Genomic DNA, 142,836 nt, shown 5'->3' on the forward strand with positions numbered 1-142,836 from the left:
CATCATCAAGCAGCTGGGCAGCCTCAGTAAGTCCCAGTGGGGGATGGTGCTGGGGTGGTGGGATGCTGGTGGGACACCATGGTCGCTTGCTCCAGTTCCAATCACGGAGAAACGGGCACTACATGTGAGCCAGGCTGGCTGCAGCCACCCCCAGTTCAGTGGGAATTATCCAGCTGATAAATCCAGGAGGATGCTCCGTTCCAAGCCCAAAGCGGGGACTTGGTGACCTTTTGAAGACCCATTTTCTCCCGTAGCTGGTCTGTGTGGTGGAGGATGACAAACCTTCATGAGCTCCTTGCTTCTCGGCTTGGCTGGAAATAGGAAGGTCAGGTGAAGATTAAAAAAGCCCCAACCCTTTTCATTCTTAGAGCTTTCTGGGAAAGAGAGTCTGTATAAAAGGTCTCACTCCTCGGGCTGCTGCCTGCCCTGGGGCTGGTTTCGGCAGGAGAGGGGAGGACAATAGTGGTGACTTGTTCTGCTGCTGAATATCGCTTCAGGCAGGCACGCGGAGGACATCTTCGGCGAGCTGTTCAATGAAGCCAACAGCTTCTACATGCGGATGAACTCGCTGCAGGAAGGGTGGACCTGCTGGTCATCAAGGTGACGCAGCTGGACTCCACCGTGGAGGAAGGTGAGGGGCTGGGGCTATTTTGGGTGCTGGCCAGGCACGAGTGGGTGGGGGATGCGTGCTTGGGGCTGAGCACCTGCTGTGCCCGTTTCAGGGGGCTGAGGCCGCCCCTGCATCCCTTCTCCCTCCTGTCCCCCCAGTTTCACTGCAGGACATCAACATGCGGAAAGCCTTCAAGAGCTCCACGGTGCAGAACCAGCAGGTCGTGTCTCGCAACTCCATCCCCAACCCGGTGATGGAGATGTACCAGCGCTGCGACAAGCCTCCCCCACTCAACATCCTCACGCCCTACAGGTAGGGTGGCCGGAGCTTCGCTTCTTGGGGAGACCAAGGAGGTCCTGGGGGGCCCTTTCCTGGAGAGGCATCGGGGGTGCACCCGTTTGCTCCTTGGCGAGGGCTGAGAGGCAGTTTTCTCCGGTTGCTCCACCACCATCCCCGTTGCGTAGGGCGCAAGGTAGTGACCACTGGGTTGGACATCTTCATGGTGGGGCAACAGCTTATGGCCATGATTACTAAACCGTCCTGTGCAAGGGAAGAGAGGGTCTTCTCCTGTGGCTGATAACCCCCTCTCCTCCCTCCCAACCCCCCAGGGATGACAAAAAGGACGGCCTCAAATTCTACACCGACCCCTCCTACTTCTTCAACTTATGGAAGGAGAAGATGTTGCAGGCGACAGAAGATAAGAGAAAGGAGAAGCGCAGGCAGAAGGTAACGGGCAGGTGGGGGACACCAGGAGGGGCTGGAGGGGACCTGGGGGATGGTCCCCTTCCTGGTGCATCCTACATGCTCCCTTCTGCTGTGGTGGGTACATCTCATGGGGCTGGATGATGCTCCCTGGGTACCACTCATAGCCTGGACAAGCTGGGCTGGAGAAGGAGCCGTGGCTTATGTGTGCCCGCAGGAGCAGCGGCTGGTGGAGGATTCCACCCGGGAGGTGAAGAAAGTGAGGAAAGCCCGCAACCGACGCCTGGAGTGGAAATGATGGCGTATGATAAAGAGTTTCGACCCGATAACAGGTTCTCACCATCCCCCTATCACATGGCGTCATCGGAAGGATCACTGTCCCCAGATAATAGGCAGGTTTTACCTCCTACGCCTTAGCTCACCGCCTCGCCTTTGCTTGTCTCTTCTCTCCGCCTTGGGGGGGACGCGCTGCCCACGGCATCGTCAGGGTGATGAGCTGTAAACCCATGGGAGCTTCCTGGGCAGCTGGTGGCCCTCAGGAGCAGCCGTGGCGTTGGGATGAAGTTGGGGCGCTCTCCGTTTAGCAGCTAAGGGAAGAGACTGGTTCAGCTGGGTTGGTGGCCTCCTCCCCTCCGCTCGCTCTCTGCTCTCTTGTTCATCCCTATTTTTGTGGCCATTGTTTGGTTTGTTGTCTCAACCCCCAAATTCCCTCAAACCCACCTCCCCTCGACCCTCCCCGTCCAGGAGTATGACCGTTGGGTTTTCCTGTGCCGTAGGTCTTACGCGTCGGACGCGGCCGACCACTCGTACCCGGCGAGTCCCAACCACCCCGCGCAGCTGCTGGCCCCGGCGTCCCACCTGGCCCCGGCGGAGCACAAGGAGGGGGTGCTGGCTGCCGCCCCCACCCAGGAGCACGTCTACCGCCCGGCACCGGCGGCAGGCAGCCGGCAGAACAGCCTGAACCGCCTCCAGCAGCCCCACGTGCCGCAGCCCCCCGAGGCTATCCTCAACGGGCCGAGACCTCACTTGGTCAAGGATTATGGGTAGGACTTCAGCCTGCGTCTCCGCTCCCAATGGAGAGATGCCCAGGGGAGGCGGGGCTTGGTGGGGGGCTTGCCTGGGACAAGGGGGTTCCCACCTGGTTTGCGGGCTGACAGCGGTGCTGTGGTAGTGGGGAGAGCCCTCCCCTGCGGCCACCATGGTCCAAACTGCTGGTGAGACCCATAACTTCATCCCAGCTAAGGGGACAAGGAGGATGGAGGGGACAATTTTCCCTTGGGACCCTGGCTGCCTTCCCTCCACCATGTGTCCCATAGTCCATCCCACCGGCAGAGACCCCCCAGCCTCCGTGGGGACAGAGCTTGTGCGGGGGTCCAGAGCAAACAAGCCACAGCTCAGCCAGTCGGTGCCTGGGATGGGTGGTGGGTGCCATCATTCTTCATGCCATTGACATGGCTCTGCCCTCCCGTTGCAGCCCGCAGCCTGTGCCGATGGCAGAGTACTTCGTGCCGCCCGCCCCGCCGCCCCCGCCGCCCGTCATCCCCTCCGCGCAGACCGCCTTCGACAGCCCCATCTCGGCTCCCCCAGCTCTTGCCCCTGGCTCCGCCGCACCGCCCTCCTATGCTCCCTCACCACCCCCCGCGCCCCCGGCCCTACTACTCCGCTTCCCCACCACAGGCTGGCCCCATGGGACCCCCGGTGGCACCCCCCCACCACCGCCAGGGCCACCCGCCATCGCCGCCTCGCCGGCGCACTCGGCATCACCGCCGGCCCCGCTGTGGAGCCCCGGAAGCCGCAGATCCCGCTGATGCCCATGAGCGATGCCCGGAGCGACCTGCTGGCAGCCATCCGCAGGGGTGAGTGGTGGGAGTGGCAAGGGACGGGTCCCCAGCGCTGCCACCATGGTGGCAAAATACCTCTTGGCGTAGAGTTGGGTGTGTTGGCTTCGTTGGGTGGCGTTGGCTTGGTTGAGTGGTGTTGGCTTGGTTGAGTGGTGTTGGCTTCGTTGAGTGGAAGATGAGCCCTGAGTGGCCACATGATGCTTGACAATGGTGGTGGCACCCAGGTGGGACCTGGAGAGGGAAAGAAATGTAATGCAGGGGGTTGGATGGAGGTGGGGGAAACCCATCGCCAGAGGTGGGATGAAGCCCCACAGAGATGACTGGTCTCTCATACACATGGCCTCTTTCCGGGCTGTAATGGATGATGTGCTCCAAGGCTTCTCCCATTTCCCCTTCCTGCAAATCTTCAAGTCAACTGGTAGATTTAACTTTCAAGAAGGTTCAACCTCTTCAGGTCAAGTGGAAGCAGAGGAGCTTTATTCTATGATATCGCTTTATAATGTGATTATTATCTTAGCTTTATAATCGACTGCATCCTCTGCAAGGGGGCTGCACCCATCTCATTCCAGCCAATACTACTTTAACTGGGGGGACAGTGGACATTGGGTGCACCCGAGTGCTGGGTACATTGCCCCTAAAGCCCTCCCCCCTTCCCTACCGCAGGAATCCAACTCCGGAAAGTCCAAGAGCAATGGGAACAAGAGGCCAAAAAAGAGCCCGTGGGCAACGACGTGGCGACGATCCTGTCGCGCCGGATCGCGGTGGAGTACAGCGAGTCCGACGACGACTCCGAGCTGGACGATAACGAGTGGTCGGACTGAGGGGCCCTGGGGCTGGGCTGGCGCGGAGCCCCCCGGCTCCGTACCAGGTGTGTATAGGCGCCTTCCCCAACGTCGATGCCAACGAGCACGGGCGGCCCCGCTCGTTCAGGAGCTTTGCTTTTACACCATGTTGAAAACCCTTCGGGCAGCAGCAGCACTGGTAGGACACACCTCGGAGGCAGTGGGACCAGAAATTAGCAGCACTTTCACATTTAATGACTTCCAAAACGCTCTGAAGGCAAGTTAGTAGGATTACTCCAGATTTACACCTGGAGCAAGATCAGAAACTGGCCCCGAGCGTGCTTTGCTAGAGAAGGGAAACCCAGAGGCAGTAGAGCTTTTTCAGCTAGATGTTACACGTGTTAAGGAGAAGCTCCTGGAGAAGAGGCCTGTTTGCACAGCCGGTGTCACCACGGGCACGCAGGGATGGCCACGCACTGGCGTTGGGGACGCTCCGCTCCCTGCCTTTGTAGGACGGGGCAGCTCCAAAGGCTGCGTGTGAGCAGGAGCTTCCTTCCCCGTAGAGCGATGCGGTTGCGTAGGGATGGTCAACGTCATGCTGTCGCTCCTCGGAGAAGACCAAGGCGTTGGTGAGCCCGTTTCCATCCTTAGGACCAGTTTTCTGGGAGAAAAGCAGGAAAAGGGCAGCTGGCAAGGGAGCAGAGTGTCTGGGGAGCTTCCCCAAGCCCAGGTCTCCTCGGCCTTAGCACTACACCATTTCAGTGTTGTTTGACAAGAAATTAGTTAGACAAAACGCTGCTTTTAGGTGAACTCTCGACTCGCACTTTGCAGCCCCACAACCTGCGCCCGTACAACTCAGACTCAGGCACTAACCCACCCCCCCTGATCCTGCCCCATCCATTACCCCACGGATGGGCACTGATGGGGGCCTGGAGAGCTGGGTCCCCACCACACACTGGAAATACCAGTTTGCTCATCAAAATAGAGTGGTTCATCGTAGGCTTTTCATGCGGCTACAGAGGAGGAAGGCAGAGGGAAGGGGTGGGGAACACTGAAAGTATCACTGTTGGGAGTCAGAGCCTGCAGAGAGCTGGGAGAGGTTCCCCTCCAGCAGAAAATGGGCCAGGACTTGCCTAACACAGTGTCCCAAGGTCCTCCCTTGTGTTCCCATGTACCACGAGTCCCTGAAGGGGGGAAAACTGAAGCCCCACATTGCATCTCTGGGGAGCTGAGCTCTGAGCTCACCTCCCTGGTTCTCCCAGTAGCCACGTGCATGATGGCTACTAAAGTAGTGTTTTGACTATCTAGGAGCAACCAGACCTGGCTCAATCCCAGCTTCCGTGTCAGCCTCCCAGGAGGTCAGCAGGGAGGCTCCGAGCCTCCTGTTTCACCAAGTTCCCGCTGCAGGCAGGGAGCAGCGGAGCAATAGGACATGTGGAATAGCTCAACTACAAAACCCAAAGGAACAGGGTTGACCAAAGGAGTCATGGTGTCCTTCAGGCAACCAGGAAATTCCTGATGCTTGGTCCTCCCCAAGAGATCTTGTTTCTGGCGTCAACCCTCTTGAGATGTGGAGAACCAGCTGCAGAAACTTTTTTGGCCAAAGCCTGGTGGGTCTCCTCCCAGGCAGAGAGCCCCTGCATGGGCTTTCCTTGGCAAGGCAGCCGGGGTTCACCTGGAGTGAGTTCAGAAGAAAGGCTTGTAAAAATTCAGAGCAACGTTCAAGAGTCACCTCGTAGTATTTATCGTGGAGTGTTATTAATATAGATGCAATTTTAATACCGTTTGTACGTGAAGAGAAATTGGGTTTATTTGCATAATTTATAGAGTATTAACCCTTTGTGAGGACTAGCAGAGGGCTGCCGGAGCTGCCGGTGTCTGTTATGGTGGTCGAAGGGCTGCAGAGTCCCAGCTCCTCGGCTCTGCCCGAGCCCCACCGGCACGTGAAGGCAGGGAAGGGGCTCTGGGACACGTGGGGCTGGCTCATCCCTCAGGTCTGTGACTGCCCCAGTTCTGGGAAGCTGAGCTGATCCCGGTGGGAACCAGAGAGGAGCCAAGAGCCCCTGAAAGACTGGATCCCTTCTTTTCTTGCACTAGTTGCTTTGTCACATGAAGCTGTGATGGTTCTGGTAGGACTCCATTGGCACGTAGTGGGTCAGGATTGTCCCTGTAGCCTCCTCCTTCCCTGTCACCTCACAGCAACTTTACTGTGCTTGGGTTGGTAGCAGCCAGTCAACCCATGCTACTATCAGGGCCGATGCCGTCGCGTGGCAAAGCGCTCGACAATCGCCTAACTCCAGCCTTGCCTGCCCCGTGCACAGGTCACATCTGCAGAGCGGATGCCCAGCTGGGAGCCTCAGGGGTGCAGGGAGCAAGGCTCACCCTCCTTTCCTTGTGCTTTTACGTTCTTACACCATCCCTCCTCTTCGGGCATCCCAGCACATCCTCACCATTTGTATCCTGCTTCATTCAGAAGCAGAATTCAGGAAATTCCCAGCCCCTGATACCACAAGCCCATTTCACACATTCAACTCCAAAGCAAATCAGCTGACCATAACCTCCTGGCATTGCCCATTGCTTGAAGACATCATGATCCAGCTCTTCCAGGGATCTGAACTGCCTCAGCTCCACTGAAGTTGTCTTTGTACCAGGGATGGGGTTGATCCACAGGGAGCCTCTCCATTGAGATGTCTACATCAGAGCTCATTGCTCAGGTTTCTTGTGTAGCTGGTGGAGAAGTAACCTGTATAGTCAGTGTGGGCTGCAGACCACCATTTCTGGTCTGATCATGGTGCACCTCACTCTTCCCAGCTCTGTCCTGGCAGCACCATGAGGCGGGCAAGCATGTGCTGGCACTGAGAGCCTCAATCTCATGATACAGCCATTCCTGCAAGGCCAGCTGTGCTGGCAAGCCAACATCCTCAGTGCCTTTGCTTGAGGGACTCAACCACATTTGGAGATGACCATCTTTAATTTAGGTGCATTCATCTACTTTTTGCCAGGTGACTTACAAAACCCAACGCAAGCGACACCAATTCCTTGGTTGGGCTGGGTTAGCTCTGCTGAGATTGGTTGAGTCACACTAATTAACACGGGCTGGCTGACCCATATGCTGCGTACTCAATATTTTGTACATATGTGTCTATTTTCGTATACTCTTCCAAAAGTAGGCCATGCTGCGTTACACAACCTGAAATGCTGAAATCCCCGTGTGGGCTGATATAAAAGGGAATATTTAAATATTTTATCTGGCTTGGCAGCCATTAAAAACACAATTCAGGTCACAGATGATTGGATTTCTCTCTCTCAAGCGTACCAGAAGTAGGCTGAGGAGGTTCTCCTGCACATTAAGGTATCACGTTCCGTGTTAAAATATAACGGCAGCATTTCGTCGCCAACAGATAATCACAGAGTGCCAAACATTTAATGAGCCCAACCATCTCCTGAGAGTTCCTCTTTCCGTTTTATGCTTTCTCCTACTTGCCAGTTTATGGGTGTAGATTAAAATAATAACTAAGACTGCCAACAGAGGGAAGTAGATTCATGTGCATACAAATGAATTGGGCCAGAGTCAGTAGAAGAATAAATAAGCCTTTGGTTCTGCTTAGAGCTATTAACGGAAGGCTGTAGTCCTTGAGGTCCATCAGGAACCTCTTGGACATCTCTGATCTATCTGAAAAGGGACATTATGGGGACCGCAGTGCCTGTGGTACACCAGTCATCACCTGCGAGGGCTACCTCAGGTGTGAAGTCTGGTCTTGCTCAAGTTTCATGAAGGTTGGTGGAAGTCTAGCAGTGTTGATGTTCCAGCTTTGCACCCTCAGCATCTCCTTGATTTGAACGAACATTGGAGTTGGTGGCTCTTAGAGGGTCAGTGTCCTGGAGGAAGGAGGAGGGACTGGGTAGTTTCTAACTTTCCACCCTGGGCAGAGACCTAGGGAGGAGCAGCATCACGTCTTACAAGAGCTCCTGCTTTTGTGGCTATTTTATCCCAGGAAGGTTTATTCTATTGACAAATGTAAGGCTGAACACAGCTTCTCCAGCAAGTTCCCTTCACATAAGAGCCCTCAAATTTCCTCTAAGCAACTTTTCCATCTCTATCTCCCTTTCAAGACTCCCAACAGCCTGAACAGAAGCTTTGCAGACTCTCCTGGGAGCAAAGCCTGAATGAACACCTCAGCTCCAACAATAGACAGAAGTTTTGCTTGGAGAGAGGCAGGTTGTAGTGCTGGAGGTAGTATTTTGGAAGGTGCTTTCTGGAGGTGCGTGGTTGGCAGGAGCACCATGCCGTTTCCTTGTGGATGGACCATGGAAAGTGCCCCCCATCATGGGACGCTGGCAAGGAGAGTGTAGGCTGTCCCTTTCACCACAATTCCTGTTTTCCTGTAGTAGTTACGTACGGGTAAGGATTTCTCAGCTGGCTTGTCACTTTACAGATAAAAAAATAAAAGTAAGGGCAAGGACTCTGTCCTGAGGAGTTTACAACAAAGACCATAAAAACCTGCACTGCACTTTAGAAGCCTCAAATGCCCACTCACCCATGAATTTACCCTCAACTGGGCAGCAGCACCTTGAGGACTGTTGTCCCTTCCTTAGGTGACTCCATGACCAGCACCACAACCGGATCCCCCGCCGACGGCAGCGGTGGGGCTCTCCTGCCCCTCCACTATCCCCACGCAGAAGTGCCTGAACAAAGGACAGGAGTGCTGAGACGTGCTGGTTTTGTCTCGGAGCAGGTTGCCCCTTCCCTGTCCCCACCCAGCTGTGCTCCTCTGGCCTGACCACGCGTGCCATGGGGAACTTGCCCAGGCACACCATTGCAGCTACCAGCCAACACTTGGAGCTGCCCTGCAGTTCATGGGATGCCCTCTTAGCTCCTAGAGAGTGTCCTCCTTCAGGCACTTGTATCCAAGCCTACGCTTTGAAGTATTTCAGTCTTCTGGAGAGTTAAAGGGTTTTTCAGGAGGGTTTTTTTTGTGAATCTGATCTTCCTTTCACAAACGCTCAGCTTTTCTAGAATCAATCACTCAAGCTCCACTTTCTCCAGGTGAGAATTGTACCTACTTTACTGGGAGAAAGGAAGGAAAAAAAACCCCACATAGTCAAGAACTTCAGTGAGGGGTTTGCCCAAAGCCCTCAGTACCATGCCCACAGGCAGGGCAGGAGAAGGACACTGGGGTGTTCCCAAAGGAGGACACCAACCTGGTGTTGTCACTAGGCTGAGGCAGAGCCTGCAGCAAAAGACAGGCTGTTGCTGCAGGAAATCCCCAGGCAAGACCTGGATGGGACGTGCTTGGCCATGGTGTCCCTGAAGGCAACATCGAGGTGACATTACCAATATTAACATCTGTCTTATAGTAGGATTATATTAGGACAAGGCCTGAGGCCACAGACATCTCCATAGCACTATGTGATGGCAGATCACTGATGCTTCACCCTCCCACAGGCATCTCTCCTAATAGCCATCTTCAGAGCAGCACCCAAAGGTCCCTCTGTAGTCTTTTGCTCTGAGCAGAAGTAGACTTAAATCTGCTGTTGGTCATTGCGTTTGGGAGCTTGTGAGCCCACATGTGTGTGAAATGAGCCTTTCTCCACACACCTCTCCCACAGAGGCAATGCCATGGGACTGGGCTGGCCCTGGGGGACTTCCAGCCCAACAGTAGTTATAGCACTTAGTTGTGTAGAGAGTATTAAGAGTGCAGAGAATAGGAAACAAAATAGAAAGAAAACAACCTGGCATTTTAGATTGGCTGTGCTCCCTCCACTCTACAAGAACATCCTCAGATAGGTAAAACCAGCTGCAGAGCAACGAAGGGCAATGGGGAGAGTAAACCTGTCTTCCATATGCATGTTGGACTAAAGCACAGGGCATGGGATCGAGTTGTGGCAGAAAGGAGTTGAATCAGGTCTCAGGGAAAGCTTCCTAAGGTCAGGATGGAGAAACAGGCTCTACCATAGGAGGTCTTTGAGAAGCAGGCAGGCAAACACCAGCAAGGAGCACTGTCTGTGACCCTGTGTTGGGCCAGGGGATGGTGGAGGTGCCCACAGGGCATCTCTTCAACTCTGGCATGTTTGCAGTTCTGCCTCATCCCCTCTTTCACACCTGCAGCACACTGTTTTGGGTCTGTCCCAGCAGGTCACAGCCCCAAAGCTTTGCACATCAGCCAGGCTTGTGTTCTCTCCGAGCTTGGTTGCCCCTTATCTGGTTTCAGTGTTGACCCTCAAATACAATAAAGATAAAACATACTGCAGAATAAACACCCAAGAGGGAAGGATGTGAACTAACTGTAGGAAATCAGGATGTTATTGCTGTATTTCGGTAGTTAGAAGGCAGCAGCTGCAGCAACCTGCTCCTCTAGACCATTCATGGTCCACAGACCACAGCATGTAAGCCATGCTGGGACATTAAGGTGAACAATTTAAGTTACCCTTCAATTTGGGGTAGCTCAGTTCAGGAATTCAAAACCAAACACCCCCCCCCACAGTAAAAATGAACCAATTTACTTACAATTTCCAGAAGGAAAATCTGCTCTGCCTCCTTCCCATGGACCTCAAGGAAGGTCACACCCAGCGTTGCTTCCCAGCTAGCCACCAAAAAATGGAGCAGCTGCCACCATAATCACTTTCAAATATCAGCTCCTGAGAAACCAGCATTAAAGAACAGAGCAAGCAGCACATCAGCCTACAGCACAGCAAGCTTCTACCACTGTAGAAGGTGCTTTTGTCCCTGAAGGCCCCACCAGCTCAGGTGTTTTGAATCCCATTGATTGTCACCTGTTACCAGTGTTTGTGTATGCCTGATGCCTCAGCTGGGAACACTGACTCCATCGAAAGTCACTTCTTGCCATGAAAAAAACAACCTTAAAATCCTTGCGTTAGAAATTATGTGGTCTTTGAGCCGGATGACTTTATGGTGAGGCACATTGAGGAGCTGCTGATTTCCCACTGGCAGCAGGTGCATCGTGTAGTGTATAGTGTAGTATCTTTGGCACAGTCGTAGAATCACAGAATGGTTTGGGTTGGAAGGGACCTTCAAGATCATCCAGTTCCAACCCCCCTGCCATGGGCAGGGACACCCTCCACTACACCAGGTTGCTCAAAGCCCCATCCACCTGGCCTTGAACACTGCCAGGGATGGGGCAGCCACAGCTTCTCTGGGCAACCTGTGCCAGTGCCTCAGCACCCTCAGTGTAAAAAATTTCTTCATTAGATCTCATCGAAATCTCCCCTCTTTCAGTTTAAATCCATTGCCCCGTGTCCTGTCACTACACACCCTTGTCCAAAGCCCCTCTCCAGCTTTCCTGTAGCCCCTTCAGGTACTGGAAGGCTGCTGGAAGGTCTCCCTGGAGCCTTCTCCAGGCTGAACAGCCCCAACTCTCTCAGCCTGTCTCCATAGCAGAGGTGCTCCAGCCCTCAGATCATCTCCATGGTCTTCTCTGGACCTGCTCCAACAGCTCCATGTCCTTCTTGTGTTGGGGACCCCAGAGCTGAACGCAGAGGGTCAGAATCTCCTCCCTTGACCTGCTGGCCACACTGCTTTGGATGCAACCCAGTCCTGCCGGTTCTCCAAAACCCCTACCTTTATGAGCATCATCACCCCCCTCACCACCACCACCACCAAAATTATTTTTATACTGAAATGTTTCAGGTCTACCTTTAGTTCTGGCCAGTTTTCCACAAGTGGGGCCTCTCTTTGTGGTGCCTTTCATCTAGCATCAGAGCAGATAAGGAAAAAGAAAGAAAATCCCCACCAAAAGGAAAACCTTTTTATCCCAAATGCAATTTTAGGAGTGTTTCAGTGCTGACAGCTCCCCATCTTAATAGAAATCCTTCATTTTGGGGCTGCTTGACTTGCCCAGGGTCGATCTGAAACAGGGTATCTCCAGCGTGAGTTTGGGTTGATGGTTGATGGAAGCGTTGCTGGTGCTTTCCTCCCCTCCGCTTTCGGCTGCCGTTATCACGTGTGGGGCTCGGGTCTGTCCCCATCGGGGTGGCAGCTCCTTACGGACACAAGTGCCTTTTCTGGAGGTCCCCGTTGCGTTGGCAAGGAGCACAAGGCTTCATGGGGAAGGTGGGCTGGCCAAGCTGGGCAAGGGTAGAGTGTTTCCAAGTGTTTCTGTCCTCACCAAGGTGGAAACATGGACCTGCCCAGACTCCGAGGTATCCACTGGGATTCCTCCATCCCTGCGCGTGGGGTTTTACACCCGCGGCTGTGCAGGGGTAGCTTTGGGAGCAACTTTCTCTCCAATCTTGGCCAACCCAAGGAAAACTTGCATGGAGAGGACACAGTGGGGCTGCGGGGAGGGGACAAACCCTGTCACCACTTAGCTGTGGGACATGCATGTGCTGGTGGGTTTGCTCCAGAGCGTGGGCATTGCTGTCACCGTGGGACAAGCGTTCATGCTGGAGAGCCTTCCTCCGCCCTCCTCCCCCTCTTCCTCCTGCCCCAGCCCAGGGCCGTTGGGGTAATGCCAGCTGCTGCGGCAGGACAGGAGCCACCTCGCTGCCAGGTTTCCATCTCCTGGGTGATGAGCACCCCTGGAAGAGGCCAGGTGCTGCAGGAGCATTATTTTGAGGGGCACTGAAGGCAGGTGAGGATCATCTCCTGTGCCCTGCACCCAGCAGCCCGGGGATCAAGGCTAGCCCAGGCTGGGCTGGGAGCACCTCAGACACCCCAAAAAACCTTCTGCACTACCCAAACTCAGCAACTACAAGCTGGGGAGACCCCCTGGGGCACTGGGGCAACCGATCCTCTGAAAACAGAGCCTCTGTGAGCGGCCAGCTTGAGCCGAGTTATTTTAAAAGCAATTTTCTCCCCTTTTTGGCACTGGCCGTTCATAGATAGAGCCTGGAGCCGGCGCTGGGGCTGATCTTTACAGAGGTTGGCTCCAGCTCTGTGGCAGTGGCACGGTGGGGACAAGGAGGTGCCAGCCTGGTGTCACCTTGCGGTTGGCTTCTCGGGGTGCTCAGCACTGGTGGGACTGCCCGATGCTCCTACAAAAGTCTTATTCTTGAACACTGGCAGAAGTATGACCCATATTCCTTCAACTTTGCCATTGGACAGAAGCAGCTGACGGGAGATGGGTGTCCCTCCCATGGGAAGGTCACCCATTATGGCCCTAACTTGATTTGCATTATTATATAGTTGACGTTACGAAAAAGAAGGAGATGTTCACTGTCTAATGGGGACTTTGAACCATGTGCACTTAGTCAGTAGGTGAGTAGATGTTGCTGCTTGTCTCTTAATCTACCGTACCCAGTTGCTACGTGTGACAAGTGTGTTCTCCCCCGCGCGTTGTGGGTTGTGCCTGTGGGTGACATGATGACGGAGAGGTTGGGATCGCGGCGGTCACAGCGCGAGCTTTCTTCTGTACAGTGTAGAGAGGAAACCTGGAACGACCCGAAGCACTGCTTGTAACTACATTCGTTCGAAAATGTTGTCTTAAGCACACATTGTTGACACTTTATGCATGTGGTAATTTAAAAAAAAAAAAAAATATTAATAAGATTTTAAGAGGTTAAAGTAGATTTGGGTTCGGCTTTTTGTCAGCTGGGTCCCTTTCTTGCTCTGTGATATTCCTGTCTCTATCAGAAGCCGGGACACAGAAGCAGCAGCAGCAGAAGCTGTGACATCTCTGTAACCCTTCGTTTGGAGAAACCGGCTCTAGAGCAATTAATTCCTGTGGATATTTATCCCTGGGTAATTGGAGGGCAGGAAATGGCTCGCTGATGGAAAATCTCCATCCTGTTGCGTGGAGGCTCCGAGCGGTGGAGCCATCCCTTCCCAACCCGTACCATCAATGTCTCCAGCAGTTCTTATCCCCGACCAGCTCATTGCAATCCAAGTGGAGACACAGACTCCAGGGTGAGAGAAAGAAACCAGCACTGGACCCGCTTCAGCGGGAAATAAACCACAGACACGCACAGTGTGGCACATACCTGGGGGCAGGAGCCCAGATCTTCGAATGTTTTAATCTTAAACCCCTCCCAATTATTTATATCCTCTTGACAAATCACTTGAACAGTTTATTTACAGTAATAAAAATAAATTACTCTTACAGATGAATGTATAGTATTATACACAATAGAGATACAGTGCAATAACGGCATCGATTTGTTTTCACTCGTTCATAAAGTGCATTGAAGGGGCTGGATTTTAACCACAACTCAACGATAACTGTACATTTTTCTTTGAGATCGACTTTCCTGGTCAAGGGAAAAGGCTAATGGAAACACACCGGAATAAGTTGCTGTCCTATGCTGAGAAATGGCCTCATTCCTGGGCAAGCAGATAGGACGGGAGACAGGATTGGGAACGGGGCGGATTGACTCCTGCTCTGTCCATCTGCACTGCTCAAGGCGACTCTTGACGGACGTTGCCGAAGCCTGGCCAGGCTGATCGGGGTTTAGGAGCCTCAGGAGGGTGACTGCAGGACCATGGGCCACCCCAGTCTGGCTGAGTCTTGCTGAGCTTTGCCACCAGAAGCTCACCCCTCCCTCTGAGCTAGAGGATTCCCTCTCTAGGGAGGATGCTCTTTATCCTGCCTGGGGCCTGATTCTGACCTACTCACAAGGGACATCAGAAACGAGCCCAGTCCTCGTCACTCTCTACGTGGTGTAGAGGAAAGACAAGCAGAGCCAAGAGGCCAAACCTCTCATCCTTAGCCAGATACTGCCCAGTTGGAAAAAGAGCTTTTCCTGAGCCAAGCCACATGTTTTCCAACTCCTAAATCCTACTGTAAGGTCATCAACCTGTGCTTATGGTTTCAGTGTCCATTGATAGGATGTGCTGTCGGACATCCAGCATCCCGCCCGCTGCGGCATGCTCGGATCGTAAGAAATAACCTTGGTCTAGACACAATTACGCTTGACATTGAGTAGAATTTGTGAAGGCAACTATTACCCTTGGAGTCAGAGACAATTTATTCACATCCCTCAAAGTCGGAGACAAAAGAGCTTTGGACCATCTGTCCTGATTGGGGTCTTCTCTACTGAAAATCCATTTTATCTCTAAAACGCTCTGTATCGTGGAGTTTTCCAAGGGGAATGGGAAATCTCCGTTCCCGGGGTTGTAGGGACAGGGGGAAGGGCGGATCTGGGGAATTTTGCAGTAGGCAACCACTTTGAACAGAAAAGGTACAAATGGTACAAGTGAAGCCACCAGCAAGGACGAGGCAAGGCCACCTGGCCTGAGAGAAAAGGTTGCGCGTGAACAAAAGTCGTTACAAGGAAGGACCATGTGCGTTGAACGATGATTCCCGACAATTAAAAGCGAACTGTTAATTAATTGTTAACAATTACATGAGTTGTCGATGCTGGTCAGTACACATCAATACAAGTGATTACCAAGACCAGTGGCTTTTTAAAGACCACCCCACACTTGATGCTTCTACGAGAAAGTGGTGCTTCATCACCTGCTGAGAACAGTAATGGTTTCTTGGGGTTTATTCAAAGTGCAGTTAAAACTCATTGTTTGAGATGGATAAATTGTGGGTGCCCCATCAGGACTGAGATCCTTGAGATGCTTACTGCTGGTTACTGAAAGGAAGTTGGTTAAAAAGACGTTTTCACTGCTCAAAGTCCTAAACGGAGCTAAATGGAAAGGCAAAAAAAAACCCTAAGCAACCTCATTGGTAGAGTCTATACATTTCATTAGCTCTTTTTACTAATTTCTCAGTTGAAAACATGCTGGGACAGGGACAAGGGTTTGTTGTGAAAGCACAAGCTCACTCCCACCCCTAGCACACCTCCACGAAACTCGGGGCGTTCGTGCAGCCGTGGTTATGTCCCATCCAACACCGTTCCTGGCTCTTCACAGTAGATTCAAGGAATGTTTCCCTCTTTCTCCTCCTCGCCCTTTCCTCATCCCCTCGACTAAACCAGCAGACCACCGACAGAGAAAGCATTTCATACCTACATTCTACTTGCCACCAACTCACGGCACAAAAGCCAAAGGGCAACCAGAAACCTGTAAACAAATTGACCAGATGAGAAGTGAATTCATTTCCCTGGATACGCTGGTCTCTGCCATAGGTTCAGGGCTGGTTAGACACCTCATGTAACTGCTCAGGATTGATTTTCTGCTTGTTTCCACAGCTGTAAATCTAGACCAGCTCCTGTAGAGTCCAGAAGTAACGTGAATGTGAGCAGACCAGGCTCTGGCCCTTCATCTTTTATCAAAAGCTGTTTGTAAAGTTCAGTTTTTGGAGATACAGTGGCAAGATGTGGGCCATTCACCAGGATCAGGACACGGAGGTCTTCCCAACTGAACGCTGCACAGCCCTGTCCAAGCAGGTCCAGTTTCCAGCTGGAGTGGCCAGCTTGTGGAAATCAAAGGAGATCTGCAAATTTCCACTGGGTAAAGACCTTGTGCTTTGGAAAGCTACCACTGTCCCCTTGTATCTCATCTGAAAAGCACAATAATTGAATCAATAGCTTTATAGACCTCAACTTTTCTAATGATTTGTGACATAGGAATCCCAGCTGGAGGAAGCTTACCGATGCATCTAATACCAGAAAGGGGAGAACGATGGGTCATACTCCAGTTGCTCTGTGTCCTTCTCATGATGCCCAGGACCTAAATAGAGGCTGCTTGGCTCTTTTCACCATGTTTCCAGATATTTTGGGTTTTCAGAAAACCCTTTCTGTTTTCCAGTGTTCCTCTCAGAGTTGGTGCCCCCATCCACATGTGATACCATTACATTCACAGGAGCTGTTCCTTGTTTATGGCAAGACGATCTCATCCAAAGTCAGGCCTTGTATTCTGTACCAAACATGCCCCAAAGCCAGCACTGAAGGACACCAGGGAATTCCCACCCTGCACACACCATTACTACCTTGGTAAGCATTTTCAGATTTTAAGATAGCTTTCCTGATGTCCAGCATAAGGAGCTTCCAACATCCAACCTCCTCTCTGATGTCCAACACAGTCTCTCAGAACTTTTTCCAGTAAAAAATTTTCTTTACGGAGAAAAAAAAAAAAAAGAACCACCAAAGCAAAGGTACAGTAAAATGGTCAGAGATTTCCACAACGCAACGCATGAGGGTGAACTTACACCTGTTTATCTTCTTCCTACTTCTCCTTGTTTCCCCTCTTTCCACTAATAAAAAGGAGAGGAAAAACAGCAAAGGAAAAAACACCTGGAAAATGCATTTGTTTTTATTTAGTGGAAAGACTGCAAAACGCCAATTTATCAAAATGCTTTTCAGAGGAGATTTCTTAAGACTTTTCCTGAAGCCTATCAACTTTGAACAACTTCCATGGCCGCCTCTAACAGTTTCCAAGAGAGAAGTCCTAGACCATCACTTGGAAAAAAAACAATTAGATCAGCATTTTATACTAAATCTGAGCACACAATATACTTGCACCACTTCTGATACGAACCGTGAGCTGGATGAGATTAACCTGCTGGATTCTGCAGCAGAATAAAAGTCTCCTTAGTGCAAGGATGAGGATTCAGGCAGCAGTTTGCCTTCAACAAAGGTGCTGTCAATGTGTTTGGGCAAGTACCAAGCATTTCGGTGAGGACAATCTCCCCCTCCTCTCTAAACTGGCTGTGTGGTAGGGGCTGCATCCGCAGCTTTAGCTCCTCACATCCCAAATCCTTCTCCTACTGCTGTGATGGGCAATGGAGGAAAATTATTTTCCGTTGACCCTTGATGTCTTTGTCGAAGGCGATCAATGATCCCTCAAACTGTGACAAGTTTGAGTGTACAACTAAACTCTAAAAAGAACATCATTAAAAGCGAAATTTTCAGCCGTAGGAAATTGACTGGAAAGCAAAGAAAATGCCACATTTTTCCGTGGCAAGGTTTCTCTAGAGCTGATTCGTTAATACTACGTTTCATTTAAAGATACAAAATGAGCTGCCCCCGAGAAACAAATGCTGTCTTCTAGGTAGGTTTGTATAAAAACAGTTCAAAATGTTCACAACGTTTCAAAAATGGTTTAAAACTAACTCTGCCTTGAGTTTTCACACTGAGGAATTGCAGGGCCTTGGCTTCACTTACAGAAACCAGAAGAAGTGCAGAGTTTATATAATATTACTCTTTCTTATATATATACGTGCTTTTAAATGGATGCTGATCCAACATTGTGCCTACTGCCCGTTGCCAAAGGTATTCAAAAGACAAATGAAATGAAAAAAAAGAGAGAGACTGGCCACCTTTCGAAGGTAGACAGTGAGTCCAAGCCCCAGGCGCATTTTGGAGATCCACAGCTTTCTCATGTACACTTAGCTCTGAGGAACGAGGAATTCGTTGCACAGATCCAAAGAGAAAATACCTTCATGCCTGTATCCAGCCATAAAGTGACTTCGTACCCACCAACAGCCTCCCAAAGCAAGAACATCTTCCGTCTTCCACGAAACTGTGGTGTAGACACACTGGGGTTGGGTGGCGGCGGTGCCGTGGGATCGTGGCAACAGGAACCTTCGTCTCTTCTGCCCACGGTGCAGCGGAATGTGCCTCCTGCTTTGAAGAGGAGCGTTTCGGGGTGCTGAGAATCGCAGCATCTCTCTCTAAAGGACAGCAACATCTTTGGGATGCCAGGCTTAGCTGGTAGTGGTGGTGGGTCTCCTGCTGCAACCCCTGCCGAGGCCCCAAAGCATCACCCACCACCCCTGCCCTGAGCCCCCCGGGGTGTTTCACCCCCAGCCCTGCCATCTCTCTGAAGGTCGCTTGGTTTCTTGCTCGTTTTTTAAGTGAATGAACTATTCCACCTCCCAGCCAGAAGAAAGCACAAGGTAAAGGACACTTCATCATGGTCTCACTAACACCACAAAGCGCACGATAGAGCAGAGGAATATGAGGGTACCGCAGCTTCTCTAATGAAGCGAGTTAAATCGGGTCGCATCCGGAATAACGCGTGTGGTTACAGAGGATTCCCTCTACAGGGGACCTCAACGAGCCCGGCCCCGTCTTTGGATGCAAATCCCACCCATGTAAACGACCAGCGTGGAGGTGAGCGCAGCCGGAGCAGCGCATCACCCCCATGGCCCCCAACCAGCCCAGAGAGCCCTTCCCTGGCCTCCCCAGAGCCGTGGGGTGCAGGGCACCCTGGCTGCCCTCCCCACCTGCACGCTGTCGGGGGTGACAGCCCAAACCACTGGCCATACCCTAAAGTGCCTTTCGCCCCGCAGGTTCTCAAAGTGCTTTGCAAACGATATAGAACCAGAGTGGCATCATCTGTGTCCCCCCACCCCGGGTCCCCCCCCTCCAGCCATGGCCCCCCTACTCCCTGTGCTCCTCTGCCCCCCTGGCCGAGCCGGAGCTGTCTGCCCCCTCCCCCCCCCCATTATTGCATAGCATTGCAAGACCTGATTTTAGGGGGATGGGGGAGGGGAAAGAGGGGAGGGTTCCCGCCCCGCACAGCCACCCCATGCGTGGGGACCAGCCCCACTGTGGGGGGACCCGACACCCCCCCACCCGCTCCCATGGCCTTGCCGGCAGCTGCCACTTGTGGGACCTGCCCCCCAGGGGGGTGGAAGCCACCCGGCCAGGGCTAGTGGGCCCGTTGCTTCCCCGGCTCCTTACCCCGACAGGAGACAAACGTCATCGTACGGAGATCCTTTTTTTTTTTCTTTTCTTTTTCTTTTTTTTTTTTTGGTGTTTTGTGTTTTTAAATAAAAAATAAAATGTGTAAGAAAATAACATTTCTAAAGGAAACCATTCTCATTCTACTCTCTCTTTCTTTCCCCCTTCTTCATCCCTTTTCCTTTTTTTCTCTCTTTTTGGCCATCTTTCCATGGAACGAGATGTACTGGCCAGGGTCGTGGAGGTGGAGGGGGGTGGTTTCCTCCCGGTAGGAAACAATAACGACAGAGGAGGAAAAGGAGGAGGAGGAGGAGAGCAAGGGAGCGCGTCTCGCTCTGTGCTCAGTCCTCACACATCGCTGGATGTCCTTGGTCTGGAGGAGAACGTGGAAGGGACGCAGCCGCAGCAGGCCAGCCAGAGCGACTTCTGGATGTCCGGGTTCCTGAAGGCGTAGATGATGGGGTTGATGAGGGAGTTGCAGGTGGCCGGCAGCGCCAGGGAGTAGGTGTAGACCACGGGGTAGCTGGAATCCGCCACCAGCGAGTAGATGGCGAAGGGGATCCAGCAGAGAGCGAAGGTGCCGAGGATGAGCGAGAGGGTGGAGAGCCCTTTGCGGGTGGAGGTGGCCTGCGCCGTGGCGATGAACTGGTGCTGCACGGCGATCTGCTGAGCGTGCCGGAAGGCGATCTTGCAGATCTGCAGGTAGAGCTGCATCATGAGGGCGAAGAGGAGCAGGAAGGTGACGGCCAACACCGCCGCGTTGTCCTTGGTGACGGGCCGCAGGATGCTGCAGGCGCTCTGGTCCCGCAGGCAGTTCCAGCCCAGGAGGGGCAGGACCCCCACGCCGAGGCACAGCAGCCACATCAGCAGCACCATGGCGCAGGTGAAGCCCAGGGTGCGCTCGCTGTGGTAGGTGAGCGCGTTGTAGAGCGACAGGTAGCGGTCCACGGTGATGGCCAGCGAGCTGCAGACCGAGGCGGAGAAGGCGGCCAGCAGCAGCCCCGCCGCCCCCAGCTCCGCCGCCTCGCTGGGCGGCCGCAAGCAGGTACCGCACGGCGAAGTTGGCCACCAGCCCCAGCCCCGCCAGCAGGTCTGCCAGCGCCAGGCTGCCGATCAGCAGGAACATGGGCGCCCGCAGGCTCGGCGTGTAGAAGAGCACGGCCAGCACCAGCGCGTTCTCCCCCGCCACCGCCGTCCCCGTGGCGCACAGCGCGATGTCCCAGGGGCTGACGGCCCCCCCGACCCCGGCCCCGGCCCCCGCCGCCGCCGCCCGGTGCCGCCGTCCCCGGCCCGCCCGCCTCCGGCGGCCAGGCGCTGGGCTCCGAGGCGTTGCCGAGCCCCGGAGCCGCTGCTGCTGCTGCTGCGGCTGCGGCTGCGGCTGCCACGGCTCCCCCATGGCGGCGGGGCCGTGCAGCATCGCTGGGGAGAGAGGGAGAGGGATGCGGTGAGGGGCGCCGGCGGCGGACACGGGCGCCGGGCACCGGGGAGAGGCGCCGAGCTCCGCGCCGAGCCCGGGGACTCCTGGTCCGAACCCCCCACCGACCCCCGCACCGGGTTCCAGGACCACCCGCCCCGCACCGACCCCCGCACCGTGTTCCAGGACCACCCGCCCCGCACCGAGCCCCGGGACGCCCCGCACCGACCCCCGCACCCGGCCGCCCCCGCCCGCCGCAGGGCGCATCCCCGTGCGCCTCCCGCCAGCCCGGCTGCAGCTTCCCCGGGAAGAAACACGCGCGTCCCCCGGCCCGGGATTAGCCCCCCCCCCCCCCCCCCCGCCCCACACGCACCCCTGGCCCCGGGGAAGCCTCGCCGCTAGCTCCCGCTCCTCCCGGCGGGCTGAGGCCGAACGCAACTCAGCTCCCCGCTGGCGGCAGCAGCCTCCATGCGCTCAGCCCCGGGCCCGGCCCGGCTCCGCGCAGGATCCGCAGCCGCTGCGCATTCCCGCCGCGGGGGGAAGCGCGGTGCCGGCTGCCCCGTCCTCCTCCCTTCCCCGGGGCACGGCTACCTCTTGCCGCCTATTTATAGCGCAAAGCCCTCTCCCTCCCCGCCCCCCCTCCCCGCAGCCCTTTCTTTTTTGCGTGTAGCGAGTAAAAATAAATACTATTAATAGGCCAGTTCTCGCGCGTATGCGGAGCCGCTGCTGAAAGGAGGATGGCAGCGGTGAGGGGCCGCCGGCGTTAACTTTCTCCTTCCTCCCTCCCTCGGAAAAGCCTGCTGCAAGATGCTCCCAAGCAGCTGCAAGATCCTGCCCCGCTCGCCGCGGTCCCCCCTGCCAGGGTAAATCCGCCCCCCGCCTCCCCCGAGGTGTGAAGGTCGGGGGGTGAAGCCCGCTGCCAGCCCCCGCCACCGGCATCGCCCCTTCCCGCAATCCTGGGGGGCCGCCGCGGCGGCCGGCGGTTGTTGTTTTACCTGTTTAATGCTCGAGGATCAGCTCGCTGCCCCCCGTTTTTATTTTTTTCCTTCCCGGTCCTTCCAGCCCTCGGTGTTAAGCCTCATTCCTCGGCGAGCGTTGCTAATAACGTTGGCAGATAGCTGGCATCGACTCGCACTTAATATTCCTGCCCCATTGGATCTGCTGATAAATCTCAACTCTGACGTCAAAGTCTTCACTTATATTCATGATCCAAGCCTGTGAATCAGAGCCGCTGTGATCGGAATAACAACGAGCCCGGCTCCCCGCTCCACGTCCACGTCCACACCCGCAGGCACGAGGGGCTGCGCGCGCCCGCGTGCCCGTGCCCGCCGTTCATTCATCGGCTCTCCCGCCGCCCCGACGCACCTCCCCAAGGTCGGGGCCCTTGGCACCTGCGTTCCGCGGCCGCGCTTGGCCACCAGCCAGGCCCCGGTGGCTAGCAAAGGCGGCCGCGTGAGCTTTATTTTTACCGCTTGTGCCGAGGGACGCGGGGATCTGAAGAGGGGGGGTGATCTGGGATGGCGTGGCTCAGCTGCCCCCGTCTTCAAGGGCAATGCCAAGGGACAGCAGCAGCGGTTCCTCTGCACCCCCAGGAGCTGGCAGCTGGGGGTCCTCAGGGGGCCCCGTGCAACCAGGCTGGGGCAGATGCAGCTCCCCATGGAGGATACATGGCATCCCACAGACTTTGCCCCACATGGGCATCCTTCCAGCCAGCGTAAAAGCTGGGATGAGGAGGATCAACACCTGGGAGCTTCGCGTGGGCTGCCCAGCCCCGCATCCCCCCTCCTGCATGGGGGGACCTGCCTGAGGCTGGTGGGTGCAGAGGTCCCACCCCCAAGGCTTCCTTCCCAACTATTTGGGAAAAGATCTGCCTGGAAAAAGAAAAAAATCCCAAAGACATGGTTATTTTTCCAGCCACAAATGGCTCCGTGACTCAGGGAGGCGGCAGGATCCTCGAAGCAGGGATGCTCAGCTCCCACATCGGCAATATTTCACCTACATCTTCTCCCCCCTTTCCGGCTGGTTTCATAACACTCCGGCTTTACTCCTTCATCCCCCCCTCTCCCCCAGGCTGTGGCTGTGCCGGGCAGCGAGCTCGGTGGCAGGAAGGATTTCCAGCTCCTGATGCTCAAAGATATTCAGGTGAACATCAGTGGGTTTGGCTGAATCCAATCACCCCGCTTGGGAGCGTCTGGCTCCTTAATCAGGCCAAGCTCCATCCCAGGGGACTCGAGTCGTCACCTACCTGGGGCCGGCGGCCGCGTGACCGCGCGCCGCTGTGCGCCGAGTGACATGAGCAGCATGAGAAGGGGCGGAGGAAAACTGAGCGAGGAGCTGAATGAATTCGCTCCCGCTCCCGGTAATTACGCACCGCCCGGCAGAGAGGAGGCGGATGAGGAGCTTCCATCCACTCCCGGCGGCACCTGCCTCTGCCGGGAGGTGGGTGCGGAAGACGGGCTGCATGGAGCTGTTGCGGCGGTGGGGACACGCGGGGCTGAGCAGGGATGGCCCCGCGGTCCCCATCGGATCTGCCAGCGGCTGCTGGGGTTTAAACCAGGAAAGCCCTCTATTCCTGAAGGATTTACCCCTGCCCCAGGGACTTCACCGCAGAGCTGTGCCATGCCTCTCCCTGCAGCGATGCTGGAGGTCACACAGTGGAGAAAGAGCTGAAGGAGGAACAGGTGTTTAAGGAGCCGGTGACGGGGAACTCATCCGTGTCTCCTTCCATCACCCCAAAGCCACGGCAGCCCCTGCGGCTCCCGCTTTCCCCAAGCCCGACATCGAGCACCGCGCTCATCCGTATCCCTCCCTGGTCCCTGCCACCTCCCAGCCCTGCGATGGCCCCAAATTCGAGCTTGTCCCACGCTCAGGGACCTGCTCAGAAAACCGAGCCAGCGGGCAGCTGGTTTGAGCTGCCCTGGGCTACGTGGTGAGCCCCGTGCCATCACTGGTGGCTGGCAACGCCGTGGGGCTTCGCCAGCCCTGCCTCGGCTCCATGGATGTGCAGGGAGCCCACCTGAGCATCCTCCGTTGTCCGTCATGGGCTGTAATAAAACCACAGCTGGGATGCATTTGATAAAATAGATAACGATGCAATTCTCCATCATTTTTTCCCCTAAAAGCATTAAAATCAGCTTTATTTCTTTTCCTTGAGGAAATATTCTTACCTCCCTACATCACATGAGCTTTTCCCACCCTGGCTCCAGCTCCTGCCAGAGCATCCCACGGCTGAACCAGTAAACCCATGAGCTCGTTGCCTTGAAACCGCCCAAGATGCAAAGAGCAAAGCTGCACCGCTGGAAATTCATCCCCGTATTTCTACCGGCATCTTTCCCGCAGTGAGCGGACGCAGCTCTCTTCCAGCGCCTCTGCTGTTCCCTATTACTCCAACGGTGCTTGAAGAGCTATAAGAAGGAAAAGCACGGCTATAATTAGCGGTGCTGACTAATCAGAGTGGCAAACAAGCACGCTGCACCCGCCAGCCTCCCCAAAACGGGGCTGTCGGGGGCTGCACGCAGTCGGGGAGCGCACGCAGTCCTACATTCAAAGGCTTTGCATAATCTTTGCGAATACGGGGTGGAAATGAGGCCGTTTTCTCCCGCTGATGCCACCAAAAAGCTGGGACTTCTCCTGATGCTGCTTCGGCTGCTGGCCTCCAGCATCACAGCCCGGCCGGAGGAAGGACCGAGGTTCCGTGATGGGTTTGGGGGTTGAGGTGCCAACGTCAAATCCAGGCATTGCAGGAGGAGGCAGCAGGTGGGCAGGAGTCTGGCTTATAAAATCATCCAGCTCCGCTGAAAAACAGTTGATTTGGCTGAAAAAATCTTTCCCACAGGGAGTGGGAATGGACTTGTTCAAGGGCTCGGCTTGCAGAAGTGATCTCTGCCATCCTGACTGCAACAGCACCATCGCATCCATACTTGTACCTCTCAGAGAGCTCCAGATGGATGGATGGAAGGATGGATGGATGGGTGGATGGATGGGTGGATAGATGGATGGACAGATGGATGGATGGACAGATGGATAGATGGATGAATGGGTGGGTGGATGGATGGATGGATGGGTGGGTGGATGGATGGATGGATGGATGGATGGATGGATGGATGGATAGATGGATGGATGGATGGATGGATAGATGGATGGATGGATGGATGGCTTTTGCAGCACGGGGGAACACAGGTCCCAGCCTGCCCCACGCTGCGGAGATGTGCGAGACCTTCCCTCACCAAAACAATTTATCTCCAGGTTATCTGGTGTGGGGATGATGGGGACACCATATCTTGCTGCACCGTTGGGATTAGACATCCAGCTGCTGTGAATGCTCCCCCATTTAGCAGCAGATTTCTCCTCTGCCCATCAGTAGCGTTGTTCCCACTTGAACTATTTTGCTCCAAGTCCTTAAGCTCCACCACCTTCCCGAGCCAGAGGAACACGTTTTGAGGCACCTTTGCTTTGGCACACGCCGAGTCACCATATGTCAGCTCAGCTCTGGCGAGTCAGGCTTCTGATGCAGGGTTTTTTTCTGAAATAAAGGGCTTTTGCACTTTTATTTTCCTCCTTCTCCCAGGCAGTATTTGGTGCTCTGGTTCCCTGACCCGGAGGGATGGCGTTTCCCCTACACCGCCGTTCATCGAGCCGTGGGGAAGGCAGGGAGCGTGCAGGCAAAACATTAAGCAAATGATTGTGATAATTAACAATTCATGATAATCTAATTTACCTGACGTGGCACAGAGGCAAGGAAGGTTTTCTGTCGTTTTGGAAGGGGCGAAACGAGAAAGATTCTTTAAAAAGAAATAAATCTGGCGTCTTTTTGCAGCTGAGCGCGGGGCAGCCTCCCTCCCGCCACCTGCTGCCACCAGCACCAGCTTTCCAAAGCCAGGCTTGGAGCGAGCCGCTCCGGAGGAGCTCGGTCTCTGCGCACCAGGACCACCGTAACCCCCAGCCCCCCGGCAGGAACCCGGGTCTGAGGACCAGGAAGGTCCCAGGTCCAGGTGGAAAAGCCATCGGCTGTCGGCGTGGATGGATTTGTTGCTCCGTTGGAAGCGTTAAACCCCTGTGCCAATCCCTCCCAATGAACCGGTGCCAGGGGGGGGTCAGGCAGCCCACCCAGCAGGGATAAGCCCCCCCGCAGCAGCACTCAAAGGACCTCCAGCCTCCCCAGTTCCTATCCCGCCGGGCAGGAAGGACGTCGGGTTTCATGAAACCCGGGGAACAAGTTCTCAGCTTTGAAGTCGAGCACAAGGCAGCTCCGACACCCGAGCACAGCCTGTCCTCTCTATTTATCCGTTTTTTAACTCTGGCTTCTGACATTTAAACAGGATCCTACGTGGAGTCACGGCGCCGGGCTCCCCTCCGAGCATCTCCCGAGCGCAGGCACATTCCCTGGAATTAGGCTGGGGATGAGGTTGCCCGGATCCAGAGCCCTGCTCTTTGACACGCTGGGCCCAAAAGGACCTAAAAACACCCAGCTGCCCCTAAAACTCTTAGAAACAGAAACAACCTGGAAAAGGCAGATTTCAGCCCCCTGCATCCGACGGGCTTGGTTGCCCGCTGGGCTCCGGGCACAGGCGTGAAGCCCTCCCCTCGGCGACTGTGCCGGCGACGCTGTTTCTGCCGATGAATATTCCAGCAGGAGCGGTGAAGGCTTCCTCCCCACATCACTGTGGGCACCAGCCTTGCCAGCAACCTGGGTCTCATCTCAACCTTCAGCCTCAGCCATCTGCACCCAGATTTTGGGTGTACGGAGGTATTTTTCCTCCTCTGGCCATTGCTTTTTCTCCGTCAGCACCACCGCCCGGAGCTGTGCCTCCGTAAGAGGGAATTTCCGCAGGGAGATGTTTCCAGGAGCGTGAACACCCAGCCAGAGCATGGAGCTGCTGAATATACTGGGAATCTGCCTTCTCTGTCCTCCGGGTGGGGGTTTAAACCAGGAAAGCCCTCTATTCCTGAAGGATTTCCCCCTGCCCCAGGGACTTCACCGCAGAGCTCTGCCATGCCTCTCCCTGCAGCGATGCTGGAGGTCACACAGTGGAGAAACACCATCCTCCTTCATTTTTTTTTTAATTCCTTTCTCCCCAAAGGTCAGCTCTCCTGTCAGAGCTAGAAGTCATGATCATCTTCCCCGATATCGGTGTAATCAGGTTTGATGAGTCACTTGTTTAACGGGAAGAGGCTGCTGGTTGCTATAGGGACGGCGGTGGAGGGGAGAGGATCCCTTCATCACCCTCGTCGCGTGACGGAGAAAACACAACCCAGAACAATTCCAGCCCGAACTCCCCTTTGCTCCAACTTTTTGACACACACAGTTTGACGTGCCGGGCTCTTTCCCCAGCCATGGAGCTGCAGGGGGCCTGGGCAGGTCCCTGAGCGTGGGACAAGCTCAAGCTTGGGGACATCGCGGGGCTGGGAGGTGGCAGGGACCAGGGAGGGATACGGATGAGCGCGGTGCTCGATGCCGGGCTTGGGGAAAGCGGGAGCTGCAGGGGCTGCCGTGGCTTTGGGGTGATGGAAGGAGACACGGATGAGTTCCCCGTCACCGGCTCGTTAAACACCCGTTCCTCCTTCAGCTGTTTCTCTACATCCTGGGAAAACCTGCAGCTCCTGGGAGTGCCAGGGCTGATCCTGATTCTCTGGAGTCCCCAACACCAGAAGGACACGGAGCTGTTGGAGCAGGTCCAGAGGAGGCCACGAAGATGATGCGAGGGCTGGAGCACCTCTGCTCTGGAGACAGGCTGAGAGGGTTGGGATGTTCAGCCTGGAGAAGAGAAGGCTCCGGGGTGATCTTATAGCAGCCTTCCAGTACCTAAAGGGGCTACAGGAAAGCTGGAGAGGGACTTTTTACAAGGGCATGGAGTGATAGGACAAGGGGCAATGGCTTTAAACTGAAAGAGGGGAGATTTAGATTGGAAAAAAGAAAAAAAAATCTCCCTCTGAGGGTGGTGAGGCACTGGCACAGGTTGCCCAGAGAACCTGTGGCTGCCCCATCCCTGGAAATGTTCAAGGCCAGGTTGGATGGGGCTTTGGGCAACCTGGTGTAGGGGAGGGTGTCCCTGCCCGTGGCAGGGGGGTTGGAACTGGATGATCTTTGAGGTCCCTTCCAACCCAAACCGTTCTGTGATTCTATGATCCCTTTGCACCGCTGAAACGCCCACCATCTGCGTGATGCTCAGCAGAGGCGTTGCTCCCCCCGGGACACTCCCTGCTTTCCCAGCTCTTCATTAGGGAACCACTAATTACCACCGTAGTGTTCATCAACGCCGTTTCACTGCAACACTCTCATTTGGTGTAAACGGGCTGGATTTAGCTCCGCTGCTCCTGCCGGGGATGCAGTTTGACTGTTCGCATTTTTTTCTCTGGATCAGGAGAATTTGGTGCCTCTTGATGGAGGGGAGGAGAGAGGGGAGAAACCTTCAGCCTTCAGCCATGCTCTCCAAAAGGGTTTGTACTTGCTCTCTACTGCGCAAATCGGGTTTGAAGAGCTCCTTAACGGGCTCCCAGTGACGCCAGGTTTCACAAATCCCACCGTTAAAAAAAAAACGGTGGGAAAAATAAAAAGAGGACAGCACCAGGGGAGACCTGAACCTCCTGGGTACCGGCCAAGTACCTATCAGATACCTACAGGTATCTGCCTCACTGGGTGCCTGAGTCCCCCAGATCCTGCCTTGCTGGGTCCCTGCACCCCGAGGCCCATGACCCCAAAGGGGACAGCCATGTCCACATAGAATCATGGAATCACAGAATGGTTTGGGTTGGAAAGGACCTTCAAGATCATCCAGTTTCAACCCCCCTGCCATGGGCAGGGACACCCTCCACTACACCAGGTTGCTCAAAGCCTCATCCAACCTGGCCTTGAATACTTCCAGGGATGGGGCAGCCACTTCTCTGGGCAACCTGTTCCAGTGCCTCACCACCCTCATTGCAAAATATTTCTTCCTTATATGTAATTGAAATCTCCCCTCTTTCAGTTTAAAGCCATTGCCCCTTGTCCTGTCACTACACGTCTTTGTCAAAAGTCCCCTCTGCCCGATGAGGGAGCGGGAGATGCTACATGGCCACGCAACTAAATGACCATTAAAGCCTGATGCATAATTAAATCCGCTCCAAAACCTCCGAGCTTGGGATCATCTGCGGCAGGGCGGCTATTTCAGCACGAGAAAAGAAAATAATCCTCCTCTGCTCTCCATCAGGTGTTTCTCGAGACACACAAGAGGCAAAACAGCTTCTTGAAGGAGCCGAGCGCAGGGGGCAGCTGGCAGGGGTGGAATTCCGCAGGAGGCAGCTGCGCTCCCGCTGCCGGGGCTGCGGCTCCGAAGGTCGGTCCCGCACACAGCCTGTGCCGGCTTCACGCCGGGAGCAGAGGGCTATTTTTAGCCACTTGGCTTTTTAAGAAAACAAAACCCCATCCAGGAAAAAACACACCGCTGATACATCGGGAAAAATCAAACCCAGCCCCGATCGTGGTCCTTGGGAGCATCCCGGCATCCTCCGGCACTCGCAGGCGCTGCGCTGGGGGTCGGACCCTCAACCTCGGCTTGCTGCAAATTTAGAGAAATACAGAGGATTTCACCCCAAAGCACAGGCTGTTTGGATTGCCTGTCTCTGTTGAACTGGGAATCTGGAGGTGAAGCTCTGACCCTGCTCGGAGCCACACGGGTGCTGTGGCACTAACTGCAGCTAAAACCTGGAGCGAGGGGGAGCGGATGGCAGTGAAGGTTTGTTTGCAGAGCACCCATGAAAAGTGAGGCCAACAGAGGCATAATTTTCCCCCCAAACTACAATCTTTTCATCCTTGGAACCTTTCGAGGCGAGTGTGACCCCGGCACCCACAGCAGCACACGGGGCATGACGTCCCCACCTTCCCCGTGTCCTGCAGTGGGACGGGTGCTGGCCCCAGTGCCCGCTGCCCAGCCACGGGGGACAGGAGGGAGTGTTTTAGGAGAAACATCCCCAAAACAGAGCGTTTTGGCTACCCCAGATGCCCCAGCCAGGGACAAAACCAGGGCTTTGCCTGGGCAGGATACGCTTCCCACCAGGCTTGGGGGAAAATCAGGGTGGAAAGGGATGGGATAAAACCCGAAGTGAGGTTTAGGCATTTATCATCCCTAAACGTCCAGCGGAGAGATGGGGACGGGGTCTGCGGGCAGGAGGGCAGCTGCTCGGTGACTTTGGAGCATCCCAGCCACTCGCAGGAGCCGGCTCCCTGCCGGCAGCACTCGCCAGCCCGGCGTGTTCTTCTTTTCCAGTGCCGGGATATAATTAGTTCCTCCGGAGCCGTCACTCACCGCCACGCAACGCTGGCTTTTCTTAGGAATATGACTAACTGGCAAATGATTAAACGGGCTCGGGGAAGGAGGAGGGGGAAGTGCCTTTTTTATTTTTTGTCCCTCCAAACTTCAGGAGCCACTTTGCGGTGCCGGAGAGAGGAATAAACTTTGACAGGGCTGGAGGAGGGACGTGGGAGCCACCCGCCAGTCACGGGCTCATCTCCTGCAGCCGAGAGCTGAGCCGCGGCCTCCGGAGAGCCCGAAACTGGATCCAGCTCTTTCAGATGGGTTATTTCGGAGAGGTTTTGTGTTTTGTTGGAAGATATTTTGGAAGAAGATAAGGCAGTCGGCAGCTCTCCTGGGAATCCTTCTGTCCCGAGTCGTTGCTGTTGAAGGACTCGGCTCAGACCACGGAGGAACAGCACAGAGAAACTGGATTTCCCAAATCCAGTGACCTCCTCCTCTTGGGGGATGATTGGGAAACTTTGGCAAAACCAAAGCTTGGCCTTTCTGCTGGGTCTGAGGCTAAAGAAAACGAGAGGCCCCAAAAATTCAAACCCAGAGGGTTATCTCTGGTTTTATACCACCCATGAGAAACCAGGGAAATAAGGGTAAAATCCCCACTCAATCTTTTGCTTAACTGCACCTTGGGGCCAAGTTAATGAAAAAATTTCCATTTTGCTCTGTCTGGTGACTTCACACATCCCATAATGTCCATTCCTGGCCTGACAATTCACCCTCTGATCCTCCCACCCCACGCCTGTCCCCACGTTTCGGGGGACACCTCGGGCGCAGGGGCACGGCGGCGGTGTTGCCGTCCCTCCATCCGTGCCGGCAGCAGGCACCGGCGTGCTTTGGCTCTTTTATGCCGAAGCGAGATGGCAAAGAATTTTGAAGGAATAAACTGGAGTTTTTCCAAACTCGTAGCCTTTTTGCTTGGAGAAATATTGTGACTCAAATCTGAAAATGAACAGCTTAACATAAAAAAAAAAAAAAAAAAAAATGAAGAGGATCTGGGAAGGATTGTCAAGAATAACACGTTTTCCCCATCACCACCACGTGCTCCCTCATGTGATTTTTTGCTCCCTTCCCTGAGCAGCTGAGGGTTTGCTGGTGCCAGGGGGGAAGCAAAGGGACCTGGTGGAGTTTCGTAACGGAGCAATCTTCTGGCACCCATGTATTTTCCCTCAGCTTGTCCAGTTGATGGGGAAGGGGGACCTACACATGTGGCTTGGACTTGAAAAACACATGGCAACTTGATGGTGCCCCCAGTCACAGCCAAACATCCACCCACATGGGTTTCATCACCCAGAGACCACCTGAGACGCGCTGCTGAGACAAGACTTTCCACCAGCAACAGCCCCCTGAATGTGCAGAGTCCTCACGACCTGCAGACGCTGCTGCAGACCTGAGACTTTTAAAACACGGAGCGTATTTCAAACTGCCCATCGCTAGGAGAACAAAGGAACGACAGACCCAACTGCAGGGGATGTGAAGGTGTCAAGACCAGGAGGTCTCGCAGGGTCTGAAATCTGTGCCGACGTTTAGAGCAAAAGACCAAGATGACCCTCGCGCTATCCTGCCCGTCCCACCTCCTTTTTCACTTTACATCCTCTGAACCATCACTTAGAGACATCCCATCCCACTCGGCTGCTGCTTTCAGGAACCAGCCAAAGCGGGTGGGCTGGGTGGACGGGAACAAATCCTGCAGACCGGAGTCACTTGGCAGGAGCAGGAGGGAAGCACAGAAGTAGCCCCGAGGTTAATTCGCGCATAGCAGCAAACGCCAGCAGGACCCACATTGAGAATTAACGATGTTTGAGGGGATTGCTTCCTTTGACAGATGCCCAGGACTCTAATGGGAAGGTTTGACTTGTCTCAGGGGCCTTTGCCAGTCTATGTAGTGAAGGGTGTCCCTGCCCATGGCAGGGGGGTTGGAAACTGGGTGATCTTTGAGGTCCCTTCCAACCCAAACCATTCTGTGATTGTATTTTCTTTCTGGTACCAATCAGATACGATTTGTTTTAAACATACGCTAAGCTGAGCTGGCACGGTGACTTCCAACGCTCCTGCTGGTAACTAGAACATGCCAAGTGCCAACACCGATTCACAACCACCCTCTGTTCCCAAAGTCTCTGGGGCAGAGCCTCCCGACAAACAAACCAGTTTTCCCATCTGCTGGATTAGAAGCAAAAGGGCAACGCCGGGTTTAACCAGCCGCTGGTTACTGGAGACGATAACCACCACGGGATGGTCTTCACCCTCACTCCGGCGCTACGTCCTGGAGAAGACCTGAAGTGACAAGTGCCAGTATCAATCCTGCTAAACCCCCGTTGCTTTCAGACATTCGGACTGAGGTCGTTCACCCTCAACAAAATGAGTTCTGGGCAATAACTCTTCCTGAAGTGACTGAAAGTCAAACTCACGTTCACTAGAGTTAAAACGAGCTCCGTTTATTTATTGCTAATGGGTGACCCAGCAGGACAAGGACCAGACAGTATTTTGGATTTAAAATGTTGTTTGTACAGAGCAGTTGTTGTTTTCGAACCTCATTTGCGTCTGCTGCGTTCTGACCTAGTCCCAGGAATTCCTACTCATGGGAGCAGCCTTTGGTCAATTTTTCCCCCCTTATAAAAGGGAACTCCAGTGAACGACACAGAAATTACGACCTGTCCCGCAATGAACACGACAAAGCTCCAGGCATATGGTACTATTTTTGCTTTTAAATGTCTCTGTTCCAGATCAGTCAGATGATATTTGCAACAAAGCCCTACGGAGTCCAACAGCAAGGGGTGAAAGAGGGAGAAGGAAAAAGGAAATCACGGGAAAAGGCAACGGCAGAGCTACAGGGGATGCTCAAGAGATTAAGGAATACCAGCAGTAGGATGGGTGTCAGGGAAAAAAGGCCCTGGGTGACCTCTCCTCAGTTTACCAGCACATCAGTTATAATCTACACCACTGAATTATTAATTTCTCTTGGTTTAAATCGCTTACACACACGAGAACAGAGGGGTGGGGATCCCTCAGCCAGGCAGCACGGAGGGTGAGCGACTAACCAATTATTTCTTTCTGCCTCGGACTGAAATTCAAGGAAAGGCATTGGGGCCATGTGCATTTGATCATACATGACCTTTATTGGAGACAGGTGGGGTCATTTATTATACAGAAGTAACATCACACCATTCTTTTCCAATTTAATTCCTTTTAGTCTCCTTATAAATCTGTAGCAAAGTGCACTTTTAACAGTTTTTAATCTATAGTATATATCTTTCAATATTATCTCTCAGTCAGGTATTTCATCTGTAAAAACGTCTCGCCAGATATACAAAATACATGTCTAGTGTACTACATTAATTTTTGTATTTACTGCTTAGATTCTTTTTAACTCAGTGCTCTCTTTTTTTATTTTTTTTTTTATTTTTTTTCAAGACTTAGTGATGACAGGCTTCTGGTAGTGCCACCAGGAGAGGACTCACAGCTTGTGTGTGAACAAGGGGAGAAGACTCTTGGCCAGGAACAATTTTCACACAATAGGAACAAGATGACAAGAACGTTTGCTGTTATTGAATGTCTCTTAAAATGACAGTACTCCGTATAATAAAAAATAATTAAAAAACCCAATGTCCGTATTTTATCTTCTGGAAGAGGAGACGTGCCGGGAGAATGGAACCTGAACCCAGTTGGAACACATGGTAATGAGTAATTTGCATTTTGAAGACAGGAGTTAATTGCTAACATTAAGTTTCTGGTCATGGTAAGAAGAAACAGATACACACAGCCACCACAAGAAACTGTTTGTGAAATGCTGTTTTCCTGAGGACAATATTTTGGTAAAATATTTTATATCCTGTACAAGCCCCAGAATTGCATAAGTTAAATGTCCTCAAGAACAACAATCACTGGTACATACCACGAACGGCTGCGCTGGGAACAACCAGAGAGGACAGCTCTTGTCTCACCTAACAAGATGAAGAAAGGAAAATACTAATTACCACCGGTAGTTTAGAGCCAGCTGTGACAAGCTTTGGCACGGCAACAGGACTTCTCAAAACGAAAATTACAGAAGATTTTCTGAGACTTCTTACAAATTTCCTTAGTCTTTTCTTCCTAGTTATCCTTGAGATTATAATATATACACACGTAACGGATAATTACTTAATTTCAGTCTTCAAAAGACCAACAATTCCCCTGTTAAGCAAGGCCTATAGAGGTAAAACAATCAGAAGCATTTTTAGAGGGGTGTTACGACTCCCAGATGGATACAAACATGACCAACAGATGACGAGGAACACTTAGCAAGGCGACATCTGGCTTGGTTGGTTGGTTTCCCTTCTTACACGTTCGTTATCGTGAAGACTAAGAAGAACTGGATTAGTCAGATAAATAATGCTTCCCTTGGTTAACCCTTCAAATTAGTGCTGTTTCTGTGTATTAGCATAGATCAGAAATGCTCGTGGCATCAGTTTGCTACGTATTGAATGGAACGTTGAACAGATCCTGTTTCAGAAGGAGGGCACTTTTGGTTTCCGCAATAGCTCCGAGAAACGCTGTAACTTCACACTTTCTACAGCAACTGGTTGCCTGACATGTTCTTCAAAAGGTAACTGCTCTTCTGCTCCCCTTAAGTCTGCAGCAGCGTGGCTTCGAGGCAAAACATCTGCTTCAAAAGAAAAATGCACGATAGACGAGGCTGAATATGGACAGGGTTCTATACCTTCTGAAGAAGAAACAGAACAGCAAAAATAAAAATATAAAAAGAAGCAGTGCTGTTAGTGTTATCTAAAACCAAGATAATGCATAATGGGGAAACTGACAATGCTGCAGAGAGGTTTTTTTTGTCTGTGTTATTTTTTTATAAAAATTACAGACTTGACATTTCCAACATGTCTTAGCTTTGTACTGCTTCTCAAGTCTGAGTCACCAAAAATATCCAGCAACCAGCTGCTGTTCATATCCTAAAATACGCCTTCAGCTGACACTGAATATTGAAATCATTCTGCTAAAATACAGAAAAACGACGATGGTAGAAACCAAGGTATAGCCTCAGGCCAACATTAAATGGTAAAAATTCTACAATGCTACTTTTAAATCTCTTCTTCAGTTCATGAACAAATAAGCAGCCAGGTTTCAAGTAGAGGTAACACAGATTTTGGAAGATAGCACGTAAAAAAAGCCCAGAAAGAAAACTGGAACAAAAGCTCTTCTTGTTACGGCAGTCAGCACTAATCCTCCACGAAATGGCAGGGAGAAACCCTTATTCGCCCTGCTGAATCTGTCCTGGTCCTACAGCAACGGTGAGGAACTGCTTCTGCTGTCACAAATATGTTCCACTTGGACATATCTTGATCCCTTTTTTCTTTTTATTTGTACACAGGTATCTTGTGTCTTAGTCTCTTGACTGGTAGAAGAGGATATAGCCAGATTCTGAGTTTTTGGAAATGTCTGATGTTAACCCATAGAATTCTTCAATGGCCTGGGCATCAATTTTCTGCAAATTAATGAGAGTTATAATTAGCTTCAGACAAATCACCACTCTAGAAATCAACCCCTTTCCCAGACAAAGCATTATTTTCAGTTCTTGGAGGTGATGCTGGAAAGCCGTGCAGTATTAATACAACAATATTTCATTGAATCCAACCAAATACAACAAAACATTTTTTCCACTTATTACCTTATTCGCTATGAAAAAAAGGAAATCAAGAGGAAATAATAAATCTCTCAGAATTGGTGCACTCTTAAGCTGAACTATAAAAAAAAAGGATCCATGAAAACGTATCCTTAAAAGTACATGACATTTTTATATTTGCTTTCTCATTCAGACTGGTGTTACCTTTCCTGACTATAGGTTTGCAACGTAAAGTAAAAAAAAGCAGCCACTGATCAGCAAAGCAGATTTCTGTACAGTTGGGAGTACGTAAGGACCATCTTGAGCAGATTTAACGTTCAGCTGAAATAACTCCAGATTTTAAAGTTCTCGTGACCCTCTTATGTAGAGGAGTCCTGCAAGTGCTACTGGTAATTATACCATGAAACCTGCGGATCTCATCCGATTATGGTCGTACAAGACCTTCCCTTCCTTAGGATCTGCTGGTACAACTGGAACATTATCACAAGGTTTGTGTTTTAAGAGAAACCAATTATTTGCCATATTAATGGAATTAAATGGTCTGCTTCTGTTTGAAGCTGTGAACTATGTGCAGAAAAGCAGTTTTTCATTTCCTAATCCGACCAGCATGGCCTGTGGAGCACTTCCAAGGGCTTTTAAAGATGCAAGTTCTACAGACGTGACCCCGCTCCCGCGAACGATCGGCTGCGCGTTACCCAACTCGATTCTCAGCCAGCGGAGAGCAAACGTAGAGACCAAATCACCGAAACGAAACGCTCCAGTGACCTGTGCTGCTCAGCACTCCGCTGTGCTTTAGTATTTTAAAATGCCTTTAGGACTCTGAATCCACGGAGAGGCTGAAGTAGCCTGAATTTGTAGTGGAGGACCAAAGGGAGAGTAGCCTGAAGTTCCCTTTTATTCCCCAATGAATGAAGTCAAGGAAGCAAAGAAACGTTCAGAATACGAGAGGCTCTGGGTTGAACACCTGCTTTGATGGGGAGAGGGAGTGCAGGGTGACACTGCAGGAAACAGCTTTTTGTGTATGACATTACCGAGGTCATCCTCGAAAATGGAGTGGCAAAAAAAACCCCAGACCCCAAAACTCCTAAAATGTGAATTCTGCCCAAGTTTCTGGTTTTAGAACTAACCACGGGAGCCTTCTGCTCTTCAGAGACTGTAAGAACCTGAAAGCAAATTTTTTTTTTTTTTTTTTAAGCTTTGGAGATCAACTGCAGGACAGAGCTGCAGAAATACTCCCTTGAATAGTTTTGTCAAACATTTTCTGTTAAAAAAAAAATAGGGGGAAAGAAACAACAAACAGATGTTTTGTCTCTCTTCTCCATTCAAGGACTTAAGAGAAGCTGCAGCACCGTACTGAGGGCTTCTGCATTCTCCCACAATTTATGAACATAACATCTACTACAAACTGTTAGATACACATTTTAACAGGAAAATAGCAAAAGAACATTCTTCAGTCCTCATAATATATTTAGCAGACAACTCAGACATGTTTTATTTTAAGTGCCAACTAACTTGCCATGCAATCAAGTCTATTTCCACTACTCGTTTTGAATGCAACTCAAACATTTGATACAGATTAATTCATCCTACAGAGATCTTTAGTTTTATCATGGCAAAACTGACTTCCTTTTTAAATTTCACCATCCACAGAAAACACAGTGGAACTGAAAGAGGATTATATAGGCTTTATTCTTCCCATCCTTAGTTGACCACATAGATGGTGGACAGCAAAGTTTTACCCAGTTGCAGCTTCAGAGTAACAACCAGTTGACTGTTTCACTATTACTTTTAGGATTCTGCAGCCTCACCTGGCATTAAGATGATTTTTCCCATTAATTGAGCTTAAATATCCTTTGCTCATTTCCAGACAACTACTCCAGTTCCCCAAACCAAATCCTTTTCCTGCATACCATTTCTTAGCATTCAGCTGAATGCTGAAAATCTGAACAAATATTTAAGCGAGGACATACAATCATTCTCCTCCCTTTCTCCACTTGGACAACACCCTGGATGGACACTTTTGCCTCTCTGTTTCAGACAAACACTGTCACTGTTGTGTGACAGTGAGATGTATCACTCAGCTGTTCTAATGACAACAAGTCAAACTAGCCAGAGATCATTTGCTCAGGTTTCTCAATTAATTTAGCTTGGCACAGTATCTGACTTGGACTGATTTGCCTCCTGGATTTGCTGCAGTTGCTTTTCACATATGCTATAGCGTGTTTGATTATCATCTATCTTCCATTTAATTGAAAGTTGGCCTTCCAACCCAATCCAAACAGATAAATAAATATGACTTCATCACTGCTGACATTTAGTGGGTAATAAGGATAAACTACTTCCTATTGACAGCTCAGAGCTATTCATTCATATCACTTGCCAAAAATGCAACACAGCTTTTTAACTGTATTTAAGGGGAGAAAGCTTTCTCCCGTGTTCTCTTTCAGCTGCAGTATCTCTGTACAGGTACAAGAGCTTTGGACTCATCTTCTGAAGTCTACTGACTAATACCTGTTTTGTTACGTAGCCAGTTCACACCTAGAATGTTAAATCTCCAAAGCTTAAAAAAAAAAAAAGTGCTTTCAGGTTCTTACAGTCTCTGAAGAGCAGAAGGCTCCTGTGGTTAGCTCTAAAACCAGAAACTTGGGCAGAATTCACGTTTTAGGAGATTTGGGGTCTTTTTTTTTTTTTGCCACTCCATTTTCGAGGATGACCTCGGTAATGTCATACACAGAAAGCTGTTTCCTGCAGTGTCACCCTACGGCCCATCACAAGCAGTTTGAAAACAGTACTTGGTCAAGTTCAGAGTAGATATTTAAATCTCTTTAGGCAGCAGATAGAATTGTCAAAAGTCCTTGCAGCTTCACTTTACTTTTTCAGTGAACAGCCTACAGCACTAGTAAGGAACTAATTCTCAAGAGCTGGTGAGTAAGTGAAGAGAGAGAGAACAGATGAGTAAAACTGCAGCTACTCCTTCCAGCAGCCTGTAGCATCAGCAGAGGAAGAGTCATCTCCACCATCCTCTTCCCCTTGATCACTGAATCGCCAGAAATCCAGGTGAGATCTAGGTGGTGGTACCTCCTCCGTAGAGGGAAGCGAGATGTAAGCTTCAAGTTCCTCGCACGCTTAGAAGGCAGGAGCAGCTACAATGGATAGTCAGTGAAGAGATCCTCTGGGGCAAACCCAGCAGGAATCCTTATGCTACACTCCCAGGAGCAATGGTTCATTGGAAAGGGCCAATGATCTCACATGACTCATGGGCAAAACTCTTGTGTGCAATTTTTCATGCCCTTCGTCGCCTAAACTTCACGGAAAACAAACACCACGTGCAAACGCCAGCCAGGGAGGGTCTTCTAGCAGGAAAAGGAATCGTAAAGTTTCTGGATCCGCAGCTGGGGCAGGGGTAGTGCTACAGGATGGGCTACATGGCTAATCCTAATCAAGACAGTGAAAACTCAAAGAACCATGGAAAACACAAAAAGTAGGAATTTCAGATCAGAGAGCTTTGTTTTTACAGCGTTATAGATAAACTCTGTAAAAGAAGATGAACTTAAAAAAAAGAAAGCCTTGATTAAAGTTAGAAAACCAACTTACAGGAAAAAAATTAAGCATCCCTCCAGGAGAGAGGAATTACATTCTAGCTTACTGGTGACAGGTCCTTGAATTTATTGTCCAGGAACAGAGAGTGCATATTTAAAAGCTACGTTTTAAAAGCTTAAGTGTAAATGTGTTTGCAGATCAAAAGAAATTCTGTTTTGACCTAAAAGCTAAGATGCAACACAGAAGTGACTGACAGAAAACAAATATAGAACAAGATGGTTATTTTATATCTACTTCTAAAATTTAAAGTTTATCTCCTGGATGGAAAAGAGAGCGAATACTCGCATTTAAAAAATATTGAAGTGAACACTATTTCCAAAATTAGCTGCCACAATTACGTACTTCGACCATGACAGAAACAGGAAAATAATCCTCAAAACGTAACAATGGGAGAAAGGCAACTGTTCAGAGCCATACAAGCTATCCAAATCACCAGGAAGGCACCCCGATGCTCAAGGCTAAGCAAAGATTTTAAAAAAATTGGAGAATGGACTACATCATCTTCAGATCAACACAAGCAAGGATTTTGATGCACCTATTCAGACACTGTGCATGAGGCCTTAACCTTGACCTTGAGATCTCAGAGGCAAATAATACATTTTCAATTTTATAAAAAGCAGTTCTGCTGTGGTATTTGTTCTACTGTTTGATATTTGCTTAATACATGGAGATATATAAATATTTTGGATATTAGTCTTTACAGACATGCTAGTAGAAAAGTTAAAAAGTGTTTTGCTGAGATACTTCCACACTTGTTTTCGCCACGTAAAAGCGTACCCACCTCTACGATGTCATCATCAAACAGCAACCAAAAGCCATGGCTCTTCACAATGGTGATATAATGTCCACGATTTGGACCACTGCCAGAAAAAAAGGATTCAAGACTTATTACTCTTGTGCCTCCAAAAGCAGGATCACTGCTCTCCCACATGATTCCAGCTATTACTTGGCAGACTTGGATTTCCCAGCTCTTAATGTTGTCTAATACTACTCATAACATTGTTTAGGTTCTTGGACTTTGCCAAATCGCTTCAATTAAAATTTTGGTCTTTTCTACCTGCCAAATACCATATATTCAAAACACACAATTCTGTAAATATTTTACATAGTCATTCATATATTAAAAAAAAAAAAAGCCAAGTTATTTCAATCACTGTTTTGTTGCATTGACCACTGCTGAGTATTTTGACCACTGCTCAAAAATTTTAGTAGCTGTCTGTCTGAAATATTTGCACAGAAGATATTTTTTTAATTCTTAGTGTGGTTTAGCCTATGGGTGACTGCAGACAGGCTTTCTGCAACTGCTGTTCCCACTTTTCTGGTGCCAGTTGCCCAATCTGATTCCATTCCATATCCTGAATGCTTACCTTGAAGGGAAGGGACCACAAAACAACCTAACTCAAAGGGAGATGGATCAGCAGAGTAAGGGCAAGTAGACTGCCCTGAAAAAGTGGTGGTTTGGGATAATAAACTTGATGGATGGAAAACTACAAGCTATCCATCTACTCACCTCAAATTCTGAGAACACAGTCCAGGGACACAGTGGGGAAAAAAAAAAAAAAAAAAATATTTCCCCTTGCCTCTCTGGCTTTACTTTTCACTTAGCCATCTACATAAGGCTTAAAACAACCTATATTCAGATCAGCTTTGGGCAAAAGAAAGTGCTTCTCTAGTCCTTCCAGAATTATCAAGATACTTAAACATATTACCTGCCACAGAATGAAACTCCTTTGTTTAGAACAACTAAATGAAAAGTAAAACTGTAAGGGCAAAATATTTAAAACAAGCTCTGAGAACTCAAATGTTTAGAAAATACAGTTTATCTTAAGTCTTTGCTAAATTCCCAGTAAGAACTGAAAGCAGAAGAGGTACAGGACTCCCAAAAGCCCCACATATGACAAGACTTGGGAGAAGAAAAAAGCAAAGTCATTTAACACAATTATTAATCACTATTGTTAAAATATGTAAGTGTAATTATAGGTATAGCAAATCTACAGAAGAAAATGCATAGGATGAGATCTTAAAGTGATAAAAATAAATTAAAAAAATAGCACAACTGTACCACAACAGAAATCACCTAGAATTATATGTAGTTTGTACTAAATGTACGCAATATTAGTGTGCTGATTACATTGTCTTGCTCTTCAGAAAGATGTTCCAAAACATTTGTGTGCTACAGCAACTTATTTTAAAACTCACACTTCCAGAAGGCACTTAGAAATATTGTCTGCCTTCCATGAATGATTTTTTTCCTAAAAGTGCTTAAAATTTTTTCCTCTTTGCTTTTAAAAACAGCATTAAAACCACCACCACAACAAAAATTTAGTAAAGAGAATAAGGCTATTTAAGAAATCAGCAGTACACAGTTTACTCCACCTGGTGGCACCAGCTTCTAAAAAAAACCCAATGGTTTAGCAACGAGCAACATGAGAACTGCAACTTAATTCTATTTTAGTGTTTTTCCAAGATTTGTTTTCATTTCATTTAGCTTTCCTAGAAAGTAAGGTTGGGGGTGTGGTTTTTGTCCTTTTTTTTTTTTTTAAAAGACTGCTGTTTCTTTGCCACAGCTCAAAGAAACAACTCATATGAATCGTTGCCATATTTTAAATCTGATAAAAGAGCAAACCCTGTACTTAGAAAACAAAATTTGAAACAGTAAAAAAGTAGTAAAAAAAGACTGAAACACTTTTTTGTTTCAAAAAAAAAATACTTTTGGACAACTAGCTCTGCCGCTGTTTAGCACGCTCCCATGTTGTCAGCACTGTATGTTATAAAATGGCACACAGACAACAGACACTTAAATTTCAAGAAAAGGCATTTAAGGTCCAGAAAGCAGAAAACCAACGTACCTGCCACAGTGAACAACCACAGCCACAAGGTCATACATTCTGTCGGGATTTGTAGCATCTCCTGAAGTGTTGAAGAGCCGGAGCTCCAAGGGAAAGACGACGCGGTAGGAGAGTTTGGTGTATCGATGCAGCTGGTCCATGTACTTGAACCTTTTTAAGTGCAGAGCTAGGATCATGGGCAACTTTTTCACTCTCATTCTGTACCACAAAAGTACATTAAGCAAAGAACAAGGTATTAGATCACCTAAACCAAAACTTTGTTCAAGAGCAGTTTCAATTTGCAGCAGTTTCTTAAAAGGCATCTAAAATGTTGACAAAGATTTTCAAAAGGCTGCTTTTCCCATGTATAGTCCAGCAAGAACAGGCAGTGTTTATTCTAAAATACTAATTACACAGCTGACATCTGAATGCAGGACAACTGTCTATGTTGACAACATCAATTTTTCATCGCATCAACAGGAAGAAAGAGATGGAATAAATCTGTCTTGCTGCTCTGTCTGCGACCAAGTACGAGGTGAGAATTAAGATTTTTGTGTATAGCATTCACAGTGAAAGCAGATGGGGTGGATTTCAGTGGCTTTACGCTGATTAATGCTAAACTGGGAAAAATGTGAATGTCTGGAAGCACCAGATACAAGCTCTTCTGGGAGGAATACAAAACTCATCTTTTCATTTCTATCTGATAAGGTTGCCACAGAGTTATTTGGTCTCTGCGCTTTTCCTTACTCCCAAATCAAACACAGACCCAGTCTTATGTTTTCTTTTTACTGAATTCACAAGGTGCATTTTCCCAACAACTGCCCATTTTAAGAGAACATCTACATTAGCCTTGAATATTTGAAACTCACCTCTTCTGTGCTTCCTGTTTACTGCGGCACTGCTCACAATAGTATTTATACTCACTGCATAGAGTTTCAGTATTACTAAACCCTCTGTGGAAATGAAAGAAAAGTCGGATAAACAAGGGTATTCAGTCAGACCATCCAGTTAAAAGTTACTGTTAATCATGCTGAAAAAACCCAAAGTACACAGAGAAGATGAAACTCCTTTTATTCATATTGCTCATATCTCCCAAACACGTTCTAGGTGTATTTGTCCCAGTCTTGGGATGTAGTATCAATGTTTAGCTGGAAAATCTGGAAATTACACTCTCAAGTATTAACTGCATACTTTCTGGGCAGGAGTCAAACATGACAGGTAACAAACAGCAATAAGGTGATCGTGGTTTGTTTCCAGAGGTAGCCACTCCACGTTTTCTCTGGTGGCAGAGGTTATGACCTAGAGTCATTAGCCATTGACTAGACAAAGTCTGGATTATCTTTCAACTCCTAGCAATTACACATCCATTACCAGCTATTAAAAAGCCAGAAGCTATATGCCACTTGCAGTATCATAGCAGCTGATAAGCCTTGGATCCAGCAGTCAAATACATGGAGCAAATTTCTATCAGCCAAAAAAAAAAAACTGGCCACGAACATCAGGACCAGACAACTGAAATGCAATTGCAGTATTAGAATAAACAATAATTTATTATGAAACCAAACATACTATGTTTAGTTTTGATAAAAGCTGACTGTATGATGTAACAAAGTAAAGTCCCCATAAAGGAAAGAGAAAATCAATCTTATACACACTATGAAATCATTGTGCTCGTTAACTATGAGAAACCACTGAGAAATTAGCAGCTTCAGAAACCCACGATAAAGACAAAATGAACAGCACTCTGAACAGAACATGCTTTACCATAAATCAAAGCCTACAACTGTTGCACAATAGAGCAGCTAAGCTAGGCTCCTTCCTTCTGATCAAAGGCAGGTATTTTTTCTAGTCACAAATATTTTCCTTTACCTTAGACAGTGTGTAATTGATGTATTTTGTTCCACATCAACCGAAAGATCCAGAAAGTCCTCATCTTTGCTACTAACCTTGAAAAAACATAAGAAGAAATATTTCATAGCAGTTCAGAACTGGCACATTTCTTTCAACCATTTCTGGAATGATGCAATGTCCTTGGTGCAAGTGGAGAGATTCATGATTTAAAAAAAAAAAAAATATACACACAGAGAGGCCCTTTCTTCAAGTAAACTAGAACTGAAGAAAATGTGATGTGCTGTTACAATCCACAGAGCAATATTAAAAAAAAAGAAAAGCCAAAACATAGTAAAAAACCCACAAAAAACCAAACCAAAACAAAAATCTTTTCTTGCAAAACATCTCTTCCCCTTAAGACTTCAAGACACAGCTGCAAAACCAAGTTTCACTGGCAAAACCAAGTTTTTCACCACTTGGAGCTCTGGGAGCTGCAGAAGCTTTAACTCTGTTCTACTCTGCTTTCCAGACTGATACAGCTTTCTGCTGCATTTCAGAGTTTAACAGTAAATCCTTATAGGAAATGCAGAAACAGGCAGATGGGTTTCCAGTTAAATGGGTTAGCAATTAGGAAAACCATCTTTCCATTTGTGGAACAGTCACATTTAATTTCAAAATTCTTGAGACAATCTTATTAATGTCATTTTTAGAGCTTCTAATTCACCATGCAGCCATAATTTTAGATTTAAAATTCCAAGAACAGTCATTTCAGTTGTAATCATTTGTCTTTTTTTCGTTCCTCATCTGAGTTTTCTTTTTTTTTTTTTTTTTAAATATTAAATCTGACATTGCAATGGCTAACTACAAATTCCTGGTCTGAAGGTGGAGTGGTTCTTCTAATTCTAGACTTCGTGGCACTTCTTTTGCTCTCGAATGGAAGGGCTATGGACCAGCACCAAGAAGCACAGACTTCCAGTTCAAGAAATTCAGTATATCCCAGAGTAAATAAATAGCAAGCAACTCTCATGTAGAAACACAACAGAAACTACCAATCACTGACACAGGAAATAACACGAAGACAAAAAGGCAGCTTAGATCAGCCAGGTGCAGACTGCCTCGATGGAAACAGGGAGGAAGAACAGAAAAAACACTATGCTTTTTCTGAGAAACATACCTTAATGAGTATTGGTTTGAACATAGAGGTGATACAGTCATAAAATAGGCTATGCTCCATATTTTAATAGAGAGAGTGCAATTTCATCTACCCTAATAAATGAAAAAGTGTGCTTAGTATTAAGGAAAACGATCCGGAACCTGTGAAAAATCTAAGAGGTTTGGTTGTGTTTTAAACGTACAGCCTCACAGTTAAGACATCTGGTTTCATTGGTTAGTGTTCCTTGGAAGATTTCATGGACCCACGTCAGATCGGTCTTGTCTCCTTCTTCACTCTCAATGCTGCCATTCTGGAGTTTGCCATTCTGCTTCTCCTGCTTTTTCTCTTCTTGTAGTAAGTCAGCAATAGTGTTAAGTAGGTAGTTTAGGAATTCGTGTGCATCCTGCTGCATATAATTATCAAATAATTCTGGAAAGGAAGAGATCAAGGAGAATGAAACAATACAGATAGTTCATAATATCAAGTTACTATGCTTTCAGCAACCAGTGCCCTTCCCCCTTCTCTATCCTATTACACCACTGTGGGTTTTGTTGTTAAGAGTCTTTGAAGAATGGCACTTTGTTGTTCTCCCAAGGGATGTTAGGTTACCCTCACCAATTCCTCAGGTTGTGAGAAATAGGCGGCTGAAAAATAACATAAAGGAAACTTAGTTTGGGCATTTCTTGGAACTGAAGAAAACCATGATTGGATTTGGGAGTGGTTTTGTTGGTTGGGGGTTTTTTCCCCCTTTGGGGAGGCAGAGAAATAAAGACATTCAGCTATGTTGCCTTCAGCTATTAGTTCATTAAGTCTAGCATCAAGGGGCAAAAATCCCCTACTATAAGTTTGTTATCAAGTTCAAGCAGAGATGATAAATCAACATACAGAACTCTTCCTCACAAAGCAGCCCTGGGAAATAACCACTAGTTCTCAGCATAAGGAATTTATCCTCCAGCAAACGTACGAAAACAGGCTGAGAGTGGTTGAGTCTCCTCAGAGAGTTCAACTGTGACCAACTCGGTGAGGTCTGTGTAGCCTGTGCCAATTTCTAGCAATGACCCCAAGCGTGCTGACTTGCAGCAGACCTCTCAGAACACGACGCCAACATGGAATAACCAGAGTACTGAGGCTTGTGTACACGCTTTGCTTGGTCTAAGCAAGTACAGAAACAAAAGATACCTCGATAATCCTCGTACGACACTGCACAGTCCTGATACAATCTCTGCTCCTAAGCTACAGAGGTGGTGAAATTCACACCACAAACAGGAGTTCAAAAATCTTCCAGAAATCTGATAAAACTTTGCAATTTGGACTCGCTTAAAAAGGAAGTTGTGTTTACATTTTATACACTTAAATCTCCAATGCTTAAATCTGCATAAAAATTTCATTTATTCATTTACCATTTTCTTTCCTCAATCGGGAAATAAATTTCTTGGGTGGGATGACTCCCACCTTCTTCTTTTGCGTAGCAATACTGTTGAAGAGATCAGAGAGGCATGTCAGGAGGCTTTCCTTCTTTCGAGGCTGCACTTTGTATGCCAAAACTTTTTCCCGAAATGGACGACAAAAATAAAGTGCCTGTAAGACTGAGTTGCAGTAGCAGGTATTGCCGAACTGGTTAAAACAGAACAAAAGGAAAACAAACGTTTTTCATATTAGGTCTGTTAAAAAGTAGTAACAGAAAGAGGTTGCTCATTAAGAATGTCACATACTGACAATGGAAAAGGCATCTGTCAGAGTTCATTTACTGGGGAAATACTAGCAGGCATGGTGTAAGAGACTCATCCTTGTACCATCACAGCTGGCAGCAGCAAGAAAAGGAAGAGAAGCCAACAGTAATGGTGATACTGGGCACACACGAAAAAGCAGGAAACCACTGACAAAAAAACACTCCAATTGAGGGCTCAGCATAAAATCAAAACTTCTGGAGATGTGGTGTACTACTAATGCTGATAGGGGAGAGCCTGCTGCTCCTGACGTGGAGGGGTGTGATGATACAGCAGGACAGAGGGACACGGACACAGAGGAAGGAAGAAATGGCATCGGTCAGCATCACTGCATCTTGACTGTGCTATAAAACCAGGAGCTCAATGCACCAATTCATGTTAGATTTGCCTGTCAGACACACAAAGCACTCTTTAGACAGCTACCAAGGTATCTGTTCAGTATCTCCTGCCTACAATGAAATATTGTGAGGAGGACATGATGCAGGCAAATTCAAGGAGCAGCTGCTTTACATCTGCCATATCTGAAGACAGTGTCACTTCAGAGGAGGGAGGACAGCGATAACTTCCAGAAGCAGCTGGAAGTTGCTTAACGAGAAGGAACACTCGGACCACTAAGGTATCAGCATATCATCTGCGAGGAACATACCATGGTTTTTCAAGATGTTTCTTTGCAATTCATTGTGCAACTGTATTGTACAACGCTGTTGTTTCTACAAAGTGAAACAAATTCTGGGTTTGCCAGTCCCCAGATATTCTGGTAATGAGATTCTGCATCTCAAGAGCACCGAGAGTAAAATATTTTAAATAAATGAGTATACAAATCTGACTACAGAACACAGACTATTTGTGAAGTGGTTCTCAGAGAACACGGCCGCTGCTGTTCACCAACATTTGGTGCAACTACTGTAGCACAATGATTTCAAATTAATAATGGGTTTGCTGACTGAAACAGAAAATTAACGGTTTAATTCATACTGCTGAAAAGGTTACAGCACTACAGTTGCATTAACATTAATTTATACCATATGCAAACAACGTGGAACAGTTAAAACTTACTGACATGAGGAAAACAAATATGCAAGCTGAACAAGCACATGAATTAGGATAGAACTTAACTCACATGCTTGTTAGTGTCCTAAGAAAACAAACAAGCATCGTGCTAACTAAATTTTGCAAACAAGACAAAAATAGGCAAGAGAACTACCAAAAGTCTGATTAAATATTACTGTTTTCAGATCAGGTACCTAATATATTTGTCTAAAATAATCCCAGAAAATCAAAGAGACAGAGGAAATTAGAAATTCGCAGTCTTATGAAATGGAAGGTCATGGTGCATCTTAAGTCAAAAAAGTTTACAAAGCAAGTAGTTAATGAGATTTCAGGACTGTAATCATGGAGAAATGATGTCAAAAAGCATGAACTCAACTGGTTATACGTGTCTTGCTTTGATGCTACCCACACAGAGAGAAATTATTAGAATCAAACTAAATGGAAGAGTTAAAGAATTAAAATTCCATCCAAATAGCTTTAAAAATTCCTGACAGGAAGATGCAAGACGCTTTGCAGCGAAGTGATATAGTGAAAAATTCACTTTATGGCGTGCTTTTGGTTTTAAAAATGTCCCTCTAAATAGTATTTTAACTCTCTTTGTTCACTACCATGTTTACATCAAGTAACGTGGAAGAACTTTTATTCCTGAAATCACTCTCTTGCACGTTAGTATTTTAGATATTTTACTGCATGCCAAGTACTTTACAAAAAGACCATGTGATGCATTTTATCTCAGTAATTCTGACTTTTTTTCAGGTTAGAACAAAAGCCTTCCAACTTTGAGTAATTCAGGGCCTTGGGAAACTTCTGAATATCTCAATTATTGATCTACCCTCTTCTGTATTATTCTCCACAAATAAACAGTACTACATAGCAGCGTCACACTTTGAAACTGCAATCAGTTTGCATGTAGAAGTACAAAGAAGGTCAGGTTTTTCCAATCATGACCTTAACTTTGCTAGAAATTCTTCTTGGAAAAAAAAAAGGAGGGCTCTAACCATTTGTCTTCGACAGAACCCCAAAAACAAGGTTGGCAAGGCAGTTCTTGATGGGCTGATGAATATTTCCAAACCTGGAGCTACATGCACAGATCAAGGACACAAATAGTGTATAAAGTCTAACGTGACCTAAAACTCAAAGGTAAACGGGTACAAACACAAAGGCCTTAAAGTCTTTTTGTTATGGTTTCTCTGGTATAAATAAATATTTTAAATAAATGCCAAAACATAGGGATTTTGCTTAAAACTGACGGTATTTAGAGTTGACATTACCTAACTTCCTATGAGCTTGTAAAATTTTACACTTTCAATGTAAAAATAAAGTTTGAAGGCTTATTTTAAGATAGAAGATTTTTAAAATGAAAACTGAGGTTAAATTCTAGAACAAAAACATTGTTCCACCCCTCTTGCACTTCAGTTCCACATCACACGTCATCCCTGCCAGGAGGAGCAGTCAGACCCTTCTCCCACATACTCTGCAGTGGCTTTAGCAACAGTTTGACTGCAGGAAAACTGGTTCAGCTCACTGCTCCAAACAGAAAATAACTATTAACACAAGAAATTTAAAGCCTCCGTTGTCCGTGGGTTCAACATCTGATTCTATTTGCAGCGTAACCATTTACTGGTGTTGATGTTGAAGCCATGAAACTGCCCTCTTTAAAGTGCTCCAATTAATTCTGAAACATGAAAGAAGTAGAAATAATTTAGGAAAAAGCTCTGCAGAACAACAGCATAAACGATCAGCCTAAAGAAACTGGTTGCAAGGAATAAAGCACAACAGTGTTAGTCATATTTTGTCCTTCAAAACAGAGAATGGATGTGGTTGTAATACTTCTGCTTATTTTTAGAATCCTATTTTTCCTTCGTGCTATTCACCACTCCGCTATTTATGTTACAACTGGAGATGCCTTCCATTTTTCTCATGACAGTGCAAACCTCAGCAGCTTTGGAATGGCCATTAACACCATACCTAAGGAATATAACTCAATGTGTTGAGATAGTTTGGTGTCTGAGAACACTAACTGCTAGAAACCCACACACAAGTCAATTAAATGAGTTTCTAAGGAGCTGCAACAAATAACACTTTAGTAGCTACCTTAACCTTATTTGGTGTGCCAAAAGAGACATCATCGCTCAGTTTTCCATGAAACACAGCTACATGACCTGTAAACAGAAGTATGCTTATGTTTCTAGTGAGTTTTCCCAAAATTGTCCTTTCACATCATAAATATGATGCCACAGAATCAGTTTCTGTTAACTATCTTCCTATATTAATTGGTAAAAGATGTCACTGGCGTAACAGCTGCCCTTCTCCTCCAAAAGCACTGGCAAGATCAACATCAATGCTCCATTCTCTTCATGGTTAATTTAGGTGGACAATTCTTATCTCTCAACAGATCTCAGTCAAGTCAGATCTATATAAACTGACAGACATAAAAAAAAGCTTTTTAGAAGGATTCACTGTTGTACAGGGCTATCAGAAACAACAACAACAAAAAGTATTACTACATGTAAGAAAATTATCGATCAAGTCAATGTCATTCATCTCCTGGCTCGGTCCTTGCACAGAACAACTTCCACCAATCCCACGAGTAGCATGTTTTTAGAAAAGTAACACATTTCATTTTAAAACCTCAAGGCTCCCATACACTGTGGCATTAGTGTAAAATCAAATCTCTCTTCTCTAGAAGAGCATATGAACAATGTACACACTTTATTAGTTCATGTCCTTTCCAGCTAAACATTAAAATCCTATAATTAGAAATGTACCTGAATAGAAAGGTTTCTCTCAAAGATTTCATAATAAATATACTTATTTTTCTGTATTTAAGATGAAATTTGTATCCTGGTTAATAATAAGACACAGCACCGCACTGCAGAATGTAGTGTCTATGCAGAGTCCCACGTTAAGTCAGAAGTGCTCGTAGATAAAGTTTTAATAGAGAATCCTATTAAATTCAAAATTAGAATATGAATTAAAAAAAACCCCAGCATTTCAACCACAGAAAATTCACTTACATTGACCAAGCCAAAATAATGCTCATTCACAGGGAACTGTTCAGGACCAATCTCTTTCTCCAAAGCAGAGGCATTGGCGCCCTACAAAGAAACAGGATGTTTACGTTAGAGGAAAAAAAAAAAATCAAAACCAATTCCAACAGAATTCATACTACTCCTATAAAAACAAAGAAGCTAAGAAAATAAGTTACTTCCATTGAGAATTAGCATCTCATGTTTTCTATGTTCTTCAAAACGAAATCAATACGATGCTTGTTATTATAAAAGGTACCACGGTTTCACGTAAAAACTCAACTTCATCAGCTGGAATTAGAGCTATCTGATCCCACAGAAGGGCTTTTTTCACGTGAATTTATTTGAAAGTTAACAACAGGAAATTTGTTCTCACTTAAGGCTTCAGGTTAGTCACAGTGACCTAGAACACCAATTTAAATTTAGCCAAGAAAGCTTTGTAAAAATACAGGAACTTATAATACACAGAGAACTCTAAACTTATAGGATAGAAACTATAAGGACAATAAACCCCATGAAAGAAAAAATGCCTTCCTGTGATGTGGACTGCACAAAAGGTCTGATGTGGCTGTTTATTATTTGCATCTCATACAAAGAATTACTGAAAAAACTTGGCCTCCACTGATGCTTTACATTAGAAATACTATAATTTTCTAACTTTATTTCTGGAAAGTACTATGGACAAGTGAAGCATGACTACAAAAAAAAACAAAAAGAATGGAAAGAAGAATTTTTTCAGACATTCCTCAAACTCAGATCACCTAAAAGTGCTTTGGCTTTGCTACCCTTAATTTAAGGCTGATGTATTAAGCTTACAGAGTATTTTGATACATCCTCGAGTCTTCAGTAATACAATGAGCATAGAACTTACTATTTCAGACACAACTGAAGAACACCACTACACATCCACACGGTCTTACTTGTCCCATAAAACAAGAACCAGAGCATACCAGCCTTTTAGTTTCAATTTTAACTTTGGCCACTTCCAATTCAAAGTGGTTTATTCACCTCTCTCCGTTTTTTACCCTTTTTTTTTTAATTCACCAATATCTTATAGCCGAGCTCCTACTTGGGATTTGGTACCTTCCCTCATACTGCTCCATCTTGTTCTCTATTTTTCTTGCTGATCTTCCAACAGTCCTTAACTGCATCTGTGCCATTATCTAAGGAGTTACCATCATTCAACACAGAATCCAACCACTCTGGATTCTTGACTTCTGTTTCAAATATCCCAGTGACTCCACCTATAACCTTCTGCAAACAGTAAACAGAGATCCTTCTGCACAGGTGAGCCACCTTAAAACACCTTGGAACAAATAAAAACTACACTCCAGCAAAATTCAATTCATCTGTTTCCCTGAAGCTAGTAATGTTTTTTAATTGTTGAGAAAATATTTCAATCATTTCTATTAGTATTCTGCTATTAATATAAACCACTGACAGGTAGAGACTGTATAGACAGGTCCATCTAGATTGTCTTTAACAAAGAAATAACTAAAAATCTTCTAAGAAACAGGAAAGAAACCAAGAAATAATTCAGTTTAACAGGAGGAATGGAAACTCCACAGTTGGATCTCCCAGACTCACAGTGAATTACATATATCAAAAAGACAGAAAACAAGGAAGGCTCAAACTTGGTACTATAAAAACCACAAAAACATTCACTAGGTGCTGACAGATTTACAAGCAAGACTCTTTGCAAGCAATTACACAGAAATTTTTTGAGGCATCAGTGCCAGTTCAAACAGCTCCTCTCCTTTGTTTTCCTACATCCAGTCCCTGCTTCCAAGTACCTCTTTTTCCCTCTGCTATCTGCACCCCCCCAAACCCAAACCTAGACATAAGGAAGAACTGCTGATACAGCACTCTCCAAACGTTACTTCAGCTCTTCACTTACATTGTTCTCATCAACACTACGACTTTGGGTAACAGCATAAGAGGAGATTATAATCTCTGAGCTATGTGAACGCAAAAGAAAAGGTCATGCTGGTTGTGAAAATGTTCAGTCGTGAAATCAGAACTGACTGCTAAGTGAGGCTCCTTTACTCTTATGTTTGGCTTGTTTCAAGATTAAGGAAGGGATACGTGTAAAATCTGCAAGCCTGTGAAGTTCAGATCAAATTTCTCTGAAGTCTTCTCACCTCCTCCATGATCTCCAATGCTGTATTAGAGGAACACTGGAAAAGAGCCAACTAAAGCAGGTACCACCACTTACAGAACTAGTGAAACTAGACAACCTGAACACTCTGGTCTGTAAAGCAACATAGGGAATAAATATCTGAACAAAGAAATAAAAGCATAAGAATTGTAATTTTTAACAAAAGTATGCTACAAAGAATTTCATAACCTGCCATGAACCAGTGTTGCAATTCATCTAAACCACCCACCTGTACTCTACATGTACCTACCCATTCCATCTAACAGCTTACATGTGCCTTTTTTCCAAGTGCTTCCTTGTATCTACTGCCCAAACTTCGTAAATATGGGTAAGTTAACTGCAGAGGCAGATGAAAAATTAAGATTTCTTTAATAAATTAAACACTAATGTTAAAGTCAACAAGACACAGAAACTAAATCACCTTAACACTTAGCTGCAATGTTTCTGAAGTTTCTTGTCAGAGAACATTTTAAATGAACATATCCAAAATCATAAAAACCAAAACAAGACTCAAGGTAATTGTGGGAGGAATCAAAATCACAAACTAGTCATAAATAGTTCTGAAGATGCAAACTTGCAGACTATATAATACGTAACATACTGGAGCTCTAGAAAATGCACATGCCTGGCATACCACAATAAAATAACTACATTGCAAATAGTATGGAGTGATTTATCTTTGCAGCCAATCCAAAGGCAACACAAGGCAACCAGTATGCAGCAGAAAAAAAAAAAGCACTTTATGGTGACAGCACAAATTGGCCTTGGTCGTGTTTCAGGATGGAAATAGCCGACACGTTTTTGAGTAAGGCTGCATGACTGGAGTCAAAGTTCAGCTACTCACAATCCATGATCTTTGCAATTAAACTTGCAAATAGCAAATTAACCAACTGGAGAGTCCAAATCTAGTGCAGCACAAACCATGTCATGCTGTAATTAAGCCTAACAAGCAGCCTTGTTTTCAGACTGACCGGTGTTAGACACATTTTCCCACCCCACTAAAAGATTTTTTCCATCTGGATAAATATTTCTGCCTCAGATCACATAAATATTTGTTCATAAGAAACAATACACACTTCATCATTTTGGAAACATAAAAGTCACATTTCTCATCTAGAAATAAAATCTAACCAAAGTGCCAAGTGTTGAAAGTATGAAAATGTATGTTTGAATATTTGGAGAATGAAGAGAGATGCATCTCTTCTGGGGTGCCACAAACTATTCTGCATCTTACAGTACTTTACACATCTAAAAACATGAGAAAACAATACTGTTTTGCTAAACTATGACACACACTGTGGGAGCAATAAAAAAATGACAAGAAAAAAATCACTAATACAAGTCAATTGAGTTTGCTTGGCACATAAAAAGTCAAGCAAATAATGTACAGTTAAATATAAAGCTTTTGCGTGAGATCAGAATTGATTTCTCATTGCTAGTGCGAGACAAATAAATACATCCTGTAAAACCCCCAGAAGTACATCCTCGAGAATTCTAGGAGCTCCAAGGAAATGCTCTCAAGGAACTGCTCTGCTACTCCAGTCCAGGAAGAGACGGTAAAACTTCCTGCACACAGCTCTGTGAGTAGGAACAAAACACAAATTTATACAGTCAACACGTAATTACCCGACAAGGAAAACATCCCCTTAGTTTAACTACAGTGGTAATACTGGTTTACTTATATAATTAGACTCTCAAAAGAGATGCAAATTTAACACTACCATACTGGTGGGGTAGGTGACAGCTAAAGTTTCAGCAATTTGTAATTTTCTAGAAAGTACTGTGACTTCAAATGTTGTCTCTGAGGTTGGCTGCACTTTTCGAGAGCTCCCCTATTCTGTTCACACCCCCACTAGCAGAACTGGCTTTGAATCTAGAGAGCGAGCTCAGCTCAGCAGGCTCCTGCACTTCCAGCACTGTCAGTCAACTAGAAAACTGGAAAATGGTGTGGTCCATCTGAACTATCACCATTTTCGCAGTTCAGAATAATAGATATGGCTAGAAATGGCCAGAAATGGCCAAGATGATCCTAACAGATCAATAATTCAGTATTTTCTGTCATAGCTGCAGTAGTTTTACTTTGTGCGTATTACCTAATCAAAGAAAGGGACTAACCCAAGAAAATTTGTGCTCAATGATTTCCACCAGAAAAGACAAAGAACATTCTTAAAAAAAAAAAAAAAAAAATCCCCTATACTGAATTTTGAAGTATCAAACAAAAGCAGAGAACTGTAACTACTCAAGTTTTCCTCCATTTTTCATAAGAACTCAGTGAGGACATCACACCAACATTTGATACATCTGAGATATAAGGAAAAGAACATCACAAGGCTTCTAAGGCAGGTTTTGTTGAGATTGGTGAAGCAAAAAGGGATGGTAAAATAAAAAGGGATGTGAAAGGACCAGTTTCAAAACCTCTTACCTAAGGCAGCTGTCTAAGCAAGTCATCACAGACAAAGTGATCCCACAGTATAGGTGAAGTTTTAACTGAATAACCCATCAAAACCAGAACAGAGATCTATCAAGTCTTCCAACTTGTGAGCTGTGAGTCCTTTTTGCTCAGTAGAGAAGTCTTAAAGATTTATTTCCAGTTCAATAGACAATGCAAGTGGAAAAAATAGTAGTGGACTTGTATTTCTTAGACAGAATACACAGTTACCTCATTGCCTCCCCAAAACGAGACAAAAAGGGAGCATGTGTAGGCATTACGATCTCTCATAAACTCTACAAACACTTTGTGACTATTCCTGCAAAGAAAACAAGTATTTGGTCTGGTCTAGATTTAATTGATTTCAGAAACTGGAAATGTACCAACAGTTTCCAGGGGCTTAAATACTTCTATGCCCTTAAACTTCCTTGAATTTGTAATTATTCTTAAAGACAAACGGCTTATAGAATGCATTCACTTCTCTGACAAGAATCGCAAGAAGAAATCGTTGTTGGAAGATGAAGAAAAGGTATCAGTTCTCTATTCACTACACTAAGTAGCTTTATGGTAAAAATTACAAGGCCCAGAGCTGAACAGCTCTTCTGAAGCTAGTGATGAACAGAAGAACATCTGGGAGTGATGAACAGCAACTACACAGCTCAGCACATGAGCTACGGTCAACTGACGGGACAAATCCACATGTCCAGAATCCACACAGCTCTTGGTTCAAGCTGCAACTTCTCCCCTTTTTAGTACCAGGAATTTTACTAAGTTTCAGGGCAATCCTGATCCTCTGCAAAACCTGGCTGAGCATGCATGGACTATTATGATGGACTAACCAATGCTACCAGTCAAAATTTTTTATTCTGAACTAACACTTTGAAGGAATTCACACTTCCATTTACAAGCATTGACTTTTTTGCTGCTGTGAAGGTAACTTTGCAGACATGGGGATGGTGACAAAAGCAGTGTCATACTACCTTGATAAGCACACGAGCAGACCTTATGAGCATGAAGCATCTGCTGCTACAGCTTCAGTAAGAAAAGGATCAAAATGAGCACAACATCGGGGCAGTATCCTTGCTGTTATTCAGAGCTCTTGTCAAAAATAATCAGGTCAATGCTGTACTGCTGCTTGAGCCAACAGTGAGCAGAGAGGCACTGAAGCTACACAACCAGGGGAAAAAAGTCACAAAGCAGATGATGGGAAAGAGTTACGAGCGGGAAGATCTCGCCGTCCTCTTTGCTGCAGTCTTGGGACTTGGTGAGGGGAAGCAGAGTAGTTCATAGCTGTTGCTAAGCTGCAATTCTACCAAGGATTAAGAGAGCATGCGAGGAGGGCTCAGGCAGCTGTCCTGCGTGTTTTGCAGGGTGCTGGTTTCACATCTACTTTGACTGACTGGTGAAGTGTCTCCCATTAGCACGATCCACTAGCCATTAGCAACTGGGTGTATCTTCTAAACTGTACAGGTGGATGCATGACATAGTTATGGGATAGGCTGGAAGAGAGAAAGAAGTACAGTAAGAAAACAAGAAGAAACTATGGTGAAAGAAGAGGGATAGTAAATGAAGACACGAAAAAATATAACCATTAAAATAGTCATTAAAGGTGGCTACAGTGCAAGCATCATTTCTGACGCGCTGTAATTACACAGTGTTTTTGAAATTACGCAGGAAAATCCATGCAACAGCAGATTGTCAGTGGATTTACAACCACTCTAAAACCATTCATTACTAGCTCAACATAATAAGACAAAATATTAAATATTTGTTTACTTTCTTAGAAGGACGTGGAAGTTTAGGACACATAAACAGACAGTGCACTTGCCAAACAAATGCTATTAGAGTTTTTTAAATGCTAACAAGGATGAAGCAGCTGCTTAAAGTAGAAGAAAAGGAAGTAATGAGAACCATGAAGCCCTTCTCATCTTTTCAAGAAATATAACAAATCAACTTGCAGTTTATTTCTTTTTTTAATACTAATGATCCTGACAAAATCTACAAGTCTGAGTAAGGCATTGCTGTGCCTATTTTGGGGTGCCCCCGTGTTCCCCCATTTTAGATGCTCCATTTACTGATCATTTGTAGACAGCAGGAGGTTTTCAGGATAGAACTCTTAAAATCTGGATGTAGATCTGCTCCAGAAAAACTCCTACCTGCACATTGTATAAAGTTTAAACTGTAGTTTCCCATGCTTGCCTATATACTTCAGCTGCTTTAGCCCTACCTAAAATACACACAAGACTAACCTCATCAGCAGATTACTTTTAACGAGCTAGAGAGAATCAGTTTAAAACACTCTCCATACAGTCCATGGAAATCTGAAGATACAGACTTTCTTCAAGGATAAATGAGCTATTTTTTTAGCTCAGTGCAAAATATTAATTTCCATGTTCTATGCTTTTTATACAATCCTCCCACTGTTATTCATATCATTCAGTTCAAATGAAGTAATTAAAGGATTGCAACTGAGGATACCTCTATCTTTTACTACAGCTGCATGCACACTCAGATCCTGCGTAGCATGGTTGGTATAATGGCCTGTTGAAATAAAAATCCCTTATGATATCCCAGCTTGGGCTCAGCACCATCCTAACTCAGCTTCTGAGCTGGAACCAGCTTATTCCCATCACGTGCACGGCATGCACCTGCCTGCAAAAGACATTTCCCTTAATAAAGGCAAAAAAGGGAAAGAGATCTCAGAGATATTTCACTGTCCAGAATGTATCTGGTGCACAAGTCTTGCTGAAGTCTCTAATTATTCATTCGACTCTTTTTAGCAAATTAGAGTGGGATAAGATTTAGCATTTGAAAAAAGCAGGGAAGCAGCTTTCAAGTTAGGCAGACACCATCACACAGCCCTCAAGATCAGAAAAGCTGGTTAAATACACTGCATGACTGAAGAGTGATTTTTAAAGAGTGAACAAACAAACCAAATCAACAGGGGAAAAAGAGAACAAGTAGGCCAAAGCAGAGCTACTTAAAACCTTTCAGAAAGAAATGTGAATGAGATGATGCATTTCATGAAGTCTGCCTGCACTTGCTTTGCTGTATTAGCCCTGGTAACAGTCCCAGCTTCAGGACTATTAAAATTACCATGTTGTGGAGCGCAGAAGGGAGCAGAACTGGGGCTGTATTTCTGAAACAGTTTATAGAGCATATAGTCATTATTTTCTAAACACAAAATTAGATGTTGCTTCCCCATCTTTCAAAACTCTTTGGTTGTATAGCACTGAAGCCAGATAAAAAGAGTTGTCAGCTCAGCTATCACTCACTATGATTTAGGCTTTGGAATTATCCCTTTTCATGCATCCAGGCAGCCTGTCATTCCAGGCACAACACATGATGGTAAACTGAACTTTGGATTCCAGCACTTTGCATGCTTATGCAGGTAAGACAAACTGATAATCATGAAAGGAACAGGTATAACAGTGTCACAGACTTCCCGAGACCCCACGCTTCCAAATACTACAGAGTCCTCTCAACCTGCCCAATCGTTCAGTGCATGCAGGAAAGATTGGCTTTGCCCACACTTCAATAGTAGCCACACTCTGGCTACTGCCAACATCACGAAGATCACAGTGAAATCAGAAAATGCTGTATTGCAAAATAAGTTTACTACTATGAAGCATTCAAAACCCGAAGTCTTAATTAGAGTGGGTTTAAATAAATTACTACAGAATGCTTTGTAAACTCTTTCACGTAAATGTTTATTCAATTAGGAGCTGGTCTTGCAAGGTTCACAGGATCTATGTCCCACTTCCAAAGGCAGAGTAAGTCATAAACACTTGTGAAATTTTGTAATTTTATGCTCTTTAAAACTAGATAGTAAAGCTAGGCTCCAGGAAAAAGAGCATATGGAAAGGACGGATTAAGGGCAGGAAGTACAGAAACTACTGCTTAGGAGTCTCAACCTTTGGAATGTGGTACTGTAAGCAACCTATTTCCCCATTCTTAGCCACCATCTCTGAGATTACCAAAGTGTTCACAGCTACTTCATCCACCTGAGAAGAGCTCTGCCAGAGTTCTCCTGACCTTGAGTTTCTCTCAAATGACCTAGTAAGACACATAAGAGCAGATGTCTTGCTAGTATGGCTCTCAGATATTTTACAGCTTTTTGGCCCTCTGAAAGAACGAATACAAACAGATGTACAGGTGTACTCAACATCCAGTGTTGGGCAGTATTGTTCTCTTGTGAGTTGGCAATAGGATTTTATCACGGCCTTCACACATCAAACAGCAGAGGAACAACGCTGTAAAGAGCGAGGAAGTGGATGCTGATGGAAGGCAAATTCTATGATTCTATGAGATTTATGAAGAGCTGGTAACCTGCACCAGAGGTTAAGTGGATAAGTCACTAGGAAAGGAGCTGAAAATGTAAAGCATGACATAAGAAACAGAACAATCATCTACAGTGCAGCCCTTTGTTTTGGCAACAAGCCTAAGAATCTCCCAAATTGACATCTGTAAGAGCAAAGGCTGAAAGCCATTTATTTTTTAATAGGAACAAGACACTAAGTGATGTGCGTGTAAGTACAGACAAATTCAATGTACTAAAAGCATTTGCTCCAAACCTTCGCTGAAAAACAAAACCAGAAAGATTCAATCATATAATCTGGTGAATGCATCAATAAGTACCCATCACACACAGAGTACTAAACTCAAGTACAAACGGCATGTGGAAAACCCTTGCACAAAGTGACCTACTAACTGGTTTGCAAAGGGTTACACACCTTTTTTCCCCCCTAAAACAAAGCGGGTTATTCTCAAGCTGGGTTTTAAAGGCAAAGAGGAATATTTGTTTCCTTTAGCTTAACAAGTCAATCAAGAAGCAGAGCACTGCTGGAAACAGAAGTCTGCTTAGCTAGCTCTACTTTTATCCTCCCTTCCTTCTGCTTCCCTCAGTGATACTTTCCCAGCCATAAACAATATTTCTCTGATAAAGATAAAACAAAGTTCTACAAATATAGGTGAAACAGCAGCAAGGCAAACATTATTTGTCAGTGATATGAAAGCCCTGACTGAATCGAATAGTGTAAATTATTCAGGTGGCAAATGGAAACGTATTACTTCCAAATTATTGGGTCATCTCTTCTCTAGCACTGAAGCTAATAATTATATCCATGCTGTACTGATTCAGAGGAGTAGAATAAGACTACTACCAATTTGTATACTGGATTTGAGTTCTTCAGGCATGTCTTACTGGTTTAGCAAACAATTAGACATGATTCTAGGGGAAGTGTCTCTAATTAGCCTCCCAGAAACATCAATATTTCTGCTAACAGCTTACTACAGACTTTTCACAAAAATCAGCTGTCAGAGAGGAAAAGATCAGATCTATGCTTCACACCTTGCTCCACTCTAGTGTTCTATTTTGCTTCTCCAACCGAAAAAAAAAAAAGTATTGTCAATACAACAAAAAAAATAAACCAAATCCTCAAAAACTCAGTTCTACAACCGACTGCCTCAGCCCCCTGGAGCACTCCAGGTGTATTCTGGATTAGATGATGCAGTCAGACTCATGGAAATTCAGCCCTCCTTGCTCTCTCTCCTCAGTCAAGAGAGGATTTGCATCTGTCCATGACCATGCATACACCACAGAACTACAAAGTTACCACTTTTAAATATTTTTGAACAGGAACTATGCATATTTCACGAAGGGTAGCAAAATGCCTCAACAGTACTTTCTATTTCACTCTCCCAGTTAACTTTGCAGTTGCTTGCCAGAAGAAAACAAAACTTCCTAAAGTCCACGGTAAAGATAAGGGCTGGGAAAGAATATTAAGTCAAAGGGACACAGCAGAGAACCAGAGCTCTGGTTGATAGCTCTTGGCTACAGATGTGTCTTGCCATATGGTGTCAGCAGCCTTACCAAACAATGAATCATACTCAAACGAACGAGTATTTTCCTACGAGTTTCCAACCTTCACAGTGCTATAGCTGCCACATGAACATTGTGCAATCGCTGAAAAAGAGACGGTGCTCACGTAAAGGAAATGCAATGATCATGAGGCACAGGAGAGATGATCCACAGTAAAAAAAACTCAGAAGTTATTTTAGGGAGGGGAATACGATTAATGTTCTAACTACATTACTGTCTACTAAGAAGATCACGCACTGAATTTAATTTTTGGAGAGATATTGCAGAATAGTGGAATGTCAGAGGCAGAAAGTCAGAAAAATCAGTCCCTGTGATGCAGATTGACTGAGGGGTCTGAGAACACTGCAAACCTGTGTTTCAGTTCTCCAGCCTGAAGCACAGACGGTGACCAGAAGTGCTGGTAAAAACTGCGTATTTTACTAAAAATATGTAAAGTACTGTACACTCACTACATATTAGAATAATCCTGAAGAAAGTAGTTTCCCAAGGGGCTTTGTTCATGTAATTAAATATTTTTATAAAGAAGGCTTAGGTGTTTCATATTTGCATTATGACAAAGCAAACAGTATTTTTACTTACTGGACCTTAATTGAAGTAGATGCAAATAAACGGATTCAATTTTAAAACATACCACCCGGACCTTAATTTTCCTGCGCCAGCTGAGAAAAAGAATAGTGAGATTGGCATTAAGTTTAGCCAAGCTACATACGCACCTAAAAGACTGATGCTGAAAAATTCCACAGCAATTGATTAAACAGCTATGTAAGAATTTAGAAGCACGCTTCATACAATTACTTAGTGTTAGCAGCACTGCTCAACGTTTTCTGCAAAGAAATGAAACTAAGTTTTCCACTTGAAACAAAAGCAGTAAGGAGAACCTGCTTCCCCAAAGCTGCAATACTGTAAAAAGTCTCCTCTTGGAAAAAAAACATAGTACTTCAGAAGGAACATGAGTGGGCTACGAGTATCTGCTTAGCTTTCTTCTGTCATCCCAACCAAAATCAAGGTAAGCAAAGGAGGGGAAATGAATCCAAGATTGAGTACATACAGCTAAAGTCTCTAAAAACAAATCACAAACACTGGAATGGCTGTATTCAGTTTGGCTACGTGCTCATAGGAAGACGCATTGCCTTGCATTTGCCCTCTTAATCTGAGGCTCAGTCAGCTGATCTCAGGAATGCATCCAAAATATTATATGGGATTGAGTCAATCACTTGCCTCTGGGGTGCAGAACTCCACAACGAAGTCATGATTCAGCCGCTTCTTGTGACCTTAATTTCACCTGTGTTTGTGATGGGCTATTAAAAATATAAATTCTGTTGAAAAAAAATCTAGTGAGATTAGTGAAGTATGAAGTTCTGGGAAGCCTTCTGCGATACTGAAAACGTTCAGATCAGGTATCCACGGCCACAAATTTAAAAATAAAAATCAACCTCTCTTGCTAAAAGTATTACTATGACACTCCAGACTGGAGCAATCACGATACGAGACTATAAAACTGAATACCCTCAGCGTGAATCCAAGTTGGATTTTGGCAGTTCAAAGCCCTGCTAGAGTTTACACTGATTAAACTCCTTACAGCAAGAATCTTCGGGAGATGTTTCGATGGCGTGTCACTAACAAGATGCAATATTTTATTATGAGTCAGCGGTGTTTTAGCGCTAGACAAACCACTTGCTGGCCTCTATTTACGCCGCAACGCGACTTCATTAAAAACTCTGCATAATCACGCAATTATCAGCCTCCCCCTTGCTAGGTTTTCACTGGCAATACGGGCGATACCCTGTTACGCGCATCCATGCGAAATTTTTCCAGAGCTTTTACGAACTAGTAGAACAACCTTTAAACCGAGCCTAGTTACCACGACTGTGACCTGAGCCAGAAAAAGAATAAATGTTCGGTAATTCCCCGAGTTTTCCTCTCTCCGAAAGCGAGCACCCCCCCTGCCCCAAACACGCTTCTGCCGACAGCGGGCGGGGAGCGAGCTCCGCGCTCCCCCAGCCCCGTTCCCCTCCCGGGATTCGGGCCCAATCACTCCGGCACCGGGAGAACACTGCCCGCCGCTTCCCTCGCCCCTTCCCTGGCACGGCCGCTCCCCGCCGTGCCTTCCTGGGAAGGGGGGGGGGGGGACCGGCACGGGGCGCCCCGCCGCCTCCCACGGACACCCCTGCCCGGCCCGGCGGCGCTGCTCCCCGGAGCTCCTGGTTTTTAACCAGTTTTACTAATTCTTATGGCGGCGGCGGCGAGGCGCTCCTCAGCCCCCCCCCCCCCCCTCCTCCAGCAGCGCGGGGCCGCTCCCGCCGCCAGGGCCGGCAACGGAGGTCCCTCGCCGGCCGTCCCCGCCGCCCCCCCCCCCCGGGCCGCGGCCCGGCTGGCCGCGGCTCTCACCATGGTACAGATGGAGGCGAGTCTCCGGACCGTCATCAGTATTTCCATCCGCCCGACGCGGCCCCGCGCCCCGCGGCCGCCCCCGCTGCCGCCGGCGCCATGTTGGGACGCAGCCGCCCAACTGACAGCGGCAGCCGGAGCCGCAGGTGGCGCAACCGCCAAACGGCGCCGCGCGCCGCCGGTGCGCTGAGGTGCGGCGCCCAAATGGCGCCGGCTGCGCGCCGCGCCGCGCCGCGCAGGTTCCGCCGCCTTCCCTGCGCTTCCCTCCTCGGTACTAGGCAGCCGGGTCATGCGAGGGGGTCGGAGCGCCGTCCCGGCCCCAGTGGGGTGGGCGATGCGCGTGTCACTGGTGGAACTGGAGGGAGGCGCCATCGCACAGGGATGGTGCTGGAGGGATGCCACCAAACTGCCCCCAGCAAGGGAAACCGCGGCCACCCCGGAGCGCCGAGACACGGCGAAGGTGCTGCAATTCCGCCTTTCCTGAGGTTCCGTTCGGCGGCCGTGAGCCCCCCCGAACAGGAGTTGTCGTGGCGGTGGCGGAGCCCGACAGCGGTTTCGCACCAAGCGATGCTTTGCCGGCCTGCGCCGCGCGCCCCTGTTTCAGCAAAAATCACAAAAAAGGCTCGTTCAGAGCGCGGCGCTACAAATGACAACAGAATCTCTTGAAAACCCGGGAGGAAAAGGAGTGAAAAACATTGAAAAGAAGTGAAAAACATTGAAAAGGAGTGAAAAACATTGCCAAGTCGCCACTTGACGTGCTGCACGCCAAAAGGCAACACCTATCGGAGGAAAACATCCCCGGCGAAGCCTGGGTTGAGTAGAACTGTTTGACATCCGGCTGATTAAGGTCTAGGAATTGTGTCAAACCTGGAAGGAGCCCGACTCATGTTCTGTATTAACTGTTGAAAAGTGCTCGTGCTCCGTCCGCCGCGATAGCACTGTTTCCACACGCCGCCCCTTACTCCAGCCCCGACCTTGCGGGAATATCTGTGGGGAAGGGAGGATGGTTCAGTTTCCAAAGCACAAACTTTTTTTATGAGGCCGAGATGTTTCCGTTCTATTTGAGTTGCTGGCCTGCAGTGATGTTCTCTTACACACATTGTACTTTACACGTCATCTACTACGGGCTCCCAAGGGAGACTATTCCGCAACCTAAAAAAAAAAAATCCGTACAAAATATGCTAAAAGTGAAAAAGGACACATGCTCCTTATAGGGTTTCCATGAATGGCAACGCAACAAAATTAGGGACAGGAAATACAGAAATAGTGGAATCTGTACAGCGTTTAACCCAATTAAACTATATATTTAAACGATCGCTTCCCTTACATCTCAAAATAGAATCAAATATGATTTATCACGGCTGTCGCAATAGTATCCGATGACACTTCCTTCCCCTTTGGCCTCAGGATCAGAACAACTCTGTGCTGGGTATAAATGCGGTGCTAAAATGACAGTCTTGTCCCCAGACAGCATCTTCTGAGGTTCCTGCTGAACCACACGGCCGAGTTTTTAACACATTTTGCCCACGACCAGGCTCCGCACAAGGTGACATCCCCAGCACACAGGGAAAGGCTGGATCCTCGTGCGTGTCACATTCCCTTCTGTTCCTTTCTTACCTCCTGCAAAGATGCTGTTTATTTGCCTTTCCCAACTAGGAGCGTATTTCGTTTCTGGGAGCAAAAAGGTGGTTAAAACACGACTTTTGTTCAGCGCAGTGTGACAACTGGCGTTTGGGTCCCAAGTTTGCGACACGGAACAAAGAGCTGCAGAGATCCATCCGTTGTTGTTGGGAATGCACTCAGGAGCGGGGAGTTCTACCACAGCATCTGCTGCAGCAACTGGCTTTTCCCCAGCACCACATTTAGCATTTCTGCTCAGAAATGAGCCGTGCTGGTCCAGCCATGTCATCATAACATCAACATAGGGTACAAAACCGTCTGACATGTACTTGAGGTAGATGTAACCACCACAAATACACTTTTAGGAGAGAGATTATCTTTGCCAGTGCAAGGCAGAAGGGGAAAGAGTGACAATAGCCCTTTCACCCAACATGCTGGGATCTTTGCAAGATTGCTCTGGCTCTGCTCATCTGTTACTCCTTTTGTAAAATATATGAGGAATAATTGTATCCAGTTTTAAAAGCAATTTGACATCCTTGTATGAAAAGCACTATGGTGATGGCAAGTATTTTTTATTTTTAGAATGCTTCAGCTCTGAAGATGTGTAGGACTGCCAACAACAATAAAAATAGAAAATCTTATTAAAACCGTAGCCAAAAGCAACACAGACCAATAAATAAATCTGAAAAAAATTTGGTGTGGAAATAACATAATCTCTGTGCAACATGCAAAGGCACATATCTTTGCATGGAGGAACCCAAGGAGTGGTTAGTGAAATCTCCAGAATCATCTAAATGTTTTCAAAGTTGCTCTGAGTTTTGCAAACATTCTCCCTCTAATTTAAGCTATTGTTTTTCCAAGAGAATTTGAATTTAAAACATGGTTTTCTTAGCTAAATATAAGCCCATTGTGCACAAACAATGACGATCTCTTTTAAAAACAATTCTTATTCTACATGCCAAGGGTTATACAATCTCAAATAGTGTGAATCCTTCTGCATGGTTTCACTCAGTGAAAAGACTATTCTGACACTCTAGAAAATCAGATAAGAATCAGATTTGAAAACCTCTGGCTTTATTTCTGGATCTTACTCGAATTCTTTCAGAATTAGAGCCTAGAGTTATAATTTTTGTTGTGGGGGGAAGGAGCTCGAGAATAGATTTAAAACTTTTGGAGAATACGCTGCTTTTTTCTCATTACTAAAACCCATTCTCTCCAGACAGATTTCTGCACACAGTAGAAGCAAGCTTTGGGTAGAAGCACAAGAAGCCTTTAGATTGAACCATATTAGCAAAGGAACTGGAAATCGACTGGTCTGCTTCCAAGATGCAGTTTAAAACTGCTGTCACATTTGTTTTCAGCAACCAGAAGCCACCACAGCTGCCAAAAGCAGCAGTTCAACATTTCCTCCACCGCTGGTCTTGCATTCCTGCCCCCACGCATCTCCTGTCTTGTGTCAGCACCAGCATCCGTACGAGCACATGGTAAACAGCTTTTCCAGTCTCTCCTCATCCAGCAGCCGCTCCATGCCCACGACTGGTTTTGGTGCCCAGCTCTGTGCCTTCGCACACCCCACTGTATTTTTGAGATGCAGAGAACTGCTCCCTGCAGTGGAGATGGGGATGCTCAGCAAGAATGCCACCCCGTGTCTCCTTCTCCTTTCCCTTCCCGAGGATGCCCAACATTTTGTTGGCTTTTTTTGCTGCTATTGCACACTGAGCTGATCAGTTGGAATGGCCAGCGATGACTTCAAGGCCTCTTTCCTAATTTATGAGTGCCACGTCCAAGTTCAGCACCATTTAAGCATAGTTTATATGCTGTTTCTCTAGATGCATTACCTTACATTTCTCGAGACTAAAGCTCACCTGCTGACTTTACGTGTGCTCACTCGCTTTTGCAAGGTCCTGGCGTTCCTCAGCACTGGCACAACGTTTGGTTACCCAAAAGGACTTTAACTTTTGTTTCTGTTGACTGCATGGCTTCTCTTTTGGAGCAAGCCAGCAGATCTGTGTTCTTCTAGGAATGTCTTTGCTCATAGAGAATATTCTCCATGACCTTGCTTAACTTATCCGGCTTTTTTTCCTGGGCTGAAACTCTTCTGGCCACCTAGAAGCTGATAGATACATTACTTTTTGTTTTTATAGGATGACTATTCTGATGAATACTTTTCTATTACTCACTAACATATGCTTTTAATAGCAAACGGTAACAAAGGTTCCAACATCCTACACTTAGAGAGGCAGACAGTTACGTACTGCTGCTAGCTAATCCCAAAATTTATAATGTGTCCAGCTCCATAACACATTTCAAAGTGCCCTGTTAATCGACCACAAGATTTCGAGCATTTTCCTATTCCTCCTCTCATTTTCCCTCTTCTTACAAAACTTGTGTGAGATTAAAGCACCCTGGTAATGAAATTTCCTGGAAAAGATTTTTCAGTGTTTGGGTGTTTGCAAAAATCCAGAAGCAAATTTACACGGGCAGATTAGAAAACCATTCACGTAGGAGCCATGTCCCAAAAGACACATGATCTGGCAGCTCCTGCCCAGTACCATGAGCTGGGTTGCCCTCCAGACATTTTGTTCCACCTCTTCATCAGCTGACTCTCCTGATGGTCAAAGTAATAACGCTTGGTGCTTACGCAGCAACTCTGCACAAATACCGCTTCAGAAGTAGTTTTTGGAGGGGAAACAGAGCCTTAGAAAAGCGACACATCCATAAATCTTCTGAACCTTGTGCTCGTTTCACTGGCCTGCTGTGCACCGAAGCTGGGTTTTTCTAAAGCCAGTTCACACTCAGCACATCCTCTGTGATGCTGGCAAGGAAATTGAGATCATTTGACAACCTGGCCCCCAGTGCTTTGGGAAGGGCTGGTTACCTAGAGACCTGGCCTGGTTTCCCATCCTCTTGTGCTGGCTCGTGACCGTACCCCTGGCCTCTAGAACCCGCAGGGGAGAACTGGTGTGTGTGCTGTGATGGAAAGCAGTGGCATGAAAGCAGCTGAGCAGAAAAAGCCTTTGTGGTGGCTGCAGCCTCTGCGTAAGGAGCCATGTCTACCTTCTGCCTGCTAGAAGTGTCCAGAAGACGGGAAAAATCTGCACCCTCAAGTCTCCATGATCTGTGGGTGGATTAGCTGCGGTGCCACTTGCCGTTAATACCCATTCTCCCACGCAGCGTGACAGAGTGCACGTCTCAGAAGCATGCTGCCTGCACCAGGCAGGCCCACCTCTTCCCACTGCTGCCCAAAGCTGCTCCTGCCCCTCGCAGACCTCTTCTGAGAAGTTCTTCAAAGACGAATGCTCTGGCTATGTTTTCTGTAGTTTAAATTCCATCTGTTTTATATTATCTGCAGTTTTGCTTTATCTGTGCCGTTCCCTCCCCACTGCTCTTCCCTTCTTCTTCCCTCCCCATTATCCTTGATAACCGAGAGTTGATTGCAGCTAGTGTACGGTTACATGCTGTCATCCCAACAGACCTTGCAGCCGCCAGCTGTCTTAAAAGTACGCTGGGTTTTCCTACAGAAGTCATTCTTTCTTCGTTGCCTGCGTCTGGCTTGTCCCACTGAAGGATAGAGAGTCCTTCCTCAGCCTTCCCAAGCCTGTCGCCAGCCCTAAATTCACTTTTCCATGTTTGGAGAAACTGCAGTGTCCCAACCCAAGGGTAACCCACATTCCAGCAGGCCATTAAGACTAACGACATGTATAAACCAGTCGATCAAATATATCCTGGAGGATACATAAGTGAACTAGTATTTTGGAATAACGCACAGCTGCCTGAAAACTGGGGCAGGGGCGGGGGGGGAATGTGTTTGTTTTCCTGAAGAGGAGTGTCCCATCAGCTTCAGCACCCTGAAGGGGCCCAACCCTGAAGGACACAATAGGAGAGGGAGAACAACAGAGCATGGAGTCGGAGCCAACTGAAAATGCGAAGAAACTAGACAGGCAGAACGGGGTTATTCAAAGTGGGATTAGAGCGGAGCACGGGGGTGACGGTATCTCGCTGCAAACGCTACGGTGATGGCCGTAAACCAGAAGAATCTCGGTTTAGCAAAGAGCCAAGGGACAGCACGTAAAACAGGCAGTGGGGAGAGAGAAAGCGGGGAGCGAGGGAGCGTGGTGGATGGAGGCATCCGCTGGTGCCGGCTGGAGGAATGTCATGGTTTCACTTGTGATTGGCTGGGGAATAGAGGAGTCAGTTTTCACAGGGGCTGATCAAAAAGTTCCCTTTTGCTTTCCGAAGTTGCTGTCGGAGCAGAGGCATCGGGAAGAGGAGGCCAGTCGCTCTAACATTACTCCGGAAAACTACTTAAATGAAATGAGAAGGCTTCTCAATCCAAGGATACGCAGCCAAGAACAGACGCCGAAAAGCTGTTTTCCTTCTTTTCTCCCCCAACTCCTGCTGGAGTTGAACAGCTCTCGTTTCTGGCATGCGTCTCATCTCTCAGGATACTATGTCACAGTATTCTACTAACTTTCTCTTGCTCCCCATACCAGAGTATCCTGTACTGGACTGCGTGCCCAACAAAATCATAAAGCTCGTGGTACTGGGTGGCAGTAGCGTTGGGAAGACAGGTAAGTCCACAGGTGTAATTCCATGCTTTTTCTTGCTGCTGTACTTAACGAGCGCATTTGCAGCTCAGACAGACCCAATGCTGTGAAAACTCTTAACTGTTGCAGCTTGAACGTTTTAAGTGGCTTTTTTTCCTTGCTTGTTTGTGGGTTTTTTTTTGAAAATGCAGTGAATAATTTGGGAAGCAGATTTGGTGCAGGTCCGTGTGAGCAGCCAACATGAAGTGGTGGATCAGAGGAGAGGGCACAGATTTGGTGCAGGTCCATGTGAGCAGCCAACTTGAAGTGGTGGATCAGAGGAGAGGGCACTGTGTTGGAGATCCACACTCACAAATGATTCCACCTGGTCTTGTGCAAATTATTTCACTGTGTCTCAATTTCCACACCCCAAAAAAGGGACTAGTGGTTTTTATTCTCCTGTTGTAAGTGTTTTATGCTCTGCAGACAGACAACATTGTACAAGATGTGTCTTCCCATATTATTCTCCAAAGGAGAGAGGGAAAAAAGAGGGCAAAGTGAGCTTTATTGCTTTTGAATACGCAGTTCATGATTTCAGAAATTATTAAGGCCAGATCTGTTTTACTGCATCTGAGGTTCCACAGGACTCAGGAAAATGTTTGATTGCTTTGGATTTGAAGCAGCCACATTTTCAAACTGTTTTTCAGTAGTCTGTTGAAGATAGCTGCACAGTCAGTTTCATTTAAGGGTACTTAAGAGGCGACCTGGTATCCACTGTGAGAAAAATGATTATTTTAAATGAGATCTGATAGAGTTGTCTGCAGAATAAACCCTTCTACTTAGCTATTCACTAGATGCTTTCACAAATGATTAGGGATCTGCTGAGAGGAAAGCACTACAGGAATACGAGTTACTGTTGCCACCATGGGATTTTAAGTGTTATAAAGTGATCAAGAGGAAGGAAAATGTTTTAATCCAACAGTGTAAGAAAGCAGCACAGGTTAAGGTGAACGAGAAGGCCCAGGGTGCAGCAGCATGACCCATGTGTGCAGAGCACATGCAGTTTGTTTGCTGGATGTGGTTAGATATCACTAATGGGCTTCTTGATGAGGACTGAGGATTTTTAAGGCTGGAAAGAACCATTACATCCATCAGCCTCACTTCTTATATGACAAAGAGGTCTTAAATGTGGTATTGGGATTAGTTTCAGTTTACTGGCCTGTTACTCTCTTTCTAAATGATTTCAAACCAGGGGTCAGATTGTTACACCTGCAATCACAACAAACACACGTCCGTGTCCTGCACTGAGCAGCCACACTGAATCGAAAGGGTAATTTCTAATGCGAGTTGAGAAAAACTCTGCACTAGGTATCACAGCCTGGCCCTAGATCTTTTTCTGTGAGTGCTGAGAGAAACATTTGCAGAATAATATGTGAGCAATTCAAAGATTAACTTGGTTTCATATTATACTGACTCTTCCAGTAAGATATTACATGTGTTCTGCAAAGATTGATTTTGGTTCACATTAAAGACCCATATTTTTTCTGTTGTTTTACAGCCCTGGTTGTGCGCTTTCTCACAAAAAGATTTATTGGAGACTATGAAGCCAATACTGGTGAGTCTGCTTTCTCCTGCAGAACTGCAGATAGCGTGAAAGGAAATCTATTTTGTGACTGGTACATGTTACAAGAAAGCCGAGCAGAGTTGGATGTCCATAAGGTGCATATTTTCAGTTAATAGCCTTGAGCTATGAAAGCAATAAATCAAAGGCTCATTATTTATGATCCTTTTAGCTCTTTTTTTTTTTTTTCCCAACTTGATGGAAAAGGATCAGAGTAAAAGGTTTGCTTGGGGACATACCTGTACTAAAATGCAGACTCAAGGAGCAACTTGCATATCGACTAAACCGCAGAAACCCAGTGCTGCTCTCTCTGCAACCCCAGGGAAGCCAGAGGAATTCCAAAGTGTGCAAAAGGCAGTTCAGACATTTTCTGTGTAATCTCCTATTTCAGTGGCTTTTATGACAAGGGAGACTTCCAAATTGAAGTCCTCTCTCCATAAGGCAAGTAAAGTGACCTCGCAAACTGCTCCTACTGCATTTCTTGTTTAATGCTGACACCTCAGAGGATGTGTTTGTGTGAACTGTTTAATTCACAGCCTCTGTTCCAGGAAAGTGTTAAGTGTGTTGGCCAGTGTTGTAGAAAGGATCTACGTACACTGTGCTCGTACCTACTAGCACATCCCACACGTAGGCCATCTCACAGCTTTTGGGCGAAGGAGGACAGGATTCAAAGCAGTGATTTCTTCACTTTGGAGACGCATGCTGAGTTTAGAATGATGAGTTAGGAAAGGAGATGGCAGTACAAGACACCTTTGATCTCTGCTTGCCTGATGAAATACAATCTGAAAGCTCCTCCTTAGAGCTCCCTCGCACTGACCCTAAGTAACCTTGACGGTTGGCTGCACTATTTCTCTTTCTTCTCCGTCTCTTTCTATGGGAGACCATACATCAAGTTAGATTTCTGAGCTTTGCAATGGATTGCTGCCAGAGACATTGCTGAGAACCACATGCTTTTCTCATTAAGCTACCAGCCCAACAGCCATGCTGCAGAAGAAATAAATATGCCAGAAATAAGAAACAGGTGGCAGTATATTTGTGATCATTCAACCATGCTTCTCCTTCAGATGGGTACAAGGCAGAGCATAGTCAGTGTCTGGAAGTACCTGCTCTTTTTTCTGCAATGCATTACACAGTACGAATAATATGTTGTCTGGTCTTGGTTCAGGGACACAGTATCTTCCCATAAAAGAGCATCATTTCAGCTTAAAATCTGATCTGTTTTAAAAATAAAAATTCCCAGAAGGGCTAGATCACCTCACAGAGTCAGTATTAAAACATAATACGATGATGTTGGATTCAGATGCAGCAAACTTTGCCATACTAAATTTCCTTACATTGTAAATATATGCTTGGAGAAAAGAAGGCTCCAAGGAGACCTTATAGCAGCTTTCCAGTACCTAAAGGGGCTACAAGAAGGTTGAAGAGGGGCTTTGGACAAGGGCATGTAGCGATAGGACAAGAGGTGGTGGCTTTAAACTGAAAGAGGGGAGATTTAGAATAGGTGTAGGGAAGAAATTCTTCACTCTGAAGGTGGTGAAGCACTGGAACAGGTTGCCCAGAGAAGCTGTGGATGGTCTTATTAGATCTGGTTCAGGCCTAAGTGTTTTGAAGTAACACTTTGCCCTGAATATGTGTCACTCAGATTAACCAGAAGTCAGATTCTAAGCGTCCAGTCTTTGGGGATTTCAACCAGACTCTGACTGCTAAGGTTACATAAATCCCGAAGAGCATCTGAGTGATTTGTATATAGTCGCTTACTCTGTGTGTAAAACTGGAATACTTTCCTTTTTTAAAAACTTTCCGAAAAATGCAATAGGAAACAGCTCTCTCCTTTTGAAGACAAGAGCTGGGTATCTTGGTTTGAGAATGAAAATATATGCAGTCCACAATTTCAAAAGTTAACAATATTGACTGAAAACCTGAATGGGATTTGTGCATCCACTTTGACTATTTGATTCAATACAAAGAGCCGCCCTTCCCAGACTCCGTCCTGGGTGTACACTGAAAACATCTGACCACACAGCAAACACAAAACCACCTGACTTAAGTACACAGCCACACAACCCCTCTGGTGCCATGCACTTGGCTACACGCAGCTACATTTCATCAGCCTCAAAACCCTGGATTTCAACGGTTCCGTTTTGCCTCTATGTGCTCGTTCTTCTTTGTTACAGTCACGGCTCTAATGATCTTACTTTTCCTCCAGGTGCTTTGTATTCAAGAAAGTTCACCATAGATGGGGAGCAGATCTCTCTCCAGGTGCAGGACACTCCCTTTGTTTCATTGGAGGTAAAATATCTGCTCAGCGCATCGGTACTTCGCATCGGTACTTTACGGCACAGTTACTGTCTCTTGTTTGTTGCCAGCTCTTCCATCTGTAAGTAACTCCACTTAGCAGAAGTACACCTGGGCTCAAACCCAAAGGAAGACTCATGGGGATACCTTAAGCCCTGCTAAAACGAGCCCTTGAAGAGGTTAAGTCAGGCTCCTTCAAGAGCAAGTCAAAATTAAATCTATATTTTAAACACATTACTGCACACCGAGCCTGAATAGCAGTAAAATCGTAATCTGGCTCGCCCCTGCCACCTCCTTGATTGTTTTATTTCCTGTCAAATGGTTTCTGTCCCTGCATGGCAGAAAACTCACCTGCCTAGAGCCCAGCACTGGCTCAGCTTAGACCTTTCTACACACCCAGAATCTCTCTTCTCTAGAAAGGTGTTTCTCTCCAAGGGGACAGGCCTCATAACAGTTGTCATTTCCAACTAAGGTGCTTTTCAGTGGTTTCCTCACTTTTAAAATGTTATTAATTTCTTATTTTTAAGGTGTTAGCATTTATCTACACCCCTCTTTCTATCAGTGTTTTAGATATTCTAGGTTTGATATTTGACTGGGAACCTGTTTCTAGAAATACTTTTCCAAGCAGGATCTAAGATTAAGATGTCTTCTTTTTGAAGATCTGCTTCTCATGCAGAACAAGAGGGTGAAGATAGTGTCAAAGCAGCAGGAAATGTAATAAAATTGTTTTTTACATGAATGGTGGAAATCTTGTGAGAGATTCCTATAGAATAGCTGAGATTTCATGATAAAATTAAGTATCTTCTTGTCACCATCAAACCTAAGCTTCTAGGTTTGGCCTTAACCTCAGCTTAAGCTCTGACTTGGCCAAATACATTTCTGGATGGGAACACCACCTTCTCTCATCCTCTTTCAGGCTAGGCCTGGCCAGCTTTACATGCCCTGCTTTGTCTGCACAGACCCATGTGTGCATGGGTTCCCTCCTGTGCTGCAGAACTGTTCCATCCTGAGCTTACACAACAGGATAAGCCAAGCTCCCACAGCCTCGGTTTCCCTTTTCTCTGATCACTGGAAGTAGATTTAAGCTTTGTCACAAAGTTCCACACTCTCTGCTGCTGCTGGGGGTGCACAGAGCAGTGGAGAGGACCCCTCGTTTACTCGAGACACTAAAAAGCAAACAAAAGCTGCTATGGAAGTCCTCCAAATGTTCAAGTGGGACTTAACAGTACCAAGGCCCTATGCCAGCTTGCTTAGAGGACCTGCAAAGAGTTAGTGGTGATTAGGCACAATGAGACTGCCTGATAAACACTTGACAAAGGGAATCCCCTCTCTGTTCTATCCCACGGAGAAAGGAAGGAGTGAAAGAATTTAATTCCCTCTTTCATACCAGATATATGTTTATTTTCTTGTTTTCATTAAGAGTGTGCCCTAAAGTTCTGTGACTGTAGCCAGAGCTCCACAAAATTTAGTAACGCCAACAGCTGAGGTTTCTTAGTCAGAAACCATTTAAATTCAGTTAGGAAAGAGTTTCATTCCCTTTGTCCCAGGCAAAGGTCTGCCCTGTTTCAACAGTTCTCACGGACACGCTGCTCTGAGCCTGTGTCTCTGTTTGCCTCGAATGATGTATCTGAAATCATTTGAAGGCTCTGTTCCTGAAAAGGACTGAGAAGAGGTTGGATTTTCTGTCAAAATCTTTAAGGAAGAGAGTTTCTTGCACTCTGCAGGCTGAGCACAGCGTTTTGGGAGGAAGTCATGTGGAATCGCTCAGGGTTCTATCCCCACCGGAAATGTTAATGTTTAAGAGAGAAACAGAGGCAAACAGATAACTGGTTTTGTGAGGTGATTCATTGCTGCTTGGTCCATGCATGGCAAATGACTGTGTGTTTCAAAATTCATTCTGGAGCAGAGATTTCCATTTAAAAAGTAGCCCATTCACCTTTGATTTTCCTGAATAAAGCATTCCTTTGGGGATTATCCATCCATCTCACTGCTGGGTGGGCCTAGCTGGAGTAACTGAGAATTTCTGCTCATTAGGGCTCTCTGAACATACACCTTCTCCAAAAACACTTTCAAACGCCTGCCAGAGCAATTAGTTCTTTTTCCCCATGAAAGGAGTTTGCTGGTGAAAAGAGGCTAGCAGAACATGAAGGGTGGCTAATTATCTACAGATTGGCAACAACCCAGACACCAACAGCACAAATTGCCCTTCTTCCCACAGTCTGCCCTGTCCTGGCTTGAGTTCACACTCATTAACCTTTTAAAAAGGCTGCTAGTGAGGATCCCTCTTCATTCCATGAGCAACTCTGTTGGGTTTGAGGGTTTTGGGGAGGGAGAGGCGTGATGAAAGTATCTGTTAAACAATTTCACTGCTAACAGCATTTCGTGTTGCTGTGAGCTGGCAAGGGCAAAGAGCTAGTAGGTACGATGAGCCAGCGTCTCTACTGGCAATACTGAAATGCTTACAAAGGGCAGCTGGTTAGCAGAACTCCTGTTGAAAGTTGTAAGCCTTCAGAAATTCTGCTTCCTTCTTCTCACAGAAGAACCTTGTTGGTAGTCCTTTTTTTACTGTCTGATCTACTATAAAAGAACTGACCAGTTTTACTCATTCTTTTCCACCTCTGCTTCCTGAGGTTAGGCTTTATAATTCCTATTTAGGCATCTAAACAGAAGTGATCTGTTTCGAGAGATCGCTGAGCACACTCAAATTCCATTAATGTGAATGGCAGATATATATCCTATAGATAAATAGATAATGGAACATATGTTCTAATAGTCTTACTGAAGTTGATGGAGATTTCTTTAATATAATTTAACAATAATAATAAAAGTTTGGGTCCTTTCAAACGCCTGCCAGAGCAATTAGTTCTTTTTCCCCATGAAAGGAGTTTGCTGGTGAAAAGAGGCTAGCAGAACATGAAGGGTGTTCATGATGTTGAACTCCTCCCTAAAATACACAAAAGCCTCTAATTCCTGCCAATTTTATCAAGAGCTGAATACTGAATATGCTTAGCGCCTTGTTGGATATGAAAGAAATTACAAAGTTCCAAAGAAATTACAAAGTTCCGAAGAAATTACAAAGCTTGTCATATTGACAGGAATGTCAGTTCTTACCAACCAAGCACACTGGCAATAACTGCAGCAGTGATCTCCCTATCTGGTAGGGTCACATACCAGCACGGATAACAAAGAGTAGAGGATTAGCTGAAAATAGCTTCATTTTGAAAAGTGAGCTGATCTCTTTTCAAGCCCCACAGTGTTGTGTTCAGGTTCATATTCCCAACGCTGGTGATGGTTACGGCTGTCTGAGCGGGAGCGGTGAGGAACTGAACAAACATGGGAGCAGCAAAACAATCATACAAACCCATCGCTGCTCTGCAAACGAGCAATGAGATTTCACCTCATTTTCAGTCCCAGTAATTGGTTATTTGTAACAAATTGCTTTTTCAAAGAAACTTTGCCTGGAGACTTACAGGGCAGAAAAACCTGTCAGGCTTCAAACAGAGTAAGTGAGAACCCCCATCCATGGAGACATTGAATACAGAACTGGAAAAAGCCCTAAAAACCCCACCTTGGGGGACAACCCTTCACTGGCAGTAGCATGACTAGCCTGCTGAATTTGGTAATGCTCTTACCATGTCCATCACAATTTCATCCACAATAACAGTGCGAGTTTCTGTCACGCCGGTTTAGTACAATAGCATACAGAACAAACTTTTCAATATCAATATTTTGGGTGTTATTTATTTCCAACCAATTTGCTCTGACCTCTGCCCATGCCTGCACTGCTTACCTGTAACACGCCGCTGACGCAGTGGAAATTTCTCCTATCCCTGGTACGTTCCCCAGCAGTCAGAGAGGTTTCTGCCTGCACACTGAGAAGCAAAGCTCCGAGTAGCTACCAGTGCTGTACGACTGTTTGCTCTCTCTGCTCCCTGTTCTCAGTTTTCTAATCTCACACCTCTTGGTTTTGACGGCAGGATGACACTGACAGCATATGCTGCCAAGAGCAGATAAACCGTTCCATCTACTGGGCAGATGGCTTCGTTTTTGTTTACTCCATCACAGACTATGAGAGCTACCGAGTTATCCGTCCCCTGCACCAGCACATCCGCAAGATTCACCCAAATGCTAACATTCCCCTGCTTCTGATGGCCAACAAAGGAGACCTCCTGCGAGCCAGGCAGGTGTCCTCCAAAGAAGGACTCCAACTGGCCAGTGAACTGGGAGGTACTTACTATGAAGTCTCAGCCCGGGAGAACTGTGAGGGAGTGCATGAAGCCTTCCAGCAGCTTTGCCAGGAGGTCAGCAGGATGATTGGAAGCTGCAATGGAGAGAAACGAAGAGGCCTCCACCTTGTCCGACCCAAGTCTCCAAACATGCAGGACTTAAAGAGACGTTTGAAACAGGCTCTGACTTCCAAAGGGAAATCTGCCACTACGCTTTGATGTAGCCGACAGAAATTGTTTTCCACAGCCCTGAAAAAAAGGCAAGAAATAAGCTGGTAATGAGCGGCACTGCTGAAATTCAGCAATCAGGTTGTGTGAGAGGCTCTTTCGTTTTGTCTTTACATCTTCCTTAAATATTCTGTGCTCATTCAGCAAAGGAACTTACAGAATCTGCTCTTTGGGGCAAGAATTTAGAAACTGTGATTTAAAAAATAGATTGTCCCAAATGATTTCCTTTTTGAAAGGGACACAGTCAAAGAGTTTAGGCTTAAAATGTGGATTTTTATTAATAAAAATAATTAAACTCTACTTTTTAGAGAAGTGACTTCTCATGGGGATGGTCGTATTCCCAAACATAGGCAATAAGCTACAGCAAGACACAAGGAGAGGGATGTGAGCTACACTGAGCAAGCAAAATTTACCAGATTTGCTTAGTTACAAGACTGGAAAAGAAAGGCAAAAGTAAATGAAGAGCATAAATAGTGAAAAGTAGTAACTGAAAGAGTTTAGAAAGTGTTCTTAGCAACTTGGGGAGAGATTTGTTCATATGCAAGCTTTGGCCTCACAGTGTCTCTTTAAAGGGAGACTTTAAAAAAAGTCACTATTTTTTCAGATTATTTTTCTTTAAACGCATACTGACTGTTTCTGAAAGTGAATATATGGGCAAAATATATACTTGTAGCAGCATTTTGTAGTACTTCTCATTTTTCTGTAGGTTTTCTACACGGCAATGAGAGAGGGACAGACAAAGCAGTGTGGTTTAAAACCTGCCAAAAAACAGACTGTATTAATCAAGGCCAAGGAAGCGACCTAAAACTATTTAACTTTTTTTTTTTTCCCAAAAACTAGTTAGATTTCAAGTTCGAGATGCTGTTTTAAAGCAACGAGGCCTTCGCATAAAGTATATTAAATTAATTAGATTTTTTTTTTTTTTTGTAAAAGAAGAAAAGGTTTTACGATACCTGAAATTCCTGGCTTTGGGAATTCATCATTTTTTATTTGCTTTAAGAGCAGCCTTTACTCAACACCTTGCAGTGCATCCAGGCCAACAGTCTATCAATATTTCACTGGCAGCACCTCACTGCAGTGCATCTCAGCATGTTCAAAGGGATCTGTGTCGTGTGAGCTGGCCAATTTTACAGTAGCAGAATCAACAACGTGGAGCATCCATCATTCCATTCCTGATGAGAGGGGAAAGAAACTGGGCTGCACCATGCGAAAGTCATGATCTAACAATCTTTTTTTAAACAGACCATCTGAGCAATTCACAGGACCATGAAATGAAGTAAAGCTCAATGATGAACACTCAGGAACACAGAAGGGAAAACCCTGGTTTCATGGATATAGAAGAATACTCCCAGCTGCGGTTTCAGCTGGCAATACTGAGCTAAATCAACCTTTTACTCATTATGAGCAGCAAAAATGTAAATTGAGTCTGATGAGTATTTATATAGCTCAGGGCTTGAAAGTGCATTTTACATTTTTCTTGCCCCTGTATTAGACAACTCTAGGCTTGATTTTCCTTATCACCTGGATTTGCTCTATCCTCAGCTCACTTTCTGTTTTATTTATGGTTTTCCACAGCTGATTATCTGAGAATGTCTTGTCTTCTGATTAATTTAAAATTCTTTTATTCACACAAAAGAACTACACCTTTTTTTTAAAAAAAAATTAGTTTCAAGTGGTAGCAGGGAGGAAAAGGAAAGTTAGATCATGCAAACAAGGACTCAATATCAGCGATTTCTACTTTAGCTTATGGTTAATTAACAATTTGATGTTTGAGCAGTGTCGTTATTCATTGCAGGCACTTTGGTAGGGTGTTTATTAGCACTGAATTTCAATATTTGAAATTACTAATAGCATAGCTCAAATATCAAATCAAAAAATTCAGTAACGTGAAATAGAGCAAAAAGTTTCCCAGAGACACACAAACTGAAAATTGTTTACATTGGGAAAATGATCACCAATTTTGAATAGCAATTAAATATTTTACGATCTCAGTACTCTATAACAAGGGCTAAATTTGCTGAAGACAATTTGCTGACAACATTTGTTTTCATGAGAGCATAAGAGAATTAGGTGCTCTAGCTTGTTAAATTTGTTTGTAACTTACTCTTTCAGCTCTAATCCTTCCTTTTTTGGGAATAATGTTCAACAAATTTCAAACCTGTCACTGTTTTATTTTCAATAATGAATAATAAAAACATGCAAGGTCTTTCCTGATTAGTGCATAAAATGTCTCCTTTATATCTCACCTCTTTAAATGTTCCTGGTTCATACTAGACTAAAATATTTTTTTTTTCCTTCTTATAAGCGAATACACCCTGCTTTGGAAGTACACACAAGTATTCCTACATTTGTACTCCTACATAAGTAAGTATTCCCACACTCCTGCAGCACTGGTAAGGAAAAAAAAGTCTGCGTTTTAGCTAAGGCCAAAAAATATTGAAACATTTAAGCCTTCTCCTAAACACTACCATGTGGCAAACATTTATTCTGTCTACAGAAACTCGAGTATAGTATTTCCTTTGTTCATTGACCAGCAATACAAATCCTGTAATAGCTTTGATACTGGTTTTAAGCCAGGACATACCATCTACAGAAGACAATAGAGCTCAGCATTTTTATGAGCAGTGCAGCACTCTAAGCCCTAGAACACACCACTGTGCCACTGAATCTAAGCAAGGCTGAGGAGGGAGAAGAAAACACTACAGAATTAAGTGCCTAAAAATAATCATGTAAAATATCAAAGATTAGTCATGTAGAACCTGATCCTGAATTAGTATCTTCAGGCTGCCAGGGAAAAACATGTATTCTACTGAAGGTTTAAAATTAAGCCTCTAGAGAGAAGGTGCTTGACATAAAGTCAAGAAAGGAAAGGAAAAAAAAAAAGATTTGAGAGTGGGTTGGGTTTTTTTGATATCAAGGCAAATTCTCTTCTTAGTTATATTGGTTAAGTCTAGATTAACTCCACTGGAAGCAACGAGCTGTAGAAGTTTTTTATTTATTTTTTTTTCCCCTATCCCTTTTCATCCTCCTGAGCAGTTTAAATCTTGTGCACCATCTGGTTTTCAAGATGGTTTACAGCTGGGTTTGCTTGGGCACAAAGCAGTTGAGTGATTTGCCCCAAGGTTACACAGCTGAGCAAGTATTTGAGAGGAACTCAAAAACTGTGTCCTTTGTAATTAATTCCCAATTCTTTACAACAACTACCAGACCATACCACCTCCCTCAAGGTATGCACAAAGCACAGTGAGTTGTATTACACAAGATTGTAATTAAAAGTTGGAAAAAGTTACTTAAATTACAAGCTATGCTAGGAACTGACTGAGCAAAGTATTGCTGACATGCTGGCGCTGTGCACAATTACAGTAATTCCAAAACTGGCTCATGAGTTATTGAAGATATTTGTAAATGGTGATTTTCTGCAGTGTTTCTGTCAGTTGTGTTTCTAACACGTTTCCAGTGGTTCCCCAGGGAAATACGGTGTGACTTGGGAGACATTTTTAACTGTTCCTGTGACTGGCTTGAGGATCTTGGCCAGATCTCTTAATGGAAGTTACTGGAGCTGTAAGAGGAAGGACATTGACACATCTTTGCCGTGCACATCAGCATCTGCGGGAGAGAATCACCAATGAGAAAAAAAAAATTGCCTGCATTTGCAGTAGGGATGGCTTAAATCTTAACAGCTGAATACAAATCTTGATTCCGGATTCCTTCAACTCAGAGTTGTTCGGATCCCACATTTACACTTGAAACACAGGAACAAACCAGAAAATTCAGATTGTGATTTCAGGGAAGAAATATTTGTATCCAGGGTACCTGGCTACTCACAGGACTTTTGTCAGGTGTACAAACAAAGAGGAAGGAGTAACTTTCTGCGGCATCGAAAGAAACTCAGTCTGTACCAGAATGCAGCCGTTTTACAGGGCAAAATGGAAGGCTGGCAGCTTATTGTTACTGCTGGATTTCCCTCTGCCCCCTGGCAGGCTGGGCGACTTTGGGTCACAAGCACAGTGACTCTGCTAGCGCTGCAGCTGTGTTTGCAGAGCCAGCACGTGACCCTGAAGCAGCAGAACATAATGACATATTTGCTGGTACGAAGTCGTTCGTGCATTGTCAGAGTTCTTATGAGCTGTGCCTGTCTCCTTTAGGGCTAGCAGGGCAAAGCCATGCCATTAAAAGGTAAAAAAAAAAATCTCCAGTTTCACTCCAACAGCCTGAAAAGCAGAGACAATGGTGCTAGAAAAGACGATCCAATTTATCACCTCTGGTGACAAAGCAAGACTCCTCCTTTGATAATTTTTCACCCTTATTCTCAGGGGCTCTGCCCTTCCTTTTTCCCTCTCCATTCATGCCTTTGTGCTCATTTAATTTAGCAAGCAAAAACTTCTGCGATTGTTCTTCCTTAGGCTTAGAAATATGTTGTTTGCTGAGTTTAGTTTAAAATTTATTTCCAAATATTGTGACTCCAAACGTGGTTTTGACCTTATTTACCTAAAGCATTGTAAAGCACATCTAAATGAAGTCAGTACAACTCTGTATTTAGACAAACCTTTGAATTCATGCCATTTCTCCCCAAGTGCTTTCACTGCATTAGCCTAATATTTCCTTCCCTTGTTTTGTGCTTACGATGTTGAGCTCACTTGAGTTGTGTAGTCATTGCTTACTTCATAGATTCATAGATTCATAGATTTCTAGGTTGGAAAAGACCTTAGAGATCATCGAGTCCAACCATCCCTAATCCCCATTAAACCATATCCTCAAGTAGCTCATCCACCCTATTCTTAAACACATCCAGGGATGGGGACTCAACCACTTCCCTGGGCAGCCTATTCCAGTGGCTGACAACCCTTTCAGAGAAGAAATACTTCCTAACATCCAACCTGAATCTCCCCTGACTAAGCTTATGCCCATTTCCTCTTGTTCTATCTCCCATCACTAATGTAAAGAGCCCTTCCCCTACCTCCCCACCATCTTTTCTCAAGTATTTATAGGCCGTAATCAGGTCTCCCCTCAGCCTCCTCTTCTCAACTTAAACCTGTTTAGTTCTTGCAAAGTTTTGCTGCTCTTCTCCAAAGGCTCTTCGGTTTAATTAAGCAAGTTCTCTTCTCTAAGCAGCTGTAGAAGTGGTAGATGAACTCAGAACAGCTGGTAATTTTCTGCTCTGTCAGATTTTTGCCCATTAGTGAAGATTTTGGAATAAACAGGAACATGGGGAGTGATGCAGCAAACCCAGTTCTAGTCTCCCTTCATCTGTCAACCTCCTTTGGTGACAATAATTTTATCCATCATGAAATGGACAAAGTTAACCCTAAATGATAGTGTTTCGGCACGGGTTCCTACAGATGGAAAAAACACCGAATACAAAGCAGAGAGATGAGTTGATAGGCTCTGTAAACCCTAGGATCCAATTCATTCAGGAGCTGTCATACCAATCTTCTTCTCTTTAGAAGCTACATTTTTTACATTTTCTTTTTTATCCAAATGGGTTTCAAGACACAGCCTCTGGATCTCATCACACAGACACTTACTGTCTCCTCTGCAGCAGGTCAAGGGGAAGCTGCACATTTTCTAAATATGATGGGTGAAAGTATGCATGCCTTGTGCTGTTATTATGGATGATTGTGGAGACTGTTCCTAAGGATAATGTTTTTCTTCTCTCTGGGCAATAATGCAGACTGCTAGCAGTCAGTAACTGGTCATTTTGAAAAGATATTAGTTTTGTTTGCTGAATCTGGAGACACACTGTACCTTCTCTGCTGGTTAGAAAGCTCACCAGATAAGCAGAGGTTGGGCTTTTTCTGATGTAGCCTTTGAACTCTCACAAAGAGAGCTGAATTATGTCACTTTTTGTCTGTGATCCGTGTTTCCAGATGTTTGCAGGAGCCACCACTCTTCATAGTGTTCTGCATTGTATCTCACTGCAAAACTCTCAGTGTTTTCCTATGCCATGATGAAAAAGAGAAACAACTTTGGAATGTCACACTGAAGTGCAACAGCCTATTCTCTTACCTCCCTATTTTTGATGAAAATGGGCGTCTGAGCTGTTTTTACATCTGTTGGGGACTAGAACTCATACTTATGTTCCATAAGCAAAGACGTTTATCGTTTCAAATGAACAAGATTCCTCATTATTTAGCTAGCAGAACAAGGCATACTGTCATACACCTCAACAGTCCTGTGACTGTCAGCAAAGAGCAGTGGGATAGGTGAATGAAAGAGAGACATTAAATCTTTAAATTATGCTCCTGTGTACATTTGATTTTCAGTAAGAGAGACGGATTCTCCCTCAAGCACTGGGAAAGGCAATAGGCTGGTGGCAGTGCTCAATATAGAGAAAGTGGTGAAGGCAATTCTGGTTCAACAATCTGTGCTCCAGTCCCTCCATTTGGGGATGGTGGGAGAGGTCAACATGTGTGAGAAGAACCTCCCAAGTGCACAAAAAAGGGTTACTGGGAAACCAGAGGCTCTCTGAAGCAGAACCAAAATGACGTTTCTGTGAACTACCCACCTGGAGGTTCTCTGCTGAAATGGAAAACTAGAATCCAGGCCTTGGAGAACCATTAGCATCTCCCACCTACATCCTTTCTGCGTAGCAGTGAAAACGCCGTATCTTTGTCACGTTCCAGCCCACGTGATTACATTATGCCTAAGCCAAAGTCAGTTCTTCTCCTAAAGGGCTACAGTAGTGTTGCTGGTCTCAGTGTAGATACTGGTACAGCTCCAGCAATGAACCAAGGGTTTGAGTTGTCATTCTTATCCACCCTTTTAACTGCCAAGACCACCTATGAAGTCCAGAGTCCAAGATCTAATACCAAATATATCTGACTAGTGTTCATCAATCTGTGCTGGAGAGCAGTAACTGGCTCCCAGGAGAGCCATAATCTGCCAAAAAAGCAGCTTTTAAAACCCAGAATACATATTTGTGTCAGGACTGCTAAATGATACATTTTATATGTAAGTGCTATTCTGCTAATGTTATTTATTAGGCAGCTTTCAAGAAAGCAAGAAGTTTTGTTTCTAAATCCTGAGTGCTAATCGTTGAGATTCCTCATTTTTATCTATTTTTGTATATTTAATTTTAGCCGTTTGCACTTAGGAGCCTCACACTGGGGAATGAGGGGAAACACATGGAGCCAAAGGTTGGTCTCTTCGTGTTTGGCAATGCACTTTTTCGCCACACTGCAAACACGCCTCGACACTGGAAGAACCAACAATCATGAACAGGGCTGAGAATACGTTGGGTTTGCAAAGTCCAGACACCCCTCAGTCCCTGTGCTGTGGCTACTGGTAAGAGTCACTGGTAGGACAGGAATATACATCTAAAAGGCATCAGTGCTTACCACCTATTTACACATGGTTTGCAAGGAGCTCTGAAACCAAGGCTTCACGGGACGAGGGGAGAAGGCTGTCGAAGGGTTAAATGTTTCCTGCCTTTAATCTGGAATCACGTAATGTGGAATGAATGTTTCAGCTCAAAATGTTTCCTCACTCTGACAGCTTCATGGTGTGAGGTCAAAGTGTGGGAGAGATGGGGAGAAAAGAGGGGGAGCATGGAGTGGTGAGCTAACAAACCCAGAGAAACGCACAGGCGTCCAGAGGAATAAAAAGGATGGTTTCTCAAGCAGCTTCAGCCCAGCTGGAAGGGCTGTGGTGGAGCCACAGGCAAAGTGTGTGTGACTTTAAGGACTTCCTGCTCCGGACTGCCTCTGCTTCTCCCATGTGTGCGTGCTTCTGATCTGGGCACAGTTCCCACGCTACATTGCAAAATACGCCTTGAGTTTCTCACAGTGTCTCTGCCCAGACACAAACTGCAGCTTCAGTCCTTCCTGCACCCTGCAAATTCAGGAGGTGGAACTCCTCTGGGGTACTGCTTGCTATATTTAGTTTTCCTGCCTATGTGGATCTTTTCCTAGGCTACCAGATCCATTTCATACACCAAAGGGCTCTACCCAACACGGCAAACTTCAGTTTAAAAACTCATCAGATTTCAAATTAATTCGATTTTTCAGACCAACTTGATCTCAGATCACTTCTTAGACAAAGAGAGACTGGTTTGGTTTTGTTTGCAGGCCTTCCTACAAGGGCAAAGTAGTTACTCGTTCACGGCTACCACGATGTCAAAATGTATTTCTACAGATCGGTGCATCATATGTTTGGTAATCACTTATACAGAGACTGGAAAAAAAAAAACACCCACATAATTACACAAACACTTAAGTAAACACATTTCATTACCCCTCTCCCTTAAACACAACAGCCTCAACCTCCCTGTTTTCACCCTGGCTTACACTCAGTGAACTCCAGTTTCTTGCTTCCCTTTCTTAAGTAAGTCTGAGCAAAGGCATGACGTGCTCCTTTGGTGGGCTGATGTTTTGGCATGCAACGGGGTGGTGCATGGGTGTCAGAGCTGCTAGTGACAGGCACATGGCACTTCATGGTCACCTCCCCCATGGGTCACCTCTGCAGCCCCTGGCGTGCACTAGCTGGGCGCTTACACATCCATGCAGTAAACCCTACAATTTGTGCCAAATACACTCCCCCCAAGTAGCAAAGATAAGGTCCACCCCCTCGAATGATGGCAGTAACACAAAGAGATTTGGTAGATCAGCCTGCTGCTGAGAATAGTAAATTCTGCATCTTCCCACCAAAAGATAACAAATGTCTGAAGGGAATCAGCTGACAAATCCTCTTGCTCAACACTACTCGCCCCTAAGCTGCATGAAAAAAGCCAAGTCCTTTCATGGCAGGAAATCCTCAGGCCAGTTTGTCACCAGGGTTCGGAAAGATGTAAATAACAGAGCTATAACACCGACCGGTGAATGGTACAGCCAGGGAAGCTGCTCAGCAAGCACTTCTGTGGGCTGACAGGTACACGGCCTACTTTAAGGAAAACTTTCTCAGGAAAACGTGAGCTCTAATGCTTTCAGGATAAAGATGCAGGCTCCTCCAAGGAGGAGGACTCTAGAACTCTTTTGAGGAGTTCTGCACGAAATCAATTCCTTATGATTTAGGAAAAGGTCAAACTCCTGCCCACAGCTCCAAATATTTTAATTCTAAAATGGGCCACATGAAAATTCTCTACGTCAGACCTACCAGTTTTCAGCACGTGGTTTCAGCTGTCAAACTGAGCTGAAAGATCCTAATTTAAGTCTCTTTTTTTAATGCTACTACATGTAATGTGGAACGCCCTTTGTGGTTCCTCTAGTCCCGTATCTTCACACTCCGTCTCTCGGGCACGTTTTCCTGCTAGTGCAAGATGCAACGTAGCCTAAGGGACCGAGAACACTGCAGGGTGTTGCTCAGGGTGTCCCACCCCTACGTTTCAGTTCCAATAACATTAAAATGATCCTTCCTTTGTAAAGTGTTTTGAGATCTATTGATTAAAACTCCTGCGTGGAAGCCAAGTGTCACGCTGTTTCCAAGATTCTATTGCTACACCCTTGCGTGGAGGAGAGCTGATAGTTGGTTATTAATAGAGCAGGAAGTGGGGATTAAACTTTGCTCTCGAATCACAAACAAAAGCTACAAGAGCTCTGTAGCTTCTGGGTAAACCTAGGAACGAACAACTGTTTCTTCGGAACGTGAATCCCAGAAGTAGGAACCCAGATTGATGTCTCACAGGGAGCTGAATTAAAAGAAGGTCAGGCTTGGCAGCCTGCCTCCTCTTCACCTTGTGAGTGTTCTCCAAGGGGCAGATCTGGAACGTAACTGTTTTGACACAGCGTTTCCTGTCGCAAATGCTCTGCGCAGGCTCCACATCAAGCAGCTGGGATTTTTTAGGATTTTTTTAACATGTGCCTAAGCCACATTTTCAAGTGGTGTAAATTGCCACAGCGCCATGAGAGTCTTGCGGATCAAAAGAAATCCAGCTGTTTTGCTAGCTGAGGATTCAACCCAGCCTAAAAATCACCCACAGCAAAAACCGTTTCTGAGGCTGGCAAGGGAGTTTCACACATGCAGACAAAGGGGGGCAGCCACCCTTCCAAAGCCCAGGTTACCTCTGCAATTGCAGACAAGGCTTTGCAGAGGTAGCCTTTGTGTCTACTGGTTGCCTCCCTTAAGTCACGTGGAAAAAGATTTGAGAGCTGCCTAAGCAAAAGCTCTGCATGTGCAGCAGCCCTCTGATTTGCTTTCAACTCCTCGTGCATAATCTGCATTCGCTTTCCAGGAACAGCCCAGTGATATTCACCCTGGCACAAGAGTTCCTAGTGACTGGGGTTGGTGTCTTTAGGATATCAATTACCCTGTCGTGCAGCATCAGCCTACTACAAGGCATATGGGAGTCCCAACCCACCTGTGGGCTACTGGACTACCATAAAGCAAATACAGTACTACAGCAACAACCAAATGGATTATTTATAGATGCACTAGCACTTTCTAGGATGATACAGAAGGTCGTGAGGCACCACTGGCCATGCTGGTACGTTCAGACAGCACAGCAACTGCCTCTGCAGCCATACCAGACCCAGACCTGAAAGCAGAATAGCTCTGTTAGCACAAAGCTGCATTCTAGCTAATAATCCCTGCTTAGCTGCAAAAATGCAGCACTGTGCTAACGCAGCCCTGCTGCTTCCAGTTTTGGAGCTGGTTTGGTCGGCACTAACTGAGGACTCGCTGCTCCACACTCCATTGTGTGATGTGGACATGCCCTTAGAGTTACACAGCTGAGTATTTGTTCTGGAAATGCTTGTACACTCACCCACTCGGCACAGAAACAATGCAATGTGAGTTTTTTTCTAAGTGGTTATAATTAACAAAGCACAACCCATATAATCACACAGCACTGCTCAGCATCATTGGAGAAATACACAGAAAAAGAATTACCTCCCCACTGCTTTTGAATAGCACAAAAAAGGTAAATAATCTTACCACAAGAATTCAGAGAGCAAAACAAAGCTCATCAGAGCTCAAAACAAAACAAAATTCATCAGCAGTGTCATCTCCCTGCCTTTCAAGTTCGAGCAGTGTTTAATAAACGCTCTATGGTACGAGCAGCCTCCACAATTGCTGCACACTCACTCTGCAGTGAACTGGAGGTGTGACAGACCCAGTTCTGCAAACACCCAGCTCCCCAGAGCGTGTTCATTTATTGTCACATCAGTGGTGGCAGTAGCTGTGCCGCTGCGGGGCAGGCACGGAAATTCAGGTCTAAGAACCAGCTAGCACATAAAAATAAACAGGAGTCTCTAGTCCAGCTATTTAAAAGCAATTAAAGAGATACTGAGGAAACCAGTCATGGAAAATTTTGGTCATACTACTGAAATTCAGTTTTATGGGTATGTTCCTTCTTTAGTGTGTTTCCCTCCCCGTGCTTTACTGTTGTTTCTAATGATGATGGCAGCTATATAAGTATTAAGATCTTTGAGTGCTCTTCTGACTATCAATGCCCAATTTAACCTTCAACGTTCCAGTAAGTCCAGATGCCTCAATAAAGATATCACCACTACCTGTAAAGTAAGGAGCAGGAAATAAAATGAACTACGAGGAGCCTCTTGACCTGGGTCCGTTATGTGAGTTTTATGAAGTCCAAAGATACTAAAACCAAAACATAAATTTATTATTAGCATATTTCAAGCAAATGTAGAGCAAAAAAAGAGCCTTGCCACTGTTTTTCTAATACTAGTACTTCTGGGTGCATGAGATTTTCCATTTGATTATTTATGGACCAGCTTGTCGAATACCTTTTTTGCCTTGAAATTCCAGCCTCTTTTAAGGAAGATCCTTTAACCTCAGTTCTAGGAAGCAGGGAAAAGCAGCTTGTCCAGTGCTATAGCTGTGGTTCCCAGGTCACTGATGGTTTACAAGGCCATGACAAAAGATCTGCAGTTGCGCTGCAGAACCACACTGTCTTTTTTGAATTTTCAGCTAAAAATGCCAGGCAGGTGCCTGGCAATCTGCCGTCATTTCTTTATGGCTAACAGCACTCTATAGCCCCACAAGTCTGGGAATCGGTAGTCTAGGCTAGATTAGGTTTTAAAGGATAACAGCAAGTCATTTTTTCATTCTACTAGGCCAGTTAATACATTATCTAATAAATGATTATACTCAGCTCTTCACTTGTACCTCATTTCTTTCACAACTTCTCCACACGCTCTATGGAGGCAGTTATGTGTCATCGAAAAGCCCGTTTTATGTTGTGCCACTTTTGAGTGACAGAAGGGCTGTGTGGAGGGGCACGCTTTATACCAGACTGCAGGGCCAACATTTTCCACTACCGAGGTCCCAAACTATGTGCTTTAGCTGCCCCCGCTCAGGCATCCAAATAAGCATCTGGGGATTTCATGAAGGCGGATGGCTGTTCACCAGACGTCCATGGACATATAATTGATCTAGGTTAAATATCAGCTGGGAAACGAGTAGTTAAACCACAGAAAACAAGGCTTGGTATAAGGATTGTGCTGTAGATAGAAAACTGTTTGGTAACAGAATGAACCCAAAGTATTTGGTATAGGCCAAACACTAGAATTTCTGAAGAATCCGACTTGGAACCAATCTTGTTAAATATTTTTATGAACTACCCTGGCACAAACCGTCGGAGTATGCGAGTCAAACTTGCTGATGATGTAAAACTGGGAGGCACCATCAATATACAGGAGGATCAGAGTGCCCTACAGGAAGAATGGCATTCCTCTGGGGAATTGAATTGTAGTAATAGGATGCAAGAGCGGACGCCTAGGGACCAAGAACAATAATTTCTCCTCTAATCAGTCAGAAGCAACACAGGAAGAGAAAGGCTGAAGTATATTACAGCAGCATGTATGGATATCAGCGTGCTGCAGCTGTGAAGCAGGAAATGTGATCTGAGGATGTGTCGGGCAAAATAATTACAGCAAAGGCTGGGCGTATGAGTGGCACTGCACATGGCTGCCTGAGACCTTCCCCTGGGTACTGCACGCAGCCCTGCTCACCCAGGTGCCTTACAGAACCGGCGCAGGCAGAGGAGTTACTGAGGGTAGAAAACCTGCCACCTCAGAGGAGGCTGAAGCTGAGATTGTATTTTTGTATCTCCAATCTCCAAATGTGCTTTTATGTCCACATGGTATAGCATATTGCACACGAAAACATTAGCTCAGATGTGACTGGAAATTTGGTGGCAGGGCTACACACAGTTCCCGTGCTCTAGCTGGAGCCTCCATCTTCTTGTTCTTGCCCCCCCAGGCTGCTTCTCTCCATCGTGCTGACACAAACATTTCTGCAGTCACCTGGGAACAGAATCAGAAAATTGATCCACTCAAAGAACAATGAGGCAACAACAGAAAGGTCATTTTTCAAGATCAAGTCTCTAGACAGTCAAATATGTCTGGACTGCCTTGAAATCTGAGATTTGCTCAGTCAATAGTGACTTGGGAATCTTGGCAAAATCACATTTTCATTGTGGAGGCAGGTGCCCTATGTGGGCTTGCAGAAAGTACATGGAGAACAGACAAAGTTACTCACTACACACTTGTTAGAGCGGTGAAGAAAAATTTGTTAGCTAGGGAACAGCATTGAGCAGGAATTACTGAAAAAAGTGTCTCGGAATTCTCAGTAGTCTGGGAATTAGAGGCTGTTTTCTATCCATGGCAGCAAGTGGAGTTCTGGAAGAGCCCTTCCAGTGGGGAACAAACACTCGAACTGGTTTTAAGAAGAGGTTTGCCCCTTAGGGACTGTAACAAGACAGCTTTGCAATGTTGGAAGTGACCAAGGAGGTCCCCTACAGTGACCCAGCACATACAGAGCCAAAAGTTACGTACCCTTCTCCAACAACCTTTGTCACGGAATACAGTGAGATGTCTGGCAAAGAACACCATGTTTCTTTACACAAATCAAAAACCTTGGCCATTTCTCTCCACTCTGTACCATTGCAATACAGTGCAAATTTGGCTACTCTTGTTTATCAGCACTTTTCACTCATATATCTCAAGACAGATCACACAACGTGCAAGACAGGAGAACAAGGCTTGAGAGACTTTCTTTCTTCTTGGAAGGAACAAGTCCTAAAGTAAGTGGGAGAAGGGCACATCCCAATCTCTTAGGAGATTAGCTGAACAGCTGATAGCAGATAGTTGAACTGTTGCACAGCTTTCATCCCTGTATCGTTCTTCACTTCAATACTAAAGTTTTCCAACCCGGGCAGACTGACTCCAACGGTTTAAAATACACAGAAAAGAGGAGCTGGCCACTATGGTTACAAAGAAGTGGTTGTAATAAGGATGATTGGTCCTAAACAGAGAAGAATTCAACTCAAAATGATAGATGAGGAATAAACCAGGATTTTCTTCTATACCACCCTAAAGCTGTGGCATAAATTTGGGATGATGCAGAGGTTTCCTTCAGCGTATGCCTGTCCAAGAAGCATGACCATGGCCTGGGTGCATGTCACAAGCTCTGGGGCCCCAAAGAATTCCCATTGTCCGCAAACCTGCAATGACACCTACTGGTAACCAATCACAGATGTTCCTGCTTTCCAACAACGTGAGCCCGCTTGCTTCTAAAGGCGAGAGAGATTTCTTTTTCCATCGTGGCTTCGCATCACCAAGGTTCTCCACGGCGGTTTTGTACGTTCTAGTGCAGGAAGCTTGGCTTTGTTTAGACTGGTTTGCAAACCACTCATTTACCATTTCTGTCTTCTGTTCTGAGCTGAATAACCCATGCTGGAATACATGTGGGCATTGGGACCTCATTACTCCTCTCACCTTGGGCCAGGTCGAGTGTGTGTATGGCATGGACCTTCCATGGACCATTCCTATACTTCCACACTAACGGTTCTGTTGTCCTACAGCACAGGAGTTGCCCTCAAACTGCAGTCCGTGGCACCCAGCAGCTAATTCACTGCTCCCTGCAGGCCTTGGAACCTGACCCTGTTTATATGCAGTTGTCAGCAGTAACACCCAGAAGATCACCCATGAACTGGTGAAATGAAGCATCACTTCAAATAAAATAGTCCCACTGCAGACAGCAAGGGAAATCAGCAGTATTTGATAAAAGTCTTGTTTTGGAACCCTAACACCAGGAAGTTTCAGAGCCACTGACAGTACATCTCCTTCAAAAACCTTTGTTTCCCCACCTTAAAATGAAGACTTCGACAAAATATATCCACCAAATCTGTGGAGGACTGAAGGTACACTAAGCATTTCACAAACCAAAGGAAGGCAGGAGATGTGACCAAACTGGGAAAAGTCTCAATCCTTAGCTCAGAGTTAACGTTAGGCTTCCTAATTTTGAAGAAATGAAATGAAAAGAAAGGGAAGAGTAGGGAGGGAGAAACTGCATATATTCTGAAAGCCGAATGGGTTTTAACATGTACTCTCAGTTTGCTGGAACACCGCAGAATGATTAACTCTTGTACAGGGTGCCATAAATCACAGGAAAAATACAAGCAAAGTCATTAGAGTCAGGAATCCCGATGAGATTTTCCTATTGAATTTCTCGAATTTGTCTCAAATTTTAAATTGTCTCCTTTGTCTTTTTCTAACACATTTCTGGGTGGCACTACAGCCGTGCATAAATAATGACAGTTTCCTAAATTATTTCTCAGGCTGTAACAGTTGATTGGAATTATTCATTTGCATTAAAGAAAAGCTGCAGTGAGAACGCTCTGTACTTGTAAACAGGTAAAAAGTTGAGCAGATGGATTATCTGTTGGCATCCCTGAAGAGCACACAGCCTAGATGAATCTCGTTACCTTTGGATATCTACAGAGTAGACATAAACACCTGAAGGCCTGCTTTCCAACTTCCCTTTACAACTAAGAGAAACGAGCACTTGAAGGGCACACTTTGTCTCATCCCAGACATGTGGAAATATTTCTGCCAGGGCGAGATGAATTGTACCTCTGAGAAGAGCCTATTTTCCCCTTTTATGGAGTCACCATATATGTAAAACTTACACAATATATATAAAAACCTTGTATAAAAAATCCTACAAGGAGAGTCTGGACAACCACCTGTTGTGGCAAATACCTCATGGGAAGCAATGAACTCTCTCCCCCCATGTTAAGAGAGAGACCTTCCTGCAACAGCCTTTGCTGTGCGTAGCACGAACTTTTACTGCAACGGCATCATCAGAGGCTTTGTTAATTCCTTTTATGAGGGATTATGATTTTTTGATTAAATTTTCAACTGCAGTAGACATTGTGTAGTGATATTTTATGATCGCATTAGCCCACACATTGCAAGGCCTACGTTTACCTCTTGATTCACACGATGACACAAATAACACCCGTAACAACGGATGGTCCATGACTGGGCACCCAAAGCCCCCAGTCTCTCTCACAGTGTCACAAACCGCTCAGCCAGGGGTGTACCAACGAGTTGTCACCATGGCAGTGCCAGTGCCTGATGAGAGGAATGACTACTGGAGCCCATTTTGTTTACATCATATTTGTCTGTTTTCTTTTTTTTCTATCAAATCACCCCACGGTTAAGGATCTCCTTTGTCTGAGACATCAGGAGCAATGCCAGCTGCAGCTAGAACTTCCTACAGCAGTTCCTACAAGTTTTCCCTTGCATTCAGCGTTGAGCTATACAACTACAGTCACTGAGGGGCAATTCTGCCCAGTGTGCAAAGCCATCACGGGCTGCAGAGCATCACTGGAGCCCTTAATTTCGGCATAAACAGTGTTTTGCTCATCCAAAACTTTCTATGGTAAAATAACAGGCAGAACACACTATATTTTTATGTGTCTCCAGGAAACGATTTAGCTTCCAAACTAGTTTGTCCATAGTTATAACAGACAGAAAGCTAATACAGTGTTTACTTAATTTGGCAAATTTAAAGTCTTCCTTTAATTAGAATTAAATACAGTCTGTTCTTGAAATTCATTTATTTATACTACTCAGCGTCCCCACTGATAAAATCAAACGAGAACTCTGCCTGCAAATATGTTTTTCCTCCTGTATTTAGAGCTCATGGCATTCCACAACACTTTGAGGCCAAAGTCTGCGACTTAGGAGAACCAATTCTTTGGCAGGAGTCACTTCTTGTGAAAATATTTTTGGCCCGGAATGACAAGACTTATGTAGCTCCCCACAGTTCCCTATCACTAAAATACCACAGGCTATTATGGAATGAAAAGGAGTCACGAGGCTAAGTCAATGTCCTCTGGATCACTGAAAATTCAAGAAGCTGATCCAATTTTAGAGTCTGTCCTAAGAAAAGACGGATTTCTTGTTTCCCCAAAATAACGTTATCATTAAAACTTGTCTAGCCACATAAGATGACAGCATCTTTAAGGTGAAAGAATAACGCTACCCGTTACCTCACCTGCACGACTTGCCAGAATTCAAATGCTTGTTTTCACAGCTACAGTTAGCTTGAAAATGAGCAGTTTTATTTGTTTCTTCAGGTTTTATTAATGTAACAGAAGAAGAATCAGGGGATCAGAGCTGAGTCAAATCCTTCACACCAAGAAGATTCAGAAAGTTTTCCTGAAATCCTGTTATTTTTGAGCATACAATAGAAAACAAATGTCTCCATCAGGATTAGGCCATAAGCCACCCACAAAAAATAAGCATTGCCAAATATAAACTGTCCCAATTCTTTTTTTCCTGTCAGCAAACAAAACACCATCAGCTTGTTTACACAGAACAGTAACCAGCTTTGCAATTAAGGCGAAAATTGAACAACTGATTTGCATTATTTTCCATGCAAATGGAGCATTTATCAAGCCTGCAGGAAGGTAAGGACAACTGATCCTCTCCAAGCAGCAGCGCACAGCAGGTTAAATCGTGTTGCTTGTTGAGATATAAAGAGGAACCCCAATAAAAGAGCACTGCAGCACGGAGGGCCAACCATTTCCATCTTCCTCTGGAAGTAGGAATTAGAAGGAATTAGTAGGAATTAGAAACTGATAGTCACTGCAATGTGTGGGTGAAGGACACAGGGAATAATCAGGATCACTTTCAGTGGAAGCTTTTCTAAATCCATAAACAAGTTTATTAAGAATTTAGTTTCTGACCCAACATTGGAACCACCAGGCAAAGAATATCTGCTTTGCATGGGATTGATCCTGACCCCACCCCTGGGCACGGCACAGTGACTTATCCTCTTTTTAAGCTGCTACCTGCCAAAGTCAGGGCTTGTCTTGATCCTGCCTCAGAATGCATTAAGCACAGTGCCGGTGTTCATACAGTAAAGAATGATGGTTAAAATCCCAAAAAACTACCATAAATATGGGGGAAAACCCATTTGATACATGGACATCCGGGTGCCCTGTCAAAGGTAGATCAGCCAAGATGGGAAATGACAGGTCAGGGTCAAACTCTCTTTGCTTTGGAACATTTCCAAGCGTGATGCATCAGGACTTACCTTATTATAGGGCCATTTAAACTGCAGGCTAGGAGCTAAGCACAGCTTTACGTTTGGATCACACTGTTGGATTAGAAGCGTTTCAGTTATTTCTAGCCATCCCCTGGTAAAGCCTGGGCTCTGTGGGTGTTTGTTCTGGGTATTTTTATGTGCAATAAGGACCAATTTCAGATTACGACACATAGCTAGGTTTCGTGGATCTGCATATGAAGGGCATATTGCTAATGTTTGGAGAAATGCTTGTTCACCCAATTTAAAAAAATCCAACATCAAGTAAATCAACATGGTGTCAAGAAAATTTCAGTTTCAAAATACGAGATCAGGTAACTTTAACTTTTCTGTCTGTTATTTACAGTGGGTAGGCAGAATTCTTGCAGTTGTGCTTTTCAACAGCCTTCATATACTTAGTCAGAAATCTTTGTTTCTGGAATCTTTCTGTGTTGTCATGGAAATTATCACCATGTCTCTAAGACTAGGATAACGATTTTATGACAAATTACAGGAGATAGGGAAGAAGAATATTTTGGCATAAGGAAAAAAAAATCACACAACATTTTTGCACCCTTAAAAGGCATCCAGTTAAAGATTACTCTCTAATCTCTGCCCATTCTCTACAACTAGGTAAGCATGAAATGCAGCAATCTGTAGAAGATGGGGTTTTTTTTTGTCAGCATTCAATGTAGGGCAGCCCATCCAGTCTAGGGAAGACTGGCCAGACCATCTCAGTCTGCTTCCAACCATTTGTCCTAAGGATTGCGCACCAAAATCTAAGAACAAAGCATACCTGAACATAAAGATCTCATTAAGTTTTCTGATCATTTTAATATCTGAATCTTGCAGACTATGTCTGTCACAGACACCCTGTACAATCACCAGGTCTCTAAACCTTTATAAGATTGTTCCTACATGGAAATCATCTGAACGGTACCCATGACAGAGTTTTAACAACAGGAGAAACTCTTACTACACAAGGAAAGGGATGTGGAAACTTATTTTAGCAGAGGAGAGAAAGATGCTTTCCTCCCTATCGCTCTACCATAAACTTTGCAAGGCATGTCTGAGGCACAGAATCATAGAATCACAGAATGGTTTGGGTTGGAAGGGACCTCAAAGATCATCCAGTTCCAACTCCCCTGCCATGGGCAGGGACACCCTCCACTACACCAGGTTGCCCAAAGCCTCATCCAACCTGGCCTTGAACACTTCCAGGGATGGGGCAGCCACAACTTCTCTGGGCAACCTGTGCCAGTGCCTCACCACCCTCAGAGGGAACAATTTCTTCCTTATATCCAACCTAAACCTCCCCTCTTTCAGTTTAAAGCCATTGCCCCTTGTCCTATCACTACACACCCTTGGAAAAAGCCCCTCTCCAGCTTTCCTGTAGCCCCCTTTAAGTTCTGGAAGGCTGCTATGAGATCACCCCGGAACCTTCTCTTCTCCAGGCTGAACAGCCCCAACTCTCTCAGCCTGTCTCCAGAGCAGAGGTGCTCCAGCCCTCGGATCATCTTTGTGGCCTCCTCTGGACCTGCTCCAACAGCTCCACGTCCTTCTTATGTTGGGGACCCCAGAGCTGAACGCAGTATTCCAGGGGGGGTCTCACGAGAGCAGAGCAGAGGGGCAGAATCCCCTCCCTCCACCTGCTGCCCACGCTGCTTTGGATGCAGCCCAGGATATGGTTGGCTTTCTGGGCTGCATCTGGCAAGCAAAGACGAAAGATACTCCAGAAAGCAGAGACCTCTTGTTCTGGGCTGTTTTCTAGGCCACATAGACTGACCTGCTAGCGCTAAAGAGCCAAATGCAAGAGGATTCATCAAAGGGGCATTTTCTCAGGGAGAGCAATTCCCCTTCTGCAAAGGAGCCTTGTCCACATGCAACTTCGAAAGCAGGGGGATTTGGCCAGGCCTGAAAATTTTTGTCTTGACACAGAAAGTTAGATAAATAGATTGTTTGGGCTGAGAACGGCTTTCAGGGGGTCGTTTCAAGCCAGCTGTGCCCTCACCAGGCCTAGGAGATATGAGAACCACAAGGCTGATTGCAATAAGATACTGAACAATATATCTTATTCCAAAACTTCAACCCTGCTGCCTTTCACAGCTACCTGCACTCATTGACTAGAATACTAAAGAATGCAAAATTTCTGCTGCTTTCCATTTAGGGCAGAACTAATTGACCTACAAACAAAAATAACAGTTCTGCAGCTGTCTAGAAAACAAAAATACCTAAGACAACTTATATGAACAGAATTGACATTTCTGATATTTTTAAAGTGAAAAACAAATAGGAAAAATTCAACTTAGAAAAACATCCAGAATTTTTTTTGGTCTTTTTTTTTGTGTGGTTTTGTTTTGTTTGAGACACGTTGTTGATTATTTTGGTTATTTATCTTTAATTTTTTTTTTTTGTTGCTGTTGTTGTTTTGCAGATTGCACTACACAGCAGTGCATGGAATCAAAGTAAAGATATTTCAGCCTTTTGCTGGTTGCATAGAGCCAGAGCACAACTTTGTGTTATATGCACTGGAACAGGCTGCCCAGGGAAGTGGCTGAGTCACAGTTCCTGGGGGTATTTAGAAGACATGCAGACGTGGCAATTAGGGACACGGTTTATTGGTGGGCTGGGCAGTGTCAGGTGTGACTCGATGGTCTTAAGGGTCTTTTCCAACCTAAATTATTTTGTGATTTTATGTCTGAGTTGCTTTTAGTCCAGTTCTTGGAAAACCTATAAACAGACTTGACGAATGAGACTCTGGATAAAAATGCTCTTGTTAATGAACAGAAAATATTTTTACTGTTTTTTCTAACATTGATATCCAGAACTGTAACTTCTTCAAGAATTTGGAGTTTCAAAATTCGATTTTCCTCACTACTTTCTACTTTAGCAACAGCATTTCTTTCGTTTATAAAAGGATTTTTTTTTTCACATTAAAAGAGATTTGTGAGTGATATGCTCCTATAAAAAAACCCACCTAAAATCCCAGGTGCTTTGAATTTCTCCTTTCAACACGATTTAGTGGCAATTTCGACCATTTCCCTGCAGAGGGCAGACGCTGACAATAATTCGAGGCTGCAGCCCCAAGGCCACATCAGCTCGTGGTTAAAGGGCTAGAGCTGAGGAAAGGAGCAGGATGCGATTTAAGACCAACCCTGTGTAAGGCTGATAAAAGCTCTCCAAACGGCAATCATTGCAGCTGACATACAAGAAGGAAGCTCACTGCTGAGGGACAAAACTTCCTACTTGAAAACCAAAACAAATCCCGTATTTTCTTCCTGTCGGAGAGTAACTAATTTCAGTCCAATTATTTGTTTCAGAAGAATAAAGAAACTTCCATGTCTGAAAACCACACGGAAAAGTGGTTCAACACAAAACGCCCTGGCCCTGGCAGTGGTGCCAGCCCCAAAGAAGCTGGCCGTTGGGGTGAGGGTGGCTTTGAAGATTGGAATGGCTGGTTAAAGGCCTGCACAGAAGGACAAGGGAAAGACAAACAAGCCTCAAAGGCACAACACACCCCCCCAGACCTGATAGCATCCTTTAGCCACTTCAAAAGAGTGCAGGTCTGTTTGATATTCACTTTTCCTCCTTGAATTTGGAAACATGTAAACAGAGAGCCGGGCCAGCAGCCTTGAGCTGAATGCAGGATCTGCAGAGGGAAGTGGGAGGGGACCATGGCACAGCTGGCCTGGCCTGGCTGTTGTCAAACAGGGAGGCCTATCTGGTGCTGGCCCCTGTAGATCAAACAGAAGATACAGCCCCTTTGAGAATATATGGCTGGATACATTTGGGAGCTTCCTAGTCTGGCACAGATTAGGATTTCTTGCCAGACCTCCTTTGCTAGCTGTTGGGATTTTGTTGCAATTCTTGAGAGTTGCCCGACTTTGTCTGAATGACCCCAGCCCTGGAATTTGCTGTGCCTGTATACAGTCCTCAGCCTTTGGAATAAGGAATATTCTTTAAACAGAAGAAGAAAAACCAAAAACTGTAACCCTAAAGGATACAAATCCAGGAAGAAGGCAAAAATAACCCAATGTTTATTATTTTTAGGTTAGTGAGAATTTTATGAAACATCTCATAGTTGGGTGCCTGACTCATGACACTTTAAAGCTTGAGGATGTCAAGCCTCTAATTATTTACCACTGGAAAATCAAAGAGAAACACCAATTTTCATAAACCTCAAGCTTCAGAACGTAAGCCAATCTCTGATTGCACCAAGAGCCTCTTTTTCAAGGTTATTTTTAAAAGGCTCTTTATGGAAATTCCTCTGAAACACCCTGTCCTGACGTCTGCTGCAGATGGCAAACGAGTAAATAAGCCACCGGTAAAATGGGTTAGCAGTTCCTCAAGCAGTAAGGTGCCTGCCAACCCAAATATGTGGTCAGCAAAACATGTGAGTAATTCCTCAACAGGCTCACTAAAGCCACCCTTGTCAACCCTCTGGTGTCACCACTTTTGTTGCTACTCTGTTAGAAAATAAGGGAGATAAAAACCCCTTTGCCTGAGCTTCTGTGAGTTGATATTTCTCCCCAGAGCCCTTCGCTGAGAGAAATTTCTCATCATGCCACTGACTGTCTCTGCAGCCCTCACTCAGACTGCCAGCTTGCCTTTGAAGTACCTTTTTACAGGTCCCACAGAACTTTCACAACAGTTCTTGTTCTGCAAAACAAATTCTTGTTGCCCTCCTGCCCTTGCTCTGCTCTCCAACCAGATCCCACCTCTTTCTTTCTCGCTTAAAATCGGGGTCACTTTGTCCATTTCCTGATATTGACATTGCAGAGCAGGTCTTGTAAATCCCATCACTGCCACCAAAAAGACTCCAGGGACCAAAAAGCTAAGGAAAAAGCATCTTTGGTTAATGAAGTTTTCCCATTTTTGAAATTCAGGTGGGACGAGCTTCCGAGCTCTTCTCTGAAGGCAGTCACTTGTGCAAACAGAGCCCTGCTGCAAAGCAAAGGAGAAGGATGGAAACAAGAGATCTAAAGGCTCCTGTCTGTGTGCTCTGAGGCTTCTTCCCTTTGCTTTATCAGGATGCCCGACACTAAAAGGCATCTCACAGTTGAAAGGTCGTGTCAGTCTGCAGCTGGCTATGAAAGGCTCACCATGAAAACACTTCAACAGTGAGTGAGCGACTGGGAGGAGATGGCCTATGCACAGCTATTGTTCGGCGTTTTGTCTGAATAGGTTGGGAAGCCTCTTCCGTGAAGAGCTGATCTTTTCTGCTCCTCACTTCTCCCACTTTCATGTTTTGTACTTCAGAGCTGTGCTGCTTTGCTAGCCAGGGTCAGCACAAGGTCATGACTTGTGACATGAGGTTAATGTAGTTGTTAAGTAACAACATGAGTCTTTTCAATGGCATGAATATTCCACCCCACCCTCTCCCAGTCACACACACGCTTGCTGTCTGCTGGCTGAAGCCTCAGTTGAATACTCGGTTTAACGTGAGGGCAGCCGTACGAGGCTCCTGGACACAGGCAGTGCAGTTACACACCACCACACACCAGCAAAACAGGCTATTTATTATGGAGCATTGAAAGATTTCCCAGCACTTCAAAAATTGTGACTGCCTTTTGATAGCTGCAAATGAATGATAAATATTGACTGCGCTGTTGGCACTACATTGTGAACAAGCACAGAAAAGTGCAGGTTGATCCAAATCTTTAAATTTCCACAACATCTGCAGTGTTCATTTCCTTTAAGGGGGGCTGCATATGCTTAAGAAACAGCTTAGGTGATCTGGATGAGACTTTTGGAGATGGAGATGTGAAAATCATGGGATTGTATGTCAAGTTTGCAAACTTTTGCAGTCAAAGCACTTTGATGTGAGGGTTGTCTTCAGGGGGATGAGAAGAAAGAGGGAGATGAAAGAAGGTTTTAGAAAGTGTCAAGCCGAGATGCCCCCATCTTTTTTTTCTACTCTCTTCTGACAAACCGCTAACGAATGCGTTATAGGACCAACATATTAACAGACATTTCCCATTTATTTCTATCTTCTGTACTTCAGACGAGCATACTCCATATAGTAAGTAATTGCCCAACACAAACGACAGCAGGATTCTGGATCAGATATTAGCATCATAATACGGTACAAGGCCCCCGTTTGATAACCATATGCAAGTGTGGAAGGGTCAATAGTCGGGGCTGGAGAAGAGGAATCCTACCGACTGTCTGCTTTGCTAATGACACGGCTTTGTCTGTGTCTCCCAATTCTGAAACGGGTCTCAGAACAGCCATTTACCTCCCTCCCTTAATCTGATGGAAACCTTTTGATCTCGGCTGGACCTGACCACTCCGTTTACAAAGTACAATTAAAGACAGATAAAGCCTCTTGAAATCAAATCATTCAAATCCGAAGACCCTAGAAAAGAAGCTCGACGATCTTAAGTCAGAAACCTGCAACTTTAATGACTAAGATTTTGAATCCAAGATCACCCCTGAAAGAAGAAAGGGGCTCAGACAAGCGATATTTGATGTCTGGCTCTAAATATGAACCAGAGCAACGAGGCAAAGCAAACCAAACCGTTCAACTTCCCTCCAAGAAAGAGAAACGAAAACCCAAATCTTTTAGTTTAGCAGACTTCTCTGTCTGCAATAATCACACAGCTGCAGACTTGCAAACTCTTAGTGCTGTGTTGGATTTGTAGACCAGCAGGTATTTCACAGCTACATCTCACAGTCTGGCAGAGCTATCAGAAAAAGAAAGCAGATCTCATTTCTCCAGAAAAGCAGATATCAAAGCATTTGGAAATGGCTATTGTTGTCAGAATTGGGAATACAATGCAATTTCGGGCTGCAGTGTAAGCTGCAAAGCTATGGCTTAGCGTCCGTAGCCAGTACTAACCAGTAGAAACACAGACCTTCAGATCTGAATTCCTCTTGGATGCAAGTCCCTGTGACGGGTGCTGTACTCAAGAACTGCTGTGTCACAGGGTGACACATCCAAGCAGGGCCACCCCAGTCATCAGTGATCCCCCAGGTGTCATGGACAGGAAACGAGATCAAGCTGTGTTGTTTTTCCTCTTCAGCTGTTATCCAATTGATGGGTGTGGTGGTGAAGCTATGGAATGAGTCCCAAAGACTGGCACCTCTCAAGCACAGCCTTGCTTTTTTTTTTTTTTTTTCAGACCTCCAGAGGATTATTTGAGATGAACACAGAAAATAAATACCTTAATTCACAATCTTGTGTACAGCCTGAGGCATTATTTCAGAATCTCTTCCGCGTTGCTTGCTCAGTGATGGCTTTATTGTTCGAGATGGGTCTGATGTTTTACAGAAATCAGAGGGACCAGGTTTTGCTTTACACAATTGTCACTAAAGTAGCTTTAAAAGCAACTGCCATGGTTTTATGTGGGTTTCCATGAACTTACAACAGCTGTCCAGTGATAAAGCAGCCTACAAAACATCTGTGAGAGGCCCCAGAGAAGGCAGTTGGTTCCTCTGTGCCACAGATGCACAGACAGCAGGCGAGTTAAACACAGCAGGACAATTAGGGCCCAAGGGAACTTGAGATTTTCTTTCCTAAAGATGCAGTGAGCTGTTTATGAGGGGGAACGGCTAGAACCAGATACGGGGCAAACTACAGTCAGCACAACCTCTGTCATCTCCTCCCGTGCTCTGCAAGGGATTTTTTAGTTTTGACTTGCAGCTTCTCCTTTCTGCCAGCTATGCTAACTTTCCACTGTATTCGAGACTCTCCAAAGGGCTCAGATCCCAGGGTCTCCTCTCAGAATTCCAGCTAAGAGTGACTAAGAGGGCCCAGATCCACCAGCCAAATATTACCTCTAGCCCGTGACAATTTTTTCTTCCCAATCTTTTCTCCAGAAAAGCAATTCTTCTTTGCTATTTACTTTCCCTGTAGAAAGTAAGACGATGCTTATCCTCTTCCTCTATCATATATCTGTTGCCAGATTCTTCCTCAAGACTCTCATTGTTGGTCTGTGATCCCTGCAAACTACCAGCATTGCATGTGACATGCATGGTATCAGGTGTATCAGTGCTTAAAAACAAATGATAATACGTTTTGCCCAAGCACTGACTGTTGGGGAAAGTATTTGTGTCAAGGATCTAAACACCAAGCAGGGAAAGAAATTACTTACAATGACTTACGTGTGTCATGCTATGATGAAAAATAATATTTAGGTAGAATAGTGAAACTTACTAAAGTACAAAAACACCTCTGAAGGGACATCTATCCCTAACAGTCTTCTGTGTCTGAACACTGGTGTTACTTTGAATGGCATCTTTCTTAACGTAGTAAGACATCACCAGGCTTTTGAACTAATGCAATAAAATAATTTATTTTTTTGTAAGGGGGAGAAACGAAAAAAGAAAATAGTCTTTCATCGCAAATACTTTAAGTACAGACAAAATTTTGTTACTGAAATAAATTTTCCAAATTCTTATATGAAGATAAGAATAAGTGGGTGACAAAACTATACATGAACACAACCAGACTGAAGAGCTACAGGACAGAGCCGAGTACACAAGCATGCCAGCAGAGGGTACTCACACTCTGAACATCCCAGCGCGGTGTGCACTGCCAGGCTCCTGAGGGCTGGAGGGATAGCGCTGGAGGACAGGAGGGGACCTTCAAGAGTAAGCAAAGTCCTGCGGTGAACGAAAGAATGTCCATGGCTGCTTAACACTCTCCTGTCCCTAAAGAGCTTCATTAGGAGCAGCTGTGAGTAATGTAGCAAGAAAAAGAACAGAAATCAAACTTAAAAAATGTTGCTAAAGCAAATGATTTATAGTTTTTTTCCAAAAAAAGTTGCTCTTTAACCCTCACTCTTCTAGGACAAGCAGAAGGTCGTAACTATTACAAAACAGCTAGATTGATGAATCTATCATAAATATATTTGTTATGCTTCTGTAGCTAAAATGTTACAGCTAAGGGAATACAAGTCCACATGTAAGTAACATTATCAGTGCATACATGCTCCTACCAATACAGGATTGGAGAATAGAAACCAGAATATGAGCACACTTTACCTGCATATGCTTGCATATATTAATTGATACAAAAAACCCCACAAATCTCTTTGCTGAAGCAGTGACACTGCTATGAAAGCTGGGTTTGAAGCAGGGCTCATCCCTAGCTTCCACCGCAAGAGTGGATGCTGAGCCAGGAGTAGCCAGGACAGTCAGCAAAAAGACAGCCCCAAAAGACAGCCATTCCTCAGGGAAAAGGGAAATTCAACACCGAGATGTTTTCATTATAAAGGCAATTTGAGAGCAGAGAGCAGCAAGAAAAGTTCATGCTTCAACTGTCACATGACCTACACCTTCAAGACCAACTTGGACTTCAGCTGCTGTATTTGCAGTAATCTCATCTTAATTTGTTGTGGTCTGACCACACATGGCAAGAGCAGGAGGACTCTTTTCCTTGGCTTGGTGTCACGTAAGGACAGGTATCTAACCTGCTCCTTAACTTACTACCCAGACTCACTTGCCATGTTGTTCCAGTCAAGCAGAGAACATACCTGTTGCAGAGCTACCACTGTATTGAACAATTCAGCAAATTCTGATGTAGAAGTAGGAGAACTTTGTTGAACATCTGGTACTGGAAAGAAGAGCACAGAAGTATATTAGTATCAGCATTTTTGTTTGTGCATAGACAACCAATCGTAATTAATATAGCCACCCCCTTTTTTAATTTTATTATTATCTTATTTGAACAAAAATGCGACTTGGATTCCTCCTCCCCACCTTTGTTTTTACTTTGGATTGACAAACACGACAGTTACACACTGCTCCATGCTAAGATACATGGAAGGAACATCTTGACACCAAGAATCCCCAGAAAAAGGTGTTTCCTTATGGTGTATTTACAAGACAGACTTCTAAGAAGTGAAATTTCATAACTAATGTTTAGCAATACAAATTACTGAGTACTAAGTTGCCTTTTACCTTGTTTTGAACCCTAAGCACTGAATTAACTGCTACTGTAACATCACTACTGCAACTTAGAGTCATATCAGAGATAAATATAGCATGCCTGGCTTTGACTTGAGGCCTTATCTGGCAAACTCTTCAAAAAATTCCACACAAAAGCCTTCCTCTCTGCAGCAGCAAATGAAACAATTCAGGAAGCCTTCCTTTTTCCAGAAAGCAAGACAACTGCTTGATCAATTTCCACAACCAAAAGGATAAAGAAATATACAGGCTGATGTAAATAAGAATAAAAGCAGCCCCTTGAATCCCATTAAACACGGACTTTCTTTGTACAGCTATGGTGACTGAACTTCTATGTGCCTCAGCTTCTAAACCAGTAAGATGAATTGTAAATTGGGAGACTGCCAGGAGGCAAATCTGCAAATTAATATCTGCAAACTGCTTTTTGATGATTAGGTAAAAAGAAATGAAGAAGGACCAAGTATTATGAGTAAAGAAGGTAAACTTGCTAGTGGACTCATCAGCAGAGGGGAACTTCCATGGAAGATGAGGAATGTAGTTAGACCAGAAATCAAAAACGATCATGTGAGCTGCAAAATCAAAACAAAAGCATCTTCAACCACGAGAGAATTGCTGAATCCATGAGACTGAGCAGCCAGTTTCTGGTAATTCATTTTTTGAGATATATTTCAGCCTTATAGTTGAAGAAATTCTTCTTAACTAGCTGAACTCTGCTATACAGGAAATAATCTGGATGCCTCTCACTTAAGCAGGGATGCAGCATTTATGGTTTGGGCTTTTTTTTTTAAAACATACAAGGATCATTCCTTTGACCACTGAATCTTCTGAAAAATGTAAAAAAATAGTGGTAGAAATGAGCACTGACTTCTGGTCTCGATAGTTGAATATATTTAATATCAATTCCTTTCATGTCAGAAAACACACTAGGATATATTCCAGATGATATTCCCAGAGCAGCTGGTTCTTAAATACATCTTCTCTGGGGAGGACCAACAGTTTCATTTGCATTTCTTATTAATTCTATTAATTATTTCTATTCTATTAATTTCTATTGCATTTCTTATTAATTCAGAGCAGGGCTCCAGATTTCAAACAAAAGTGACTGTTAAAGACATGGGCTATGACCAAAAAAGCAGCTTTAATTTGAGTGCAAGGTATGTATTTCAATGGATATTACAGGACAGATCTGTGTTCCGTTTCACTGATGTCATCTTGAGTTTTTATTAAAATGATTATTAAAGGTATTTCTTGAGTACAAGCAGGAAAGTTTGTTTTACTGCGTGCACTAACGAATCTAATTCAGGAGAGAAGGACTGACATCATGAATTGGCACGGAGTGGCCTCCTTTCAGAGTGAGGTCCATCACAGACACACGGCAGTCAAAACACAAATGAAACCTTCTCATTAAAGGTCTATTTAAAATATCTGATTGCAGCCACAGACGTATTCTGTTTCTTAAAGTAACTGCTTCAGATCAAAGCCAGATTCTTTCGTTTTTCTGGTAAAAATATTCACTTCTTTCAGTATTTTGAGCTGGAGGGAGTCATGCCTTACTCAAAACTCTTTATTCAGAGCCTTAACAAGTTGAGCCAAGCAAATTATTCGTAGTAAAAACCCTCTGACTTAGCAGTGCTTTTGCTAACATTCTGTGGAAGACACATGTTTTTGTACGTTAGCTCACCACTAGGATGCAGTTAACAAGGCCCTTCTTCCCAAGTCATGCATAGTTTAAGGAGCACAACAGAGGACTTTCAAAACAGCAAAGATTCATAATTACGGTCAAGAAACTCATGTACTACATCCCTGAAAACTCTCAAAAAACCTGAGGCATATGGTCCAGAATTTAAGGTGGCAGCTCTACAGAATTCCATTTATCCAGAAAGGAGCCTAAAGTACATATTACAGAAGCAGATAGGACTTAACAACTGGGTCTGCCAAAAAAACAGCCCAGTAACAGTTTCAAGTTGTGGCAGAATTTTTTTTTTTTAAAAAAAAGTATTCCTATGAAAGATTTATGCTATTTTCACAGCTGTATTATTGTTGTGACACTTTAGATTTCTGTTCTAGAGCTCATCTAAAAAACAAGAAGTGATGTACAAGCACAAAGATCATGGTAAGCCCTACAGTTGGCGTTGTGGTGTCCTTTCTAAGCTGGCATTTGGGAAATGACCACCGAAATCCTGTGTCCTAACCAGCTCTCCTCCTCACATTATCTCCAGTGGCACTGCAACAAGCGGAAGAAAAGAGCGAGTTGCAGGTCCCCTGGGACGGGCTGCAGAGTTCCTAACTGTCAGCTAAAAACATGTAACCTCATGATTTGGATATGGAGTAGCTTGGTTGAGGAATGTGAGAAAGAACTCATACCAGATGCCACAATGGCACTTTCAGAACAGCCTGATTAACAGTGTAATTGTACTTCATGCAGCTGCATTGCTTATTTCTTGGGTTTCTTTCTCAGTGCAGTGGCAGAATGAATTCTGTGGCTTAGCTTGCTAATAGGTAATGCTGTTTAGAGGGTATCCTCGCTGCAAGGCAGTCTTGGCTTCCCACCCAGTCAGTTAGGAATGTTTATATTTAGCTATTTTCTGGAAAAAGAGCTCCAGCTGCAGCACATAGCAATTACTTGGGATGGATCTTGTTTTTCCTCAGGACATGTCTTTTTCTTGGTGTAGTCTGAACAGTCTCACTAGAAATATGTCACTTTGCCTGAACAGAGTTTTGAAGCGTAAGTATGTTTAACTAGTATGGGTCTAGTTCCATCTTGATGAGACTTGCAGCCATCCCACATTCTTCTTTTTAGTCCTTTTGAGTGCATATTGCAGTTATTAAAAATTGACTGTTGCAAACACCAAAGGTATTCTAGGGCAATTTTTGTAATTCAAAGCTCCAGGAGAAAAGAAATTCCAAGATGTCTCAATACCTTTTGCCTCTCTAACATCCTGTTGTTGAGATGCTTCTTCACTCTCTTGTAGGACGGTGCTACGCGCTGTTAAATACACTGAGTCTCACCTTCCACTCCAGAAGCAGGTGCAAATCAGGCAACGATGCAGTTGTGCCCATGGGGATATTGTCTACATACACACTTACATTGCTTTGGCACCTGCTGTGTTGAACGGCTTGCAGCAAGCTGTTGGTAGAGAACTGATGAACGTAACCTGTCGCTTTTTGTGAGTTTTAAGGTCTTCATTTTTACTCTTCAACATTCTTTGCATAGCTATTGAAGTACATTGTCCCACAGATGAGGGCTAGTTTGACATGTAGGACTCGACGCAGTAATTTCTTGAATCCAGGTGTCCTGCTCCAGCAGGGGGATTGGACTAGATGATCCTTTGAGGTCCCTTCCAATCCCTAACATTCCGTGATTCTGTGTATGTTGCCTCTGTACATCTGGATGAAATACAACCAAAACTAGGCACTTTGAAAGATATCGCTCCTGAAAAATATTTGAAAGATGTTGCAGTGGCATGAACGATGGACATCTCTGGTTTAGTTTTCCAAATGTAGATGTCTTTCTAGCAAAGGACAGTGTATGGCCAAGCAGAATACAAGTGTCCTTTGTCCTAGAAGTGACGTTGCTGAAGCAGACAGCACACCTCGTAAGACTGGAAGGGGACTGGCCCTGTGGTGATGTACCCAAAGAGTACTCACTAGCAGATAATTCAAAATAAAAGGTGATTAAAATCCCTAAACTTGTATCTACTGAGGATTTTACAGTTCTGCTGGAGAAATAAAGGTGCTCCGTCTATTACGTCGAAATAATTAATGAACGAGACCTGAACATACTCCAGAAATACCACACTATGCTCTATACTTCATCACCCAGACATAGTCATTGCTGCTGCTACTAAACCCTTGTGGCAGGGAGTTTACGTACACTAGGAGTAGTGCTAGTTATCAGTTTTAACTAAGTGTTGCAATCACAGGCTATAAAGTAAATTGAACATCATACTTGCTTTATAAAAATAATTGCTAGACACTTGATGGTACCTTATTTCTTTTCTTCAATAAGTTAACAAGGAGGGGAGTCAAAGCATTTGGGCTCAGCGTCACAAAAGATCAAATCCAATCCTGCAAAATAATAATGGAAAATTCATCGGGACCTGAAATTGGCCTAATGAAATGTTATTTTATCTACTGCTAAAATATCTATCTCGATAGGTGTTATATTTCTGAAGTCTCAGTTAAAATATTACAGTATCATTTAAAAATTATGAAAGATCCATCAATATTATTTGCAACAGCAAATCAGGAAAGCAATTTGCTTCATGTACTTCCCCGTCCCCCTCCCCCTTATATTATTATTCCCTAATGATGCCAGGGAGTTGGAACTAGATGATCTTTATGGTCTCTTCCAACCCAAACCATTCTATGAGGCTATGATTATCATATCTGCTCCACTGTAAAAAGCCAGATGGGTTATTTTCCTCCTAAGAAAAGCCAGATGTCCTCTTTATATCTGCCAACACACGGTTTTCTGTAAGCAGAGACTCCATCTGTTTACCTTTAACGAAAACATTCTACAGACCCATCGAATAAAGTACTCCAACATCCTTAATAACTGACCACTTAATAAAACGCCACAAGGAAAGAGAATGTAAAATAGTCCTAAGTCATTACTAACACATTCAAGATTCTTATGCTATATTTCCTAATATTCTCTTTGCTCCCATTTATAAATTTCAAACACTGAGGCTCTACTTCCCATAAATATACAGTATGCAATGCATATGTACCAATATTTCGCAACAAAATACTGCAAAAGGAACAAAAGTTCTGTAGAATATGGCAGAATGAATCCAAACAATGTGCTTAGGGCCTTGGATTTACCAGAATCCACTGTGTCTTCATGCACGAGTACTTCCTTTGCTCTGCTCTCTGCAAAAGGGAGATTCCAGGCCATTTAATCATAAATTCCTGGGATGACTCTCTCTCCTTGTTTGTGGGATTTGTTTTTTAATTGTGTTTACATTCTTGTGTGTGGGTTGGGAATTTAGGTTTGTTTGTGATGAAACATCAAAGTTGAGTCCCAAATTAATACTCTGCAGTCATATACTTTTTGCACCTTCCCACAAGAGGATGACAGAAACACACACGCTTACCAAGTTTTATGCAACTTTAATGGGATTAAACTAATCTGTAAACCTTTGTGTGATGTGATTTTGCTTCCCCATTCAAGTTTCCTACAGTTATTTTTCCTACGGTTTGCTTATCCATTTTCTATTTCCTTTTTCAGATTTTAGAAAAAAAAAAGCTTTCTAAATTTTCATGTGAAAAAAATTAATATTCTGTAAACATGCAATTATATTTAGTTGATAAATCTAATTCTGCTTGTCAGAAAGTGGCATTTTAATTCCTGACATATGCATTGCACAGGTATGTGGCCCACAATCCTTCTCCACATAGCATCGCAGCGGTTACTGTACAAATTACACCATGGCACGCAGGAAATTATGAGCAACCAGAGCAGATAAGATTGCTGTGTTTTTTCATAGATAGTCTTCTCGGCTATCAAAAGCTACACGAGTAAATTAGCAGAACTGCTAGTAAACAAAAAGTCCTCGAGTTCCACAGAAGAACTTTGGTGTTTCAAAATCAACAGAGTGAGGACCAACAGACTGTGGGGTTTGCAAGAGGTGCCAGCGAAGAGACAACAGGCTGAGATTCTCTTCAACATAAGGTTAACCAAAGTTATAATTTGAGTGTCACCTCAAAAACTGTTTCTCTCCCAAATAGTGTGATGTTTTTCAGGCAAAATACTTACACACCTGAAACTCCATGAGCTGCTATTCAAATTCACACAACACGTTCACTGCTAGCACAACGATTCTGTGGAGCAATCCATTTATGCTCTGCAGACTGAATATCCAGATGTGGTGTGGGATCCTTCTTCCCCAGGGCCAGTTTCGTATTCAGTCACTTTGCTCCTCTAACTGCTTGCTTCTGCACTAGAAGGGAAGAGAATCATCCATCCTTAACCTCTGAATTATAAACTAGATTGGGGAACTGATCTATCCGGCTTAAAAAACATATGCATCTATTTCATATACGTTTATATATTTTAAATAAAATATATTTATAGAGACTTTCACCTGTTTTATTTTTCAGATGGATCAGTATCCTGACCTGGTTCACGGTTCAGCCACACAAAGAGCTGCAAACACAGCCAAGGCCTGGTGTGCTGTGTTGCAAGGGCAGGAACAAGGAGTGGGCAGGAACCAGTAATACAGCAAAGGCTTCATGTCATCAAGCCACAGCCTTATTTACGATGTGGCTGCTTTTGCCTGGACTAGGAAAGAAATTAATTCCAGTTCCTTACATTTGTCTTAGCTCTGCAGAAGAGACCTGTATCCTCCACGAGTCCATTCAGTAACTATGACTCAAGTGTGATTCCTTTATTGCACAGCCAAACCAAAATTCCAGCACGCTTATACAATAAACTTTCACCATATCTTAATTATGTACGGACACACTGTCCACGCAGGAAAACAGGTCATTGTACATGATAAAAATCTCCAGCGAGTGCTAACTAGACAGAGTTCTTAATTTTAAAGATTTGCATCTATTTGAAATTTCCCTGGGGTTTGTCTTCCTAGTACCCCAAGTTCACCCACATATTTCCTGTCCTCACCAACTGAGCTGCAGGGTGCACGAAGGAGAGATTGGTTCTGTGCTAAGGTTTAAACCTTTCCCTTCAAGAGCGCTCCGGCGCCACAGAGCTCAGCTTAAGCCTTTGCAGAATTACACGCAATATAGTTTATATCTATAGTTTTGCAAGTCTAGATGACAGTTCTCAGGCGAGCCCCACAAAAATACCTTACACTTCATGTCCTATGGTAACGCGGATCCCGTTGAGCAAAGATGCGTTGCCGGTGTGCCTCAGTTCCATTGGATTTCCAAAGATGACCTAAACAAAAAGAAGAAAGGGCCTTGTTGTATTTTTGGTATGTGGTGCCTCTCTTGTGGTCTTACCTTTGCAACACAAAGATTATCTCACACACTAACAAGCATAAATCACAACTCCTCACTGAAAGATTTCAGCAGACAAAAACAGGGAACAGAAGGATTTAGCGAGGTAGCAAGGAACCAAAAAGATTACACAGGAAATTTAACACAAGATGGCTAAATTGAGCCAAATCAGTCCATGTCTGAAATAAAAGATGATCTCTTCTCTCTGTACTAATGTTTCTTGAATACTCTTACTTGAGTAACACAGATCCCTAGCCCTTCTAAAACAGAGAAGGTGTTTTCAGGGCGTTGAAAGCACTTACTCCTCTCCCCATTTAGGTCTACTTCAGCAACTAGGAGGCATGCCTGGATGATCAAATGCAGACAGGTGTGTGCTAGTTGCACCTGCACTGCGTATTACCTACGTTAATGTACAGAGGTTTCCTTCCTAATAGATCCTCCTCTAAAGCTATAGCTTAATGTTCTATTTTTTTTATTGGCAGAAATGTCTTCTTCTTTATTACTTCATAACCCTCTTGACTGCAGTAAGAGTATTTCCAAGACGGTGTGATGACCCAGAGGAAGAAATTATAATCCAGAAAATACTATGGGTTGGTTTTAGGGGCTTGTTCTTCGAGTTTGTTTTTTCCGGCCTAAGAAAAAGAACCAGATCTGGTTTCCTAGAACCAGATCTAGTTCACTGTGTGGGCCTGAATGTGATCTGGCACAAAGAAAGGCACGATACAGATCCAGAAAGGTCTCTTCCTTTGAGAGGAACTCCTAGCTTGGATGTGGCGCTGACATACCTTGACAACTTTCAGACCCCATCTGGTTTGGCATTGTGCTGGTTCGAAGCGTGAGAGTTACAGGGAGCTGCCTGAACGCCAACACTGGAAGCCGGACCTTTTTACACCGTACAGTAACAGCACAGGGATTTGCATTCCGTCGCCCCCAGTGCCACCCCTCCCTTGGCTCCTGCCAGCCCCAAACTGGCACCAAGTGCCCCACGGCCCGATGGCCGCCCGGCACCGGGCTCACCGATTTCCTGAACTCTCATCGTCTGCCTCGTCGACAAATTACAACACGGAGCCGAATGCTTCCGAATTGTCAGTATAGCTGTTTATTGCCCAGAAGAGCAGGCAGAACGTAAACACAAAAAAATAATTTCCCCTCAAATTCCTTGGGTGTTTTTTTTTTTTTTTTCCAGCCAGCTGAACTACATTTTTTCCCCTTGCATTCGGAACAGCATCAGGTGTTGCTCGCTCCTCTATTTCACAGGGTTTTTCGGTTCGGCAGAGGGCTCAGGACACCGGTAGGACAGGAAACACCCCCGGGGCGAGCAGAATCACCTCAGCGAGAAGCACAGGTACCCCTAAACCAGAGGGGGGACCGCTTCCCCGCACCGCCGAGCTACCCAAGATGAGGTGAGCCCCCAGCACCTGTCCTCCGCGCCTTCTTCACCCGCGCACCGCGACGGGGCGCCGCCCGGGATGGCCGCCGCTCGCTGAGGCCACTCGGCGGGGGAGACGCCCGCCGGGAAGCGGGAAGAGCCTGAGGGGAGCGGGAGGCTCCCGCGCGGGCGGCCGAGCGCGGCGAGGTGCCCCGCGGCACCGCGGCGCCCCCTGGCGGGCCGGGGGTAGCGCTGCGGGGGGTGTGGGCGGCCCGCGCCACGCCGAGGAGGAGGAGGAGGAGGAGGGCTGAGCCGTGCCGGGCGGGCGACACCTGGGCGGCTGCGCTGCCTCCTCCTCTCACGTAGGTTTCGACTTTCTTCCCCGCCCGGAAACTTGCTGGAGGAGCCGCGTATTGCCGCTGTCGCAGGCCGGGTTGGCGCCAGGCTTCCCTCGCCTCCTCCCACCCCTTCCCGAGGGCGAGCGACCACCCTTCCCGCCCGCAGGTGAGCGGTGGCGCGGCGGCTGTCGGCGTGAGGGGCGCGGGGTTCCCGCCGCGGCTGGGGCGGCCGCCGCCGCGCTGAGGGGCGGGAGGCCGCGGGGGGTCGCGGATCAGCCATGGGAGCGGCTGAGGGCGGCAGCTTCTGCCCGGGCGGGCGCTTCCCTCAGCCGGGACCGAGCGGGGCCGAGGAGCAAACGTGGGACTTTTATGGCTACACGGGGCAGTAAGGTGAAGGCTGACTGCCGGCCCCAGCGTTTAACTCTTCGCAGGTCGGTCTGGCAGAGGAGCAGCTCCGGGGCCTCGCGTTCGGCCGCTCGCGGGGGTCGGAGGGGCGAAATGTCCTCGCTGGGAGACGGAGAGGTGCTAAGTTGGCAAGTTCCTGGTAATTAGTGCAGAAAAAAAGCCTGAAACAGACGTTGAGGTAAAAGGCAAAGGAGAGAAACATGGCGAGGTGGATGTTTTAGCGATGCCTTAAAGGTAAGAAACGCAGGTGATGTTAAGTGTGAGGTAATGCTCTGGAGGGGGTTGTAGGAGGCTTGGAAAGAAATGTTTGAGGGATACTGTATAGTTGGGAGGCTTTTATTTTATTTTAGAAGTTTCTCATGAGGGGTTCGAAGCGGGTTGAGGCTGTGGGCTGCTAAAGGGAGGAAGCTGCTCTTGGTTGTGTGCCCTTATCATGTCCCTACCTCTGGCATTAGCCTCGCTCTCTCCCTGCGAACGGCGGGAACGGGCAGCAGCCGGCTAATGCCAGCGCAGGAGGTGGCAGGGAGAGCCGGACTGCCCCTTTCGGTGGCACTGCAAGCTTAGTTTGCTTTAAGCCGTGCTTGAAACCGCACTTTTCAACTCCTGGAGCGATTTCTTTGGTCCTGCTTTACCTTGGTAAAGTAAGGAATGCAAAATGAGTATTTCCTCGTTGCTTACCAAACCGAAAAGGGTCATGTTTTTGCCTTCTGCTCCAGTTTTTTAGCCAAGGTGAAAGGACCGGAACTCTATAAAGGCTTCATAGGAAAAAATACTCCAGCTCAAGTGCAGATAATAAGTGTTAGGGGAGGTGTCTGCTCTGCAAAGGGTATATCAGGGCAGGGTCACAGCATACAAACCTATGGAGAAAACAGGGAGCCCAGGGAAGTTTCTGTCACTGTCACACAGCCCCGGCATTGTCCAGTCTCATTCTTCAGCCTCTGGAGACTCCAGAGCAGCCCAAGGTTTGGGCGGTGTGGCGTAGTCTAAAGAGCCGTGCTTACCCTCCTGCAGCAATGCCAGTTGTGCGCTGTGCCTTTGAGGGACAGCGCTGACGTTTGTCCTGATGCTCGAAGGCCACAGCTCTTTTGGCAGCCCTCCAGCAAAGAGGGAGCAGATTGTGCACAGGGCTCCTTCAAATCTCTTAAGTTACACGCTCAAACTCTCCTTTTACAATGTAACTGAGTAGATGTAGTGCGTCTGCTGCTGGAAAGGGCTGAGGCAGTGGAAATATTTATTCCCTCCCCCAAAAGGGATTTGCTCCCTGAACCAGCTCGTGAAGTCATAACGGCACCAGTGCTTGTGCAGGGAAAAACAAAGGGGTCATATGGCTGAGGATGGAGCAGAGCAATGATAAACAGGAGGCCAACCTTTTCTGGGGTTTGCTAGCTGTTGGAAAACTCAGCCATGCTGTAAATTCACACCTTCATTCACCTTGTTTATGTGTCTGCTCTTGTCTGCAAGCTTGATGCATATGTAACTCATTTAAATAACGGAGATGCACTGGCATGAAACCCCAGTGACATGAAATGGAGCGAGGAACCTGTGGTGTGCAGCAAAAGGAAACCTTGTCTGTTGAAAGACAAGTTTCTTTTAAAGTTTCTAACCAAATGAATAGCGAGGGAAGTGAGCAAGAGTTCAGAAACATACCCAACCATGTAGCCTGGGGAATGAGAGCTGTAAAAGGTGGAAGAAACAGCTCCAGAAGGGACCTGGCAGCTAAGTGACCTCTAAAGAAACCCGTGAGGTTCAAAGATACCTGATGAAACAGGTTGAGGGTTATTCTGGATGATGTTAGTGATACCTGAATGGTGATTCCAGTAACTTCAGTTAGGAATTGTAGCTAATGGTTTCGTAAACCACGGTAGTGTTGCACTTCCCTAGGTATGCTTAATGGATCAATTTACATGTTTATAGACCTAATAGTTCAATAAAAATAAAAGAATAAATATAACTGCAGAATAAAATATCTGTAGTTCATGAAGCACCTCCTCCTGTATTTTCTTACTCTTCTTTGTGCATTGCCATATACTTCTTGTTTTTTGCATTAAAAAAAAAATCCTGCTGCAACTGCTACATTGATTTTTCCCTTTGAAAATTAAGCTGCATCGTTTCATTTTGATCCTGTGTATCTTGCCAGAGTAGTTGCAGCTGTTGTCTTACTCACAGGCCTGAGTGTGTTTTGTTGGTTTAATACAAAACCCTCTTGTTTGGCTTTTCCTTCTCAGCTTACTTTAGTGGTGCTGTTCATACAGTTGTTAGGAATTGTGTTTGACAGTCCCTCGTCAGTTTATGTTCCCTAATTTATAATGCATAAAATGTTGCTCTTGGCATAGAATTTTCTTGATGTGAATTGCACTTGAAAATATGAAAATATCTGGCAATTTTTTTGATGCTTTGGATAAGAATTGCCCACGAGCCAGTGTTTCATGAACCATCCAAAGTGTTAGAGGGGATTTAGATGAACGTGAGTAGTAGGAATTACTATGCTGGTCCAGGAAAAAGCACTCAAGGCTGGAAGGAGGGAAATGAAATAAAGCTATAGGAATTTGGAGAGACAATCAGCAGCGTACAGGCGAAGGCTGGTTTTATGTGTATATAGTGGTCTTCTGAGTTTAGAGGGTCTCTGTGCCCACTTTGTTAGAAGAGTGTAGTGTTCCTTACTTGGAATGTTCTGGAAGCAAAGTACTGGAAGGGATGATGTTTTTTAAAAACCCCAAAACGTTGTCTAGCTTTGCCTACTTTTTGCCTTAACTCATGCAAGTTTTTGTAAACAGCTGCAGCAGGCTCTCCCTTTAAAAGCTGGTTTTCTAACAGTTAAAAAGGGGTTGAGGTAAAACTCGACCTGCTCCTCTGCGATTTTATGGGGCTTACCTGTGACATCAGTTGTTGAAAGCCCAGTAAATCATGATCAGCCCTATTTGTAAAGTTCTCAGACTTATTAACCTCCCACCCCTAGACTAATAAATAACAGAGAAATTCTCCTCACCTAGTAAATGCTATTGCAGGTCTCTAAATAGAAAATAAATAAATAAACCAATCAAACGGTCCCTGCCCTGGGAACCTTAGATCTGAGGATATCCTCTTTTACAGGATTTCAGCTGGTAGTGAACAAAAATTGCCATATGATTATTTCAAGTAGGATACATAAAAATAAACATAATGGGTCTTCTGGGCCTTTTTGTACTTGGAATCAAAAAAAAAAGTTCCCTGTGAGGCAGCACCTGGGCTACTTGGCTGCTTTACCAGTAACTTCAACAGGCTGAAGAAGGGACAGAGAAAGGAGATTGCCTCCCTGTTCCTACCTGTACCAGGGCCCAAGGTCGTCCACGGGTGGCTAAGGAAGAATGTGGCTGCTGCATTAATTTGTGGATAGTGGAAGGACTTTGGTCTGTTGTTCCGGCGATTTTAACTGGTGAGACAGCCACACCCATTTTAAAAGTATTTTTAGAACAAGGGAAAATATAATTATCAATTTACGTATTCTGTAAATATGTGCCCAGTAAGGTAAGATAAAAGTGGCTCTTAAAGATGTCTTTCTGATACCAGCTTGGACACAGCTTTGAATCAGGGTAAGATTTTTTTTTAAAAAAACAAACCAACCAAACAAAAAAATGCTTCTTGCAGTTTTGTTTCCCCCTAGCTGTGAGAGTTGTTTTTTTTTTTTTTTCAAGTCTGAAGTCAACAAGATACATCAGGAGAAATTGTACGATGAAAAGGCATCTTAAATTGCATGTGCAACTGTACTCGAGCTCAGGAACCTGGAATACAGATGTCCTAAGCAGCAGAATGCGTCTCAAATCTTTTAGAAATGAGCCATAATACAGTTCTGTAAACCTCTAGGGGAATGTAGTTCTTAATCCAGAGATTATTTTTTTATTTTTTATGATTTTTTTTTTTTTTTTTTACTTCTTCTATAGTGCTTATTTACTTATGAGCTGCCATCTGTGCTGAAGAGCTACTGGTTGCAGCAGCAGCAGCTCTGCCTGCCCAGAGGCACCAGTGGGAGTTTAAGCTAACTTCAGCTGTGTGCCACCCTGAGAAGGCATGGTCTAGGGAATTAGGTGTTGGGGTGTTTTTGTTTAAATGGAGATAACGTGTTTTCTTTCTTTCCCCTTTACCATGATCCGATGGTAGGGAGGTAAAGGGGAATTACAGAGTTAATTATCTTTTAATTCAGCTTTTTAGTTAGTGGAACAAGCTTGGGCTAGAAAGTACTTTGCACTGGGTTTGATAAAATGCCCTCTTACCCCGTGAAAGGAGCTCTGGGGTATTGTATACCCAGCAGGGTGGTACGCCCTGCTGTTGCTGATGGCATCAAGCACAGGATGGGGCAGCCTGGAGCTGTGGAGAAAAAAGAGCCAGGACTGGGGGAAATTCGATGGTCCCTCTAGAATATCTCGGCTGTGCTGTGTGTTTGTCACTGATCACTGATTTTGTTTCGTGGAGTTTTGATTCCAAGTGTCTGTTGATACGAAGGATGCGGTCATAGATGGTGCTGAACTCTTTAAATTAAAACAGAGCACCACAGGAAAAAAAAAATAATACTGCTACTGTAACTCAGACCAGAATTTGACTTAGTGTGGGTCATGAAAAGTTCTGTGACACCTTATCCTGCAGTAGAGCCCTAATCTGATGTTTCTGATGTTAACAGCTGTAACTGTTTATCTGTTGATAGGAGAGATTTCATCACCAGGTGCAGAACTCTGCTTTCATGCTGCCAGATCGCTTATGGTAAAGTTATATAGAAAACAATATTTGCAGAAATGTTGTTTGTTTTTAAACTAACCGAGAAAATGAATGATCTCATGCTTAAGGTTGAGAATAGCCAAGATCAGTTTCTTTAAAGTGAAATAAATTTTATTTAATTTTAAAGTAACACTTGATAGAGTGTGATAGAGATGAAAGCTTTGTAGGACTTTCTCACAAGATGGGCAAGGCTTAGAGCTATAGAAATACCACAGGTCTATCAAAAGCAACAGTCTCTCTCTTCCCACCTCCCTGCTTCTCACATTACTCTTAAATAAATATGGTGATGACTGCCCTGGTAGGGATATTCAAACAGAGACTTTTAAAAACATATAGTTATATAATGCCCAGTCTGCTTCTTCCCTTGTATGCTTCAGAAATGCTGTGGTAAGAAAGCATCTGCTATTTTCCGACCTATATTTCGAACGCAACACCCAGATCAGACAATGATGTACAGGTTTTCTTTCCTCAGGGTACTGCAAGAGCAACAGCTCTCAGGCCTGGCTAGCCATGCAGGCTTACACTCCAGGCAGGTGTCTGCACATCACACGTTTATTTCAGATTTTTTAAACCATGGTGCTGTTTTCTTTCTATAGCAAGGAATTTACAGATAGATACACGGACAGCGATGTGCTGAGAGCATCTGGTATTCATATATAGCTAAAACACATGATCTTTACCTCTTGTCCTCAAAAGGAAACCCAACTCTTTGGAAAGCAAGTGTGCTACCAGATATTTAGATGAACTTAAATCTGAACATCGAATCTCCTAATCCCTCTTTGTTTTGATTTTGGGCTTTTTGCTTTAATTACAAGAGAGGCTTTGGTTATTAATTACAGATTAGGTCCTTTATCCTTAAATTATAGCACTGGATTCCTTCTTTCTTTGTCTATAGAAAACTTCTCCCACAAACATCAAACTGATTTTTAGAGATGGAATTGCAGATAGCTGCCAAGTTCAAAATGTAGGTGAGGTGAGGGTGGAGGTAGGGGTACTTAATTTCCTAGAGAGAAGTGATTAGACACAAGAGGAAAAAAAAAAAAGAGCACACAAAGAAAATCCATGCATGCTGCCAGCAGTGAAACTTCTATAGGAGTCTTTGGGTCAAACTCTGCAAAGAAGCAAACTGATTTAAGTGAGTGGTACATCAAAAGAATTCCTGAGAGCATAAAATGAGCAACTTGCATGTTTGGGTGGAAGACAGGGTGTAGAAAGGATGGTGGATATAGCGGAAGCATCTAGCAAAGGTTAGAAAGCAGGAGGAAATATAAATAAAACAGCTTTTCCCACAGCACTTGCCTTCCCTTCTATTTGATGGCATTTAATTTATCCGTTTTTCAGAGCAGTATGTTACAGTAGTTGCTGTTTAATCCTCTTGGAAGAAAAGTGTAGGTGGGAAACATTTTACACCATTACTTCGTTCCTTAAGAAGAAGGGAGGAGAGAGGAAACTTATTGGTTCTTGTTACCCAGATAATATTACTTGAATAACAACACCAGTATCTCCTGCTCTGTAGAAAGAATTGGATTTAATTGTTGAAATTACATTTTTGTGGTCCTGCTACTTCAGTACTCTGGGTCCCTGGTGAGACGGTTGCTGTTCTGTGGTACCATTAACTGAGCTGAGAAGCAAATGTTAAGAGCATATGGTAGTGAGAGAAATGAATTGTAGGTGCCAACTTCTTAATTTTTCATGTCAGCTTTTCTTCCTCCTAAAATTTGGCATATGTTTGCAATTTAAGCTGTTGATTGCTAGTAAGATTTCTAAAATAAGTAATACAAAGCTGAGATCTTTTCTTATGTTGAACTTTCAAATATACTAACAAAGCAGTTTAAAAAAAAAAATCTATCATGAAGCGTGTTATGTTAAAAATGGAAATCTATGTACCATGCTGGAGAGCTGATTGCAAAAGTTTCTCCGGAGAAAACATCTTGGTGAAGTCTTGCTCTAGTCAGCCAAGCCTTTTAGCACATCTCTCAGAATAGGGTTTTCTGGAATAATAATATTTTCTCGTCTAACAGGGTAATGATTCTGATTATAATTAATGGAAATACAATGGTTTTCTGCTTGAGAAAACAGATACTTGCCCAGAAGTTCAAGCAGATTAAATACAAGTGTCCAATGAGCACAGAAACACCAGGAAGTTAGAATACAACTTATTTTAAAATTTATGGTTAAAGAACAAGCAGAAATGATGGGGACAATGAAAATTTTCAAAATTGTCGATCTCCCTTTATGTTGGGTACAGTAAAGCGTTCAGTTGAGTACTCTTTGATTTAGTTTCTCAGTTGAGGTGTTCATATATGTGCTGAGCCAGTTACTCTTGGAGGTGGCTTAGTAGCAGCCCTTTGGCTTGAAGGCAAGGTTAATGAGTGAAAGGGTTTCTTATTTAGCTGTATAAATTTTTCACTTTACAGAAGCTTTGACTTCCTACTTTTTACATTCAGTGGCCTGATCTTCAGCAATATTGGAAAACAGTAAAGAAAGATAATAGGACATTTTATCACCACCTGAAGCTATTCCTGGGTTCGGTATTGGGGTTTTTGTAAAGGTTGACCCACTTTAAGTATTGCTTACAACAATCCTCTGATGTTTCACCACTATTTTCTGTGCACTACTGTAAACTAAGGACAGTTTACTCATGGTTGTGGAACACTGCAGCAGCACGCTGGAAGTGTTCAGTCAGCACAGCAGTGCATTTTGTACAAAACCTTCTGGTTTATTGCTGGAGCACTGGGTTTGCTGCATTAGAATCTGTCTTGAACTTGCTTTTGTGTAAGCAGCTGATTTTTGGGTTAGTGCCCTGCAGGTTGCGCCCTCAGTCATTTTAATCCAGAATGTGCTGGCTTTGTTTTGTCCACCTCAAAAAAATTAATTAATTGTGCAGCCTTTAGTTGGAATGTTGCGTTTCCAGTCTTCCAGGGAAATATAGTTATAAATATAATAACTGGCATGATCGTTGCAGTGGACTATTCCACAGCAGCACACACGGGGCACGCGCCCTGCAGCCTCAAAGCCAACTTTTATTTTGGGGTTTTCAGTAACACGGCCTATATCAACGTGTAAGTGCTAACCTACAGGTGCATAAAAACATAAACCCACTGTATTTCCAAAATATTTTCCATGGTACAGGTAGGGGGTTTTAATATTGAGAACTAGTTATTTGACAGATTTATTTTTTTAAATTATTTTTTAACTAAAGCGGTATGAGACATTCCCGTAGTCATCCTAATTTGTTAGGAAAAATTTTGCATTTCTGTTTTGTGTCCTTACTGCAGACTGGCTGCATGGTTCTTTGTTTTGCAATGTGGAATGTGCTGTGGCTCACCTACTGTGCTTGTGGTTTTATAATCAGGTAGTTCATAGAAACACTCTTGATTTTTTTTGTTTGTTTGCTGTTTTGCTTTTTTTTTTGCAGAAGCTTGCGATGTCATGTTAGGTAGGTCACTTGAAATCTCATTCAGAGACATACTGAAGTGATAAGTTCCCATGAAGTGATGGCTCTCTGGGTCTGTAATTCAGCCTCTTGTGATGTCATTTCTCAGTCTTTGAATGGGAGTAGCCACAATGTCATCCCTTGAAGAGATGTCATTAAGGTAAATCTGCTCATGACTGACAGTGACTCGTGTCAAACGCTGGAATTACGTATGAGCAGACAAGCCTGGTCTGACTCATGCCACGATGTGTGCTCCATGCTAACAGGGGCAGAGTGAAAAGCTTGAAAAACCCGTGGCAAGAGTCGCTTTTGGAAATGCTGAGACTGCAAACGATAATGTTGGAAGTAGAGACGGTGGCTTTGGGTAGCCATGTACCACAGCTGCAGTTCCTTTCCAGTTGCTGTAGCACAAGTGGAGGCACGACATGGGAAAGATTTCTCAGATAATGATGCTTTTTTTAAAAAAAGCTGTAGAATTAATTCATCAGTTCTGTTTGCGAATCCAGGGTGCTTTGGAGACCTGAACGGAGTTTGTCCATCAGGAATGGGGCTGAGTGGTCCACTGTCGGTTAGTTCTTGGCATCCTCCCTACTCGAGCTATTAACAGTACTGTAGGTGTGCAGAGGGGATGTATCTCTGAGGCTCTGTGCCCTGGCAGAGTTAAAACAAGAACAGGCAATGTGCTAATATTGTCAGGAATAGTCTTGCTTTGGCAGAGAAATAGATTAGACAACCTGATAAGTCTTCCTTTCAAAAAAAAGTCTGTTTGAGTCAGTGTTACAGTACAAAAACCGGGCTTTAAAAAAAAACCAAAACAACAAAAACAGTGTGGGTGTTTTTTTTTTTTTTAAGTACAGTAAAGATAAAGGTGATCCCAAAGAAGTCTTTTCTGTAGCCCACACAGGGTAAGAAATGGGGAAATACAAAGAGATTTCTACTGGTTTATTTCCTTCAATTGCTTGTAATGTATAAGAAGGTGTATTATTTGCTAAATAATACAGACTCCATAGGCATTCATTGCATTATACTTTCAAAGCCTGACATATATATATGTGGTGTTCTAACATTTTCATGTAGTCAGTAAACAGTAACTTGGGACTAAGCTAGATCCTTGTTTTGTGATTCCCTCATATTACATGCATTGTGTGTAAGCTAAAACACGTGTGAGGCTTAGGGAGAGATCCCAGTGCTAGGGAGAAAGGCAGGAGCAGGGAATGTGCCACTCAAGGCAGCATTGTTGGAAGGAAGCTGGAGAGGAGGAATGGTGTAACAAAAAGAGCAACCCAAGAACGAAGGAGGCTGTGGGCTGGTCTGACCTTCAGAGGTTAGAATGAGTAGCTGAAATTTGGTGGAAACGGCAAAAGATTGAGGATATATCGAAGTTCACCTCCAAAGCTGGAATCCTAGGGACTCTAGACTTTTGAAACGGATCTGTTTAAGTGAGGGGAACCACGCTTGCTGTGTTGAAACAGAGCATTTTCTAGCCACTTAAAATGTGCCTCGTTGTGCTGGAGTAGTCCTCTCTGCTGAATAAGATGTTAGCAATTTTCCTCTCGGAGAACATCTGCTTTCTGACTGAATCACCCAACGAGTGGCGGGCTTGTTTGAGCCTGCTGTCCTCCCAGTGCTGCTCACCAGCTCCTGCCTCGCCGAAGGGTGTGGGCTGGGTTCCATCACTGAGGTGTCAGGCTCAGGTTCCCTGGTGTCTGCAGGAGTGTCTTCCTGAGTGAAAGGAGAGTGGTGTAAAAGTCAAATTTACCTTGGCGCTTTTGAATGAAATCTTCACCCCTTGTTTTCAAGGATCTAGAAGTGAGAAGGCAGAACAGCTTGGAGTTACAGGGAAGGAAAAAGCAGCAAGACTGTGGTGATGCCTTTATCTTCCGTGAGTTTTGAAATTACTCATAAACGGGATTCATCTTGTGTAACCTTTAAACACAGAGAGCAGAGAATGAATTTGGTAAATAATCTGAAAACCCCCCATATAAAAGCAGTTTATCAGCAAAATTACCGTGGGGTTTGTTTTTGCTGAGAAAGTAGATTTGTTTAATCACCTGCCAAAATGTTATGCAAATACTACAGGCTGAAGCACAAGTGTTTCTTATTGGGAGATGTTTGCCTTGGAAGCTTGGTGTTTTGTGAACTGCTGGTGCTGAGCTGATTGATTAGAACTGGTAGGTGACGTTAAGTGATTGTCTGATGTTGAAAGGTTTCCTCTTTGCCTGCAAGAGAGTTCAGGATCGAATGAAGAATTTTTCTACGGGATGCCTGTTTCAGATGGAGTCAAGTACCAAAGAACAGGGGTATTTCTAAGAGAGCAGAACATGGATACATCAACTTTGATTTGCTTGTGTGCTGTCTGTGAACTGTGCGTTCCCTTTTGGGGAGCACCAGGGCAGCCATGCAAGAGTTAAGGAGTAACAGGTATGTGCATCGAGCCTCAGTGCTTTCCTCAAGGGGAAGATGCTTTCTGGCACTGCAGCAGCAGGAGAAGCAAACAACTCATGCCCTATACCCATCTGGAACCCTGACAGTAATGTTTTCGTCTTCTGGAGTGAACAAGTTTCTATGGCTAGGGAAAAATCTGCCTGTAAAATGGCTTGATTCTGTTGGTGATACGTTATCCCTTTAATTAAATAGCTGACTTATGCTTGACAATTAATTGGAGTGATGTATGATTTTTATTAGAAACCCATGACTAATTTTTTCTTGCTGTTCTTGCTATCTTATTGTTCTTGCCTACCCTCCTCCAAAGTTGCTGCTGGTGCCAGCCATGTCCTCAAGGCACTGGTGCAGACCAGTGTTCACTCTTGCTTAGACTTTTACCTCTTCCAGATAAAGCAATTGTTTTCAAATATTTTCCATGTCGTCTTTCAGAAATTTTCCATTTCATTACAGTTCTACATTTTTTTGTTGTTTGCTTTAAAAGGCTCTGGGATTTTTTTTTTTTACATAAACTTAAAAAAACCCAAATCTGAAACTCCCCGAAAAGCCTCACCACCACAACAGAACCCTCCACTGTGTAACACAGAGTGTTAGCTTCATCTAGTACCATGTTTCCTACTTCATTAAAATAACTGCCAGGTTAAAAAAAATCCTTTCTGCAGTAGTTTCTGTGTCTGTAGAGTAATCTGCTAGGAAACTCAAATGACTTTCGTATTTAATTACAGCAGGCAAGATTCAAAATGGATGTGACTGGGAACGTTTCTGTTGAAATCAGTAGAGTGGTGGCTACAAAGAACTCAGTTTGCCCCCTGTTTTATTCTCCCTACCTGTAAGAAGCTGAAGCTCAAGCCTTAGTGTTATGTCAAAACAAACTGTGATGTGGACAATCCTTCATGTTTTTTCCACTTAGGAAGCTTTTGTCTTTTTATAGGAAATTTGTTTCCACGGATGAGTGGGGAACAATGCATTGTTTGTTAAAATGAAGTTTTTTGGAAGGGAGTGGGCTTAAAAGGAAGGAAATGTGGTTTAGATTTAAGTTGCTTTTGAAATTTCTTCCTCTTCTTTTTCCTCATCCCCCCACAAAACAACATCCAAACAACCAGAAGTCCTCAAACTGATGTTTCACCACATGTCTTTAAAATATTTGGTATGATCTGGAGAGTCAGAGAGAAAAACTGTCATTTTGAAATCACTCTCCTGGTTATCCTTTCTTTCCCTTCCCTCTCTGGAGTGGTCTCCCTTGAAACACGCAGCTTTTGTCTCAGCTTTTCTAGCTCGTGTTTGGCAGGGGTTTATCTACTCTGTGTCACTGGTGTGTGTAAAGTAATTTAAGCTTCAATTTACCCATGTGCTTAAGCATTTTGCTGGATGAGGTCCTTGCGTCGTCTGATCCCTGGGTTGATCATTCACAGGCTTGCTCTGGAAGGACGAATGCTAAGGGGGGTGGGTGAGGGTGGAGATCCCAGGGGGAACTCGAGGCAGGAATAAAATTTAATTTTTAATTGGCTAGATGTAGAGCGGACAGTCGGCTGGAAATCTCTCTTTGTCTCCCCTTCCTTAGAGATTCTCTGACACACTGCTACTACGTGGCAAGTCTCTGTGCTGCTGGACCAGGAGTGCCTGACGCTGGCTGTCATGGCTGATCCCGGCGCAGAAGAACACGCGTCCCAAGCTAACGAACTCTGCTGCGAGTGTGGTCAGTTCCACCTCTTGCTGGACAACCATCTCTACAACTTCCAGGACGAAGTGGACGATGAACTTATCTGCCATATCTGCCTTCAGCCTTTGCTCCAGCCTATGGACACTCCCTGTGGACACACGTACTGTTTCAAGTGCCTTGAAAACTTCATGCAGGAGTATAACTTTTGTCCTATGGATCGGAAAAAGCTCTCTTTCCAGCAGTGCCACAAATCCAGCCTTCTAGTACGGAACCTGTTGGATAAGCTGATTGTCTTCTGTCCTTTCAAGGCAGAGTGTCAGCAGACAATGCAGCGATGTGAGCTAGAAGCTCATCTGCAGAACAGGTGTGTTCCCATTTACCTTCTCTTATTGCTCCTTGTGTAATGCCATCTGTCTGTTGTGCTGCTGACCACTGAGATCCATTCTCAGAACAGTTCTTAAACTGGGTCAGGATGGGACACCTGAGATGACAGAGGGTGAGGCCAGAGAGGTGGGTGGGTGAAGACAGTGTAATATTAGGGAGGCCAGCTCACGTGTGCTGCAGAGGCGAAGGGTGAGGTGCTCTCCTGCTTGCATGCAAGGTGTCGGCAGAAACAAAACCTATCAGATGTATACAACTCTGTGCATCCTGATTTGGGGCACCCGACTCTGAAAATTATCCTAAACATGCTGATTCTTGTTTCACTTGCACAGAGGAGAAAGGTACAAAGTCAAGGCTCTGGAAGCAAGGGATCGTGCAGTGTTGCTAGTTTAATTGGTCCAATTAAGATGTGCAATACCTAAGTCTCTGATCCAAATAATGTCAGTCCCTCCAAGCTGCACATTATGCAGTTGCTGAATCACCTACTTATAATTCCATTATTTTTTCTTGTTCTTTTGCTGAGAAAGAGAAGCACATGAAAAATACTATTTTTTTTTCTTCCCCCCCTACTTATGCAGAGGAAGGGAAACTTTTTTTCCTTCTCAGCAGAAACATGTTTTGCTGCTTCCACTGCTGGCTGAGCTGGTGGCAGGCAGAATATTGTAGCTTTAAAAGAAGTGCAAGTGACAAAAAGCTGTCGCTGTACTTGAAGAACACTTCTTCCTGCCTAGTTAATGATTGCAGGACAGGGAGCTAAGTACAAGCCCTGCTGCAGGCGGAAGCAGACCTTCATTGGCAGCGTATGTTTTGTCAGTGGGCAATGAGAAATGCAACAAGCTTGTTTCCCTTCAGCGGTGTTGTAGCTTTTTGTAGCAATGTCATATTTTAAAAACAGATCAACCAGTGTGCAGGAAACAGCTATGCTTAGGATACTTCTGCAGTTCCAGCCAAGGATGTGTCCTTGTGGTTCTTGCCTGTCTTTGGTACTCACGAGCTGAGAGCTTGTGTTAGAGCCAAGGGAAGTGATGGAAGATGCTCATGTGCCCTTTTCCCTCAATCCTTGGAGGTTTATAATCTCCTTTTTCTTGAACTAACTCTGTACTGCTTGTTATGAGGCAGGGCTGAGTGCTTAGACTGCAGGGACAGGGCTGCCCAGCTGGGCAGCTATTGTGTAGCTGCGGCCATGGTCCACACCAGGGCTGGGCCTTCCTCTCTGTTCCGTAAATCCATGCTGGTATCAGTAAACTTCTGTCACTCGTTAATCCCTTTGGCACAGGAGTTGAACACAGAAGAGGGACGCACCCTTGAACGTTTACACTGGAGACCTATCTGGAAACTGTATCATTCTCTTATACACCTCATAGTTTTTTGTGTCTTCCTTGGGTAGAAGGTGCTCTAGAAATCAAGGCCATTTCACCTGGGCTGTGAGCATAGGTAGGCTGAGAAAAAATGAGAAAAAAATTACACAGGGATTTGAGTGTTCCTGGTTTTTAGTTTTAAGTGAGATTAACTGATAGCAGGAGCCTTAAGGAAATAAGAAGCATCTGGCAGCTTTTTTTTCATGGGGGATGTTTCTGCCTTTTGCAAAATGAATTTGTTTCTTGGCACCTTAAGAGGCAGATGTGCACAAGTGGATCAGTTGGCTTCTGTCTTTAAGTTTCAAGGTCATCTTACTGCTTGGAGAATAAATGACTAGGAATAAACCAGAGGAAGTAATACTGGGATGGGACTAGTTTAGCCAGAATGTAAATAGTGGAGTTTAATTTGAAAAGTGACTTTGGTGAACACGCAATACTACTCATGCCTCTGAAAGTGATGCTTTTGCATTCATCACCCTCCCCACCTGCCACCTTTTTTATGAGTGCTCTTGATACAAGCTTGTTTTTCCTCACTCATTTTTGCTGAGATGGGCTGGCGGTGGTGTAGCTGCATACAGAACGCGTTTTGTCAAATGTAGAATTACTTCTTGCACCTCTGTGAGGGGAGCAGTCAGTGGCATTATAGACTCTGAATTGTTCCTGTTCAAGTACAGCCGTCACCTGCGTGGACCAGAGGGGCAGGTCTCATTCAGCACAAAAAAAAAATAACCATGACTTGCTTGCTGCTCTTGCACATTGCTGGTTTGTGAAAAACAAAGCCTAATTCAAGGCTGAGCTTGAAACTTGAGCCACTTCTTTCGCATAAAGATACAGTTCATAGGAGTCTCTAAACAGTCAGAACTAAGTATTTTCTTAGATTTTAAAAGGTATTGTTTTCTTCATTGAGTGCTTGCCAGGTAAATATTTAGCAAGGGAGACTCCCATTCCCATTACATTATCCTTTTTAAAATAATTTGAATTAATAACTTTGAAAGTAATAAAATAACAAGCCTGCTCTTAAGCTGATACTAGTGCAAATAGAAGCTGAAGGTCAATAAAGAAGAGTAAATTTTAGCATCCGTGATAGAAGCTTTGCAGCTGATAAGATTTTGAACGTGCTTCTTCACGTACCTTTGTCAGTCCGAGCTCGCGCGTGCTAAGTTAACCAGACAGGTGAAGACCAGCCACTCAGTCACTGACAATCTCTCTCTAGGTGTCCTGGTTTCAAGAAATACAAATCTGAACTACAGCGGAAAAAGAATCCCAGTTGCAAAGGGAAGGAAGATCCCCCTACCAAGGTGGAGACAAACACGCCCAAGGATCCAGAGGTGCCGAGTGGAGGATCATCACTTGTGGCAGAAAGCTCTGCAGCTGCCGTGGTATCGCTAGGGACTGCAGAGCCTGGACTGGTTAATCCAGCTTTTGAGGAGACTGAAGAAGGTGAGAGTTTGATACAGAAATGTAATTACCTAATTACCTTTTATAATATAAAAATGAGGTAATTATCTCAGGTAATTCAATTTTTAAAGTGTCCCCAACATTCTTAGATATCTTCAATGCTCTTCAGCTGTTAGTAGACATGGGAGTAACCTCTTCACTCGTCCTTCAGCAGAAGGGAGATGCATTCATGTGCATCAGGTGTGGCAGGACCTGCTCACAAGCACAAAATTGTCTGTGCAGAACGATTCGGAGAATCTGTTAGACTGCAGTGAATATCTACAGTGTTCTGTGCAGAAACAAAGGCAGGCCCTGTCAACGTGAACATGGAGCAGCACGTAAAGCACTTGCAGAAGCCAAATAGTGATTAGGAAATGTTCCAGCTGCTTCTTAATCTTGTTAAGAAAGTTAAATATACGGTTTCCTGGAGTGGTCAGTACCTCCCTAATGGTGTGCAGCAAGTGTGTTTTTATAGCATAACTTAGTTTTTGGATTAACTGTCAGTTATGAAACCTTGACAGATAAAAGTAACCATCTCCGCTTCAGTATAAAACTGCTTGTCTCAACCCCTGTTAGAAGGCAGCAGTGTGGAAATCTCTGTGCCTTGTTTCAAAGTTAGTCTCAGTTTCCAAGTGTGCTGGAGCTGGCAACTGCTGAGCCTGTGCCAGAGTCAGTACACAGGTCAGTTTACTTTTCTGTTGGCTTTTGCCCAAAGCACTTGGGGACAGGTTTTGCATCTCTTGTGTGACAGCTGCAGTTCGCCCTGACAGGCAGTGCTCTTGGCTTCGCTAGAGTGTTGACCTGCCTAAATGTTGCAGTGCTGGTAGATTTAATGTGACTGCTAACAACAACAACTTTCATCTTCAAAGTGTCTGAGAAGCGTTGCTTAGTCCTCAGTATGCAGTAAATAGGTAAACAGTGCTCCTGTTTTACAGGGGAGATGGGAAAAGGGGAGGAAAGGAAATGAGAGGAGGGAAGTTGCAGTGAGCTGCCTGTGGTGAAGTCACTGCAATGGCAGAGCAGTAATTACAACCCAGTAGTCCCCTTTTCTCATGGCATTGTGGAATTTGGCAATTGTTACGTGCGTGCTTCTAGTAGGCCAGCTGTCACAGTAGAAAAATAAATCTCTAAATGGTAAGTGAAACATACTGAATGCCCTTTCATAAAACTCAAGAAGTAACAATGAAACAGTTTAAATTTCCCATAAGCTGGGAGAAGATGGGAGGCATTCTCGAGAAACTGTAGAGAAACAGGGGCTTTTAAAGTTCTTAGTCTGACCTATTCTTTCCTCTCCTAATTTCTGCTTTCCTTCCAGACGCTACTTTGAACACAACCTGCCAGTGTTACAAATCCTGTGGTGCTACGTGAAGGAAAATTCTATTAATGCGTTGTTTTTTCTCTTCAATCTCCCCAATCAGACCTTCCTCAGAGAACTAGTCTGGTGGCTGAAACGAACACCATCGAAATTCACCGAGAAGACCCAGAGGAAGAGCTGGGGATGAGGATAGTTGGGGGTAAAGACACTCCACTAGGAAATATTGTTGTTCAGGAAGTGCTGCGGGATTCTGTCATTGCTGCAGATGGAAGAATAGCACCTGGGGACCATATTCTTGAGGTATGTAAAGCCCTACTGGTAGTCCTGTTGCTTTTCTTGACTTGAGACAAGGGCTGATGGAGGACAGTTGCCTAGAAAAACTGGGAAATCTGCAGCTGAGGGTTTTAAAGCACTGATCAGACTGGTATGTCAGTAGCATCGTGTATCTGTTGGGACTGAGAAGCAGACTTTTGAGGTTCCTTCCAGTCAAACTCATACCTACCTTACATATGTGATAGCTTTTTGACATTTAGACCATTTGGATAAAGTAAAAAGGTTCCGATCTGATAAATTTCGACCAGTAACACCGTTTCTCTCCAAAGGTTTCCACTCTAGTTAGGAAGTCTTACAATTGCTTGCTCTACTATGTTGCTTAAGCTGTATATTCCCAATGGGCAGGTCCAAAGCTTAAGACCTTACGACTTGAAGCAAGCATCAGATATGTATGTGAGTAACAAAGAGCACCAACCTCATACCGTGCTGACCCACGGCCACACTTAGTTTCCAGATTAATCGTGCTGCGTGGCAGTGGGCTAAGCAAGGCAACAGAAGCTGGTGTGCAGCAGCAAAGCCTACATGCAGCCAGAACTGTTAGCACCGCCCGGCTACGGCTGCCCGGTGGTTTGACGAGCCATAAAGACCTAATTGTCCAGTTGGACTGTGGACTCCAGGGAGGACTGGCAGCCCCACATGCACAAGCGGCCGACACGATCTCTGAGTTGGTTTCTTAGACCAACAGAGTAACTTGTGTTTTATTCAGTTGAATTGTAGATGTCTCAGTCTTGGCTGGGCTGTGAATAGTGCAGGTCCCCGCACTTAGTAGCCCTATTAACACCCTAAAAGGAGACTGCGCAGTCTTACGTGACAACAGACAAAGCTAAAAGTACCCTCTCAGAGTTACCTTGGTAAAAGCATGATGAGACTGCTGATTCCAGAAGCTTGTAGACTGTGGACCATCCTCAACTTAAAAGTGAAGATGAGTAGTCTCCAATTTGAGTCTTCTCCAAGTATGTTATGAATGCTGGAAGTTAAAGGGGAGCAGTTCTGCATTGCCATGGGATGGATGTAATGATTTTATATTTTGCAGTTTCAGATTTGTTAGTTATGTGAGTTGTCCTGTCTTGTCCCTCTCCTCAGCTACTCACCATCAATCATGGTCTAATTTCATCTGCTTTCTTCTGCATTCTTTTTTAGAAAAGTCTGCTCTCTAATGTGCATCAGAAGCAGCTGCTTCAGTCACAGCGTTGTGCAGGGAGTTGCACATCCTGTCTCCAACTTGGTGATGTTCTGCACTGCGGACAGTGCCTCAGCTGCGTGGGTTCTGATTAGTGACTCTGGTTTGTTTGTCTTTCTAGGTGAATGGCGTCAACATCAGCAGTGTGACTCACTGCCAAGCTGTCTCCTTCCTGCGCCACCCAGGTCCTGTTCTCCACCTCATGGTCCTGCAGGAGAAGGGCTTTTCCAGTAAGACTGCACAGCAGGATTCCACTTCTGCTACAAGTCGGGAAGTGATCCATGTTACCTTGATAAAGAGAGACCGATCAGAACCCTTGGGAATCAAACTGATCCGGAAGACAGATGAGGCTGGGATTTTTATTCTAGATCTGTTAGAGGGAGGTTTGGCAGCCAAAAATGGAAAGCTGAGTCGGAACGACAGAGTCCTGTCAATAAATGGCCAGGATTTGAGGCAAGGAACACCTGAGGCTGCTGCGCAGATAATCCAGGTAATTTGGGACATGGGGAGGTTGTGTGGCTAATGACTGTGCAGCTCTCTGTGTTGATGGCAGGGCTCTTGTTCTGACCCAGGGGCTAACAGAACACACTAGAGCTAACTGCATTCCCTGAAATATATCTTCGGGAAAGTGACTTCCCTGGGGATGTGTGGGAAGCACTGCTTCCAAATGAAGATAAACACGAAGAGTGGGAATGTGTTGTGAGTCATCTCTGACAAGTCTGAGGCGAGACGGTTGCTGATGGCAGCTTGGTTCCGCGGAGGCAATCGGGCCTCCTTTGTGATGTGGTGTTCGGAGCCTTCCTCGCAGAGAGAACACTCGTATGCACTGGCAAGGAGGGATGAGGAACAGCTGCTTGTGCTTCAAGCAGTGAAGCTAAGGATGGTTGCTGGGAGATGGGATAGGCTGGCAGCGCGGAACAGAACCCTTTGGCTGACTGGAACTGTGTCTCTGGGTCTTACCTGTGTTTGGGAAGGAAGTCCAGAAAACGATGTGAGACATCTCAGATGCTCTAAAATACTAAATGGGTAGAAGAGAGGTGGTTGTTCCATGTGCAATAAGAATGCACTACTGTTGCAGCATGCCACACCTTTTGGTGAAAGGAGTGGACAAAGAATTTTGGTTAAGGATTGCTGTGTGTGCAGCAGATATCACGTAGATCAGTTTAAATTCTTTATCTCCATAGGCGGTGACCTCCAGCTTCTGTTTTTATCTAAAGATCCTGACACAATACACCTCATCACATATTGTTTATATCCCGGAAAGCATGTGAGGTCAGCAGAGTGAGGGAGAGCCAGTTCTCTTCCTGGTAATCAGCAGAGGAGTCCAGTGGCATGGCAGGAAAGAAGAGAGTTCCAGTGCTGAGATCCCTTTTTGTGTTACATATGTGATTCCATTCTATGGCCTCTTAAAACCTTGTCTGCATCCCACAAGAGCTGCTGTATTTCTGTTGTAAGTTACAAACATAACTCTCATTTGAGGAACTCCTTCTCCATCCTGTTGAAGTCGGTATCCGGAGTCTCAGAACTGTCTTCAGTAGATTTGGGGATCAAATTCCTTTTGAAGTGATATCTGTGTAAAACTGACAGTCTTCCAAAAACTGTCTGTTTTTCTGAGGGCTAATTCAAATTCTTGGTTAAATGTAATTTTAATTTTGATTGCAAACCATTTGCAGAAAAGAGTCCTTCAACCTGTATCGTAAAGTACCATTTACAGATAGATGGACAGATCATATCTATCACAGCATATGGTGTGCACAGCCATATGTACTGTAGATAGTCTGCTACTCCTGGCTGAAGGGGAGGTCAAATCCCCATCTTAGGACACAATGTTTACGATATATTTTATGAAGATGTGGATGTGTGCTAAGTTGTCTGGAAAAAAATTGCTCAATCTCAAGTGATTTTGGAGGCAAGAGGCTTTTAAATTCTGTTTCAGAAAACAAAACCTTCCTGTACTAGTTTAAAAAGGGGAAAAAAAAAAACCCACATAACTCACAAACAAACAAAAACCCAAATCAAAGCAGTTGATGCAGTCCCTATTCTGAGGCCGGGGAGTTCACTGCTACCAGGGTGCCGTGGCACCAGGGAAACGGAGTCCATGTCACGAAGTGAGAGCAGCAACCGTGCTTCTCTCATCCGCTGCAGGAAATGCCCCGAGTGAGCACATGTGCCTTACCCCTGTGGAGTCCTTCACAAGAAGGTTTTGTCAAATTATCTGAAAGAACAAACCAATTCTAAGAGCAGTAACAATAGTGAATACTTTCCTTGTAGTTCTGCCAAGGCCAGACGTACAGCTGGTTACGTGTTCAACTGGCAGCAATCTTAGACAAAAGGTCAGGTCTTCAGGTACTCTGGGAAAAAAATAGGTGGGAGATGTTGAACGATAGACGTGGTACATAAGCTGGGAGGGAAAGAGCTTTTAACAAATTTCTCTACAATACAAGAAAAAGTATCCAGTACTTGTATCACAGTCATCCATCGTGTAGCTCAGCCAGTGTTCTAGCTCTGTTCATTTGCATCACAATACAGTATGCCATATTGGTTATTTGTATGAAGGGGAGGAATTAATCATCCCCTTCCACTTTCTCGTTTGGCATTTGTGGGGGAGGGAGGCATGAGTGAAGCCTGCCTCTGCTCCTCTTTCTTCTGACTAACATTTGCTAATTCCTTTTTACTTTTCACCATAGGATTCTGTGACTATTCACAAAAAATATTGCATCACCTTGCATAGCCCTGTTCAGACGCTTTGCAGAAACCAGTGCCAACCCTTCTCTCTTTCTGGGAAAATTACAGGGCCTGACGCTAATTTCTCATTATCTGTTTTATTTACACTCTTTGTTTCCCCTGGCAGACCACTGAATCAAGAGTGAACTTTGTCGTCCTGAGGCAGCCAGGCGTGCAACTGTTGGACCCAGTAGAAGATGGCAGCACATCAAACAGCAGCAGCAGCAGTAGCAATGGAGGAAGCCCAGTGCACCATCGGAGACGCCTAGACCAGAATCACTATAGACGAAAATCTAACTACCAGAAGGTAAGTTTTGTAAGTAACAGCAAAAGTGCTGGCTGTTCTTGTTCTAGCAGATCTGCTACGTTTGCTCTGTGATGATGATTTACCATGCCAGACTGACCAGTAGCTCTGTTTCTTCTTGAGCTAGTGAAAAGCCACAGGTTTGTGGTTTTTGGTACTGGACAACTGTACATTTGCCATCTACTGGGAAACACAGTTTTTTAGAGGAAAAACATGTCAAAATTTCTTCAAATGTCTCTAATGTTGATACAGAACCAGTGTTTAATCCTGTCTTGTCTGGAAAGGGCAATGGGAAATTTACCATCCATGAGACATCTGGGACTTGCTTCTCAATATCCATCAAGCGTTCAGGGTATTGCACGATGACACTAAGTTATGCTTCTGGTTTGGAGCTAGAGGACTTTATGGTACAGAAGTAGAAACTACACAAATTCCCCTGTAGTGCTGCTGCGACATCAGTGTTGTCGGCCATCCATTGCACACTAGAAGAAGCAGTATGAGCAGGAGGAGAGTTGCCAGTCTGTTGTACCAAGAGAGATTTGCTCTACGTTTAGAAGTTCCATCTGAGTGAGAAAATGTGCTAATGTGATTAGACTTCTGTGTTTAAATGCCTCTGGAGTTTAGTAGGTAGCTGCCAGAAATGGCTGGAATGTGGCTCCTTGATTTAAATCCTAGAGTATCATTTACATATTGTTTCTAGAGTATATGCTCTAATGTGTGCTTTCACTGCAACCTAAACATTTAGTAGTAGTCAGAGAGAGGTTGATTGCTCGATACGAGTGGCCTTGAAATGAATTTGTAGCTTGTTCCTCAGTGCAAAATTGTTCTCCTCAGAGTGAACGTCTGTCTACAGCAAAAGAATGTGGCATCATTAGGAGACCAGTGTCTCAGTCCTAGTGGTATCATTTTGGAAATACAGTGTAGTATTTCTACCCTGTGCGAGTACGTGAAAAGCTGACGTTGCCGTCCAGCAACATTGCTGAAATGTTCCAGACTAAAGATACAAAATGTTGTGTTATTTTCTTACAGATATGGGCTTCTCAGGTTAATTGCATTAATGAAGCCGCATTTTGTACTGTCATCCCTTTGTAGGATTTACCTCAGGGATATATAAGTCACGAAAAGACAGTTGCAATAAAAAAGGAACCAAAGGAGTCTTTAGGAATAACAATTGGAGGCGGAAGGGATAACAAAAACAAGCTCCCTATATACGTAACGAGTGTGCAGCCCATCGGATGCCTCTTCAGGGACGGCAGAATCAAGCGAGGTAAGGAGGCTCTCAGACACTTTTAGGAACTGTTTTCTTTTTAGTAAGAGTTGGACTTGGACACTGAAGTGAGGCTGGAACAGAGTTCCACATGAGACCTTGAGGCAGAAACCGGCTTCCTAGCGAAAACTCTGTAATGATCCTTTTATTTAATCTGCAGGAGATGTACTTTTGAGCATAAATGGCATTGATTTGACTCACCTGAACTACTACGAAGCTGTCTCAGCACTGAAATCTAATGCAGCTTCCCACTCAGTCGTACTGAAAGCCTTGGAAATCCTTCCATTGAACTCAGCAGAGCCATCTCTGGACATCAAGGAGCAAGGATTCAGCTGGTCTCCCCTCTGGATCACATGGCTCGGATTGCCTAGGTATGTTTGTTCAGTGACTGTACAGAGACCTGTTCAATCACAGAGCTGACTTTCACTCAAGCACTGAAATTGCTTTGGTGGTTGACCTCGCAGCGTTACTGGTATTCTCATTTAGCTCCCAGGCAGTGGGAAGCTGTGTTTGTCAATGAGATCACAGTGTAATGGATGCATAAGAAACTTCCACTGCTTTTTGTGGTGTGACCTGTTGTTCCTCCACTTCTCTTCAGAAGTTCCTGAAAACCTTTTTTGCTAAGAGAACTGACACACAAAACGAGAAATATAGATTCTGGCATTTGAGGTGCTGGGCTGACATATAGTCAACATAGATACAGTCTCTGCTGAAGAATAATTAACTGAAATCACTTTCTGGCTCTTCCTGCATCGCATAACAGAAGCCAACAGATACTTGTGCTGTTTCATAGTTTCTAGTCTCATTGTCTTAGTTAGGGGCAGGTATTCTTTCAGTCTGATTCTTTTTGGCTGTTGTAATTGTGTCATCTTTAGCAAGAAGCAGAAATTATTCTGAATAGTTGAGTTTTTCTGCTGCAAAGCTTTGGACCGTAGACTTAGCACAGATTTTAGCAGTAACATGGTAAGTTCCAGGCAACAGGGTTGGGGCTTTGAAAGCTTGAAAATCTCTCTCTCTTTCCTGGAGAGGCGAACCTCTGGTTTGCTCGCTTTTGCATTTTGTCAAAATACATTCATCTGCGAAAGGCAGAGCCTGTTGTCTTTCCAGCTGACTGGAGGAGGATCGTGCAGGAGACGCAGGTGGAACAGTAAAGCCAAGCCCTTCTGTGGGAAGCTCAGATTTACAGCCTTCTTTCTTGGGGCACCTGAAAGAAGAAAGACTAACAAAGCCTCTGCTATGTTACCCTTGTGTTACTTAGCAGCCTGTGAATGCTAAACAAACAGCCCAAGGAAGGTAGCTTTTGTGTCTCGAGTGACTGTAGCTTGGCTCTCACTCAGCACTGTCCTACCAGTTTCCTCTGCTCTCCCAGGGAATCAGCCTGCCTGTTCTGTGCAGGCCTAGCATGGGCTAGCCCAAGCTGCACCTGGATAGCCCAAACCTGAGTGCACACCCTCAGATGCTGGCTGGTGTTTGTTCCTCACGAGTGCTCCTGCAGTGAAGTACAGCAAGGCAAAACCTGGCTCTGCTTTCTGCTTTCTTCCTTTTCCAGTTTATTTGGATGTCTGGTGGCTTGCAGCTTCGCCACACTTTCTGCTGCAGGGACTGGAGCCCACTCTTCGCTCATTGGTCACCTGCCTTCATTTCAAGAGCATCCTGACGTTACCTGCCATTTAATACACTGCTTGAAATTCTTTTGCTGCTGTATTAATGTTGGCCCCTCCTTCATTTAACTGTTACTGCACTTTTGCTTCTGAAGCGGAGGAGCAATGATTTTAGATGCTCTTTCTGCTCTTCAGTCTTCCTTTCTCACTCTGACCTGAATTCAGGCATCTGAGTTTGTCTGCTGTTCTTCTGTGGGAGTGAGGGTGGTTAGGAGGCTCAAAGCAAGGTTTTGTCATTTCAGGATCTGACAAAATCTTCCTCCTTGTTTCCAGTAGTAAAAATGGCTGTAATTCTTGTGCTTCCTCACTCGTTTTGCCATCTGCTCACAGTAAGACCTGGTAGCAACTAGCCATTCGTCCATTGAATGAATATTTCCCTAAAGCCACTGAGAATCTGCCTTTAATTATTGCTTGAAAATCCATAAACGGAAATGGCACCCTTGTTTGTCACCTGAAAAATGTTCAGGTTGCCTCTACGCTAGCATTTCAGTTTGGCTCAGGAATGTGCTGTCGAAGTGAGAATCCCAGTTGTCCTCACGTGCTGTTTTTAGTTCCCATTGCAGAGAGATCTTGACCTGCACAGGCTGAGTTCCTTCTGCCCGAGACTAAACCCGAGGTGCTGCAGAGGAATGCCCACTGCACTCTGCCATGTGCATACCACACTAACGCCAGGTTACAGGAAATCTCTGCAATGTAGCAAAACTAGACCTTGTTTTCCTCAGCACCAGTTGTTTCACCTGGCAGCCCAAAGGGAACAGATCCCTGATGAAGTAGACACAGCCTCACCACGCTGAAACGTCTTGCAGTACAGCATGAAATTTTAAAGCTTATTGCTGATGGCATGTGTGATTTTGGGTTTGTTCAGTTATTTATTTCTTTTTTTTCCAGTTACTACTCCGATCCAGCAGAAACATCCTTTCCTCCTTAAAGGAAACCCATGTATTTCTTTCCAGTTTGAAGCTGAGCTTTATGCTGAAAGACTGGAGTCCAAGTTAGCGCTCAAGGCTGGAGAAGTTTATTTAGTCGTTGCACTTCGACCCCACCGTGTTTAATTCTAGCCTTGATTCTTGTGTCTGTGGCTTTGTTTTTGTCAAATGCTGTCTCTTGTTTCAGCACGCTTGGTGATGTGCTGTTTCTGAAACGTGGAGCCCCTGTAGCCCATCCTGCAGAACCTGGGTTATGTGCCAGGCTGGGGTTGAAGAAGGGCTGTAGGAGAGATGATGGCCCTGGTCCTGTGCCTTTCTTGGGACCCTGGGTAACAAGGAATAACATGAGCATCTTTGGTCACGTTCTTCGTGCAACAAATACAAACTGTGCTTCTAAGGCTACTTTCACATTGGGTTTGGTGTGTAAGCTTGGAGCATCTTCCACCTTTGACTGTGGCCAGTGCTGCACTCTTCCAGTGAAGATACAAACATCCCTGGAAGAGGGACAGTGTAGTAATATTTTCCCATCTCATCTCAGGCAGCTAGTATTGGCTGTACTGAACCAGGTGGCTGGTATCTTCTGTGCACTTTTTGTTGTGTAATACAACTGTGGGTAGCTCTACAGTCCTTGTAAACTTACTCTTTCTCCATTCTTTGCTTTGTTGTTAGTTGTTGGTGGTGAGTCTTCCAAAGTAATTGTATGCTACCGCTTACTGCTGCTGAATCATCATCACTGTTGGTCATCATCACAGAAGACAGCATAGGAACTTTGCTTGAATTCTTCATAGTATTATGTTAAATCAATACCAGATAGTATAGCACACCACCTCAGAATACTGGTTTGGAGGGGTATGGGTGCTAATTCATTGCACACTGAATCCTAAAGATGGTAGAAATACCAAGTTTGCAGATTGATTTATCTTTTATCTGTAAAAGCTTTGACTCTTGAAAATGGTAACCGTGCCCAGTGTGGCTTTCGGATAGTTCTCGGGGGGTGGAAAAGCAGTTTTTCCTCGAGGTTTATCTGAAGCCAGTCTCCATGAAGTCTGAGCTCTTTTTGCAACAACTGCTAGGTGCTCCCTGCCGTGGCCTCGCTGGCGCAGCACACTCCACTGGCTCCGAAAGGGCTGCAGAGCTGCAAACTCAGCAGGGTGTTTGTCACAATAAAACTTGCACCTTTACTTTCTGTAAAGGCTGAAGTTCTTCTCCTGCACTCGTTTTCCGTTATAGTAAATTAATGTTTCTCTTCCTAAAAAAACCTTTTTCATCTGGAAAACGAATTTCTAGCAAACAGCCTTTGCCAACTCTTAGAGAACGTGTCTAACGCCTGTATTTATGTTCAGTGCTGATGTGGTGCTCACCACTCTTGCTCTCTGAGCTACTTATTTGCACCAGCTGCTATGTGCGTTTCTCATAGCTGTGTTTTTACACTGGTGTGGTACCAGTAGGAGAAAACCATGGAGGCATCACGAAGCTAGAGCTGGGTCTTCCAGCATTTATGTGTAAAGAATTAATACAAAAGTAAATTACAGTTTGAAAGTCGATAATTGGATCTTTCTCCTAGTGAGAAGTTGGCTTTTGAAATCTGAAACTCATCTGCAAACTGCTCAAGCAAAGCCCTTGAGGCAACAACGTTTATTAGGAGAAGTTTAGCTGCTGGAATATCTCAGCAGGGTGATTAGCAGCAGTTTCACACAGAGTAGCTCTGGCAGCCCTGGGTGCCAGAATGTAACCTGTCCGTGAGCCAGAGCACACGGGATGCTGCCTGCACTCCTGCCACACCTTTTCAGACGCCTGATGAAGGCTGTGCCTGTCTCTGTGCCACAAACCCAAGGAGCAAGTGCTGTGAGGGCTTCCAGACCACATTCTTCGAGGCAGCCCTAGCCCTGCAGCTACCACAGGCTTCCTGAGAAGGCATGCTGGCATTCGAAAGCAGTGGCCTGTGCCTTCTCTCCGAGGAGTCCAATGTCTTAACTGTACACAGCAATCCTGGGAGGAGGGCCTGCAGGAAAGATCTTTCATGTTCTGGTTTGGTAGTGAGTA

General features: G+C 45.1%; 5 protein-coding genes across 5 annotated transcripts in view; 3 read left to right on the plus strand and 2 right to left on the minus strand.

The window, feature by feature from the left end:
* LOC104378375 (actin-binding protein WASF3-like) overlaps positions 1–3,974 on the plus strand; it is a 4,081-nt gene extending 107 nt beyond the window's left edge. Inside the window, 13 exon segments of the mRNA XM_086619783.1 lie at positions 1–26; positions 498–572; positions 575–631; positions 769–922; positions 1,219–1,336; positions 1,530–1,602; positions 1,605–1,704; positions 2,089–2,355; positions 2,787–2,964; positions 2,966–3,014; positions 3,017–3,082; positions 3,085–3,168; positions 3,817–3,974. The exon segment at positions 1–26 is cut by the window's left edge and continues 107 nt beyond it. Coding sequence (XP_086475909.1) covers positions 1–26; positions 498–572; positions 575–631; positions 769–922; positions 1,219–1,336; positions 1,530–1,602; positions 1,605–1,704; positions 2,089–2,355; positions 2,787–2,964; positions 2,966–3,014; positions 3,017–3,082; positions 3,085–3,168; positions 3,817–3,974 — 1,405 coding nt within the window.
* A 15,843-nt stretch (positions 3,975–19,817) lies between these two features.
* On the minus strand, positions 19,818–20,886 carry LOC104369790 (G protein-coupled receptor 12-like). Its single transcript, XM_009984345.2, is given in 4 exon segments — positions 19,818–20,510; positions 20,512–20,721; positions 20,723–20,814; positions 20,817–20,886. Coding segments are annotated over 4 exon segments (1,065 nt in total).
* A 12,665-nt stretch (positions 20,887–33,551) lies between these two features.
* Positions 33,552–63,906, minus strand: LOC104370741 (ubiquitin carboxyl-terminal hydrolase 12). Its single transcript, XM_086619431.1, has 9 exons — positions 63,845–63,906; positions 50,978–51,058; positions 46,584–46,797; positions 45,386–45,612; positions 44,070–44,146; positions 43,070–43,153; positions 42,222–42,419; positions 40,154–40,232; positions 33,552–35,634 (listed from the first exon to the last, which is right to left on the minus strand). Exons 1-9 carry the CDS (start codon positions 63,890–63,892, stop codon positions 35,533–35,535), a joined length of 1,110 nt encoding a protein of 369 aa, XP_086475557.1. The 5' UTR covers positions 63,893–63,906; the 3' UTR covers positions 33,552–35,532.
* Positions 63,907–69,890: 5,984 nt separating this feature from the next.
* On the plus strand, positions 69,891–78,351 carry LOC104380739 (ras-like protein family member 11A-like). Its single transcript, XM_009988293.2, has 4 exons — positions 69,891–70,035; positions 71,549–71,605; positions 73,818–73,900; positions 77,884–78,351. The coding sequence occupies exons 1-4, from the start codon at positions 69,891–69,893 to the stop codon at positions 78,349–78,351; spliced, it is 753 nt and encodes a 250-aa protein (XP_009986595.1).
* Positions 78,352–127,879: 49,528 nt separating this feature from the next.
* Positions 127,880–142,836, plus strand: part of LOC104377793 (ligand of Numb protein X 2) — a 15,628-nt gene continuing 671 nt past the window's right edge. Inside the window, exons 1-7 of the mRNA XM_086619914.1 lie at positions 127,880–128,271; positions 130,860–131,086; positions 132,502–132,698; positions 134,033–134,401; positions 136,763–136,942; positions 138,032–138,206; positions 138,367–138,577. Coding sequence (XP_086476040.1) covers positions 127,883–128,271; positions 130,860–131,086; positions 132,502–132,698; positions 134,033–134,401; positions 136,763–136,942; positions 138,032–138,206; positions 138,367–138,577 — 1,748 coding nt within the window. The 5' untranslated portion in view covers positions 127,880–127,882. The remainder of the gene's footprint in view (positions 128,272–130,859; positions 131,087–132,501; positions 132,699–134,032; positions 134,402–136,762; positions 136,943–138,031; positions 138,207–138,366; positions 138,578–142,836) is intronic.

This window comes from Tauraco erythrolophus, chromosome 13 (assembly GCF_009769465.1).
Source record: "Tauraco erythrolophus isolate bTauEry1 chromosome 13, bTauEry1.pri, whole genome shotgun sequence".
In the NCBI taxonomy this organism is placed as follows: Eukaryota; Metazoa; Chordata; class Aves; order Musophagiformes; family Musophagidae; genus Tauraco; species Tauraco erythrolophus.

Excerpts from the sequence above, each read along its gene's own strand:
- LOC104370741 (XM_086619431.1), bottom strand. The coding sequence starts at position 63,892 with ATGGAAATACTGATGACGGTCCGGAGACTCGCCTCCATCTGTACCATG. Across the intron at positions 42,420-43,069 it reads AAACAGGAAGCACAGAAGAG|AATGAGAGTGAAAAAGTTGC; the intron begins GTGAGTTTCAAA and ends TTTGTGGTACAG. Across the intron at positions 35,635-40,153 it reads TTGATGATGACATCGTAGAG|AAAATTGATGCCCAGGCCAT; the intron begins GTGGGTACGCTT and ends ATTAATTTGCAG.
- LOC104380739 (XM_009988293.2), top strand. The coding sequence starts at position 69,891 with ATGCGTCTCATCTCTCAGGATACTATGTCACAGTATTCTACTAACTTT. Across the intron at positions 70,036-71,548 it reads CAGTAGCGTTGGGAAGACAG|CCCTGGTTGTGCGCTTTCTC; the intron begins GTAAGTCCACAG and ends GTTGTTTTACAG. Across the intron at positions 71,606-73,817 it reads AGACTATGAAGCCAATACTG|GTGCTTTGTATTCAAGAAAG; the intron begins GTGAGTCTGCTT and ends CTTTTCCTCCAG.